We start from the raw sequence: 144,179 nt of genomic DNA, 5'->3' as shown, positions 1-144,179 counted from the left end.
AAGAGATGAATAAGGTGCCCTCGTTGGGGCAGTAACCCCCAAGCCTCCACCCCCACCCCCACTCCCCTCCCATCCCCCACCCCTCTTCCCACCTCACCCCCCACACCCCTCCCATCCCACCCATTTATGCCGGCCAGGGCTACTAGAGAAGGTTCTTTGCTCCATTACTACAAGTGCCCTGAAGATTTCTGACAGGGGTAAGAATTTGGAACTCAATATGATGCTTTTTTGCCCCTTGCCTCTGCTCATTTCCACCATCCAAAAAAGCCCACCATCAGCTCTTAGATCACATGAATTAATCTAAGTACATGCTCGCTAACTCATTAGTTCCAGAGTCACTGCTGGGGAGGTCTCCCTTGGCATTTTACCATCTGCCTCGGCCACAGGGTGTCTGTCTCTGCTTCGGGGTTCCTGGGGAAACCACACAACCATTGGCCTTTCGACCCCGCACTGAGCAGGAACAGTGAAGCTCTATGGACACCTTGAACTCCAGACTTTGCACAGAAGCTCCAAGAAAAGGGTGTGGCTTCTTGCCGTGCTTTTTTGAAACCTGACCTCCTCTTTGGAGATTTTATTCCGAGCATATTCAACATTAATGTCACCTTTGAAGTGAATCACTGAAAATGCTCACTCCTGAACTCCTAACGGCTCTCTGGCTCCAAGGTCCTTCGCGGCCCATCTCCCGCTACCACCTTCCCCAACCAGATCTGCAACTAAGGGCTAAAATGACAATCCCCATTTCCAGAAGATTTTCTCAAGAAACGAAAAGGTCGATTTGGGGGGAAATTGGTCTTTTGTCATTGCTGCAAATACCCTGGCTCCCGGCTGTGTCCTAGGGTGACCCACCTGAGCTGCCAGTGGTCAGTCAGTGATTCCTTCCGGGTTGTAAATAGCACCTTCGTGGCAATTCACTCAAAGAGGGCTTCATCGGGCTTCTGGAGAGTTTCTCCTATTCTGGCATGGTCTCACTTGACCAGCAGATATCCTTTTTGGCTCCCCAAACTACCCCTTCCTAGAATGGTGGTTAGCTCCTCCCCGTGCAAGCGCCCATGGGCCATAGGTGGGCAGAGTGCCAGGGCACGGGAGGCACGCGGAGCTCCGCAGCCCAACGTCTCCCGCCTGCAGCTCCAGCCGCCTTCTCCACGCCGATCCAAACACCAATCCAAATCCTCTCTCGCAGCCCCTACACACCCCATTCCTGCCCTGGCACGACGAGGCTCTACAGCCCCAGCTGAATAAGAATTTCCCTTCCTACTCCAAAATCCAAATACGTACTGTGGGACATGTTCTCTGTGGCCTGTGGCAGGTTCTGTACCACAGGGATTAAGACACACACACAGTCAGGAGGGAGCCATCCAGCCAGTGTTTTCAGCTGTCTGGACCTGCCCCACTTATTTGCCCACATCTCACAATCTGCATCTTGCCAAACCCAATGGTCATTTCTCAGCCCTCAGCCCCAGGGACCTCTCCGCAACCTAACAGTTGCCCCCTCCCTCCTCTGAGGCACTGTAGTTTTCCTACAACCGCTGGGACCATCCTGAGGCATCTTCATTCCCTCTGCTGCCTCCTCTCCAGCTATACAGTCATTTGCCTTGTGTGCCAAGATATGGAAAGACTGGAAAACACTGTGCCGTGTTGTGGTAGAATTTGAGATCAGCCGACTTGGAATGTGCCATCAGTCCTGACACTTAGTATCTAAGTGACAGGTCATTTAATCCCTCTGCAATTCTGTTTCTCTCCCATTAAATGGTAATATAGTCATGATACTTATATCACAGAAGCGACATGACAAATACATGCCATCATCTCCATGAACAGTTTTAAAATGTTTGTCGCTGTCACTGTCTTCTTGAGTGCCAGGCGTCAGGCGCCACCACGGGAGTCACACCCATGCAGAGGCTACACTGGGACGGCTTCCTCTCACCAGCTTCCTCGAGGAGCTGACAAGCTAGCAGTGTGAACAGGTGGACAGAATCCAGTATGATGAAAATAACTCCCGAGTGAATAAATATCCCGCACTGAATCCATGAATACTTTGGACTAGAGATGGGAGGCCATGGGCACAAGGATGGCAGGGGTGGACAGGTGTCTCCAGATACATCCGTGAGAGACTGAGGAAGAAGTAAGCCCCCTGTCAGCAGAAGCCAAAGGAACAACAGTTGGCCTTTTTTTTTCCCCCAGTGAGGTTGATACATCTTTTTTTAAAAATGTCTCAGAATGTAACCAACTCACGATGGCTTCTTTCTTCAATTCTTTCTTGCTGTCCCACAACACCTATAGGGTGTAGGAACTCTTTTAAGTAGGCTTCTCTGGCTTCTAGTTCCCCAAATCCTCCTACCACTGGTGCCAAACAATCCAGACCCCATATTCTATTTTTTAAAAATGAGATAAATGAAAAAGCAATACCACAATATTTTGATCAACCACAGAGTAATAACAGGAGCATGATAAATGAAAAGATGCCTGTCAGCATTTCTATTTATGTGTAACTACTGATGGAGCCCTCCCCTTAATTATGCTCTTCTTCACTCTGCATAGAGTCTGTCAGTGTGGGGCCGGGGGTAACTGAGCCCGAGAGCCCCAACCGGCAGAAATACGTGCCACACACCTTGTCGTTCCGTGCAACTTTTCCAAATGAATTATTGGAGAGATTTAAGAATTCTTCAAAAATGTCACAATAATAACTATTTTATCTTTGTTATGCCATAATTATGATTTGGAGCTTTGCTTTTCTTATTTCATCCAGGCACACACCACAACTCATGAATAAAATATGACAAGTTTGATAGCAGCCATTGGAGAGGGTTCATCCGTACCAGCTGACGTGCCTCGAGTACAAAGAGCTTTTGTATTCCGACAGCCTTTGTTTCTGGGATGGGCTTTTATCTCAAAGAAGGACCACATGGGTTTCTCCCACCTCGCCAGTCCCCCTCCCACCACCCCACAGTTCCTGTCTTCAGCACAACACCTGAAACCGTGTTTACTTTGTCTTTTAATGAGGACATTTCTAAACAATTAGGCAACAAATCACAAAACCAAGGGTGCTCTGCTCACCAGGAAACTGACTTGAAATAACACATCAAACAATTGACTCCAAGAGACACAATGGGAATCACAAACCATCGCATCAAGTATGTGACTTTATGTCTTGGAAATCATTCACATCACTGCACCCAATGGCAAGATATTTAAAGCACCCACAAAGTTCTCCTTCGAGAGGTTTCCACCCCCTAGCAGAGGATGCGGGTCCCTTCAAAGTTCAGGCTCTGGCATGTCTTTCAAAGAAATAAATGTGAAAAGGAAGGGAAAGGAACGGGTGGTTCTGCAAAACCATCAGCATTTATCATATGGCCCAAGGGATGTCAGACTTCAAGTTTCAAGGTTTCATTTTTTAAAACAAATCTCTGAGCATCTTGTTCTATCACACATATAAAACCAGCCTGCTTCCAAGTTCCCCTCCAAATGCAATTTTTTTCCCCAGAGTTTGTTTCAAAATATGTAAGTGCAAAAAGACATTTTAAACTCGTTGCTTGCCTAGAATCTGAAGGACGAAGATTTAGACCTCCAAGACAGAGCAATGTGCCAATCTCCCAAAGTCGTGGGCTTGTCTGTGGAGCTTGACAAACAAAGCCAAGATTAAGCTGAGGCTGCAAAACATTTCTCACACTCCTCCAGAAAGTCAACCCCGGTACCATCAGGCAAACCAGAATGCAAAGGCTTAAGCATATGTTGTTTTCTTGTGTGTACTGGGCAAAAATGCACAGTGAGAACAAAGTTTGGGAAATGGTGGGTCTACGTTGTTTTTAACTGCACCCAGGTGCTCCAAACACCAGGCAATCCTCACTGGTGCCCCCTCGCACCCCCTAGAACCAGCCGAAGCCTGGGTGAATGGCTACTTGTTTGCAGCAGGGTTCTCTGAGGGGGTGAGTTTCATCACGCTGTCGTGTTACAATGAACAGTGCCTTGCCACCTGCTGACACTTCATGACATCGGGCAACCCAAAGATGGTGAGGTGCAGGGGAAAGCTAAAATGCTTCCTCCACCACCCTCTCCAGGCCCCACACTCCCAAAGTGCAAGCCAGACATGCCTGCAGACTGTACAGCAAGACAAGACTGAATATTTGGCAGCTAAATAAGGCGACAGCTTGAACACTCGTGAAAAATAACTAACTTTTATTTCCACAAGACAACACACAATCTCAGTGTTTGGAGCTCTGAGAGGCTGACCATTCGGAGATGCTGGGCGGAGCCTCCCTTCCTTCAGACCTGGTATCTGGAAGAGGCCAAATGAGGCCAGGGAATACGGCAGCAGCAGGTAAACCTGTAACAGAGTCTGTCAAATGGGATTAGACCTCAAAAAGCAGGTTTAGTGGGGAAAAAAAGGAAGGGAAATAAAAGATTCCCAAGCATATGTCAGTATTAACGACAAATCTTGATTTTTAACTCACAGGACCTCAAAGGGCAAATCTCAAGGTCCTGCGTGAGAGCCAGCAGCTGACTTCTGTCATCATGGGCCCTAGTGGGTCACTCCCTCTCTCCTCCACAGGCCAGGCACTGCCTTCCACACTCCGTTCGCCTTCCTCTCGCACCCAGGACTCCAGAGCAAAGGACAACATACTTCCGATCGACTCCTCCAGATAAAGTCTAGGGACTCATGGTCTGGGATGTGAGACGAACCTGCATTTGAGCCAACTCCGGTGTGCACCCAAATGTTTCTGGGGCTCTCCAATCACAACTTTAACAAGAGCCGATCAGCGGCCTCCCAGGCACAGCGTGAGCAGCAGAGAACTGGCCACACTCGTCAAGTCAACCAAAAGGATGAGTCAAACACCCTTGAGAACATTACAACCACATGCACTCCAGCCTAAAACTTTCACTGGTGGTACAGAAAATGCTGGCATTTCTCAATTCAAGTGTTAAGCCCCATTTTCAAATGTGGAAGAGGGCATGGCGGCTGCTGAGTGGAGACCCAGAGGCTACAACTAGGAGCAAGCTCTCTCCTCACCCCACACCACCCAGCCACGCTCTGCTCTGAGACTTCTGTTTGGCAACTGAGGAAGAAAAAAGAAGAGACTGTTGTTGTTGTCGTCCGTTATGATGGCAGCCTGAAGGGAGAGAAAGAGGACTGTTCCCTCCTCTCCAGGCCTTCGCGCAGGCTTTGAGCTTCTATGTCTAGAGAGAGAAGATCTCATAAGAGATGGGGTATTTCCTTGAGAGATTTTTGTGGATTCTGGGCAAAGCAAGGATACCTGGGGACCATGAGACAAGTGTAGAGTAATTCAAATAAGAGTCTTTCTCCTACTTTAAGCGAGGAACATTCTGCTCCTCCAAGGGTATGGGTCCCAGGCCAAAGCAGGGAGAAGAGCTCCATCCTCAAGCAGAGCAAAGACCTCCTGGATCCATGAAGACTGGCATCTCTGGGGTCCATCACGAACAGCATGGACAGAAGTAGTGACTCATAAGGGGTTCTGTCAGGCCTGGCAAAGACAAACCTCCCAGCAGATTCCAGAACTGACCACAGTAGAGACAAAGGAACAACTTGCCCAATGGTGGATGAAGCTATCAGACTGAGTGGTGAGGTGCCATAGAAGGGACCCCAGAAAGACTTGGGGTTCCTGAGATTTTGCATATGAAAGCTAAAGATTCTTCTTGGGCAGAAAGGAACAAGAGCAGGGGCTTCATGGTCATTAGCAACATTGGTTACATTCGTATTCACAGCTTTGTGAACCCTCCTAACATCTGAATCTCCCTTAAAACAAGCCATCGCTGCTATGATGAACACGTGCTGGTGAGGATGTTGAGACAAGCAGACTCCTTGTGTACTGCTGGTGGGAATGTAAACTGTGCAATCACTAGGGAAAACAGTATGGAGATTCCTCAAAAAATTAAAAACAGAACGGCCATATGATCCAGCAATCCTACTTCTTGTACATATACAAAGGAAATGAAATCTCTACCTCAAAGAGATATCTACACCCCTCTGTTCGCTGCAGTATTATTAGTAAGAGCCAAGACAAGGGAAAAAGCTAGGTGTCCCCAGACAGATAAACAGAAAAAGAAAATATACACCTATATATGCGTGCGTGCGCACATACACACACACGCGCGCGCACACACACACACACAATGACATATTATTTGGCCATAAAAATAGAAGGAAATCCTGTCATTTGCAAGGATGTGGATGGACTTTGGGGGCATTACACTAAGTGAAATAAGTCAGACAAAGAAAAACAAATACTGAATGAATTTTACTTCACTTAAAAAGGCACATTTATAGAAAGAAAGAGGAAAATGGTGGTTACCAGAGGCTGGATGGGAGAAATGAGTAGATGTTGGTCAAAAGATACAAACTTCCGGGGTGCCTGGGTGGCTCAGTGGGTTATGCCTCTGCTTTCAGCTCAGGTCAGGATCACAGGGTCCTGGGATCGAGTCCCACATCGGGCTCTCTGCTCAGCAGGGAGCCTGCTTCCCCCTCTCTCTCTGCCTGCCTCTCTGCCTACTTGTGATCTCTCTATTCCTGTAAAATAAATAAAATCTTTTAAAAAAATACAAATTTCCAGTTATAGAAGGAGTAATTCTGGGGATCCAATGAACAACATGGTGACAAGAGTTAATATTGTATTATATACTTAGAACTTGTTGGGCGCCTGGGTGGCTCAGCGGGTTAAGCCGCTGCCTTCTGCTCAGGTCATGATCTCAGGATCCTGGGATCGAGTCCCGCATCGGGCTCTCTGCTCAGCAGGGAGCCTGCTTCCCTATCTCTCTCTCTCTGCCTGCCTCTCCATCTACTTGTGATCTCTGTCAAATAAATAAATAAAATCTTAAAAAAAAAAAAAAGAACTTGTTAAAAGAGTGGATATGAAATGTCCTCATCACAAAAGAACCTAATTGTAGGAGATGATGGGAATTAACGAACTTTACTGGATACATATCAAATCATCGTACTATGCACCTTAAATGTACACAATGTTATAGCTCAGTTATAAATCAATAAGTTGGGAGGAAAGTCATTCGTGGCAGGAAGTAGAAGCGTCCAACTACTGAGGTACTTCAAGTGGGCTTCCTCCATGAGGACCATGGATGCTCTGAATATCTGAGCCTCCAGGTCAGCCCACGGGGAGCACTGAGCTGAACTGCAAAACTACAAGAAGCAATAACTGAAATGCCCTGAAACTCGGAATACGGGGCATAGAAAGGGAGGCAGGTTAAAGTAAGAGCTGAGTTTAAATGCAATGAGATCCCTGATGTGAGGAATTTGAGAGGCAAAGTCGGGGGGTGGGGGGTGGGGAAGGAAAAAATGAAACAAGATGGGATTGGGAGGGAGAAAACCCATAAAAGACTCTTTTTTATTTTTCCCATAAGAGACTCTTTATCTCACAAAACAAACAGGGTTGCTGGGGGGAAGGAGGTAGGGAGAGGGTGGTTGGGTAATGGACATTGGGGAGAGTATGTGCTATGGTGAGTGCTGTGAAGTGTACAAGCCTGATGATTCACAGACCTGTACCCCTGGCGCAAATCATACATTATATGCTAATAAAATAAATAAATAAATATAAATAAATGCAACGAGAGACACACTTAGGTCAGAGCGAGGGGGAGGAAGGAGGAAGGAAGACAAGAGTTTCTCAGGCAGGTCCACATTTGAGAGCCATCTGTGCTCCTTAGCAGCTGCATGACCTTTCTGAGCCTCAAATTCCTCATCTGTCAAATACGGGTAAAACTCTGGAGCTCACAGATCGTCATGACATATGGCAGGCTCCATAAAGATCGGTTCCTTCCCCCACTGCCTCCCTTTCATTGTCCCAATCTACAGAATTCCCACAGAATTCCCACTGCTTTTAAGATATTTGTTACATAAACAATAGAAAAGCAAAATATTACAGGTATAGATTCTCACCAACAGAAGGGACCCTAACACAATGGACCCCAAGTGGGGTGATTTTGCCCCCAGGGGACACTTGGCAATGTCTGGAGACATTTTGATTGCTACAACTGGGAGCTAATGAAATCTACTCAGTAGAGGCCCAAGATGTTGCTAAAGATCCCAGAACGCACAGGACAGTCCCTCATAACACAGAATGATCCAGCCCCAAATATCAGCAGTGCTTCGATGGAGAAACACTGCCCATGAGGATCTCGGACCCACCGTCCCACTAATTCAGGAATGTTCTCCATAATATCTCTGAGAGCTGGTCTTCCCAGCTTCTGCCTAAACACCCTCAGGGATAAACCCACCCACTGTTGAGGAGCTCTAATTCAAAATGTCTCTCCTTAGATTCATCAAAATAAAGAACTTTCGGCCAGTTGATCCTATGGTGATCTCTTCTTCTCAAGGGGATACATCAGAAACGTCCCATGTTCATCAAGCAGCTGGTCTACTAGTAGGGTCATGTGGAGAAGTTAAAGAGGTTGAAGTGGAGACACAGACATCTCTAGCTGACAAGACACTGAGAGCAAAGACTGGCATCATGAGAGTGCACACATACAAAAAGGCCAGCAGGAGGATGGACAAGGTTCAGAATCAGGAAGTGATGTGAGAAATGGTTTAGAGCCAGACTTATGGAATATTGCAAAAGTCATGCTATGAAATCTGGATTCTTCAAGCCACACTCTGAATAGGGCTGTGCCATAAGGAGTCCTATGGGAGGACTATGCTAGCCACAGCTTCGCATGTGGACCAGAAAAGCAGCAGATGAGGAATTATATAAGGGGAAATCAGGATGAGGGACTGTTCAAGACTGAACTGTGTCACTCCAAAATTCATATGTTGAAGCCTTACCCCACAATGTGATGGTAACTGGACTTAGAGCCTTTGGAAGATATTTGGGTTTAGATAAGGTCATGAGGGTGAGAGTCCTCACGATGGGATTAGTGCCCTTATAGAAGAGACTAGAGAGCTTGTACTCTTGCAATTTCAATCTCAGTCTCAACCTTTCTCCCCCCATACCACCCCATCACATAAGAATACAGCAAGACATTATCCATCTGCAAGCCAAAAAGAGAGGATCCTCACCAGAACCTAACCATGCTGGCACCTTGACCTTGGACTTCCCAGCATCCAAAACTATGAGAAATACAGTTCTATTGCTTAAGACTCCCAGTTTATGATACTTTGTTACAGCAGCCCCAACTAATACATGTTATGAAGAAGCAGGGGGAGCATACAAAAGCTCAAGGAAGAGAAGACATGGCTCCCACACCAGGTTCTGAAGGCAAGAGACATGACTCAGGTGGAAGAGTTAGCCAGACATATGCATGTACATGGCTTGGTGGTTGGGAGCTCTTTCCCAATTGCTCTTGGAGTAAGGCCAAATGTCTGAATTGGATGAAACAGCATTAGGGTGTCATTCTTCTACTTTTGTCAGCAGAGCTATGATTCCGTACTTTCCACAAAGGCTAAAAAACAGTCCAGTCCACATTAAAGTTCCACGTATGATGCGCTGTCAAATGTAACTCTCCAAAATGACAAACCTATAGACAGAAAATTACAGAAATTAGATTCATTGTAATTTTGGGAAACTGAAATTTTATATTGCAGTTGTTGGTGCTCTACACTTTACATCATTTTCCTTTAATATCAGTATAAAGCACTCAATCGTCCTTTCTTGGGAAGAACTGTTTCTTTGGATTTTCTTTATTGAGATCATGACCTTCCTTTGTTGATGTAATCAATGTCATTTCTTAGTAAGATACTGACAAAATGAGTAGATGGAAGTTAATATATTGGCATCCCTCCTTGGCAAAAATAAAAAGTTGAAGACACTGCATCATTACCTAAATTGTTTCTGCAACACTACCAAATTGTGAAACCCTAAATTCCAGAAGCCATCAACCCAAGGTTTGATAAGTAATCACGATGTCTTCATCCAAGCCACTGATAAAAACTACCAGCCCAGAAAGAACTGCATACAAAATCAGACCCCATGGCCCTGGGGACCACCCTGTAAATCAACAGTGATTCATGAATTAACATTTTTAGGAAATGTTTGTTCAAGCAACTATAAACCCACCTAACTTTATTATCAACAAGTTCACATGTAACGATCTTGCCCAAAGACTACCCTGAGAGACGGTGCTAAAGGCCCCACTGAAATCAAAGCATACTCGTCTGCAAGATAACAATGGATAAAATTGGTCAAGAAGCCAGAGGTAGCTGGATTTTTTTTTTTCCGCTTATCATGCACTTCTCTATTTTTTAGTATCTACACCATGGTTTTCCTCTGGAGAGGCACCACTCCCAACCCTCTGTCTATATGGTTCAGGTCTTGACTACACCCACAATGGCACAAGTAGACACATGACATAGGCCAGCGCATTCAGCATCAACCATCCTCCTGAACACAGGTGCCTGACTCAGGGATGGTTATATAACCCATGACAGTCCAATGAGACATAGTTCCAAAACTTCTGTTTTACTTATTGAAAAAAAAAAAATAGAGGCACCTTTCCACTAAGATTCTGGAAAGAATATGATATAAGCCTGGGGTCCTAGGGACCACCTTGCTCCCCAGAGGAGCAGCTGACTTAAATACAGCCAGCCCAAAACAGAGCAGAGCCAAGAGACATGGAGAGAGTGAGATTAAATCATTATGACATCAATAGAGCTCTTTAATCTAAGAAGACGCAAGCCACTTCTATCCCTTACTTTGGTTACATGAGCCAACTAAATTTCTCCTTTTTACATAAGCCCTGAGTTGGCTATTGATCTATTGCAAGTACAAAAGTTTGGCTGGTACGTAAGATTCTTCTAAAAATGTAAGTTTGGCAGGTCCTGGCGTTTCATTTCTCACACAGACATTCATGGGCACCTTCACAGTTCTAGGCACTGCGCTAAACTCTGGGATAACAAGGAGAATAAACTTGGCTCTGACATTTAAAGAGGTAGTTTAGGAAAAAAGACAAATAGCTATGGACACAAATTACAAGAAAATAGGTGGTCAGGCTAGAGTCAAGTATAATTAATGGGGGCACACACAGACCAAACTAAACTGATTCTCCCTCTCAGGGTCCAAAAAGCCATCAGAGAAATGGGGACATTTGAGTGGGTTCTTGAACTAGCTCCAGGGGAACCAACAATTTCTCTTTTTCTTTTCTTTTCTTTTTTTTTTTTTTTGAAGATTTTATTTATTTATTTGACAGAAAGAGAGAAAGAGAGCACAAGCAGGGGGAGGGGCAGGGAAAGGGAGCAGCAATTCCCCCACTTAGCAGGAAGCCCGATGCAGGACTTGGTCCCAGAACCCTGGGATCATGACCTGAGCCAAAGGCAGTCGTTTAACCAACTGAGCCACCCAGACACCCATCTTCTTGTGCTCCCATCTGTTTAGTTAAAGAAGAAATCTAGAATTTTGCCAAGAAGAAATATTAAGATCACTAAGCTACACTTTCTGGAATCCACAACTTCTCCATTAAAAATAATTTTTTTTTTTTCCCAGCCCTTCAGCATCTCCCTCATTGTCCACGAGTTCCCTAAGATCCCAGGACAGGGGCTGGATGATCAAAACTAAATCTACCATATGTCTCGGAATGAGATGCATCTGAGCCTCAGAGCTAAAACTTGTTTAAAGCACTTTGAGGCTCTCTTTCCATTTCATAACTAAATTGGGCAGTAATTTTCCCTTATTCCTGTTTGTACCACACTGTCCTATATTAAGAGTGCTGACAGAAATGAGAGCAAGTGTGTCCGTGTCATCTGTTAATCTTACACTTTCTATTCCAAGCCTAGTGCCCATCCCTACGTTTTCCTGTTACTTCTCTCAGATACAGTCAATGGTAAGATCTTAAAGCCATGGTCATTTCTGGCACATGAGATATATCTCCAATCTTCTGTTTAAAAGGCAATAACTTGGGTAAAGAATAACTTTTGGTCTCACTGGTTATACTTTCATTTAATAGAGAAAATTCTCAAAGAAGCATCGGTTTCTCTATGCCATTTGTATAAGACATGTTTATAAATGTTTGACCTCCCACCGTCCTGCTGCTGAAACAGCTACCCCCAAAGCTGAAGAAAGCTAGAGTTGGCACCAGATCATCTCAATAAATACAGAAAAAGCACTTAACAAAAATGCAATAGCCCTTCAGGATGATAGGAAAACAAAAAACACTCTTAGCAAGTAGATCTTCAAAGTTTTCATTACAAGAAAAGAATATTCTGTAACCACGTATGATGAAAGATGTTAACTGTCTGATGTCTAGATGTTAACCAGACTTGCTGTGATCATTTTGCATATATATTGAATCAGGTACACCTGACTAATGTAATAATATATTACACTGTAATGTAATGTAGTGTAATATCATTATACCTCAATTAAAAAAAAAAAACTCTTAGCAAATGAGGATAGATGACAACTTCCTCATTCTGATACAAGGCATGTATAAAATAACTAACCAAATAAAACCCCCAGGTAACATTATACTTAATGGTGAAACGTAGCTTTCCTTCTAAGATTGGGACAGAAATGTTCAGTATCCCTTCTATTCAACCTTGTATTAGAAGTTTTAATCAGTGCAACAAGGCAGGAAAGGAAATTAAAGACAAAAGACTGAAAAAAAAGAAGACTGCCATTATCAACAGAGGACATCCCTGTAAATAAAGAAAACCTTATAGAATATGGGAAAGAAAATAAAAGAATAAGTGGACTTAGCAAGGTCTCAAGATATAAAAGTTAATTGCAATTCTATCAAATAGCAACAAATAAACATAAAATTTATTTTTTTTTTTAAAGATTTTATTTATTTATTTGTCATAGAGAGAGAAGCGAGAGCAAGCACAGGCAGACAGAGTGGCAGGCAGAGGCAGAGAGAGAAGCAGGCTCCCCGCCAAGCAAGGAGCCCAATGTGGGACTCGATCCCAGGACGCTGGGATCATGACCTGAGCCGAAGGCAGCCGCTTAACCAACTGAGCCACCCAGGCGACCCTAAACATAAAATTTAAACTGTATTATATTTAAAGCAGAAACAAACTAAAAGATCAAAGAATAAATCCAAAGAAAGACAAGCAACACCCCCACACTAAAAACCATAAAATAATGATGACAGATATTTTAAAAACCTAAACTGATAGAGAAATATATAATGTTCACTGATTCAAAGAAAATTCATTTTTAAGATATGCATTATTCTAAACTGATACAAAGATTTAATACAATCCACATCAAAATCCCAGTAGAATTTTTTGAAGAAATTGAAAAGCTGATGCTAAAAATGTAAATTAAAATGAAAAGGATCTAGAATTACCAAGCAATCATGTAGAAAAGAACAAAGTTGGAATTACCACACTATCTGACTTCAAGACTTAGAATTAAAAAAGAAAAAAAAGTTTTACAATAAAGCTGCAGTAGTCAAAAGAGTATATATCATGTCATCAGAATAAAGCTATAGTTGAATGGAACAGAATGAAGAATACAGAAATAGACCCACACTATATAGCCAAGTGACTATCGAAGTCACTAAGTCAATGTGACAGGAAAAGGAAGTGTTATTAACAAATGGCAACAGAACATGTAGCTATCTGTATTTTTAAAAAGAACTTCAACTTTTTTCTCACACCACACACAAAAATAAATTCCAGATGCATCAAAGACCTACACATAAAAGCTGGAACCGTGAAGTTCGTAGAAGATAAAATTTCCTCATAACTCTAGAGTAGTCAAGGATTTCTTAGATAAGACACAAAAAGCAAAACAAAAAGGAAAAAAAAATAATATCTTGCACTTCATCAAAATTCAAAATTCTGCTCAAGAAAACACCCACAGGAATACAAATAGATAAGCCAGAGACTGGCAGAAAAATATTTGCAGTACATATATCTGACAAAGAGCTTATAACCAGAATATATAAAGAACTCTTACAAGTCAATAATTTTTTTTAATGTGATGGCTAAAAGACCTTAACAGTTCACAAAGATATAAGAAAGGAATACACACACACACACACACACACACACACACTCAACATCTTTAGTCACCAGAGAAATGCAAATTCAAACCACAAGAAGATACTACTAAATCCACATTAGAATAGCGAAAATCAAAAGGATTAACAATACTAGATACTGGCGAGGAGGCAGAGCAACTGGGATCTCTCATACTGTGTTGATGGGCTGGTAAAAGGACAACCACTTCGAAGAACTCTCTGGTTGTTTCTTTAAAGTTAACACTTACCTGCTGACCCAGAAATTCCACTACTATATTTACCCAAAAGAAATTAAAATGTATTCATAAAATAGAAGACTAACTGGAAGTAAAAAATGTACCAATGATACAGGCAGCAACATGGCTGAATCAAAGATATTATGTTGAGCAAATGAAACCACACAAAAAATACATACAGTATGATTCTATTTATCTAAAGTCTACAGACAGGAAAAGCTAAGCAGTGGGCAGAGTGGGGAGTGGAGGGTGCTAATATAAATTCCTATATCTAGTTTTTAGTAACAGTTTGGTAAGTGTAGACAATGGTCAAAATTCATCAAATTAAATTAAGATCTGTTCATTTTATTGTATGTTAATTATATCTCAATTTACAAAAAAGAGAAATTAATGCAGGAAAGCTGGATTTTCTTTTCTGTTTTCCAAAGGATATTAATAATTTCTTGCCCACCATCGTCCCTGATGTTTACTATAGCCTGAGACATCCACCTTGTCCCATCCCTGCTCTCAAAGCTAACTAAGTCCGGAATTGTCACTCAACCAAGGTCAGACATCCCCAGAATAGCCAAATCACACCGCAATCTTGGATTAGATGTAATTAGTTAATATCTACCTTTCCCATGACATTATACATTCCATGACAATAGGGACTTTGTTTGGTTCCCTATTTTAGCTCAATTGCCTATTCCTGGGACATAAGAGGCCTTCAGTAAAAATATGTCAAATAAAATACGGATGGATGGACAAATGGTTGGATGGATATATGGGTGGAAGGAAGGAAGGAAGAAAGGAAAGAATGAAAATATATTCAAAGATTATCTGGTCCAATTCTTTCCATTGAGGCTGTAAAGGAGAGAGACTCAGGGAAATTTAGTCATTTGAGATCAAGATCACACAGCCAACGGCAGAATTCATAACAGATCTCTCAGCTGGTAACTAGAGGCATACCAGAGGAGATATATTCTCTTCTGCTGCTGCATATGGTGTTGTTTACATGTGATGCCTGGAACTGTGGCAACCATCCTGAGGGCAGGAGGAAGCCAACACCAACAGGCAGAGAACAGTGGAACAAAAAGACAGGGATGGGGGAGAAACCTTGATTTTGGCTGATGTCGCTGAAATACCAAATTCACCAACCTGGAGCTTTCCTTCTTAAGGATTTCTTGTTATGTGAGATAATAAGTAAATCTTCCTTATTATTTAAGCTAGTTGAGTATCAGCTATAAGTTATTTGCAAGCAAAATATACAAAACTTACACAAGAGGCATTCCAGGAACTGAAGCAACAATGTGGCAGGAGTGGGGAGGGCAAAGAGGGAGCGGTGAAGACACTACTGGGCAAGTAGGCAAGGCCCAAACCTCACAAAGCATCTAAGAAATTATGGTTTGGTCCCAAGGGCCATGGGAAGTGACTGAAGGAATATTGGGTTTTCTAACTCCACAGTGAATAAGCAGGAGGAAGAAACCTTTGGCCCTGAAATAAGGGTTTTGCATCCGGCCGCACACATTGCAGTCTTTACGCTCGGGACAAGCACAACCCGTTTCAGGAATGGCGAGGATAAAGAAACAATTGGTGCGGAGCAATCTCACCAGTCAAGAAAGTCCCTAAAAGTATAAACCCCATCACCTCCCAGACCAGCCTTTCTTTCATGCACTGATGTCAACAGACTGAGCAGATAAGGGTATATGGCTACTGACTCCCAAAAACACAAGCAAAGGAAATCACACACAGCTACCAGGGTCAAGAAGTCTGAGTGCCCACAAACAATGCAGTGTTCCTCTAAAATCCAGATCATTTTTATCTCCGCATGATTGTAGGATCTCAGGCACTGTCAGCTGAGATGCGGCCTAGAATGGTAGGACTACGGTCTTGACTTCAGTCATAGGGATGGACCAAAGTCCTTTCAAGTGTTCTTTCCAGCCTTCTAGAGCAAATGGTACGCTACCAGAAACAAACCATGCTGGAAGGTCTATGTCTTAGATACCCAGAATTTCTACTTACCAAAACCAACACACACAACTAAGTAATATAAAAATTGGGGAGTGGACCAAGAAAATAGATATAAAAATCATCCAAGTTGTATCATGTAAATTTCATTCTCAATCTCTTTATCTGAAAGTCTCACTTGGCATACATGATAGAATCAGAAGAAGGCAGTGCTTAATAGTACTTGAAATAATGATAACCACTGTTTACTGAGTGTTACATGCTTTGATTCCTTACCACATACCTAAAGAGGGTAGGATATAATATCCCTACTTTACAGAAGAGTTTGAGGTCAGAGTGATTAAGTTACTTGCCCAAGACCATTGACCTAGAAAGTGAACAGCTGGATTTGAACATAGATCTGTTTAACTCCAGATCACATCTTTCCACTAGTCCATGCCACCTGGTTCTTGAAAAGCTCAGAGAATTTTGTCTAATGATTCCCAAAGAATGTCAACCGATGGATCATTGTAAGGAGTAGTAAGGTCAAAGGTCCCACAGACCCTGTGCTTCACCCTCTGCCAAGCGACACTGCTGAAAGATAACCTCTTCCCATGGCCACAGTCCACATGACCAGCAAAGTCATTGCCAACTTAGGAAACCCAGATTCTAGCAGAAATCTGCCACTGGCTGGCCCCTCGGGTCTCAGTCTCCTCACCTATGAAATAGGGTAATATCTGCACTTGCCAGCCCCACAGTTAAATCATTAGAGTAAACAGTCTTTAGACAGCCAAGAAATTCTCAGTTGCTGTTACGACTGCTTACAAATTTATATTAATTAAGCTCCATAATCACCAATTTAGATCATCGTGGGTCATTGATTAAGCCTACCATGTGTGCTGATACACAACTTCATCCATAGTGCCTGAGGCCTGATTTTCAAGAATTAGGCTTCGAGGCATGTAAGAACTGGAGAGCTGGCCAAATGACAAATACTTATTGAGCACTTACTATGTGACAAGTTCTGTTCCAGGCACTGGAATACTTCTGTGAATGCAGCAGGGCCCCGTCCCCACAAACTAACCAAGTAAGTGGCGTAACGTCAGGTAGTAATAAAGTGAGATGGAAAAGATAAAACAAGGTTCTGTAGGGAGTGAATGACAAGACCAAGGGCCTTCAAAGTCCTCTATGAGAAAGTAACCCATAGTTGAGAAGTGAATAATGAGAGGCAGGCTCATGAAGACCGCAGACAGAGGAGACAGCAGATTAAAAGGTTCTGAGGCAGAACAAGCTTGGAGTGTATCACAGTTGGCGTTGTCATTCAGCAGATGCTCTACTGTCTTCCTCCTACCACGGGCAGAGCACACTCCCTGCCCCCGGATGCTGAGATCAGCCAAATGACTTTGCTTTGGCCAAAGGAGTCTGAGCAGATGTGATAGGAGCAACGTGCCTGTGCAGTAAGCTTGCCCTCTTGGGCTTGTGCTTTGCCACGAGAAGAGCGTGTCCTGAGTATGCGTCCCTCCTACTGGGCTCTCAGAAGATCACACATGAAACAGACTTGAGCTCAAACTGTTAAGAAGAGCCAAGCCCAGCTGCATTTTCAGCCTGAAGCAGAACCTCCCAACGGAGCTCGGACAACATCACCTGATTCAGTCAAGTTGCAGTTCTATACAACTGAGGATAAAGGCTTATCATCTTACACTCCCTGAGTTTGGGGGGAGCTTAAGTGCAGCACAAGCTGACCGATAGAGCTCGTTCCAACAGAGAAGACCGGTCTGATTACACCAAGCAAGAAAAACAGGTGCTGCCATGAACGACCCAGGACGGAGCCAAATAAGGTAGAGCTTTATAAGGAAGGTTCCTAGTGTGAGATTCAAGTGTATTGGTAAGTCAGTGGGAACGTTGTAAGCATGAGTAACACTATCTGACTTCTTTTCATGAGATGAACCACAAGGGTACAAAAGTGGAGGCCAAGATACCAGTTAGAAGGCCACGGATGGTAGCGTAGAGAAGGGCTGTGCCTATGGAAATGAGACATGACCTAATCCAAAATGTATTTTGGAGGTAGAGGAGATACCAACAGGATTATAGATATAAAGATAAGAGTGTTCAAGGATGATCCCTAAATTGGGGGTCTCAACAACTGAGTAGATGATGGAGCCATTTTTGAGATGAAGACATCTTATAGGAAGAAGATGTCCAGAGTTGGGGGTGAGGACAGTGGGTGGTTTTGGTATCTCGTGTTTGAAATGCTAATTAGGCAGTTAAGTATTCAACTCTGCCTTTCAAGAGAAAGCCGGGCAAGCTGGAAATATAAATTTGGTGTCATCCCCGTATAGGTCGTATTTGAGGCCAATGAGATCAGAGGAGATCACCTAAAGTGGTAAAAAGATAAGGTACTTGAGAACAGAGCTTAGTCCAACATTCAGAGGTGTTAGGGGCTAGGGGCAAGTCCACAAAGGACAAAGGGAAATACAATGCAAAATACTATGCAAAAGGGGAATTAGGCAGGGGCAGAACAGGAAACCTAGAGAAGAATCATGGCTCAAATAGGATTCATACAGAGCTCTGGGTTGTTGCTAAAGAAGCTATGCATCTAATTACAAAAGAAAATAAAGAAAGGCCAAGAAAAACTTTGAACAGTAATCTCGCTGTGATGACATCAGTCCTCTAGAAATCAGGCATCAGTTTGGCAGGGAATCTGTGGGTCTTAAGTCCCGTGTAAGCGGAAAAGTTGGAAAAGTTTCAGAGTCACCAGATTTAATGGATTCTACAAGCCCTTGGAGCCCTGCAGAGTCTTTGACTAGATACTGTTAGGAAACATTCGCTCAATAAGTATCAGCTGATTTGTACAGCTATTGAAAAAGTGTACACAGAGCTGTTCTAGACAAAAAAGAACATCTACACCTCTTCTATCTCCAGAAAGAAGTATTGCTATGGATTGGTGATACCAGAGGGCAGAGAGTAGTTTTCATGGCGCCGTGAGAAGTGAAGACTAGGCCAGAGGCCAGGCAGGATTCTTGAGTCAAGAGGAAAGGCACTGTGTCTGCACCTGCTTAAAAGGATTCCCAGCAGAACCTTCTCCAGCTTGGGAAGAGGTGTTATCCACAGTATCTCACCCCCAAGAAAGCCAAGTAAGAACTAGGCTGATGCCTAGAGATAGAACAGTCTCCACTTAAAAAAAGAAGTCCTGGGGCACCTCGGTGGCTCAGTGGGTTAAAGTCTCTGTTTTCAGCTCCAATCGTGGTCTCGGGGTCCTGGGATTGAGCCTTCCATCGGGCTCTCTGCTCAGCAGGGAACCTGCTTCCTCCTCTCTCTCTGCCTCTCTGCCTACTTGTGATCTCTCTATCTGTCAAATAAATTAATTAATTAAAATCTTAAATTAAAAAAAAAAGAAGTCCTTTTCCTGCAAATTCCACGTCAATAGAGGAATGCATCAGAATTGGGGCTGAACTCCAGCTAATCATAAAAATACTCCTTTGCTGGGGCGCCCGGTGGCTCAGTGGGTTGGACCTCTGCTTTCGGCTCCAATCGTGGTCTCGGGGTCCTGGGATTGAGTCCCGCATCGGCTCTCTGCTCGGCGGGGAGCCTGCTTCCCCCTCTCTCTCTCTGCCTGCCTCTCTGCCTACTTGTGATTTCTCTCTGTGTCAAATAAATAAATGAAATCTTTTTAAAAAAAAAATACTCCTTTGCTGTCTCTCTGCTGTTTTGCTCCTCAAAGCATGGTCCCTGGACCAGCAGAATCAGTACCTCCTGGGGACTTGTCAGAAATGCAGAGCTCCAAGCCCCACCTCTGATCTACTGAACTAGAATCCACATGTTAGCAAGATCTATAGGAGCTTAATATGCACATTAAACTTTGAAAAGCATGATTCCAGCAATATATGTCCCTTGGCAGCCTTGTAGGAAGGGGTGATTGGTTGAGCAGAGAACCATATACTCTTCAGTTCCCTGGCCAGATATAAGCACCAGGTACCAGAACTCCAGGAGTTTAAAAAGGTTTATACAGGGACGCCTGGTTGGCTCTGGTCGCGATTCCAGGGTCCTGGGATCGAGTCCTGAGTCAGGCTCCTTGCTCAGTAGAGAGCCTGCTTCTCCCTCTGCCTGACACTCCTGCATTTATGCTCTCTGACTCTATCTCTCTCTCTCACTCTCTGACAAATAAATAAATGAAATCTTTTTTTAAAAGGTGGTGGGGGGGGTTTAAATAATACTTGGGAGTGTTCTCTGGCAGAATTAACCTTCATGCGTATGGGTGGCTTCTCTGTATTTTCTCTGAAGTACTCATCACCTCCAGAAGTCACTCCCTAAGGAAGCTCCAATGTCTTGAATGTTTTTAGGGATGTCAACAGAGATGAAAAACAAAGACAGACCCTGACTCTCTTGGTGGCTTACAGGGAGGATTCCAAGATGCCTCTGCTCTTATTTTCCTCATCAGGGATATTAAATAGGTCCTGATGACATTCATGGACTTCAGAGACAAAGGGGGGGCAGTTCAATCACAATGTGAAGGCAGCGGCATCTATGAACAGTGAGAGAGGAACAGAAGCCCTTCTGCCAGCTGATGCCTTGTAATTTGTTCTTGAGTTGAAAGATAAAAAAAAAAAAAAAAGCCTAGTGGTGGTAGCACAAAGCCAGGTTCCAGGAGGCCAAGGTCAAAAGTCTGTAACTGGAATGCTGGCTCTGAGAGTAAGACCTGCACCAAGGCTGGAGAAGATCACCACTGGGGGGCATGAAGTCTTCGGGATCTAGGTGTGCAGAGAGACAGCTACTGTTTGCGCTTTGGAATGAGAACATCGGAAACCCAGGAAGGACCGACACAGCTTTGAAACTGGTTTTGGTCTTTAAGTCAAAACAGGAAGGGTGGCAAAGAGAGAAAAAACAAGAGGGAAGAACTCAGTACCAGTAAACCAGCAGGAAGCGGGGAGGAAACCCCAGAAGGGATGGAAAAGGAAATACTAGAAAAAGTAGTTCAGATTCCTTTTCTGTGGGCCAAGATATGCCAGGAAAAGTATATTCCTGACACCACTGACACAGAAAAGTTACTTAAGTCTGCAGAAATCAGATGCTGAGGAAAGACCAAGCTGCCTTTGCTGCAGCTGGGAGCCCCAGCCAGAGGAGCCCCAGCTAAGCCCCAGCACCAGCGCCCTGTGGGGCCACAGCAGGGGGGAAGGACTCCTGAATGGAAGGAATTCCATGGCCCCGGCCCTAAAGGACCCTAAAGAGCATCACAAGGCTAAGTGTGTGTCAGGATGATGCAGGTCTTGGGAAGGACACAAGGAAGAGGAGAGAGAGCCGGCCAGACATGTGGGGCTGCAGCGCCCAGGCATGGCCGCTGAGGCCTTCTGCTTCCACACACACCTCTGCCCGCCCTGGTTCGTGGAGCGCCAAGAAAGCTCAGGGTAGGACGGAGAGCGTGGAATGGGAAGCCAACCTGCCAGGACCAGCCCTCCCACTCCCCAGCTGAGTGACCTTGGACAAGTTACGTAACTTCTGAAGGATAAGGGTAACCAGAGTGGGCCTCTGGTAGAGTTGTGAGTGGGGCCACTGAGCGGGCTGGACAAGGTCTAGAGCATGGTTAGCACTTGGCTCGTGTTGGCTCTTCTTGCCTCCCTGCAACATAAACCCCACAGGGACAGGGGCTGCTGCCTACGACTGCTGGAAGCTTAGGCCCCTGGAACAGGGCATGGACAATGACAGTGGCTCAATCCCTATCTGTTGGGCGAATGAATGGTTTGCTCTCTGGCATTAGGGTGGTGCTTGAGGGAGGAACTTATCGGGGTTACTGGTCATCCCCTTATTTATCTCAAGTGAGTCCTTTAAAAACCACCCCTCCAGACCCCTTGAGTCTTCTGCACCATTTCACAACTCCCTCTCTCACTCCGTCCCCCAATGCACATGAAGCACCCCCTCTTGGGGGCCCTGCAGCCAGGAAGGGAGGTCCCTTCCTCACTCCATGCCCAGGGAAGCTGGGAAGGACATCCATCACCGTGACTAGCCATGACCCAAACAAAGCCCAGTGCACCTCCGTGGAGCAAAAGGCCCCCTGCCCTTCCCCTTCTGAGGTCTCTGAGAAGGCACCATCAAGGGAATGACAGAAATGGGAAAGTGCTTTCACCATGCTGTGGCTCCCACTCGCTCTACCTCTTGGCAGAAAATGTAGATACAGGTGGACAGGCAAGCAGGCGGCTGGGGGACTGTCTACTGGGATCACTGAGGGAGCTATGAAGCACAGCAGGAAGCCTAGAGACAGCATTCCTTTATGGTGAGCATTTGGCTCCCAAGTAGCACCTGTCAGCATGGCCATGTGCCCTGCCCGTCCCCAAATACAGCACGGAGGACAGAGTGACACTGATGCTCCCTGAGCTCACTTCTCACCCAAGGGCTCTCTCCTCTGCAGGCTGCACAAGGCAATGTCAGCAGGCCCTGGGAGGTGCTCTGCAGATCCAGGGTGCAAGGAGCACATCCAACAGAGTCTTCTAGAAGGATACCTGTGCTGGACAGTAAGAAGCCAATACAATGTGACTCCTGAGCTCTTGCAAGATGGCTAGTGCAACTGAGAAGTTGCAGCTTTTATTTTATTTTATTTTATTCATTTATTTAAAATGATTTATTTTATTTTATTTGTATTAATTTAAATTTCAATAGCCACACAGGCTTCGTGGCTACTGTACTGCACAGCACAGCTCTAAGTGACAGACAAGCCCTCACACCTCTGTCCCCAGTCCTGACACCACAGCAAGTTCCTCCTCCAATGGAAACCACACTCTTTAAGAAAACACTCATTTAAGCCACGTCTGACTGCACTTTCTGGGGTTCAGTGCCAAGTGTACTGCCACCCTCAGGAAAAAAGCACTCTCAGCCCCACAGCTCCTAACTAGTTTACAAAACTCTTCCCCAGATGTTCCCTCAGTGGCAATGCATCATACCCTGAGAAACAGGTTATTATTTCCCCCGCGTGCAAAGTGGGGAACAAGGTCCAAGGTCATCAAGGTAGTTCTGGCCCAGCTGGGACTTGAATCCAGATCCAAGATGGGAGCTCGGGGTATTATGACTCAACTTTGCCAGAGAAGAACAAAGGAAATGAGAAACAGCTGCTATGAAAACACGAAATCTTCTTAGAAGCATACGAGCTGTAAAGTGACCCAGATTTTGATTTCACGGCAGCTCAGACCATTCTCCCCCAGGACCCTGTGTCGGAGCTGAAGCACTCCTGCCCCAAACCATCAGTGATGCACCATCATCGGTACTCCCGCGTGCCGCACCAGCCCAGTGACCGGACAGCACCTCAGTGCCTCTCTCTCTCATTCATCCCTTCCGTCTGTCGAGGCTGAGCCCTTCTGTGTGCCAGCTCTCTGCCAGGTACCAGCGTCTCTGCCCAGAATGCCTCCTGCCTGCTTCCCAACCTGATGAAACATCTCCCACCTGCCAAGGCTCAGAGCATCCTCGACTGGGATGTTTTCCTGGAAAACACACAGGAGTCCCCCCTTCTTCTCAGTTTCGCCTTCCTCGGGTCAGTTACACGTGATCAGCTCAGGACCAGACGCAGACAATTTTCCTGACATGTCATCAGATGGTCAAGAGGACCCTAACGCTAGGTCACATGCCTAAATCATTCATCTCCCATCATCTCGTCACGTGGGAATTTTATCATCTCCCATCATCACAAGAAGATATGAGATATTCTGAGAAAGAGACCACATTCACATAACTTTTTTTTTAATCTTTAATTTTTTATTTTTTTTTATAAACATATATTTTTATCCCCAGGGGTACAGGTCTATGAATCGCCAGGTTTACACACTTCACAGCACTCACCAAAGCACATACCCTCCCCAATGTCCATAACCCCACCCCCTTTCTCCCAACCCCCCTCCCCCCAGCAACCCTCAGTTTGTTTTGTGCGATTAAGAGTCACTTATGGTTTGTCTCCCTCCCAATCCCATCTTGTTTCATTGATTCTTCTCCTACCCACTTAAGCCCCCATGTTGCATCACCACTTCCTCATATCAGGGAGATCATATGATAGTTGTCTTTCTCCACTTGACTTATTTCACTAAGCATGATACGCTCTAGTTCCATCCACATTGTCGCAAATAACTTTTATTACAGCATATTGTTCTATTTTATTATTTCTCATTGTTAGTCTCTTCCCGTGCCTAATCTATGAATTAAACTTCATCATGTGTATGTGCATATGGGAAGAAAGAGAATGTATAGGTCTCGGTCCTATCTGAAGTTTCAGGCATCCACTGGGGGGGTCTTGAAACCTATCTCCCCCAAACAAGGGGGTACTAGTGTACTCACATGCACATGTATGGGTGCACACACACACACCTCCGACCTATAACAGAAATATTCACTATGGTCTTACAATCCTTTCTATTACATTTTCTCAGACTGCTCACAGTTTGTACAAAATACCTCCCTCCGCTATTCAACCGAGTGCTTTTCATAGCTTCATTTATTTAACAAATACTACCCCAATTACTAAGATATGGCAGTTGAACACCACAAAGAACCTAAACTGATGGAGCTTACGTCTAGTGTGGAAGAACAACATCAAATAAATTCACATATAAATATAAATTACAATTCCAGACGGCTCTGAATCGGAGCATTGCACAGTGCCTAGAAAACGGCAGCTCTTAATAAATATTTGATTTTTTTCCCACTGTGAATATTTGCACTTGGAATATTTATCCTAGAACCTTGTAGAGTATTCCACGGAAATAGTAGTACGAATAATAATGTGAATCGTGACTGACACTTAACATTATCTACCAAGCGTTTGCTCATGCCTCTGAAGCAACTACCCTCCTTAATGTTTCCAACAGTCCCGAGAGGTGAACACCATTATTACCTCCCCGTCTTACAGATGGAAAAAATCAGGGCACAAAGAAGTTAAGGAACTTGCTCGGGGTCATATACCTTTTGAGCATTATCATGGATTCATGGACTTCTCGAAATAACTTTATCAACTGATGGCTGTAACTGCTGCTTTGCCATAAGTAAATTTGCCCCACCTTGGCCATTTGGGGGGATAACCCAAATATGCCTGGAATTGACTACCCCAGGGCCATTGTGAAGTTTCCCTGCCCCAGATTTTGTAATTAGCTACATCCAGGCAGCTGTAGTTCCCATCAGTGGAGAATATGAGAGTCAAAATAGCAAGCTGGAGGGCCAGGACTCAAACCAGACTCAGACTCAAGAGTGTGCATGAGCTCTGGAGTGGAAGGGTGGGGGAGGGTGAGGGGTAAATAATGAAAGAGTACGAAAATAAAAAATAATAGTAGGGAAGGTCATGCATGACTGGGGAATGGCGGTATGATGCAAGGAAAAAACGTCTAGAAATTATTAACTTTTGCATTATACACTTAGGATTATTTCCTTTGTTAAGGGAAAATAAAGTACTTTACCATTTTAAAAACAAATACAGAATGTTCTATAAAGTAAATAAACCAAGGCCACATTTTGAACAATGGTTAATGGAGTGCAGCTCTGAGAAGCCCCATAGACCGAGGGCATCACTGTCTTCTCTCAGAAGGGCAAAAGCCAAGAAGGTTTAGAATTTTTTTTTAAGATGTTATTTATTTATTTGAGCGCAAGATTGAGCATGGGGAGGGACGGGGGAGAGAGAGAAGCAGGTTCCCCATGGGACAAGGAGCTCGATCCCAGGACCCCAGGATCATGAACCTTAATGAACTGAGCCTCCCAGGCACCCTAAAGCTTCTAGAACTTAAAGACTATCCCAAACCACAGTGAGAAGGCTCAGCTTCAACCCTGGGCTGAGTGCCCAACTTTCTTCCTGACTTGGGGCAGCTTGGAATCTACATTTGTGCCATACCTATGTATTAATAGGTGGCCCTCCTCAGCCAGTGAGTTCTTGGGGCTCTTGGGGCAAAGATGGCCCCTGTGGGAGAAACTCTAACCCCTCCCTGCCCTCTCACACTCCCACTGTGAGAGCATGGAGAGCACGTGAGGAGGCATGCTCTATCATATCACATCACCCCATTTTATTTTCTTCTATTTCATATCTTCTTCTCTCACCTCAAAACTTTACCACCTCAGGAGAGCGTGGGTGGCTCAGTGGGTTAAAGCCTCTGCCTTCCACTCAGGTCATGATCTCAGGGTCCTGGGATCAAGCCCCACATCGGGCTCTCTGCTCAGCAGGGAGCCTGCTTCCTCTCTCTCTGCCTGCCTCTCTGCCTACTTGTGATCTCTGTCTGTTAAATAAATAAATAAAATCTTAAAAAAAAAAAAACAAAAAAAAAAAACCCTACCACCTCAGAGCGTCTGGGTGGCTCAGTGGGCTAAGCATCTGCCTTCAGCTCAAGTCATGATCTCAGGGTCCTGGGATCGAGCCCCACATCCGGCTCCCTGCTCAGCGGGGAGCCTGCATCTCCCTCTCCTCTCACTAGCGGTCTCTGTCAGTATCTCTGTCTCTCTCTCTCAAATAAATAAATAAAATATTAAAAAAAAAAAAACTCTACCACCTCCCCTTGCCCTTGGCTGATGACCTCATTCTTACTTCACTGAGAACATTTTAAAAACGACCTCATCTTTGCACCTGTGAGTCATGGCCCTATATTCATCATCCTCTGTAGGCATCATTCTCTGTACTGTGTATCCCCTCCCCCTTCCCTCCTGTTGAAGGATCAGCCTGCCCTGCTCCGGACATCCCTCCCTCCACTCACAAATGGGATTCCAGCCCCTGCCACCTATTCAAGGACCTCTCTCCCACTATCAGCACACCTTCTGTCCTGCATCATTCTTAATCATCTCTACAGCAGGACTCCTCCCTGTTTTCAAGTATCATATCTCCTACCTTGAAACAAAACAAAGCAAAACCTCCCTAGACCCCAAATCACCTTCCAGCTGCTGCCTCTTTCACTGCCTTTTACAACAAAACCTAATAAAACGCTTACCTCTACTGGCAGTCTCTGCTTCCTCGCTTTCCTTGCTCTCTTTGACTTAACCCCAAACAAGCGTCCCTTCCAGCCCCTCCACTGAAACTACTGTAGGTAAGATGAAGAAAAGATCATGTTGCCAAATTCTCCGGACAATCGTTGGTCCTCATTTCCATCAGTCCTCAGCAGCACGTGACCCGGCTACGTACCACCTTCTTAAACATTTGGCATCCACCGCGAAGCATGGGGTTTTCCTCTTACGTTCCAGGACGGTTCTTCTCAGTCCCCTCTGCTGGCTCCTTCTGCTCCTCCTGATTTTATTTGTTGGAGGGACCCAGGGCTCAATCTTTGGACCTTGTCTCTGTCTATACTCACTCCTCAAGGCTCAGTCTGAAGTTTGCTCCAGGCTTATCTGGAGGGCTTGTTAAAACACACATCCCCAGACCCACACCCGGAGTTTCTGATTCAGTCAGTCTAGGGAGGAGCTTGAAAATTTGGATTTCTAACAAGTCCCCCCCAGGTGCTGCTGCCAGAGAGAGTCCAGGGCCACCACTGTGAGAGACTGCCCTGAATAATCTTCTCACACTCCTTCACTGCATCCCACATTCATGCTGATGACACCCAGAATGATGCCTCCAGCCCCATCTCCGCCCTTAACTCTGTATTTCTAGAACCCAATGCCCTCCTCAACATCTCCTTGCACACATCCAAGAAGATCCTCAAAGATGACCTGACCTAGTATGGCTGAATGAAGCAGGCAATACCGAGAAGGCCAACTTGATCCCACCAGTTCCCTCATATCCCATACTCAATCCACTGCAAATTCACAAGTCCAATTGTCTCTACCTGCAAAGTATATCCCAAAGCTGAATGATGTTCCTCCTTCGTGATATCCTCCCCAAAGCCATCATCTCCCTGGGACTCCTGCCGCCAGCCTCCTAAGCTGATCTCTCTAGTATGTTCCTGGCCCTCTGCATTCTATCCTCCATGGAACAGAAGGTCAGATTTCAAAAATGCAAATCATCTATCACTGCCCTGCTCAAAATCCTCCACCTGCTTCTCGCCCATGGAAAATAAAACCCAAACTCCCTTCCATAACCTCCAAGGCCAATGATGATCTGGCTCTTGCTTCTCTCTTCGACCTTAATTCCTGCTGCTGTCATTCTCACCTTCCCCACGTCAGCCACCCTGACCTTCTAGACTTTCCTCTAACTCACCAAGCTTGGAGCCTCTGCACCTGCAGTTCTGCCTACCCAGAATGTTCTTCCCCAGTTGTGATATGGCTTCTTCCATCACCTCAGGCCAGTCTCTGCTCTACTATCACCTTAGTAAAGCCTTTTATATGCACTTGATCTAAAAAACACTGTCTTATTACCTGTACTCTATTATCTTCTTTTTTTTTTAATAGCACTTACCACTAGCTGACCCATATTATGTATTTATTTGTCTACTGGTTAATTAACTATGTCTCCGCTAGAATGCGAAATCCATGAGGATAAAGACTGTCTCCTTGCTTGCTGTGTTCCCAGCAACCAGAAGACGAGCTAGCAAATAGTAGACACTCAAAATGGTACTGAATAAATAAATGAACAAATGGTCCTCATCGCTAGTCAATGGTTTCTTGTTACATCTTCATTCATGTGATTATCTGTCTCTTTTGATTCTGTACAAGCGCCAAGAGGGCAGGGGATTGGTTTTCTTGTTCTCTGTACAGCTTCAGCAGTGAGATAGGGGTAGGCATGCAGTAGGCAATAAGCCAATACTTACAGGAATTAAAAATAAACTTCTGCGTGGGGTCTACCCATGCCCAATAGAGTCTCCCCATAGACTAGGGCCATTTCTCTCCTCTCGTCTCCCATTCTCCCCTCTTCAGTCTCTAGCTCCTATCTCCATCTGTTCCTGCCCCTCCTGGCCAGCACTCCTGACCTGGTTCTCTCTGGGCATCAACTCACTTAAGCTCAGACCACACTCTGAACTTGCAGTGAGGCTGGAGAAACTTCAAAGGTCCTTGTAGGTTAATTTCTATTGCTGGTGAACTGCCTTGATCTATGCCAATTTACGGTCACTTCCAGGAGGCGAACACATGAGACCAAGTGCCTACGGACATCACTAAACCGTAAGTGGTCGGCCCAGAGGCAGCTGAGAAGGTGAAGCGCCCTCCTCCCCGAGCAGCAGGCACAGAGCAGAGCCACTGGCTCCCCACCACCAATGAAAAGAAGGGGAGGAAAGGAAAATGGCAAGGAGGAAGAGGAAGAGAGAATTTAACACTACTGTGATACCAACTGGGTATGAGGCAATATCATTTCCATTATTTCACTCCGTTATGGCTAGCCCTGCTTTACAGGTGACAAACTGAGACACTTTAAGGAACCGGTCTATGTTTACCCAGGAAACAAATCCCAAAGCTAGGACTTGACTCCACTAGAAGGTAAGTTCTGCAAGGACAGCGGCTGGTCTTCACGTTCCCCGCTGTCTGTCCAGCACTGGGCAACAGCTGCTGGCATTTCAACAAATGACTTATTGAAAGACTGAATGACCCCAGGTCTCAACGATACCAAAACCCCATGCTTTCCCCACAATAAGCTCCTAAGCCTGACATTCAAAGCTTTTCACAGCCAAGCTCCAACCTGCCTTTCCAGACTTTTTACCCACACGCTCTCACATGAATTCTTTATGTAAGCCAAGTTGTCTGGTGCAATGTCCTTGACCATGCCCTCTCTGCACCTTTGCTCGAGCCACACCTTCCCCCCGAACCCCCCAGCTTCCCTCCCCCTGCATCCTCTGCCTCCTCCTACCTCTCAGCCAAACCCAACCCTCCTCCTTCTGCTCCTCCTTTTGCAAGTCCTCCCAGATCCAGTCAACCCCAAATCCGCTCTGAATGCTCAGCCCTCCAACAGCACTCACCACCTAGCGGTCCTCCAGGAACATCGGTAATGCCCCATGTGGCTCACCGTCTTCGCACGTACCTGCACTGTCTCCCCAACTCTTCTTGTCATGATCTCAGCAGAACTATAATAAGACCCCACATCATTAATGCAGAATGAGGACAAAAACCACAGTCCAGGGGGCAACTTGAGCTCACCAGCTTTGTGGGCTCCTCCAGGGAAGAGCCATGGCTTTATGATACATGCATTCAAACCAGCCTATGTAGACCACCCACGATGTGCCCGACACTCTGCTCAGGACCCACAACCAATCCCTTCTGCACCACAATTGCTCCCACTTTCGCTGGGGGCACAGTCCTCAAAACAGACCATTGAAATATCAGGTTATGATTACTGAGATGAGGGTCTTAAGAACCCTTCCTTTCTAAGATGGACAGTTATTTTAACCAAAGCTTTAGGGATCAGAAAATCCTATGGTGGCTACATGTAGACAATAAGGTAGATCATGTCAAAAGGTAAACAGGAGTCTCAAAACAGAGAAAACGTGTTAGTATCTACCACGGAAAGCTGATGTGAGGTTTCAAGGTGGAACGTAACTCACGTGTCCTCTTCCACTCATTCAGATCCACAAAGCACAAGAACAATGAGGGAACAAGCAGGAGGAAACGGCAAATCTGCATCTAGATTTCAAGAGCAGCAGGTGGACCCCTAAAAATTGGATCACTCATCCCTCTGGTCACCTCCTCTCTGACCAATGACCCTGGGAAAGAACCAAAGAACCCTGGGAAAATAAGGGTGGTGGGGAAAGGACTCAAAAAGGGAAAAAAAACCATGAACAATCCCAAAGAAAATCGGGCCAAATCCTAGAAAGATGGGCCCCAGTGGGGACTCACTGTGCAATGCTTCTCGGGAAAAGGAGGTCTGGAGAGCACAAGAGTGATTCTGCAGGAGGAAAAGCCCCTTAGGCACAGAGAGTCTACTGAGACGGCTGGGGACACAACTAATGTGAGTGCACGCACTATGCGCACCCTTAGCATATGTTCGCACAGACCTGCTGCCATCACAACACTAACACCTGCCACGGACTCAACACCTAGCAATGTCAGGTATGTATCTAGCACTGTTTACGCATGGCTTTTATTCTGATCCTTACAGCCACTCTGTGAGATGAGAAACTGACAAGCAAAGAAGCAAATTAACAAGCCCACCCAGCTGGTAAACGGTGGGTCTGGAATTCAAACCAAGGTCTCAGTGACTATATATACACAACCCTACTCCTAGGCACACACCCAGGCTCAGCCCAAGGCCACATTCACACTCCCAGAGCCACAGATGTGCACTCACTCACATACTTCACATGTCCCACTCACCCACTCACAGCGATCCCCTTTCCAGCCCAACCCAACTGCTGTTCCCTATCGCAGGATGCTTATTTCGGCCGTGAGCTCCAAGGCTCCAGCTCCCTCCTCCTCTTCCAGTCAGCCAGGACCATCAGCCTAGTAAATCCCACAGAATGCTTTCCCTGTGTGATCTCAATTCACACAATACAACCTCAACTGGCCATTTCCCATGTGTGTGAAGCCCATTAAAGCCTCGCAGCTTGTCAAGGTGTGAAGGGAACTCACAAAGCAACATAAGCCCCGGAGGCCTCAGAGGGGTACAAACCTCCTCTTCGGGCATGCGCAGAACTACATTTCTCAAGGTGAAGAGCAAAGTTAAGTGTTACGGGCATCAGATGCCCCTGCTGGGGCTGCAGCTTGAGGAAACCGGAGAACCCCAGCCTGGACATGCCAATTAACTCATTGCTGACCTTTGGACATCAGGAGAATAAAATGCACCTTGAACCATAGAGAAAAACAGACCAAAGGAAGCATTCTGGGACTCAGTACCCTTCTCCTGACTTGAGACAAAACTTTTTCAGACAAATCCAACTCTGATAGATATCACCCCTCCTGCAGTTACTCACTCTGAAATCCAGAAGTTCCTCCTTAGGTATAAACTACATTCTTTGTGTAGCCACACACTGGCCCCAGCCTCAGCGGAGACAGGGACAGGTGCTCCTCACTGCCACCCTCCTCATGGTACCCGAGGGGAGGCACAGCACCTTCAGATCACTGCTTTCCAAGCTGAGTGAGCCAAGTGACCTTCTGTGCAAACCAGCAGTCACGCACAGTTCTGGGCACCAATCAGAGCTGGCAGAATGGACAGACCACTATGTCCCTCAGTTTCCCCTTACTAATACCATGGGAGTACACCACGGCAAAGAGGATCACACACAGGGTTTGAGATCAAAGAGGACTGGGTTCAAGTACTGATTCCGCCATTTCATCTCTCCAAGGTATTGGTTTTCTCATCTGAAAAAGGGATGAAATGCCAGACAATGCTTATGTGTGTGAAAGGCTGCAAACATCCCTGGGAATACAATGCAAACAATAGGCCCTTTCCCAAGAAAAAGATGTGTGTGCAATTTAGGAGGTCCACGGGCTCACTAAGACTGTCCGTGGAGTCTAAGTCCAGGTCGCTGAGACACAACAGGACCCTCCTAGCCAGGCACAATAACTATTAGCTATTAATGTGAATGGTATAATGTTATTAATAAGCTTTTACAGATTTGCTTATCTTCTAACTATACTTTCACTTCCTTCAGCATATGATTTCCCTTCCGTGTGAAATCTAAAAAACAAAACAAACAAACAAAAAACAGAATCTTAACTATTAAAAGAGAGAACGAAGTCAGGGTTGCCAGAGGGGAGAAGGGGAAAGATGGGCAATTGGGGGGAAGGGGAATGGGAGATCCAGGCCTCCCGTCAGGGAATGAATAAGTCATAGGAATAAAACAACGCAGGGAACACATTCGGTGTGATACTGTTGCAAGGCGGCAGGTGGGAGCTACACTTGCGGTGAGCATAGCATAATGTAGAGATTTGTTGAATCCCTGTGTTGTACACTTGATACATTAATGTAACATCATGTGTCAACTACACTTCAATTCAAAAAAAAAAGAAAACTGGCAGGGAGGGAGCTACCAGGCCTCTCTGAGGGTTTGGCTCCACCGGGAGGTCATGTCGAAGGTCCTAGGGGATTCACAGAAGCCAGATGTCCTCCCTGGAAATCTGTCTTCTCCCTACATTTCAGAGCCACTGCCAATACACTGGAGCTCGAGCCAGAGACGGTACCCCTGCTTTCCCTCCCCACAGGCCCAGACAACCTTAGTCATTCCATCCATCAAGCGTCCAAGTGCATCCAATTTCCTCCCTGTTGGCTCAGCTCCGCAGACAGCTTGGCTTCCCAAACGCCACAGCAGAAGAGGCCATCAAGTGAGGAGAAAGAGGCAACCCGCGGCTCTTCTCTCCCAGTGCCCGGGGCTTCTGTGAGACGTGCCCAGCCCAGCACCAGAGAGAAAGGAAGCCTGCAGTTAAGGCCAACCACAGAGATGTTGGCTGGATGGACGGATGCATAGATGGGTGGGTGGGTGGGTGGAGAGAAGAAGATGAGCTAGAACTCTAGAAAACTAGAAAACTAAGGATTAGGAAACCTCAGAACGAACTCTTCGTAAAAACTGGATTCTAATTTAGAATCTGTAACCAACAAGCTGCAGCACCCTAAATAAATCCTTCCCCAAACTGGGTATCAGTTTCCTCACCTGTAACATGAGAAAACGGGGCAAAGTAGTTTCTGCAGACTCTATTTACAGGACACATCAGATTGACACACTTGCTCTGCTTTTAGGCCTGACCGCCCTGCCAAGTGCTTCCACTATTCCTGTGGTGACGCAGCCACATTTCTGCTGCCACCGCCCCACCACCACCACCACCACCGCACTGCAGACTCCAGCCTGCTCTGCACACTGCTCCCAGGTCCTTTTGTGGCTCATATCTTTGCTGCAACCATTCTTAACCCATGCCACCCCCCTTCACCTCAGGCTCTAAGGGCCTCCCTGATGCCACCGAGGCAGGAGATGTCTCAGGGCTCACAGCCATCTGCGCACATGCAGCCCAGAGGTCTGGGGACATAGATGCTTCATGGAGGAACCTTGAAACCAAGGGAGTTGGAAGTCACAGATAAATTCTCTTTTCCCCCCTTACTGCACTGAACATGGGGACATGTGACCTCTCTGAGTAATTCGTTTTGTCAGGAAACTGTGGCCTGCTTGGGAATTAGCCATTGTACTTGTCCTTTCTCCTTCTCTGCTTCTGTCCCCGCTCTCTGACTCGGGCTTCTTAGACTTGCACTCCTCAATAAAATGTTAGTGTAGAAAGCGATTACCTTGCATTTATTGTGTGTTCACTGTGTGTCTGGCACTGTGTATCACCTCAGCTAATATAACTATAAGAACAATTAGCATTTACTGAGCATTTTCACAAGGCAGGCATTGGCTTAAATGTTTTACATCCTTCAATTCTCTCAACAACCCTATGAATACATATTATTACTACCTTCATTTTACAGATGAAGAAATGGAAGTATATGTAAGTACCATGGTCCAAGGTTACACATTTATTACATGGGGGAGATGAGGCAGATGATACTGTTGGCCCCTTTGACAGATGAGAAACACAGACTCAGAGAGGTGAAGTCACTTGACAAAAGTCACACAGCTACTAAGTTACAGAGCTGTAACTTGAAGGTCTGGGATATAAACCCTATGATGTCCCCTGCAAGGATTCTTTCAATGCTGGGTCCTAAATTGCTAGGGCTCTGATGAAAGATAGAGCCCACTGGTACCATCTCCAGTTAGATCTCAATGCTAAGGTCAAAGTCCTTTTCCTCACACCTGGCTCTAGTCTTCCCACCTGCCTCGTCCCAAGGTGTCAACTCTGTCTACCATCTCTCTCAACTTCTCTAAAAATATCAAAATAGCCTATCATACTAGACTGTAACCAGGCTCAGCAATTATTTACTGCCCCTCCTTGGAGAACGGTACTCTCCGTTTCCCTTGACTTAAAGCTTAACTTTATGACTTGCTTTGGCCAATGAAACTGAAGCAGAAGTGACACACAACACTCCCAACCTTTAGCTTTAAGAGCCATTGAATGATTCACCATTTCTGTTTTCCCTTTGCCCAGCCATGGCTGGGCTACTGATAGACATCACACCCAGTCTCAGAGAGAGGAAAATAGAAAGGAGAGAGGTGGCCAATTCATGATGCACCTGTAACTTGAGCAAGAAATAAATTCTTGATATTATAAATCACTAAGAGTTGAAGGTTGCTTACTGTAAACATCTAGCCTTCCTATGAATACACTCAGTGGTTCAAGAATGGGGGTGCTACCACAATATGATGACAACAAACTAAGAATACTGGCTTCTGGCAGCGGGCAGAACGTATTATTAGAGGCCAGAAAGATGTTTATTCATATTATATGGTGATGAAACATTTGGTGAAACTGTCATCTGAAATAAACTAGAAATGAATCCTATGAGCTTGAAAAAACACAGAAAGTTAGTATGTGTCTTGATTATTACTGGCTGCCTTTGACAAGGATGAGAGGAAAGAGATGTGCTATACATTGAGTTATATCCTCCTAAACCCACATTCAAATGTTGAAGCCCTACCTCCCGGTAACTCAAAATGGACCATATTTGGAGACAGTGTCTTTACAGAGGTTAACACGTTAATACGAGGTCTGAGGGTGGGTCCCAATCCAATATGACTGGTGCCCCTGTAAAAAGGGGAAATAAGGACACAGAGATGCCCCTAGAGGAAAAATGAAGAGACACAGAGAGAAAACAACCATCTACAAGGCAAGAAAGGGGGCTTGAAACAGCTCCTCCCCTCAGAGCCCTTAGAACGGCCAACTCACTCCGTCATCACCTTGATTATGGACTTCTGGCCTCCATAACCTAGAGACAATACACTGCTGTTGTTTAAGCCACCCAATCTGTGGCACTTTGATGCGGTGGCCCCAGCAAAATAAGACAAGGTGAAAGAGAAAAGAATTGACCGCCTTGTGGATGGAAATGAAGGGGAATGGAGAGTCAGAAATGCCAGGGCAGAGGCACCTGGGTGGCTCAGTGGGTTAAAGCCCCTGCCTTCAGCTCAGGTCATGATCCCAGGGTCCTGGGATGGAGCCCCGCATCGGACTCTCTGCTCAGCGGGGAGCCTGCTTCCTCCTCTCTCTCTCTCTCTGCCTGCCTCTCTGCCTACTAGTGATCTCTGTCTGTCAAATAAATAAATAATATCTTAAAAAAAAAAACAAACTTTAAAAAGAAAGAAATGCCAGGGCTTACTGGGTTGAAGGAGACCTAACTTTTCGTCCTTTCCTTAGAATGACAGGTAAAACTGAAAAACCAGCCTTGAGATAAGGATCAAATGAAGGGTTAGACAACCCACTCATTGTTAAAACATCTGAACAAATCAAGGGAGTGCCAGTGAATCCTTTCAGTTGGACAACATGGTGAAAAGAGTCTGGCTCTTCCATGAAAACCTGGTGGACTTAATGTAACCAGAATAAACTGTGAGTGTGGCCCTTGGTACATACACAGACTGGAATTAAATCAATGACAGAAATGACTAAGTTTTATTCTTGTTTTACAGCCAAAGAGCCACACAATCTTCAATTAGTTTATAACTGTTCAAGAAACAAAACAACACTTTGCTCCCAACCTTCTATGGGGAAAAAGTGGGTTGACAGTTTTTCAGTCACCCCGGAAGACAGTGGCAGAATAGGAACTCCCAAAAAAGTGAAACCAAGAGTCACGGAAAACAACGGACTGGAGATCTACTTCGAGAACAAAAGAACACACTTAATTCCTAACGTAAGGGACCCTTATAACATCTCCCCCATTAAATCCCAAAATTGTTATAATTGTGTTTCTCCCATTCTTCCCCTTTCCAAAAAAAATATATATATATTTATGTAAGTTATTCTAGCCCTGATCTAACATTATATTTTGGGTGTATGGGAAGCAAATAATTTACTTTTTTTGTTCATGCACATTGGAAGCAAGAGGAGGCAAATGAATATCTGATATAAAGACCCGTCACAGGATAGTAGGCGTTGACTCCATGCCCATGAATGCCTAAGATTTCTAGATGCTCTTCCTAGAGACAGGCAGGGGGACAAGTATGTTCCAGAGCCAAAAGCAGGCTGAACCAAATACCCGAGATAAGAAAGGAAGACCGTAATAAACTGTATTATCGTTCACAAATATTTACTGCCATTCCCACGGGAAGGTCACTTCCTTATTGGGCACAGAACTTGCTTTGAGCAAAAGTGATATACTTACAGTCAGAAGCTTTAAAAGTCTGCTCATGCTTTGTCATGTTCTCTTTTCCCTCAGTCACAACAACCAGCAATGTTCTACATAAAGGATGCTCGTCAGCCTGCTCCAGAAGCCTCCTGTGTTCCATGATGAACATGGAGAAAGAACCCAGTCCTTGTTGGTATTAGCCACATCGAAGCCCTGACTATACTGAGTGGTACAACCATAAGCCTCCTCCTCCGTAAAGGTTCCAAGCCAACGTTCCTTCCATCTCCTCAACATATGGCTCCGCACTCTTCTTAGCCCATTGGGGCCAAGTGCTACCTTCAAGTTCCAGAATCTGAACTGACCAAAAGTATAGATGAAAAAAGTACCACACAGAGAAACCCAGTTTGAAGACGAATAATAACAATTTGCAAGAAGACAGAGCTCACAGCTTCGGGATATGTTTGCAGGTCGGTCACCATGACCCAATAAATAAGGCCATGTAATTGTTGATTTCATAGACCACCATGTTTCTGACAGCTAAAAGCTTTCTTTTGGGGAGAGGGAGGGTTGGATTATGTCAAGTGGGTATCAAGTGGGAGACTCCAAAATATGCAGGAAACCTTCCCATCAAAGTAGAACTTTAAACTTGACCCTATTTATCAAAAAGGGTACTTACTTCCCCCCCGCCCCGAGATTCTGAGCCCTAACTACCAATTAGGATCACCAGTGGAGTTTTTCTAAGACTATCAAAGTCTACTATGGGCCGCCCAGTAGACAGATCAAATAAATCATCATCTCGATTTTTTAATTTAAGTATAGGCAACATACAGGGCACCTGGGTGGCTCAGTGGGTTAAGGCCTCTGCCTTCGGCTCGGGTCATGATCTCAGGATCCTGGGATGGAGCCCTACATCGGGCTCTCTGCTCAGCAGGGAGCCTGCTTCCTCCTCCCGCTCTGCCTCTCTGCCTACTTGTGATCTCTCTCTGTCAAATAAATAAATAAAATCTTAAAAAAATAAAAAAGTATAGGTAACATATAATATTATATTAGTTTCAGGTACACAACCTAGTGAGTTCACAATTCTCTGTGTTACGCCATATTCACCACAGTAAGTGGAGTTACCGTCCGTCAGCATACAAAGTTATCATATATTATTGACCGCACTCCCTATGCTGTACTTTTCATCCCCATGACTTATTTATTTCGTAAGTGGATCATAATCTCTTAAAGATTGGTCCTCAGCATCAGAATTTTTTAAAGTTCCCCAAGTAGTCCTAATATGAAACCAGAGCTAAGAACCACTGCACCTGATAGAAGGTCCCTTGAGAGCAGGAGCTAAGACTGTCTTCTTCACAGCTGAATCTCTAGCACCTCATATTGTGCCTAACACACTGTTGACACTCAGTGGAAAAAAAAAAAAAGAAAAAGAAAAACACTATTATTAAATAAATAAAAACACTATTATTAAACACTATTATTAAATAAATAAAAGACCACTGACTGAGTAAATGAATCCTGAACAGGCCATTCTATCCCCATGTTGATTTTCCCATATATGTTAGACACACCCTCTCAACTCTTAAAAATCTGAAAGTTTTTCTCCAGAACTGTGCTATCCAATACAATAGCCACTAACCACATCTGGTACTTACATTTACAATGCTTGAAATTAAGTAAGATTTAAAATTCAGTTTTCCAGCTACAGTAGCTACAACTCAAGTGCTCAACAGCCACATCTGGCCCGTAGCTACTGTCCTGGGCTGTACAGATATAGAACACTTCCATCACCCCATAAACTTCCACTGGACAATGCTGTTTTGGAATAATCGATTCCATTTTTAAGAGCTGCAAGTGACCTTGGTGATTTAATCCAGCCCTCTCCCTTTACAGACAGTAATAAAATCTAATGATAATGAACATAAAGATATAAACATGAATCCAAAAAACCAACTGCATGAGCTCAAGAAGGGAGAACTCAGACGTCAGCAGTAGTGAGAACAAATAAACAGCCTCCGTGGGTCTTGGTCTGTAATAAGTTTATCATGAGTTAGTTCTGTGACAGGGACACATGCAAAATATTAATAGGAACATATGTACTTGAACAAGAAAGGGGTGCTATACTATGTCCTGATCAGCCCATGCTGGAAGCACCATGTTCAGTTTAAGATGTCAAACATCATTAGGGACATAGACAAAGAGCTGGGTATTCAAAGGAGAAAAAACAATGGGGGAACTGCCCCAGATATCAGAAATGTTTAGCCTAAAGAAAGTTAGGATGTGAGGGCACCTGGGTGGCTCAGTGGGTTAAGCCGCTGCCTTCGGCTCAGGTCATGATCTCAGGGTCCTGGGATCGAGTCCCACATGGGGCTCTCTGCTCAGCAGGGAGCCTGCTTCCCTCTCTCTCTCTCTCTCTCTCTGCCTGCCTCTCTGCCTGCTTGTGATCTCTGTCTGTCAAATAAATAAATAAAATCTTTAAAAAAAAAAAAAAAAAGAAAGAAAGAAAGTTAGGATGTGAGACCTTAAAAGCTCCCTGCAAATCTCTGCGAGCCTATCTCATGAGAAGGGGATATAGACTTACTCTGCGGTCACAGGTACCTCGACCTGGACAAATCTTTCTTGAGTACCAAAAGTGCCAGGAGTTAGCGTCGTGCTGGGTACTGATTCAGAACAGAAAACAAAATGAGTAGAGACACGCAGTGATCTGTGACAGACTAGGAAACAAAGTTAAAGGAAACAGAAAGAAATATATCATTTCCATTTACGGTAGAACTCTGAAGGACTAAACACCAGGAAGTGGTGACTGAGAGCGGAAAAGGGGACCAAGTAAGATGGCAGGAGAAGGAAGGCCTCATGAAGGGTAAGAGCCAGATATAGAAAGTGCAGAGACATGGGCTTCCAGGACTTTTGCAAGGAGAAATGACGGTATGGATCAGGGAAACTCCTGGTGTGTTCATGGAACCAAACAAAGGTGGCCAATGTGACTGGAATGAGGGAGCAACAGAAGGGCATTGCCATTAAGTCAAAACGTGTCTTCCTTTAAATTATCTCTGACAGCGTAGCCCAAAATAGTATGAACTGCCTGGCGATATAGCATCATTTCCATCACTGGAGGTAAACCACAGGACTGGTTTGCTGGACAATTAAGGATTCCCTTAAAGAATCCTCTCTGTGGGGGCGCCTGGGTGGCTCAGTGGGTTAAAGCCTCTGCCTTCGGCTCGGGTCATGATCTCAGGATCCTGGGATGGAGCCTCATATTGGACTCTCCGCTCAGCAGGGAGCCTGCTTCCTCCTCTCTCTCCCTCTCTGGCTGCCTCTCTGCCTACTTATGATCTCTGTCTGTCAAATAAATAAATAAAAATCTTTAAAAATAAATAAATTTAAAAAAAAAATTCTCTCTATGGAAAGGTACATATATTAAGAATTTAAGAACCATGGGCAAGGAGGCACTCACAAAAAGTGCACACTAAAATATAGTTTGTCATAAATCTGAACCAAGCCAAAGTTCCATCAAAAGGCAAAGGGATGGGGACGCCTGGGTGGCTCAGTTGGTTGGACGACTGCCTTTGGCTCAGGTCATGATCCTGGAGTCCCGAGATCAAGTCCCGCATCGGGCTCCCAGCTCCACGGGGAGTCTGCTTCTCTCTCTGACCTTCTCCTCGCTCATGCTCTCTCTCACTGTCTCTCTCTCAAATAAATAAATAAAATATTTAAAAAAAAAAAAAAAAGGCAAAGGGATGAATGCACTGAGGTGTTCCGCAGCAGTTCAAACTAATGAACCAGACCCACAGGTCCTCAAAAGGATAATGGGGAGTGAAATAAGTTTCAGGAAGATCCATACTGTGTGATGCCATTTATATAAGCAGTTGTTAACATTCACTGAATGTTTACCATATGCCTGATAATGTACTATATATTATATGAATGAACTCACTTGACCCAGAGAACAATCCTATGAGATAAATGCTTTATGATCCCCATATCATACATGGAAAAAAAGTGAGCCAAAGGGAAGTTAAAGAAGTTGCCCAACATTACACAGCTAGCAAGAGTCAAAACAGGGATTTCGATCTAACAGTCTGGCTCCTGAGGCTGTACACTTAGCCACCATACAAACGCCCTCCCTGTTGTATTTCTTGTATACGGACGCACATAAATGTGGTAATGCGCACACACACACACACACACACACACACATACCGTGTAATCATCTACCAGGTTAGCATGGTCTCTAGGGAGGCTGCAAAAAAAAAGGAACTGGTTCGGGAACATAGAAACTTCAACTTATTCTGTAACTGTTTCTAAGGCTCTAAGCAAACGCGACAGAATGTTAACATTTGCTGATTCTGGGGGACAGTGAGAGTGTTGTTGCTTCTATTATCCTTCATGCTTGTATGTATTTTTCTTTTGTTTTGCAGAATAACTCCACAAGTTTAAAAAAAAAAAAAAAAAAAAAAAGTATGGCTTAAAAGATCTAAGGCCCAGAGAAGTAAACTACCCAGCAGTTAAGGGAAAGTCATTCTAGAACCTGCTTCCCCAGGCACGTGGTCCCGCACCTATTCTGCAACCCTGAACTGCCCGGCGGTTTGCGAGCCTTATTTTTTCCCAGAATGTAAGCATGAGGACTGAGCCAGCCCGCTTATCGGTACGAGTCGGCTCCACTTCACACACTGGCTGCATCCATGAAAAGTATTTAAATAAAATATTTGCATATCAAATTTTATTTTTCCACTGATTTACATTCTAATTTTGGAGTTGTGTTCCCACAGGAAAGAATTTAGTCCCAATATGTTAAAATAAATCCCAATTAAGAATCACAGCATTCATCAAAGACTACTGCAGTGAGTGCCCATCTCATTCGCCCACAGTGCTCTCTCAAGAAAATCCTGGTCACAGGCATCTGGGTGGCTCAGACGTTCACCATCTGCCTTCGGCTCAGGTCATGATCCCAGGGTCTTGGGATCGAGCCCCGCCTTGGGCTCCCCGCTCGGCAGGAAGCCTGCTTCTCCCTCTCCCATTCCCTCTGCTTGTGTTCCCCCTCTCTCTCTCTCCCTGTGTCAAATAAATAAATAACATCTTTAAAAAGAAAAGAAAACTCTGGTCACAGGCCACAGAGACTACATTTTAAATGGATACACAGTCAAGAGGAGCCCCGTGGTTCATTCTCACTTTCTTGCATGTTCTGTTTGGGCTGCCAAACAGATTACCAGGCATTCGTCTGCAGCCATTCAGCACACCCCGCCAAGGGAAAGAATCATAAAATTCTATTAAATGGAACTCGCCAACTGACGAGACAACCATCTGTCCTGGTGGATTTACAATACCTACCAAAAGATACTCTAGCAGACGTCCTTTGGTTTCTCTTAAGAGAAGCTGTCTCTTACTGGATTGCACTCATGTACTCATTCCTGCTCTCATGCATTAAGGAAACACAAGCAGGAGGTGGAGTGGGGGGCAAAGACACAGACTGCAGGTATAGACCCAAGTTCAAATCCTATGTCCATCACTACTGATAACGTGAGTTCCTGGAACTCTCTAGATCTTGTTTCTTCATCTGTAGGATACTCTATGAAAATAGTACAAAAGTAAGAGTGTTGGGAGAAGGATGAAAGACAAACTTTAGGAGTTGAGACAACCCTCCTTTTCAAAAAAAAAAAAAAATCAGTTCAGACAAGTTATCCATCCTCATTAGGAATTAAGTACAGTAGGTAATTGCAAATACTCTTTGAAAGAAAACAAAACAAAAATATTTTCCTGAATTTAAGTGCATAAACTGAACGCACCTGGGTGGCTTCATCAGTTAAGTGTCTGCCTTAGGCTCAGGTCATGATCTCAGGGTCCTGGGATCGAGCCCCGAGTTGAGCCCAAGTAGGGCTCCCTGCTCAGTGGGGAGTCTGGTTGCCCCATCCCTCTCCCCTTGTCCCTACCCCTGGCTCATGCTCTCTCTCTCTCTCTCTCTTTTTCAAATAAATAACTAAAATATTTTTTAAATGAATGCATAAATTATTTAAAGTCATCTGAAATTGAAAAAAATTATAGTTATCCAAACTTACTTTATACTTATTTATTTGCTTATTGTCTGTTTCCTCTTAAAAGCCAGATATTGTCTGATTTGCTTCTGCTGAATTCCTTGTACTGGGAAGTGCCTAGTATATAGTAGTAGATACCAGCTACATAGTTAATGAAAAAATTTATACTTGTTGAATGCTTAGTAATAATACTGATTAACATTTAATTTTTTTTGTTGTTTACAATGAATTTAATATTTATCTAAATTAACCCTTAAGAATATCTTGTATCCAGGCACCTGGGTGACTCAGTGGGTTAAAGGCTCTGCCTTCAGCTCAGGTCATGATCTCAGGGTCCTAGGATCAAGCCCCACATTGGGCTCTCTGCTCAGCAAGGAGCCTGCTTCCCCCTTCCTCTCTCTGCCTCTCTGCCTACTTGTGATCTCTGTCAAATAAATAAATAAAATCTTAAAAAAAAAAAAAGAATATCTTGTATCATAGACATTATCATTATTACCCAATGTCCTGAGAGGAAACACATGCCAAGAGGTAAAGTAATTTGCCCAAGGTCTGGAATTGGTACATATGCATAGTAATTTCTAAAAGAATTATTATCTTTTTTTTTTAATTTTTTATTTTTTATAAACATGTATTTTTAGTCCCAGGGGTACAGGTCTGTGAATCAGCACTCACCAAAGCACATACCCTCCCCAATGTCCATAACCCCACCCCCCCTTCTCCCAACCCTCCTCCCCCCAGCAACCCTCAGTTTGTTTTGTAAGATTAAGAGTCACTTATGGTTTGTCTCCCTCCCAATCCCTGATATGAGGAAGTGGTGATGCAACATGGGGGCTTAAGTGGGTAGGAGAAGAATCAATGAAACAAGATGGGATTGGGAGGGAGAATTATTATCTTTTTACATTCTCTGCTGTCTCTCTCCATCTCTGCTGTCCTTAATGTACTATTTGATGGGAGAAGGAGCATGACGAAGAAAACAGCTTTCAGTGCAGATGTTAGAAATGTGCATATTTGGGAAATTATTTATTTTCTCTATGATATACATTTAGTCACACAGCCACTGAATGATTTTCCAGACTATGCCACTGCAGGTGTTAATTTGCCCAGAGGGGAACTTGAAAACCCTCTCCACTCCCAGGGCTTTCTTCAGTTTTATTTTGGCAAGAGCAAAAATACCTATATTGGGGAGATGCTGGTATGTGAACTGAATCCCTCCACTAATTGATTAAATGCAAAGTTATACTAAATCACTCCACTCAAAGTGAGGTTGACTTGTAAATGCTCCCAGAGGTAATTAGTGACTAGGCGCATCCAATCAACAGAAAAAACAATTCAGACTTGGGCAATAGTGGGTGGCAGGAAATGTGGAAGATCAGCATTAAACAAACCCTTTGGGTAACTCCATCTTATTCAGATTTTCTAAGCATCAAGAGCTGTAACTCAAGCTTCAAGTACTGTTTCGTGAACATGAGTCCACAAGAGTGGTGTATTTAATTCCTGTCCATTTCGCAAGGTCTGCTTCAGGTGCTACCTCCACCAAGGAGCCTTCCCCAAGTTATCCAGTGAGAAGTTTCTCTTGAGCATACTTGGGATCTTATCTATAATCCACTACAAAGACAGCTCTCCTCCCCTGTATAGGAGAGTGTCTAAGGGCATTCCGTGTCTGCCCTTCTAGACAATAACCTCACTGGGGTCAAGATCTCTGCCTTATTCATCTGTGTCTCCCACAACACCTAGCATTAATCCCGGAATGTGGTAAGTGATAAAAGCCTCAATCATCCTGAAGTATCCCACATGAGCCTTTGTTCTATCTTGTCATGTAAAACATACGACTTGAAAGATACAATCTATTTTTTTTTCTTTAGAAACTCTTCTAAAACAGACCTCCAGAAAGGTAGCATTTTCCTGACAGAAGGAAAAAAAAAAAGGCAACACATTAAAGAATCTTCACTCATGCATATTTTAATTCACTTTTATAAAGGAGACACCAATGGACAGACACATTCTCCCAACTACTTAACAGCAAGGCACTGTCAGTCAGAGAGAAGTACAGTTCCAAACCCTCAGACCTTCTCTGAGTCCCATTCAAAGCAAAGCAGAGATTTTCTAAAACGATGTTTGACACTCTAAAGCTGGTATTTAGGATGTTTTTCAGCTTAGAGAAGATCTATGTCAGGCTCACACATAGCCATTCATTCTCTCCGCCCCCATTCCCAACCCCCAGTAAAATATAATTTGTTTCAGGTAAGAAGGGAATAAAAATTTTACTTATTCAATTCTCTGCACTCTACAAGGACAACAGTGACAAAGATAAACTTAAAAGGCTGGCCAGCCCCCAAATAAATCCTATCAGGCTGTGGAGTTGGTATTTTAGGAGTGTTGCTAATTAAGTAAGCTTTCTACTTAAATTCATCAATATAATATTAACAGGCTAGCATTGAAATGAAGGTTTTCTTTCCCTCCCTTAATATGTATCAACTCAGAGCTGGACTTCGGATGGTGAAATATGGGAAGGAATAAAAATAAATGAAGGAAAGAATAATGAATTTGTTTTTTACACTGTACACCTTTCAGTGCCTTCTCATACACTGTCATTTAATCCCTACACCCAGTCTATGTGTTATTCTTCCCATTTCCAGGTAAGAAATCTGACGCTTGAGAACATTAAGTGACATACCCACTAAGCACCCCAAAGTACTCCTTTAAGGTACTTCCATTTACTCATTGATAAAACAGGGCAATAAAAGTACTTACTTTATGTGGCTGTAAGGATGTGAGGATGATACAAATTGTTACATATAAAGTCCTGATCCCTACTCTTCTGCCCCCTCCCCAGCCCTGTGCTTTTCCCGCTATCCCAATCTACCACTGCAGGTTAAAATCTGACACTAATAACACACAAGACAGATGACACACGTAGGAGAAAAAGGCCAAAGTTATATCCTATTACTTAAAAATGTATGAACTCACACCCAATGAGAGCTCACCATGTACCAAATACAGGTGTAACACTTAAATGTATTAATTTATTTCATCCTCACTATAACCATATATAGCAGATACTATTATTATTCCACTTTATCAATGAGTAAATGGAAGGACTCTGAGGCAGTGAGTCAGGTAGCTTGCTAGTTGCTATCATGTATTACTACTGAAAGATGGGATTTTGTAGCTTGCCCATATTAAATGTGGCATAGTAAAAGAGTAAAATCTCAGAGCCTCTTCAGACCTGCACAGTCCACCAGAGTAACTAACCCCAGCCACATAAAGCAACTGACCACTTGATATATGGCTAGCATGGGCAAGGAAACAAATTTTTTTTATTTTTTACATTTTAATTAGATGAATTTATTTTTTTTTTATTTTTTCAGCGTAACAGTATTCATTATTTTTGCACCACACCCAGTGCTCCATGCAATCCGTGCCCTCTCCAATACCCACCACCTGGTTCCCCCAACCTCCCACCCCCTGCCCCTTCAAAATCCTCAGATTGTTTTTCAGAGTCCATAGTCTCTCATGGTTCACCTCCCCTTCCAATTTCCCTCAACTCCCTTCTCCTCTCCATCTCCCCTTGTCCTCCATGCTATTTGTTATGCTCCACAAATAAGTAAAACCATGGACAGGACTGGAAGAGATTATGCTGAGTGAAATAAGTCAAGGAAACAAATTTTTAATTTGAATTTGAATTAATCTTAATTTAAATTTAAAAGGAACATTCAGGGGCACCTGGGTGGCTCAGTGGGTTAAAGCCTCTGCCTTTTGCTCAGGTCAGGCCCAGGGTCCTGGGATTGAGCCCCACATAGGGCTCTCTGCTCAGCGGGGAGCCTGCTTCCCCCTCTCTCTCTACCTGCCTCTCTGCCTGCTTGTGATCTCTGTCTGTCAAATAAATAAATAAAATCTTTAAGAAAAAAAAAAAGGAATACTCAATGAAACAGGAGTTTTCAAAACATCAGTTATCAGTTACTGAAGGGCAGTAATCCTTGAAAAATGGAGAACAAGGGAGATGAGTCCTACAATTACCCAAGTTTATTGCTCCAGGAGAGGTCCCAAGCTGGGTCAGAGCCCAGCAACTTCCCTGAGTTGAGGTGGGGAAGCAGAGAGTCAGGGGAAACCAAGTTACTTATATTACATAGGAAAGTATACATGAAAGGAGCCAAAAGCAGAGAGAAAAAAAATAGAGATCTCTCTCAAGATCAGTACTCAGTGGATTACATGTACATGAGAAAACTACCCAAAAACACAGAACCAGCACCCAAAAGGTAACAGTGCTCAAAATACACACAGGAGAGAATACTACCTATTTCTACCACTGAAGCTGAAAACTCTCACAATTCATAGGGAATTGGGTTGAGCACATAGAATGTCTTACCTCAGTGATGGCAAATAATTAGCTCTACTCTAACTATTAACATTAGCACTGCTTTGGGCTATCTAAGAAACCTTAAATGTAGAATCCAAAAAGATCAAACTGTTTCCCAGTAACTTAACTGTGTCCTAGAAAGATACCATAAATATTTATAAGAAAACAAAAACAGCCAGCACTAAACAAAGTAAAATAACAATGCCTGACATTCAATCAAAAATTACCAGGCATGCAAGGAAGTAGTAATGAGGAGAAAAATTAATCAAGAAAAATTAACCCACCACTGATACAATAGAATTAGCAGTCAAGGACATTACAACAGTTATTACAACTGTATTCCATCTATTCAAAAATTTAAAAGCACACATGGAATATTTTTTCAAGAGTCAAAATAAATTTACAGAGATGAAGCCATAATATGTGAGATTAACAACAACAACAAAAAAAAACACTAAATGATACTAATAGCAGACCCTACAGAAGAAAATTTTAGTGACCCTGAAAGTATCGCAAGAGAAACTATCAAAAATACTACAGAAAGAAAAATGAGCTATAATTTTTGAAATGAACAGAATATCTGAAAACTATGGAACAACTTTAAGCAGCCAAACATACATGTAACTGGAGTCCCTAAAGAAGAGAGATGGGGACAGAAAAAAATACTTAAAGATATAATGGCCAAATTCTTTCCAAGTTTGATTAAGTACAAGAGGTCTCACACAGGGATGCCTGGGTGGTTCAGTCATTTAAGCGTCTGACTTCGGCTCAGGTCATGATCTCAGCGTCCTGGGATCGAGCCCCGCATCAGGCTCTCTGCTCAGCAGGGAGCCTGCTTCCCTCTCTCTCTGCCTGCCTCTCTGCCTATTTGTGATCTCTCTCTCTGTCAAATAAATAAATAAAAATCTTTGGGGAAAAAAAATAGAAAAAGAAAGAAAGAAAGAACATCACACCGAGGTACACCATAATCAAATCACTCAAAATCAGTGAGAAAAAGAGTCTTAAAATCAGAAGAAAGAAATTTACCTACAGAGGAACAAAGATAAGATTTCTTGTGGGAAACAATGTACATGAGAAGACAATGAATCAACATCCTTAAAGTACTGAAAGGGGGAAAAAAGTGTCAACCCAGTATTCTATACCCAGCAAAAAAATCTTTCAAAAAAATGAAAACAAAATACTTTTTCAGACACACAAAATCCAAAAGTATTCATCACCAACAGACCTGCACTACAAGAAATGATGAAGGAAGTCCTTGAGACAGGATGAGAATGATATCAGATGGAAATAAGAATCCACACAAGGTACCAAAAAAACAAAATAGTAACTACATGGGTAATTATGTGATTGATTTTCTTATTATCTAAATCTTTTCAAAGATACTTGACTGATTAAACAGAAATAATAATGTGGGATGGGAAGTAAAATGTGTGATGATAGATTGATGACCAGGAGAAAAGAAGTAAACTATTGAAATGTTCCTATAATATACATGAAGTTGTATACTTTTACTTAAAGGTGGATTGTAATAGTTTGATGATGTATACTATAAAGCCTAAAGCAACCACTAAAATAATGAAAGAGTTATAGCTAAAAAACCAGCAAAGGAAATTAAATGAAATCATTGAAAAAAAACTTTAATTAATCCAAAAAAAGCCAAAAAGTGGAAAAAATTGAATAAAGAATACATAGGACAAATAGAAAACAAATAGCAAGAAGATATATTTAAATATAAACAGGTCAATAATGACATTAAATATAAATGGTCTAAATACCTGTAAAGACTCCAGAAGGAAGACAGCTCTCCCAACACTTTGCTCCCAAAAGTCATTTTGGACTTCTCACATCCAAAACTATAAGATAATAAATTTGTTTTGTTTCAAGCCACTCAATTTGTGGCAATCTGTTACAGCAAAACAGGAAACTAATATAAATTTTTTCACCTAGAAGTAGGATGCTCCCATAACAAATAACTAAAAACATGGAAGTGGCTCTGGAATTGAATAATGAGCAGAGGCCGAAAAAATTCTGAAGAGCATGACGGAAAGCCCTGGCTGCCACTAACAAACTGTTAGTGGAAATATGGACTCTGCTAGTAAGAACTCAAAATGCAGTAACAGGGTGGTAGAGAAAACCTGTATCATCCTAGGGAATACTTAAATCGTTGAGAACAGACCATTGGTAGAAACATGGACATTAAAAATGCTGCTGGCAAGGGCTAAAAAGGAATGGAAACTGGAAGACACAGGATCCTTGTTACATAGTGACAAAAAGCTTAGCTAAATTGTGTCCTGGAATAACACAGAAAGCAAAACTTGTAAAAGGTGAACTTGGATATTTAGCTGAGGAGATTTCCAAGCAAAGTGCTGAAGATGCAGTCTGGTTTCTCCTTGTTGCTTAGAGTAAAAGATGAGAGGAAATAGAGAGAGGGAGTGAAGAGCTGATGAGCAGGAAGAAACTAGGGCCTGAGGAATGGGAGAACTCTCAGCCTACCTAGACTACAAAAGACAATAAAATGAGGAGATTCACTGTCAGGAAATTCTGCTCTGGGTGAAAACCACAGGTGTAGCTGATCAACCTTTTGCTAGTGCTTCTGAAGGATCAAGTTTAGAAGATTCAGTGACACAGAGGTCTTTCTGGAGAGATCAGGTATGTGACTCATGGATCCCCTCAGCCATCTTGGCACAGGACAGGAACAGAGATGGGGCTATCTAAGAAAGACCTCTTGTCCAATGGACAGGAGACCCTAAAGTTTCCTAAGAATGTTACAGCAGAAACACTGCCAACTTGGACTGAAGGAAACCTCTGAAAGACGAAATGAGAAAAAGCTGACAGACTTTGAAAATTCTACAGGCAGGAAACAGACTGATAAAACTATTCAACAACAAACACATTCTATGCTGCCTGAAAAAGGAAGAACAACTCAAAGGAATGAGTCACAGGCCCAGAAGTCAGAGCCAAGGATCACATAGGATTACTTCCAAGTCCCGAAATTCAACATAGTTTGCCCTGCTGGAGTTCAAAATTCCTTGGGATCAGTGGCCCCTTTCTTCTTCCGATTTCCATTCTATTATTAGGTCTACCTATTACGGGTATCCTACACTTGTCCCACCATTTTATTTGGGAAGCAGATTACCTGTCTCCTACTTTTCACAGATCCAGATGGAGAGGAGTCTTCCCCCCAAATTTATGATACTCAGAGTCAGAGTCATACCTGATTTAGATTATGTAGAAAATAAGATTTGGAATTTTTCATCTGACGAGACTGGATAAGGAGACTTTTGGGGAATATTGGGGTGAGGTGAATGTATCCTGCATGTGGAACAGACTTGAACCTTTGGGGACTAGAGGGTGGACTGTGTGGTAAGCACAATAATGGCTTCCAAAGATGTCCGCATCCTAACTGCCAGAACATGTAAATATGTTACTTTACATGGCAAAGCGGTTTTAGCCAATGATTAAATTACAGATCTTGATGTGCAGAGATTGCAGCTGGGTAATCCAGGGAGGCCCAGTGCAATCACAAGGAGCCTTAAGCGAAAGTCCTCCTCGGTCAACCTCCCATAATGAAGTTACTCTTCCCACCAAAGAAGCTGAAAATCCCTCCCCACAGCTGAAGCCTGCCGGACATCCCAGAGGTAGATGCCAAAGCAAAGATCACACAAAGTAACAGAATTCTTGCCTAAGAAGCTAACACTTGTGGAATAAATAAATGAATGAATAGTGAGTCAAGTAGGCAATAAACCTTTCATAGAGCACATGAGACAGAGGAAATTTTAATTCAATTAAAAATGTGTATTTATTACCTACTATATGCCATGCATGGTACTTAGTTCTAGGGAAGTAGGGATGTATCCAAATAGAAATGACTTCTGCCTTCATGAAGCATGACCTCTCAACAGTAAATGAGCAGACCTTGTACAAGGCAAAAAGAAAAGTAATTCCATCTGTATTCTCTTAACCATACCCAGCTTAAAAACTTAACCAACCCCTTAGTAAGAGTAAATGGATATTAGCATACCCCTGATCTTGTTATGTATCATCATATAATATCTGTATATTAATTATATACCATTAACAAGACCTAAGTTATCTCTAGAGTAAATACGTAAATCTCAGCTCTTAAGCTCTTGGTCCAGCCATTCTAAAACAATCCTTTTTTTTAATTTACTTATTTGAGAAAAAGAGATCACAAGTAGGCAGAGAGGCAGGCAGAAAGAGAGGGGGAAGCAGGCTCCCCACCAAGCAGGGCTTGATCCCAGGACCCTGAGATTATGACCTGAGCCGAAGGCAGAGGCTTTAACCCACTGAGCCACCCAGGTGCCCCTAAAATAATCCTTTGTGCTATCTTCACAAAAGGCTGACTGCAAAGAACCGTGCCAGAACTTTTCAGAGGAACATCCAAACTGCCTCCCTATCATATCCAATGAGGTCACTCCCTGCAGCGATCTTTACAAAGACCCCCCCTGTTCTGAGAGTAGATTATGAAATGACTGACCTGATACTACACGGAGGAGAACCGAGGAGAATAATTACAATCATTCACAAGTGTACATGGCCTCCCACCTTTCAGAACAGATACCGGCCATAAACCATCAATGTGTCTAAGCCTCTGGGTATCAACTAATATCCTGTTGTTCTGCGACAGGGTCCAAGGTAACCCAGCCCCTGCTGGCCTCTTCAGCCACTGGCCACCATTTAGCCACACTAGACACCTTTCTATTTGTTTCTGCTTTCAGACCTTCATACATACTATTTTCCCTGCCCACAGTGCTCTGAATTCCCACCCCGTCCTACACCAGGCTGACTATTCATTTCTCAGGTCTCTGCCGACACATCAATTTTCCAGGTAACCTTTACCTGACCATTACTATCTCTCCACGCTGGTTCAATCAGATCTCCCTGTACTACTTTGTTTTGGCAGCCTATACATCCCCTTCCTAGTAAGTACCGCAATTGTAATTCAATAATTCCTTGTGCACTGACTGTTTCTCCCACTGTATTTTAGAACGGGCTGCACCTGTCGTACTGGCAATCCCACTATTAGCATGTTGCGCGGTACACAGCACGAGTTCTGTACTAATGGCCAGGACTCACTGGGGAGCTACTAGAGGTATCAGACACAGTTTTAACCACTTCGCTGGATTAGCTCCTCTACTGCTTATACCGTCCCCATGAAAGAGGTACGTTAGTGTTTTAGATGAGGACACAGGCACAGTAAGGCTGAACGATTGCCCAAAGTCTCAAAGCCAGTAAGCGGTAGCATTGGAATTTGATCTCAGGCAGTCAGGCTTTTAAGAAGCACACTACATGGGGCCCCTGGGTGTTTCAGCTGGTTAAGTGTCTGCCTTCAGCTCTGGTCATGATCTCAGGGTCCTGGGATCGAGCCCCGCATCGGGCTCCCTGCTTCCCCCCTCCTCCCTTACTCTGCTCTCTCTTGCTATCCATGTCTCTCTTAAATAATAAATAAATAAGAAACCCTCTACACTCCCTTGATAACTGAGAACCAAGTAAGCTCCACTCCTAAGAGAATGCAGCCATAAAACATCCTCTGTGCTCATATACCCATTAAATAGGAGAGAAAATACATGAAGAAGACTAGGTGTAGATATAGTATAGATATGGGTAAAGATAAGGGTAATAGTTGAAGACATATCCTGTAAAAATAATATGGCTGGCCAATGGCTTTCAAGACCTTTGCAGTTTCATTCAACTTTAGATCCCCACCAAAATACCCAAGGAAATGTGTCACCACCAAAAACTACTTCACAGCCATGCCTCTAGTGCCCCCCTCCCACCCTCAGAACATCCCTCAGTTATCTGAACCCTGTTGACATTTCTGAACATACTTATGACAGGAACACAAGAGAAATAGCAGAGATGAGCCTGAGACACACACACACACCACAGGAACACTCCCCAGACAGATTCTCTTCCCCAAGCTCTGCCTCCATCTGAAGAAGGAGGGGCCTTTACCTTGAAATAAATACGCCTTGCTGGCATTATGCAATCCGGATACCTGAGTGACTCCACGGGTGGTGTTCACGAGGTCGAGCTCGGTGATAATATCCACCTGCCGGTCAGGGTCCGTCCCAAAGCCCACCACTGAAAAGGAACAGAGAGGTTGTCTTGGCTTCAAATACAGACTGTTGCAGCAAAACAGAACAGAAATTGCAGAGGCCAAGAGGGGCAGGGAGTACAAGGAGGCCAGTGATGAGTGGTGGACAGGCTACCTTCTGGGGTGGAAAGGCAGAACAAGTCTTCGCTCCGTGGCCCCCGTGATATTGGAGTTTCTTTGTCCCTTTCCCTCTTACCCCCCATTCATTATGGATTGAGAACCCCTTACCCAAAACCCTTGGAGCTTAGTAGATTTCAGATTCAGAATGTATCATATGTTGGAAAGGTATTGTGTCCTAAATGCTACATTTTATGTAACACCCTAAGCAAAATCTGAAGCAGTACCCCATAATCAAACATATTATTTTGAAGAGGTACAATGTTCTCTTCTGGCTGGCTAAACAAAGATTATACACAGCCTCCTGTCAGTTAAGGTCAAGTTTCGCCACCAAAAGGGTCCAGTTCAGGGTAGTGTTTGCTGTCATGTGACTTATGAAGAAACTTCGGGCTTCCAAATTCTTTCAGATCCAGGGATGGTGTCTACAGGATCATGGCCCTGATCTGCCTGCTTCCGAAAGTGATACAATAATAATTAAGATGGTAACAAAACCTGACACCACCATCACCCATAAACACCTCCTTGGGCCACTCCCCCTGCATCAGGCACAGCCGCCCTGATATCAAGGAGGATGACAGAGAACACTCCTGTCCCTGTTGGAGTAGAGTGGCAAAAGGGCTGGCCAAAAAAAAAAAAAAAGAAACAAGAGGCGTTCCTTCCCTCCAAGGAGATTCCTGAAGGGAAAGTTAAATTCCCTGACAACTCTGTTGGAGAACCTTTGTGCAGAGAAATGTGGCCACAAGCCCCCATTGCCTGAGAAAGGCAGATGCAGAAGGCCATCTCTCACCCAGGGGGCGTTCTGTGCAATGACACACACATGATTGCAAAGTGACTTCCAATTCTACGTATTAATAAGGCTAGAGATCACCGGAAGGGGCTGTGGGTAAGCCATTCATAAGGGCAGCGTCTATCTACACTTAACATCTCAGCGGTACAATTCTGACTGCACAGTCGGAAATGTTTTAATCAGCAACAGCTGTCAGCTTCTGTCTGCTGCCAATGCAATTGCTGAAGCAAGATCTGGAAACCCAATGTGTCCGAGAGAGACTGAGTGAATGATGATCAGGACATCATGGGCTATTGCAACGTCATCTGTCCTCCCGCCTTCACCCCTGGTCCCACAGATGTGGGGAAGGAAGCTGGGACACCCTCTTTTCCTATAAAGAAAACAGGAGCTGCTACAGCTACAGAGCCCTGGGCTAGGAAGGCTTGCCAAGGCAGACAAAAGGGTTAATTCGAAGGCAGGGTACATAATCTGCATTCTTGGTTTCTGTCTGGTTTCTTCTTGTCCTCTGAACTGAAGGTTCAATCTCCCCCTTCCCAATGCAGTTCATTATGAGACCAGTTTCCTCAAGGACAGCTCTTCCTTCTACTCATTCTGTATTCATTCATTCATTCATTCATTCATTTATTCATGCAGTAACTTTTCAACAGGCTTTAGCGAGAGCTTACAACGTAACACAGTGCTGGGCACTGGAGATGTCCTCACAGAGCACACATTCCTGAGCCAAAGGGTGAAGACAGGCAAAAAATAATAATAGTTTAAGATGGCAATAAATGCCACGGAGCAAATAAAACAGAGTCACAGAATACAAAGCAACTTTTAGGTGGGGCTTTAGAAAGAACAGTCTGGGAGGGTTCCTTTGAGCTGAAACCTGACTGCCCGCAGGGGTGGACAGGGGCCAGATCTGGGGAGACAGGTTTCCAGGGATAGAAAGTGTGCTCTCGCCCACTGCAAACCAAGAAGAGACTGGGCATATCTGGGGAACAGAGAAAGGCCAGCGTGGCCAGAGCAGAACGGGCAGGGAGTGGTAGAAAATGAGGCCAGAGAGTAGGGCGTGCCTTTTGAGCCCCTGGAAGGAGATGGGTGTGCTAACTGCAACAGGAAATCACTGGAGGGCTTAAGGTGTGTGTTGAAGAGGTAAAGGAGGAGGCGATCCTCCTACTTTACATCATGATCTCCCTTAAGCTCCCCTCCGGCTTGTTCATTCCTCACACAGACCCCGTTCACAAAGACGGATCAAACACCTACTCTGGGCAAAGGACTGAGCGGATGGGTGTCCATCAGCCAGAGTCCTAGCCCCAGGAGCCTCTGGTGGAGACCAGAGATGTTTTTCTCCAAGTGAGCTCAGATATCAGCAGTTCTATGATCACCTTGAAAAGGCAGGGCAAGAACTAATATTTCAGTCTGATCTATCATGTTGTACACCTATATGGCAGAAATTAAACCAAGAGGGATCTTAGAGGACCTCCAAGCTGTCTTCCTCTGGCTGGGAATAAGGGAAGTGATCCAGGGAACATGCCCTTAGCTGGACACAAGAAGACAGAAGTGTCCCCGGAGCCCCAGTGTCCCTGGAGCCCCAGTGCCTCGCACAGGGATTTAGGGCCTAAATAATGAACTAAAGAGTACATGCAGCTTTACTGCTCTGGTACAATGACCTCTGAGTAATGCGCATTTCGAGATAGACCACCAGACAACAGGATGGCATTCAGGCCAAGGAAATGTTCTTGAAAACTTGTGGTTGAGGATATTGCTGCTATGAACATTGGGGTGCATGTGCCCCTTCTTTTTACTGCATTGTATCTTTAGGGTAAATACCTAGTAATGTGACTGCTGGGTCATAGGGGAGCTCTATTCTTAATATATTGAGGAACCTCCATGCTCTTTTCCAGAGTGGCTGCACCAGCTTGCATTCCCACCAACAGCACAAGAGGGTTCCCCTTTCTCCGCATCCTCACCAACACTTGTTGTTTCCTGACTTGTTAATTTTAGCCATTCTGACTGGCGTGAGGTGATATCTCATTGTGGTTTTGATTTGTATTTCCCTGATGGCTAGAGATGTTGAGCACTTTTTCATGTGTCTGTTGGCCATTTGGATGTCTTCTTTGGAGAAGTGTCAACCTGTGGAAGGAGCTGAGATGCCCTTCAACAGACGAATGGATAAAAAGGATGTGGTCCATATATACAAGGGAATATTACTCAGCCATCAGAAATGATGAATACCCACCATTTGCATCGACATGGATGGAACTGGAGGGGATTGTGCTAACTGAAGTAAGCCAAGCAGAGAAAGACTTTTATCATACGGTTTCACTCTTATGTGGAATATAAGGAATAGCATGGAGGACCACAGGGGAAGGGAAGGAAATCCTAAGGGGGAGAAATCAGAGACAGAGATGAACCATGAGAGACTGTGGACCCCCAGGAAACAATCTGAGGGCTTCGGAGGGGAGAAGGGTAGGGGCACCGGGTAACAGGGTGATGGGTATTGAGGAAGGCATGTGCTGTGATAAGCACTGCGTGTTGTATGTAAGTAATGAATCACTGAACACTACATCAAAAACTAATGATGCGCTATACAGTGGCTAACAAAATAAAAAAAATAATAAATTATAGGAAAAAAACCTGTGGTTGACTGAATTATTGGATTCAAATCTTTTCCCCTCCCAGAGCCACACCCTTTGCTGTGTGGCTTTGCAGTTCCTTCCACTCGAGTGAAAGTAAACCTCTGTCTCCTTTGACTTTGAGCCTTGCCATATAACTTGTTTCAATCACTGGGATGCTTGGGATGTCAGCAATGTTAAACGAGCAGAGGCCTGGCCATGCTTGGGGGGCAGGGCTTGATGTCTGGTACCCCTGCACTGTGACCATGGCCCCACAGCTCCACTGGTCCAAGGAGACAGGCACATGGAGCAGACACCCCACTTGAGTTTGGCACCATGCTGAGCCATACCTGACCTAGATGAGCCAGGAACACAGGAACAGAACAACCTACAGAAACGTGAACCAAAATAAATGTTGTTTTAAGTCACTGCGTTCCAGATGGTTTGGTATGCAATAATATTGGGGCAGCGGTTGACCGAAGCAGGGACTAAAGACCCACTATAATTGACATCCTTAAAATGCTCCCAGATGAGGGGCGCCTGGGTGGCTCAGTGGGTTAAAGCCTCTGCCTTCGGCTCAGGTCATGATCCCAGGGTCCTGGGATCGAGCCCCACGTCGGGCTCCCTGCTCCACGGGGAGCCTGCTTCCTCCTCTCTCACTCTCTGCCTGCCTCTCTGCCTACTTGTGATCTCTGTCTGTCAAATAAATAAATAAAATCTTTAAAAAAAAAAAAAAATTAAAAAAAAAAAATGCTCCCAGATGAGTTGAGGGAAATTGGATGAGGAGGTGAACCATGAGAGACTATGGACTCTGAAAAACAATCTGAAGGTTTTGGAGGGGTTGGGGGTGGGAAGTTGGGTGAGCCTGGTGGTGGGCACCATGGAGGGCACGGATTGCATGGAGCACTGGGTGTAGTGCATAAACAATGAATCCTGGTACACTGAAAAGAAATTTAAAAAATAAAAAATTTAATTTAAAAAAAAAAAAGAAAGAAAGAAAGAAAAAAAAAGTGCTCCCAGACTAGGAGTCCTGCAAACTAGATGAGCCTAAAAGGCACCCAAACAGATTCTGTAGCACTAGCAGAACCCCCCGTGGTTGCCCTTGGATCCCTGTCCCCAAATGAGGACACAGCATGCTCCATCCACAGAGTGTTGTGGGAAGGACACTAAACCAAGAGCCAGTTTCATTCCTGTCTCTTCCCCCTACTAGCCCCTGGAAAAATAACTTCACTTCTCCGAGCCTCGGTTCCCTCCTCTGTAAAATGAGGATGGTCATAACTGCCTCCCAACCTCCTAAGGTTTTGATGGTAGCTATGGGAACATGCCTAGCATATACATGGTGCCCAGCTGGGCTTTGCTGCATCTCTCTTTCCTAAGACAGCTCCCTGGTCCTCAACTCCACTGGAACTGTGCAAAACATACAGATGTCCCTCTTTCTCCCAAACCCTCCACATGCCCAACTGACCTGGAAGGGCTTCTCACTCTGGCTGTGCTTGGGGAAATCTAAATATTAAGTCTATACTCATTCCTCCTTGACAAGTAAAGGGATCCGCTGGTTTTAGGATAACTGCATTGTTCTTGTTATGAAAACATCCCATAAAAACAGAACAAGAGAAATCAATTAGGCTTCCAGATACACTTTTCTTCTCTCCCTTTAATTGGTCTCCTTCCTGATAAAAACGTCCTGTGCCAACAGCAGGATGTGTAGAAAGACAGCACTTTACACACTGCCTAGGGAATCAGAAAACCTATTAATAAGGTAGCATTTACATGGCCTCTCCTGAACCTAATGCAGTATAGAGCATTGGTTCCATAAAAATAATTTTTTTTTTTTACTTTAATGTTTCTGCTTCTTGTTCAAGCATGGAGCTCCTGCCCTTTCCAAGGAAACCCTATTAAAGTTCTCTACTTTGGCCACAACTGCTCTACAAATGACTGAAGCTGGGAACTGGAATTAGGCAGGATAAAACACTTCTGGGGAAAAACATTCTTTAAAACCTGGAAGGCAGCGTGTTACTGGCGGAGAGACACTTGAGTTCTGGCTCTGGGATTCAGAACCTCCACCCTAATCTCCCGGGACACCTGCTACTGCTGGCCACCCCACCGTCCTGGCTAGGGAGTGCTCAGGCCCAAAGACCGTGCAGCACACCTTCAGGGCCCCGGGCCTAAGCTCCCAAGCAAATCCTCCCGAGCCTGGCTCACTCCGCATGTAATCCGGGCTCACTGTCTGCGATGGCAGCTCTTTTCTCCTGGTCAACACACAGGGATGGGATGCTGCAGAGCTGTCCCCAGACATCGTGTAACAGCAGGGTTTCACCACCAGTTGATCGATTCAGACCCCTGGACCCCTGCAAAGTTCCCCAAAAGCAATATCCGTGAAGAACATGCTCTATGCCTGTTCCAAGTCAGCCAGAGCTGACTCTGTTCACGGCTCTCTTATTCTGGAGTTAATGAAGAGCCAGTAAAGTGCCTCAAAAAGAAAGGGCTTTCCTTTCCAGCAGGTGGCAGCAAAAGGCAGCAAAAAGGGCCCCAGGGGGTCCCCACTGTCACCCACCCCCCAACCACCACCACCACCACCACCACCGGCCTGGCCTGGTGACCAAAACACCAAAACAAACAGGAAAGGGAATTGGGTATTTTTTTTTTTAAAGATTTTTATTTATTTATTTGACAGAGAGAAATCACAAGTAGTTGGAGAGGCAGGCAGAGAGAGAGAGAGGGAAGCAGGCTCCCCGCCAAGCAGAGAGGCTGATGCGGGACTCGATCCCAGCACCCTGAGATCATGACCTGAGCCGAAGGCAGCGGCTTAACCCACTGAGCCACCCAGGCACCCCGGGAATTGGGTATTAATCACACAGCCCAGCCATCCATCGGAGAAAACTCAGGGACCTAATAATAATGTAGCCTTCTAAACTGTCCTTATTAAGCATGCACCTGGAAATCCCAGAATGATCTTTCACCCAGAAATAACAAGACCTGGAGAACAGCACCTCCTATCTTGACTCCATTTTAGTCTCTTAAAACAAGGTCCCTGAACAATGAGCAATTGAAGCAGCTTCCTGTGACACCTATCATTAGATCTTTTCATATGTAACCGCTACTGCACTGCAGTGCTGCTTTAATTAAAATGTGCCTGATATCATCTATTCATTCCCATTAAAAGGCGCTGATATCTGAGCAGATCACTAAGTGAACCACATGTTTATTTCATCCTGGACTGTTAACAGCCCAGACACCAATTGTCCCACTTGACAAATAAACTTTCTGAGCGGCTGTTTGGATCCTGATAAACTAATCACGAGTCAGCCTCTGCTACCAAAGAGAATGAAGGCTTGATGCAGGGATGGTGGGTCCTGGGCAAATCAAAGAGGCTACCACCCCCTCCCCAAGAAAACTGCTGATGGCACCCCTTCAAGAGACAAGAAGTTGTAAGTAAAGGACTTGAGATATAATTCCAAACCACCCGCTCCCCGCCATACTGATTCTTCTGATACTTTTTGCAGAAGCAGTATGTGGCCTCTGGCATTCAAGAAGTGCCAAGGGGCACAGAAAACCCACGCTCCCTAGCAACTGCCATAACCAATAGGGCAGACCCTCCCATGCTCCCCCTGCCTGTGCACAGCCTCCGCCCTCCACCTGGAATGCCTTGCCCCACTCTGCCCAACTGGAAAACTCCCTGTAAAGCCTTCAAAACACCCCCCCTTACATGTCACCTCCTGATTAAAGCCTTCCCTGACCACCAACCCCACCCCTCCCCAAAATTCATTCCTACCATTTCTCCTCTGTATTGCTTTCAATGAAACTTCTTATACTCCCTCCTCTCCTACCACCCACCGTGTCCCCCTTCAAGCTATAGGGGGGAAAAAAACCGTTTTCCAGTTTCTACCTAGATTTTCGACTAAGCTTTAAGTTCCTGTAAGTCAAGAAGGACCAAGTCGTTTCCTCTCTGCATAACCAATCCTGGCACCCAGCAAGGCGCTCAACAGTTCTTTGAATAAATACATGAATGAATCTTTGCTACAACAGAATTTTTACAAGATTGAAAAGGGTTTAGTGTGGGGAAGGGGAAAAGACTGTGTTCTTCAAGGTCTTCAAGAGCAATGCACCCCGGAGACCCCGGCCATTCCGGGTGGGGGCACTTTTTGCCGACTTTTCAAAGAACTAATGAGAACAAAGGATTCAGGCAAACCGGTAACGACGTGCACTTGAGGATGTGAAACGACCAAGGAGCTGCCCCCTCCCCCCTGTGTCTCTCTCTTCCGTTCCTCCATTAAAATGCCCACCAGCACCAGATTCTCCGCGCACGGGACTGGTAGTGCATGTTCTGCATTAGCTTCGCCCGTCCTGATTTTCTGGGGGCGCATTTCTTCCGGTGTGTTCTTGGTTTTAAAAGCCTAGTCCATCCCGAGGTGCCCATACCCAAGAAGCAACTATTCCAGGCTGGATTGAGCCTGGCTGCCTCTGAAGCCTTGGGAAGCTCGGACGAAGACAGGAAAAGGGAGGAGGATTCCTTTTGTCCCTAGAGAAGTCTACACCCGTGGCTCTTCCATTAAGCAAAGGGAAAGCTGCTACCCTCTCACCTGGGTAGACGAACGCCCAACTTTGTATCCTCAGGCGGGCTAACTGCCAAAGAGGAGCGCCTAGGGCGCAGGCGGAGGGAACTTTCAGGCCAACCAAGGCACGGCACCCTCCCCCGCCCTTTCCCCATAAACTTGCTGCCTGGCCCCGGAAGGAGGCAATGCCTCTAAAAAGGGAAATGAGAGTGGTTTGAAAAAGATAAGATAAAATAAAATAAGATAAGGGGAAGAGTGACTACACGCCGGTTCTGGGATGCAAGGTCGGCAGCGCATACTAAGGATGTCTAGCACAGGAATAAAAATTCGCCACGCTCCCACCCCCACCCCCGGCATCGGAGGGCTGTATTTTTTGCCTACACTGTGCCTCATCCACCCCACCCCACCCAACCCCCACCTTCCCACCTCTACTATGAGACCCGCAGAGAAGACAACCGAGAACGGGTCTCCAAACCCCATGAGATATGGGGTTGGGGGCGAGTGGGAAGGGATGGAAGGAGGTGCTCTTTAAGAGTCCTCACAACTGCGTCTCTGGAGGCAGAACGAAGTGGGGACTTCAGAAATTACGCCAGTTATCCTAGTCCTGTCTCCACAATCCCCAACCGCAATTATAGCAAGGGGAAACTGGCTGGAAGCTTGAGAGAATCTCCCTGGATCGTCTCCACGGTTCCAATTCCCACCAATTATTGTTCGTCCAGCCCCTGGGGACAGGGTGGAAAGGGAGAGAACGCTCTTGGAGTTGCCCCCGGGGAGAGTCAGGAGGGGACAAGACGAGACCACAGAATGCCGCGGCTCGCCCGCAGCCCTCACCCCGTGCCGTGCCCTCCCGGGCCGCGGCCGCGCCCGCCCGCCGGCCGGAAGCGCTCTCTCTGCGGGCGCGACTCCCGCGGCTGCCCCTTCCCGGCACGGCCCGCGCTGTCAGTGCGGTTTCCACCGCACCTTTCAAGTTCGGGGGTGTGGGGCTCGCGGGCAGAACCTGCGGTGGTTTCGACCCGGAAGCTGGCTACTAGGAGCAGGAGGGTGCGCCGGCTCGGCCGCGCCCCTCACTCCCGCGTCCGCGAGGCCGCGTCTCCAAGGAAGGGAGCACTCGTGGGGGCTTCTTCCAGCCCGTGAGTCCCACTTCTCACCCTTTCACCGGGAGCAGGGCAGAGAGATCCGGGGCACCCATCCACACCGCGCCGCCCTTCCCGGACCAGCACGGAGCTCGTCTCCAGGTCTCCCAACGCCTGTGCGGGCACTGGGCACAGCGGCGCGACTCCCCCCTTCCCCTGGATGCCTCCGCCAGCCCCAGCCGTGCTTACCTGTCCTGGCGGTGCAAACACAGAACCACACAACTAAAATCACATCCCTCGGCATCGCTCCCGAGGGTCCCCGCCAAACGGGGCGCGCGGAAACCAGGAGGAAACAAATGCGTCTGGATCTCGAGGCGCGCCGGGCACGGAGCCGCCAAACTTGCTAGCGGGCGGCGGGGGAGGTGGCTCGGCAGCGCCGGGTGCTGCGCTCGGGGATCGCGCCGGGCAAGGCGGCCCCGGCCGCCCCGCCCCCAGCCCGCCCCCCACCGCGGGCGGCGGCGGCGCGGGGCTCGGGCCCCGGCCCCCGCTGCGGCTGCGCCCGCCTCGGAGCTGGGGCGGGAGCGCGGGGCTCGGCCACTCGGGCAGGTTGTGCTCGGCGCTGGGATCGGGTTCTCCCGCTTCGCCCGCCGAGCTGCGAGCACCCAGGAGGCAGGCGCGGAAGCCGCTACTACCGGGAACACCGGAGCTGGAGTCCCGGGACGCGCGGCCAAAAAGGAGACGCTAAAGACGCCCGGCGCCCCTTCGGCTTCACGCGCCCCAGCCCAGCCGAGCTGGCCTCGCCACTGTCGTTGGCTCTGCTTCGCTGCCGCCGTGGGTGGGGGTTGCCGAAGTTGCCACAGTTCATCCCCACCGAGACTAAGAGCCGGCGAGCCCTCGCGAGTGGGCTTTTTCCCCCGCGGGAACCCTGACCCGGGCGGTGCCACGGAGCGCGCCCAGCCCCTCCCCGGAAAACAATTACCGGGATTTGCTCCTGCAACTGGGCGGGGAGGGGCGATGGGCTGAGGGGGCTGGCGGCTGAGTCGGCGCTCGCCACCGGCACCTGTCTCCGCTCTCCGGTGGACCCCTCTCTCTGGCTGCGCGCTTCGGGAGTGCAGGGGGGAGGCCACCGAAGAAGGGTCCCCGAGCTGGAGTGAGCTACAGTGGGGGGTCTGGGGAATCTATCTGCAAACCTTCCGGTTCTGCAGGGCAAATGCTGCCACACAGGGGAAATTCTTAACCATTTTTTTTTTCTTGGTGACTTGATGATTCTGTCAACAGCCCTTCTCTCCTTTCATAGCTAGTTTTGGCCTCTCCCGCAGTTCCTCTGGGACCCTCCTCTCACCATAACACTATTCCCTGCGGAGAAAAGTTAGACTTTGTTGCTGACAAGAAGGGAAGTCCTATTCCTACTCTGTGACCCCCTTCTGGACCCCGGGCGTTCCCTATAAAGATGTCCAAGGTTTTGTCGCACTTCAACTCAGGAATGTTATTTATAACCAGGATACAGAGTCGTGAAATCAGAGATGACAGAAGCTCTGATTTATACCAAATGAGCCCCCATGGGATTTTTTTTTTTTAAGATTTTATTTATTTATTTGAGAGACAGTGAGAGAGAGCATGAGAGGGGAGAAGTTCAGAGGGAGAAGCAGACTCCCCGGGAAGCTGGGAGCTGGATGCCTGACTAGATCCTGAGACTCCAGGATCATGACCTTCGACCCTGAGACTTCAGGATCATGACCTGAGCCAAAGGCAGTCGCTCAACTAACTGAGCCACCCAGGTGTCCCCCATAATGGGATTTAAATCTCCACTTGCCCAAGTGGGCTTCTCTCTGAGCCCGACAGCCCCTTTAATATTTGCAATCCCAGGGGAGGAAAGGGAAGTCTTTGAACAGTCCTCACACATCCTTGGGAAACCAGTTCCAAGGTTTCATAATTCTGTTCACTGATAAGGACCTGTCCTTCTCACTTCGTGTACCCCTTCTCATTTCCCATATTTCTAACCCCTACATAACCAGAACCCCAGGAGACCCCACTGAAGGTCACCAAATTAGCAGTACCATTTATTAAGAGAGAAGGTTCTACATGCTTTTCTGATCTCTGCCCTATTTTTCTGGATATTTCTGTATGCAAGCTACTGTCCCACTTGGCCCTTCACGTTGTGGTCCCTTGACAGATGAGAAAGAAAGTGAACCAGCAGGGGCACCTGGGTGGCTCATGGGTTAAAGCCTCTGCCTTCGGCTCAGGTCATGATCCCGGGGTCCTGGGATCGAGGCCCACATCGAGCCCCACATCGGGCTCTCTGCTCGGCGGGGAGCCTGCTTCCTCCTCTCTCTCTCTGCCTACTTATGATCTCTGTCGGTCGAATAAATAAATAAAATCTTTAAAAAAAAAAAAAAGAAAGAAAAGAAAGTGAACCAGCAGGTAAATTTGAGCTCCTGATGGCTGAAGAGGAAGGAGGCAAGTCAACAAAGAAGTGTGTTGTATACTCTAGAAGTTGAGCTGAAAAGATTAAGAGGCAAACTGATGTTAAAGCTAAACTGATTCTCCAACTCTTCCAGGATTCAGCTCAAGCCCGGAGGGGAGCTGCCTGTCTTGACCCTGTGTTTTCATTACAGAGTCGGGACTTTTTCCTTCGACCTGGAGCATGTTACATTTAAAGCCAGCATTAAAATCACACATCTTGCTGGGGCGCCTGGGTGGCTCAGTGGGTTAAGCCGCTGCCTTCGGCTTAGGTCATGATCCCAGGGTTCTGGGATCGAGTCCCGCATCGGGCTCTCTGCTCAGCAAGGAGCCTACTTCCCTTCCTCTCTCTCTGCCTGCCTCTCTGCCTACTTGTGATCTCTCTCTGTCAAATAAATAAATAAAATCTTAAGGAAAAAAAAATCACACATCTTGCAGAAAACAGGATTCCTCAAGTGTCGTAGGGCTTTGTGAATGAGACTACCCGTAAACCATGTTGTGTTGAGAGCCACGGCCCCTCTCTCCTCTGCGGTTTTTAGATACATCTCAATGGGAACAGCCCGTAGTGGTTTTGAACTGTTGTTTCAAAGGCCCTTTCACTGATGTCAAAAATCCTAGGACCCCTGAAGACACAGTTACCCCAGCACAGGGAAAAAATGGTCTGGGTAAGACCTTTAGAGCTCTCCATCTTGAGGTCTCTAATTAGTGGGTCCCGTGGGATGGGGCTTTTAGCGTGTACCATTAAAAACTAAAGCAAGACATAAGTTCTGTCAAAGCTTTGCAGCATCACATCCATTAACACTAACAAGAATTCATCTCAATAAGGTCATAGATCTTCCTACAGAACAAGGAACTTCAGTCTCTTATAAGTGTGTTTCTTGCGTGGGGATTCTGAGTGTGTACACCTGTTTGGCTAAGGTAAGTCTCACAGAACATGCCCAGCAAACTTCTGTAGTGGCAACGAAGGGACCATGTGGCGGTTTAGGTGCTTGAGGTTGGGATATTGCGATGGGGCCTGTGTTCAGTGGAGGAAGCAGTGAGACTTGGTTTACTCAATGTCATATCCCAAGTCCACCCCGCCTTTTTGAATAGCTTCCTTCCTGATTTCTCCAGGAGCCAGGAGCTTCCTTGGATTATCCTTCTGCCTCTCCTTCGTGACCCCTAAATGTCAGCCTTCTTCTCTTCCAGCCACACTCACTCTTCTGTGTTCTCATCGAGTCTCATGGCTTTCAATACTGTCTATACGTGGATGATTCTGAAATGTGTATATCAGCCCCAGGTTCTCCTTTGAACCCCAGGCTTATCCACCCAACTACCTATTAGGTGTCTTAAATATGACCACGTCATCACAATCAGAGACATTTGTGTTTCAGAGGACACCACCGGAAGTGAAAAAACAACTCACAGGACAGGGAGGGAATTGCAAGTTATATATCTGATTGAGACTTTTATCTATCAAGAAACTACTACAAGTAGACAACGCAATTTGAAATTGGGCAAATGATCTGCATAAACATTCCTCCAAAAAGAAGATATACAAAAAGCCAATTAAACACATGAAAAGATGCTCAACATCATTAGGCATCTGGGAAATGCAGATCAAAACTACAGCGAGCTACCACTTCATAGCCACCAGGATAGCTAAAATCAAAGAGACAGATAACAAATGTTGACAAGGAAGTGGAGAAATTAGAACCCTCACAAACTGCTGGTGGGAATATAGAATGGTTCTTCAAACTGTTAAAGAGAAAGCTACCATACGATCCAGCAATTGTACTCCTAGGTACACACACAAGAGAAATGAAAAACGTATGTCCACACACTAAGTTGGACGTAAATATTCTTAGCAGTGGGACGCCTGGGTGGCTCAGTTGGTTGGACGACTGCCTTCGGCTCAGGTCATGATCCCGGAGTCGCTGGATCGAGTCCCGCATCAGGCTCCCAGCTCCATGGGGAGTCTGCTTCGCTCTCTGACCTTCTCCTCACTCATGCTCTCTCTCACTGTCTCTCTCTCAAATAAATAAATAAAATCTTTAAAAAAAAAAAAATGTTCTTAGCAGCATTATTCGTAATAACCAAAAAGTGGAAATAGCCCAATGTCCATCAACTGATGAATGGATAAATAAAATGCGATGTATTTATACTGTGAAATATTATGCAGCAATAAAGAGAAATGAAGTCCCGGTGCACACCATAATACCAATGAATCTTGAAAACATTACACTAAGTGGAAGAAGCCAGTCACAAGGGGTCGCATATCTTACTCCATCTATGGGAAATGTCCAGATGAGCAAATCTACGGGGACAGAAAGTGGTTGCCTAGGGCTGAGGGTAAGGGGAAGGAAGGATCTGCAGGTGACAGCTAAAGAGCACGAGGTTTATTTGGGGGTAATAAAATGTTCTAAAGTTGACTGTGGCGGTGGGGGGAGAACTCACAGATTAATATACTAACAGCCATTGCACTGTGGACTTTAAATAGGTTCACTGTACGGTATGTAACTTATATCTCAATAAAGCTGGTTTAAAAAAAAAATTCAATGGTTATGGGGAAAAAATATGTAATATAGCCAAACGAGGACTTTCGATTTTTCCCTCTTCCCAAACTTGTTTCCTGCTGCCTTCTAAGTCTTTGCCAGGTACTCCAATCAAATAACCTGGGGTCCCCCTTGACTCGCTTTCCCTCACATCCCGCACTTTCAAGCCATCAAGCCCTGTCAGTGTACCTTAAAGAAAAACTCCAAATCAATCACCTCTCACCACCCCTCACTATTCCCACCTTGCTCTAGTCCATCAGTGTCCCTTTCTTAGTCCGCGGCCATCAATTCCCCATTATTCCCTCTGCCTTCTCTCTTGCGTCTTCTGATCCACTCATCACCCCCAGCAGTCACAAGCTGCTTTTTAAACCATGTGTCCAGTCCCATTCCCTTGCAAAAAAAAAAAAAATATATACCCCTGCACTTTTCCACCATGTTTTGCAAACACCCAAACATCTTCCCAGGCCTCTACCTACCTTCCCAGCTGTCTCTCTCCCCACTCACCACCCCTTGGTCCCTCCAGGTCAGCTTTCTTGCTATTCCTCAAACATTCCAAGTTTATACCTTCCTCAAGGACTGTTCCCACCACCTGGAACATTGTTTACATAAATTTCTGTGTGCGTCTCTTTTTACATCACTCAAATCTCTATTCGAATGTCAACTCCTTGGGAGCCCCCACGCGAAGAAGGGGTCTTCCTCTCACTTCCCCAGGTTTCTCACTGCCTCCTTACCTGGCTTTATTTTTGTATAGTGCTTTTTTTTTTTTTTAAGATTTTATTTATTTGACAGACAGAGAGCACAAGTAGGCAGAGACGCAGGCGGGGGGCGGGGGAAACAGGCTCTCCACTCGCCCCATGCGATGCACGGCTGATCCCAGGACTCCGGGATCACGACCCAAGCAGAGGACAGAGGCTTTAAGCCACTGAGCCACCCAGGCGCCCCTATAGTGCTTAGTATTATCTGAAACAATGATTTAGTCTTATTTATTCTGTCTCCCCCATGCAACGCAATCTCACAGGAGTCGTATTTTTGCCTTTCTTGTTCATCTGTGTATCTCCACACCTCGAACAGAACCTAGTGCATTTTAGGAGCTAGATAAATGTTCACTGAATGACTCAGTGGTTGCTCTCCCAGGAAGCAGCATGGAGAACGGACATTTCTCACTGGCCATCACCAAGGCAACTGACTGCCTTCTCACACCGGCCCCCAGAGCTGCTCCATTGCTGAATCTTTGTGGGACAGCAGATTCCACAGAGGGCAAAGCTAGAAGGACTCTTTGTAGTATCCAAACTAAATCCACAAGCCAAAGGCAGATTCCAGGCAGAGAGATTTTGCATCTCATTTCCTGCCCTTCAGTTCCCCTCCCCAAACTGCTCTCCTTTGTCCAAACAGCCTTTCAACTACCTTCACATTTATGGACGCATAACAAGCTTCCTTATGAAACTGGGGAAAATCAGAGGATAGCGCTATTACAGATTGGACTGTGTTGTCCCCTCAAAGGGTATTTCAGAATTCTCACCCCCAGTACTTGTGCGTGTGACCTTGCGTAGAAACTGTGTGTTTGCAGATGTCATTGAGTCCAGATGACATCATGAGTGTGGGCCTTAATTCGCGATGGCCTTGTAAGAAGAGGAAACGCCACGGGAAGACAGAGACAGGGAGAACACCAGAGGACAAAGGAGACAAATTGAATTGTTGCAGCCACCAGAAGCTAGAGGACGCAAGCGAGGTTCCTCCTCCAGAGACTTTGGGGGGAGGATGGACCTGCCAGCACCTTGATTTCAGATTTCTAACTTCCAGAACTATAAGAGTCTAAGTTTCTGCTGTGTTAAGTTTCCAGTTTGTATTGCTGCGATGGCGCTGCCCTAGGAAATTAACACAAGGGCCAATTTGGTGGCAGAGCCTAGGAAAGCACAAACACCCCAAGTCTCCTTCACAAGCTTGGTGGCCCAGGACTCCCTGAAACCATGCACCCCTAACCTTTGTGGGTATTCTCATTTCCTAAAGCTCGCGTGCAATCATAGGGAGGGGTCAAATGAGTATATTCATGCATGTCCTTCTGTCTCTATATGAATATATGAATTCTACATAAAAAATGTCTACTTCCAATTACTACCTTCACACTTAAATGACACCCACATTAAAAGGACTCATATTTTGCTAAGTTAACTATTGTCCTTCTGTCTTGCCACTTCAAATACTCTTTGGACTAAAGCTAGGTAGCAACCTGTAGGAAGACAGATAGAAAAATCTTTAGAGAGACATATAGATAAAGACACCTAATAATTCTCCAGATGAAACCCTCCTAATCTCTAACATCAATAATCTCAGATGAGTTTCAAGGTTCCACGAGAAGAACTAAGGTGTGTACATACCCAGGCACTGTCAACTGTTGTGTAAGAAGCACACGTTGTCCATCCCTATAGACCAGGAAAAAGCGGATATGCCTCTCTCCAACAGGATAGTGTCCTCCAGAAGCAGGCCTTGCCCCAACCCTGCCCAGAATAATAATGGCTCCATTTATTACATGTAACTCTGGCTGGGTTACTGCTCTAAGAGAGGTCCTTCCCATGGATTTCATCCTTAAGACAACCCAATTAGGTAAGCGGGATCACCACACCTGTGTCACAGATATGGAAACTGGGCCATTTACCAATTGAGTGGCTGAGCCAACCTTCAAACCCAAGCAGTATGACTCAGAATCTGTGTGCCGAACTGTTAAGCTTCAGAACTGTTTATTGCTTCTCCTGGGGTGAAGCCCATGGAGTCCGTATCCTTGTTGAGGTCTTATGGGAGATGAATAAATAGAAGCTCTGTTCCCTGCATAAGTTTTGACCAATTGATAAGTAAAAGAGTTAGCAGGAGGCCAAACATGACTTTTATGACTATAGACACAACGCTGGAAGAGACTGGCCTAACATGGAAGCCCAAATGGACTGGCCACCAGCCCTCCCTCCAGTCTGGACCTTGGCACAGCCATTGACTCCCACTGGTGTGGGCGAAGCAAGAGTGGGAAGGAGAGTTCATTGAGAAATAAGGACCGATGGCCCTCCCCTGCCTCGGTAAGGAGTAGGAAGGGAGTGGAATAAAAGGCCAAAAGAGTTGGAGGAAAATTTCTCATCATGGAAACCAAAAGTGTAGGAAAAAGATGACTGACTCCTCCTCATCAACTTTCAGACTTTCTTCCACAAAGTCTCTTCCACCACCCAGTGTCCCTGGGCTGCCCACAAAGGCGTGTACCCAGTCTTTTTCTCTAGGCCTTAAGACAATACTTCATTCGTAGTAGAAGTCCCATGTGCTCAACACTGTGGCCAGCACTCTGCAGGAAAGTTAGGAGGAAGGCGTGCTTTTATACCGGCTCACACGGAGTTAGGAGAGATGGAGAAGTCCTCACCTAATTACAGCTCCCATGAGCCAGCCTGTGACCCAAAACAATGAGTATCCACTGAAGGAATTTCAGGCCATGGGATGGCATAGTGAGAGATTTTAAAACCAGGAAAGACTGCTCTAGTTACATTAGGCAACAGCCTATCCCATCAGTTCATGAGACTGGCTTCTGCCAGCTACATAAAATGGAATGTCCTTTCCAATGCTTTTTAGACTACTTTCCAGAGTCACAGGCCACAAAAACTTTCCTTGCCAACAAAGTAAAATTAAGCTTTCCCACATTTCCCAGTGGTTCCCTGGGTCTCCTTCTAGTCCTCCTAGTTTATTTAGTGACCTGCATCATTGAAGAATCCAACCAACTTTGTATAATGGAAAAACTCCCAAACAATAATAATATCAATAAAAGATGTTTGATACTCTCTCTCAGGTAAAAGAATTCTAGAGCTGGGCAGTCCATGTTTCATCCACTGGTTCTATGAATACTCAGGGAGCCAGGCTCCTTCCAGATCTCTGCTCTATCATTCCTATGATCCAATAGAGCTGCTGATACCCCAGCCATTATATCCACCTTCCAGACAGTAAACATGGAATAGAACGAAGAGAAGGAGAAAAGCATACTCAGAGTCCCACATATCACTTTTACTTATCTCCAGGCAGAACTTAGTCATAAGGCCATTCCCTATGAATCTGTTAGCTATTGCTGCATAACGACCAACTATAAAGTTTCAGGGGCCATGCAACACTAAGCATTTATTTTCACAAATCTACCAGGTGGCTAGATTCAGCTCCTCTGGACTGGTCTCAGCCAGGCACGTCTCCTTCAGGCCACAGTGGCTGAGCTGACTGATTTCTCATGGCAATTCTGTGTGTCAGTTGAGTGACTCTCCCACATGCCCTTCATCTGCCTTGGACCAGTGGGTTAGCCAGGATATGTTTATCTCACGGCACAAGGAGTCACAAATGAACAAGTGGCAATAGGCCAGGTCTCCTAAGGGCTAGACTCAAAATGGGCACACTGTCACTTCTGCTCCCATGCTATTAAAGGCAACAGGCAAGAAATGCAATCCGTTCACAATGAGGACATAGCCCAGATGTGATTCAGAGTTGGGTAAAGAAGTAGACTCAGTAGCCAATCTGCCATACCAAGGGTCACATTCGGCCGAGCGACAACAAACCTAGCTAAAATGGAAGATGTTACTAAAGAACGGAAGAACAGAAATCCAGAGAAATTCAGTCTCCACCATCCTCTCTCCATCGTACCAACTTGACAAAATACCAGTTCTGGCTTAGGGCAAGTTCATCCCACCCCCACCTCAAGACACAGGGGCTGTATAACCATGAAGCTCTTGCAAGAAGGCAAGATCGGGGAAGGAATGCTCATTAAGACTGCCATGGGCTTGTGCTTAGCAGGACTCTCCACTTTTGAGCAGGTGGGGCTGAGTGATTTTTTGTTTATTATGGTCTCTGTCAATGCTCTCATCCAAGAAAGATCAAATTCATATTCTCTTAGAAGGCACGGCCCAAAGCTCACTCTGTGCATCTGTCCCCCAACACCCACTTGGGATGGACATGGTGGGAAAATTGTGCAGATGAGCATCCTTCATAAATAACCACAGAACCCCTCAGCCTTCACTAACTGACTGAGAGGAGAAGGCATGGAGAAACAAGTGGTGGGATAAAAATATCAAACCTGTCCTGAAACTCCTGAGCCATACCTGCCCCAGCACCTGCCCTGGATTCTGAGACTGCGCCGAGATCCAGAAACTAACATGGCAGCACTCAGCAGGGGTGAGAGTCTCCAGGACCATTCTCCAGCCCCACTGCTATGTCTGTTCCTACTGGTTCATGTCATCTCCATGCTGATTACTCAGACTTTAAGTATGACCCCTGGTGGCCCCAGTCATGAGTTGGGAAAGAGAGGACCTGGAAAGACCCCCTGTATTTCTAGATTTATGACCTGGCTGGTGTCTTGCAGTTCACTTCTGACATTTTGAAGGTACTGGTTTCTTGCACAATCAAACCAGAGTTTCTGCCTCAAGCTCCTCCCCACTCTCATCCGTCCTTGACACAGAGATTGGATCAACACTTCAAATGCACAAATCTGACTCTAATAGTAAATACCCAACATGCATCTGCAGTGCTACATTTTCACATACAAACCTCAGGGAATCGTCACGGTGACTATGTGAGATGGGTGTAAATGTTCCCGTTTTACAAGTGAGAAAACAGAGGCTGTGTAAACAAGGAAAGGAGCTGGCCCTCAACCCCAAGACAATGCTTTGTCTCCAGCATCATAGCTGCCTCTGCCAGGAAATCTCTCTCCATTATTCAACAACCTTCCATGGCTCCCAGTGGCCTGTCAGACAACATCAGGACTCTTCACATTGGCACTGAAGCAATTTGACTGTCAAGTCCTTACCTACGGTTTCAGCCTCAGTTCTCACTTCCCACAAGCATATACTGTACCTTCCAGTTTCATCCATCACTCTTTCTTGAAATGGTCTGTCTTGTGCTCATGCCATCCCTTACTTGCTTTCATCTCCCTGGAAAGCACATACTCATCTTAAAGCCTCACTCAGTCTGAGTAACCTGGTGGGAAGGATCTAGTCTTCCTCATGTGTTCTTGCACATCGTGACACTGAGCTCTGTTCCCCGTACAGAGCCAATGCTCAGTATTTTCTCATTCACTTCAACAATGCATTTATTGAGTATCTACTATGTGTCACGAACTCTTAGGTACTGGAAAGATAAATTCTGAAGACCATGAGTGTACAGGTCGGAAAATGAGAGGCTGGAGCAATGAATCGTGAAAACGTGAGTCTCTCTCAATGTGGATCCACACTATATTCTAGTCATTATTTTCTTCTAATCCTACAAGTCTCTGGAGAAGTTTGCTGAAAAGGTAAGGGGACTTGGAATATCACGATTCTCATAAAATTACAGATTACACTAAAATGCAAGAAAGGGGTGTCCCCCACCACACATAGTCTCTGTTTTACATAGTAGAATGGTGAACATCAGAGAAGTAAATCCAATCTCTGTAAAGTTGCAGTATTTTAGAAGGCCCTGGAGGAGTCTTTTGTGGGAAAGGGTCCCCATAGTGAATTTTCTAGACAGTGACTACTCCTCCCACACGGATCTCTTTATAAATCCAGTTCCCGCCAAACAGACTGTTGTACGAGAATCTGAGTATCCGAGATACTGCAGTGAGTTGCCTTGGACTTCCATGCAACTGTGAGATTCTGAATCTCCGGTTCCAGGAGAGACATCTAGAGAGGAGCAAGGAAGCACGAGCAAAAGCAGAGAGGACTATCGAAGGAATAAGCTTGGTAGGAAAAGAGATGCCAAGTACAGGGGACAAGGAACTGCCAAACAAACGAAAACAAGAGGACACGTTGGATGGAGGAAGACGGGAGAGCTGTAAGGTCAAACATCGCCTTAGCTCCTCCCAGACAGAGCCCTGCATCCCTCTTTAACAGCCCCAAGTACACGGGTTCTGCCACGGATGCAGGAGCTCTGTCCTTTCCACATTTTGTTATTGTCCCTGTTTAGGGAAAGACTATTTTTTAAAGATTTATTTAGTATTTTGGAGAGAGAGGGAGCACGTGAGTGCACAAGGGGAGAAGGGGGACAGAAGGAGAGGGAGAGAGAGAATCTCAAGCAGACTTCCCAGTGAGCCCCAAGCCCGATGCCAGCTCGATGCCAAGATCCCAAGACCCTGAGATCATGACCTGAGCGGAAATTAAGAATTGAATGCTGGGGCGCCTGGGTGGCTCAGTCATTAAGCCTCTGCCTTTGGCTTGGGTCATGATCCCAGGGTCCTGGGATTGAGCCCTGCATCGGGCTCTCTGCTCAACAGGGAGCCTGTTTCTCCCTCTCCCACTCTCTCTGCTTGTGTTCCCTCTCTCGCTGTGTCTTCTATCAAATAAATAAATACAATCTTAAAAAATAATAATAATAATTGAAGCTGAATCAACTGAGCCACCCAGGCACCACTCTTTTTTTTTTCAGGCTTTTATTTAAATTCCAGTTCATCAACATGTATGGTAAAATTGGTTTCGGGGGTAGAATTCACTGATACCTCGCTTACATATAACACCCACCGCTCATCGCAACAAGTGTAAGGAAAGACCATTTAAAAGAGCATAAAGCCACAACAGAGCATTTCCAAGTAAAGTTCTGTGGTTTCTGGGATCTTCTGAAATGATCCAAAGAAATACTTCAAGATTCCAGTTCAGGGATAAACCGGAAAATGAGTTGGTGATTGTTGAAACCGGGTAACACGGACATGGGAGTTCGTTACTCCATACTCCCCACTTTTATGTATGCTTGAGAATTTCCAGCATAAAAATGCAAAAGAAAACATAACTGCGCAATGGGATCTCAGGAAGGACATCAAGGATGCTGAGCCAGCACCAAACTCCGGTCCCACTGAACACTCTATCTTTCACGATACGGTCTGAGACTGAGTTTGGGATTTGCCTCTTGGTCTGCACGCTGAAGTACACGGTCACGGACAAGCCTGAGTGTGTGTTTCTGTCAATCCCATGACACAGGATGGGTATGTATGCACGTGCAGGTTTTCAGAATCAGCTTGTGAGGGCATTTCTTTTCCCTTAAATGTGACCCAGCTCATCCCTGAAGGCTGCCAACACGGAAGCTGAAGGTGGGAGTGGAGCGTGATTGTGTCATACTTATTTGAGGACAGAGTCGAGCTTCTGGGTTGGCAGGATCAGACAGGGACGCCCAGCCACCAGTCCCTACACGTGGCATAGGAACTCAGGGCCTAACTCTGGGCAGGGAACATGGCAGCTCCAACCTCCTTAAAGGGCTGGGGAAATGGTCTTTATTGATTCGTTTGATTAACAGAAGTAGTCTTTCTTCTAGGCTCTGAGTTCCTTGACATCTGGGCTGTTCTTTTACTCTGTTTTGCCTGGGGTCTGACTCCATGCAGAAGATACACAAATGTTTGCTGAGTTGAAATAAAGTTGACGGTTGACAAAACGGCCATTCAAACACCCAGGGATTCTACTAGCCCAGTCCCTCTGTCCAGATTCACTCAGATTCTCCCGCTCCCTCTCCTCCTCCCCATGAGGGATAAGTAATAATTCAGCAAAGAATAGTGCATTCTGATAGTTAGGGTATAACAATTTAATTGGCATTTGTTTCTAGAGCAGCACAATCTCATTTCCCCAGGACGGCAGTTTTCCATCTCTGTTCCAGATTCCTTCTTATACAATAGATCAATCCTAGGGAAACCTGAAGGCCATGTGTTAAGAGAGAGAGAATGTGGGTAATGGGTTTGTAATAGACACGATACTATAATCATCATGTTTTAAACACTGACATTTATTTAGGGTTTTGTGAACTCATACATTATTAAGATAAATTCTAATTTATACCAGTATATAATAGGCAAATATATAATACAATAAATTGCATTTGTAGACATAAATACAAAATTTGAGGTAGGGCCTCAAGAATAATGACTTTTTTAAATGAATAATGCACGGTATATAATATGTACTCTGTAAGATATATATATATATATGATGCGTCATTTGTAACATAATATATTTTCTTCATGTACAGTTAATGAAAAAATATAAGGACCTGATTAGGGAATATATCTTTATTCATAGGCAACAGTTCCACATAAGATGCCTGCAATTAGGACATTAGCCAAGTATGCAATTTCCAAATAACCTATCCCATGATAGGTCCATAATAAAGTGCAAAAGAAAGACGAAAAAAAAAAGAAAGAAAGAACAGGACCTAGTCAATTACTATCACCCTAACAATAAAATACACCTATAAGGCAAATGGTTACCTGAAGATGTATTTAATCCACAGCAAGCAAATCAAACCACTGCGTTCACAGGTGATGCACGCCTAATCCGCAAAAGACTTTTTCTCTTTGGCTGCAGGCTGCTCAGCGGTGAACCCGGCCAAGACCACAATGCAAAATCACTTGACCTTTCTGTTGGAAGCAAAATCTGGGAAAGACAGGGAGCTCTGCTTTTACAAATCCTCGGGACACTTCGTGGAGAAATGACTACTGAAATTAGACTCACCCAAACCTTTGCTCCCGGCCTGGAAGTTTTCTGCATGATACCCACCCAGCGTGAAGCGGAGGAAATGCTCATTTGCTTGGCCGGGGCCTTTGGTCCCTACGAGACAACCTGCTACACAGCGTGCTCTTCCTTGAGTCATCTGCATACGGTAAGCAATTGTCATTGTGCAAGTCTCTGGGAAGAGGACGGGGAGTGATGGCCAAGGGCACAAAAGGGAAAGAAACATTTTTAATTTTAGGCATGGGAAGACCATGCGGACGGGTGAAGTTCGTCAGGAAGCACGGAGGCACGTGTTGATAGCAGAATAAGAACTTCAGTAAGGGACACTCAACTCGGAGGCGGTATTATCCACATAAAGACAACCCAAGTCTTATCCATTTAAAGATCATTGTGTTAAATTCTTTTTAAAGTGCCGCTCACTGAAATACCAGTGGATTACATTTCTTACACATTAAAAACACATGGGAAATTTCAAAGACATTGAGGTCATCGAGATTTTGCATTAACCACAGCTTTCATGCAACGAATAAATAGAAAAAAAAAGAAACAAACAAAATAAGATCAGATTGGACACACCTGTACATGACAAACACACAGCCCGAAAGAGATTAAAAGTTACTAATATGCAAGACAAATATTTGCAGAAGAAGCCACAACACCAATAGGTAAGAAATATACATTTTTTTTTCTCCTTTAAGGATATTACAAGGTTACTGTTTTTAACATATGGCTTTTTTTTTTTTTTTCTCTGAATGGGTTTCTGGCATTTGTTGGTGTTGGGAAATAATCTCACACGTGGACAATAGCCCACCACTCTCTACAGTAAACCAAGGGAAGTTTTTCCTCAGCAACTTGATTTTTAACTCAGTTTGAAGGAGAACGTTCAAGTAGCAGCTTGTGACAATGCTGTTCATTTTCTTTCTTTTCCATTCATATATATATATTTTTTTCTTCCAACTGACTGTGGCAGAAAACACACCGTGTGGAAACGTCCACCCCAGTCTAGGGGGGTGCTGCAAAGGTTGATGCCCCATGACAAATCAGCTCAGACACTGACCACCTCTCTACCAGGGAAAGCCTCGAAGTTGAACATGGCTCAAGAAATGGGTGACACGGAGCTCACAAAGTCACTCTTTCCACAATAAGTTCGGAACCTTTCACCTTGAAGCGAATTTTACGTGAAACTTGGAAATTGTAGGGAAAAGGAAAAACACCCTGGCTGTTCAGGGAACGCTACTGGGTCTTAACTTGGACAAATCCCAGGGAACCCAAATGGAGCTGCCCCCGCTGAAAAACACGCTGCCGTGTGTAGCCAGCAAGGAGGTCCCTGCCCTCACAAGTCAACTTTCAGTGTGTGGAAAACAAACCTGGCCGCAGCCGGCGGGTCCCACCACCCCCACCCTCTTTTAATCACAACAGCAACAATGAGCAGAAATGGGGTTGGCACCCAGCATCTGACTCCAGTTTTTGCCAAGAGGCGAGAGAGGGAAGCCAAAAATCATTCGCCCTGACACACACAAACCAGGCCCTCAAGAGAATGCTAATTGATTACAGCTTTTTTTTCTTCAGCCTTCAAATTGGAAAGGCTGTAGATAATTTCCAAAACTAAGTGATTTCCTCCCTGCCACTCCCACCCCACCGGTTATCAACTGGAGAGGGTAATTTTTGGAACCCCTCTGTGACATCCACTAAAGTAACAGGGGCTTCTCAGCAATATGGCTTTCGTGAGGGAAACCAGTGTTCACGGCAAGACGGTCACTGTGGGAGACACTGGACACGTGAGGTCACAGCTTAGCCTCCTAATGCTACGTCTAGGGGAAGCTCAGGTTAGTTTCTGTGACAGATTGGAGGAAGCTCGAGCTTTGGGACAGAGGGAGGGAAGGAGAACAAGACAGACACGCACTGGAGACAGAGAGATGAACACCTACAGCTCAACACCCATCTTTCTTTCCTTTTCTACAGTTTCCACAGCTAATTCTTGAAACCTAGAAATTCACATCATCGTTGGCAAATGACAATGATATTTGCCCTAGAAAAAGAAGAGCTCAGTAAAATGAATTGAGACCTCTTTTTTCAGTAAATGAAGTCATTTAAAAAAAAAGAAAGAAAGAAAAAGAAAAACATGTTACATTAAGGTCTTCTGTTAGGTTTCACTGCTGAGCAACAGGATGAAAATGTCACATCAATATACAAGATTTAAACTGAAAACTTTGCCTGAGACCCTATAATATGAAGACAAACAAATAGAAAGTGATTGAAATGGTCTCCCCTAAAGGAAACAATTTTAGGTTTAGCTATTATTACAGTAAGGAAAAAAAAATTCCAGACTACACTACTCTAAATTCACCATCTCTACAGTGATTCGTAAGATATTTATAAGGATAGAAAACACCACTACACGTACACACTACATGAACACATAGCACATTTTAAAAATTTCATATATGCATGTTCAGGGTTCAAGAAGGTAATAAAGGTCACGGCTTCGCCAATCTCTGCAGACATAGGATTCGCTCTCATTAGAGCACAGTTATGAGTATTGCGAATTGAGAACTCTTAAAATTGAATTGTCTAAATGTAGTCTTAAAAGCTATAGTCTTAATTGGCTCACTTGCCACTTACCTAAGCTGTATTTATCAGAAATTCCTGTAAATACAGTGACCTAAAATGTACTAAAATGCACAGTGAATATCATGGTGGCTTTCTGTTAAACTCAGCATTTCTTTTTGATTTCTCTATGACCACAGTTGGCCTTTACTGTGAATGAAAAAGAGTAAAAATCGAGAAGGTATCGGTCTTGTAAGAGGTCGTGTCTTATATATATAAAATATACAGACAGAACCGGGGTTAAGTCTTGTTTTCCCAGAGGTTAAGAGACAAGGTGTCTACAGCTCATAGAAAGACATTTTGAGGAGAAGAAACATGGAGTCAGGACACCGAACCATGGCACTAAATGTCACGGAGAAACCAGAATGGACCTCCACTCTGACTGTAGAGAGGCGCAAATTACACGATGGCTTCTTGTGCACAGGTGGAGGAAGTGACCAAGAGAACTCACACATACGGTTACTTAAAAAAAAAAAAAAAAAAGACAAGAGAGGGACCAGAACTCTTCACCGAGATTCCCAGTGCACAGAGACGGAAGTGTTCGTTCCTGGCACACCTGAAATAGTCGGTCTGGATGAAGGAAAGCAGATCCCCAGTTGTAAATGGAAATGTGAACGTTATTAGCCACCTCAGTGGTGTCCAAACCCCCTTATTCTAAAACATTTTGCAGCCACTGCCCACACTCCAGATACACTCTCCTCAACTTTCTGCATCTGAATGAAATCACGGCGCTGCTCAGCAACACGACCGAGTCCGGATACCAATCCTGTGAGTCTGCCACCCTATATATGTCTTGATGGCACCACCCACGACAACACACGCAGCAGATCCCTCCCTACTGACCAAGTCGCGCACACCTGCTTGCGACCTCACTGGAAAGCGCTCACCTGGCTGAGCCACTCCTGCCGCGGGTCAAGGCCTGTGCTCTGGAAACTGACACCATGGACTCGGGCAAAGGAGTGCCTCAAGTGGTCTGTCTAGCTCTTCACGACAGCAGGCGACGCCATGTCTTACCTCTCTACATAAACACTCTCATGCACAGCCATGAACCAAGATGTGGGGAGACAGAAGAACATGGGAAGAAAGCTGGGGGAAACATGAGGGGGAGGCAGAGAGGAAAAACGCGATCAAGTCTGGGCCATCCCACGCCAGGGGACTAGCACTGGGTGCCCAGTTCCAAATCCTTCACTGGCAGTTTGAGTCCCAGGGAAGAGGTTCCCAGTGGGTCAATCATGTTCTTGTAACGCTCTCCACGGTGCTGAGCTAAGAACGGGCCCCAGTCCGGCTGTGGCGAGCACACCAACTTGAGCCTCTGCAAAGAAGCCAAAGATACACAGGGTCATGGAAGTAATGCACCTTCCTTCCCTACTCCACACCCCTCTATCCACTGCTTTTGCCAGAACCCCTCCCTAGGCCAAGAGGTCCCCCACCAGGAGAAGCAGTTGGGAAGATCAGCCTTATCAATTAATTAGGCCAAGGATGTTAAAGAAGAAACTGAGTTTGGTTCACTTGTAATTATTTACGTCACCCTGCGAACGATACTACAATTGCTCAGGGTCTGCCTTGCACAAGATTAACCGAGGATAAAGGGCCTGGATTTTAATGATACATTTTTTCCCTCCAAATGAAGAGAATTTGCAAGCTTCCTCTCTCCACTGCCAAACACAGTCTGCGAAGGACATGAGCTCAATTACTTTTGTTCTGTAGTCTCAACAGTGGGTTGTTACATCAAAATAATTGGATTTTGTTTAGCGTATTTCCCCAAAGTATATAAGTGGCCGGGGAAAAAAACTGCAACCCCAAAGACACATTGCCAAGAGTGAGCAAAGATTTTAATTATCTGCTGACAAAAATAGATGCTTCTGACTTGGTTCGGCAGTGTGGGTTCTTGCAAGGGAGCTAGAAATAATGGGAACATCTCTAATCCTGCAACTGAACTTACTTTACAGAAACATAATTTGATGGGAATATTTTCTGGAAAAAAAGAAAGCAAACATATTTCTGAAAACATACGGGGCAACAATTACATGTTTATTACCTATTAAAGTGAAGCCGTTTCTCGGAGCTGTTAGTTTAATCTCCCCTTAATCATCGGTTTGCAACCTTTGTGTCCCAAATCAACCATAATAAGTTGGTACAGCCCACTCATCAGTTTAGGGAATTCTGCCCCGAGGCAGAAGCAGCAGAGGCTACACTAGCTGCTGTTCAGAGAGAACGAGATTCCTGGGTCATTGGTGGGAGGTTCCTCTGAGGCAAAAGGGAGCCATCTCTGGGGGTCAAAGGGCTCACGGGAATTTACCTGGAGGGGACAGCAGGCAATTTCCTGAGGATGGAAACTGGAATCCCACTTCAGCAAGGAGACACCTACCTTCCCTTTGTCAACTCTGTCTCCATTTTTAGGCCATTAAAGATAAAAGCCACCTCCCCACGACACGGACATTTGTGGGAGGCCTTTACTCACACACCTTATTCTCATGTTGCTTCTCTCTCCAGAGCCTCCGTGGGATGTTCCCTTCCTTTCCTCAGTCTGGCTGACCAAGAGCAAAGCCTGTACAGCTTTCATCACTACCCTCTATCGGCAGGTGTTTCCTGGCCTTGGTCTATCCCAACACCTCTGAGACTTGAGGGAAGTCGCAAGTCTGAGACTCCAGGTAGCCTTAGAATCAGCTGGAGGGCCGGTTACACGACAGACACCGGGTCCCAGTTGCCCAGCTCTGGTTCAGTGGAGCCAAGCTGGGGCCTGATCCTTTGCGTTTCCCGCAAGATCCCAGGAAGTGCAGATGCTGCTGGTCCCCGGGCCAACCCTGAGCAGCACTGGTCTGGTCCAAAAGGCCCAAACTCTGGATTTTCAAACAGACGCAGTGCTGGTCTATTCCTAGCACATCTGGGCGAGTGACTTCTCACAACGAGAGCCTGACCACACCTCACTGGTGGCTCAACAAGGGGCGGTCACTTCCCATCCACCCCAGAGACAGCGTGGGGATTCTTTTGAAATGAGGAAAGAGGGCGCCTGGGTGGCTCAGTGGGTTAAGCCGCTGCCTTCGGCTCAGGTCATGATCTCAGGGTCCTGGGATCGAGGCCCCCATCGGGCTCTCTGCTCAGCAGAGAGCCTGCTTCCCTCTCTCTCTCTCTGCCTGCCTCTCCATCTACTTGGGATTTCTCTCTGTCAAATAAATAAATAAAATCTTTAAAAAAATAAAAATAAAAATAAAAAAATAAAAAATAAAAAAAGAAATGAGGAAAGAAACAAGGAAAGGGTCCAGCAAGGGGTTAACAAAGATGAGTCTCGCCTCTTACCAGCCACACCGCAGACCCATCATTACACTGTGTGGGGACGGTGACCTGTTCACCAGCTTGGGACCCTCAGCCATCCCTAACACCAGCACAAAGGGAGGGGCTGTGATTTAAAATGAAATGGTAACTAATGTTTGGAGGAAGGCTTGGACAGAGAGGAAGATCAGGAAAGGGGGAATCTGACATGTAGTTAAATCCAAGCACTGCATTTAAATTGCGAGGGGAATGGGGGGCTTCTGATGGCTTATTCCCCAGAGCGGTCGCCTGCACTGAGAAATGGCATAATAACAGCTTGGCCTGCAGATTGGCGGAGCCTCTCCATTAGAGGAATGATACGTAATAAAAATGGGTTTAATAGAAACGGTGGCAAGTGCGAACACTTAATCACCAAGTCTCCCTTGGGAAGAAGTTTACTGAATCTGTTGTTCTTTCATGCACTGAGCTCTCAGAGCTTCTCCCCGGGGAGGGGATGGCAGGAGAAAGGAGCTGATGGAATTACCTCAATAAATCTGCCAGGAGCCAGATGCATTTTTATCACAAACATAATTGGGATCCAGATAACAGAACAGGCGAGCATGAGCCATCCAAGCACCATGGACCAGTTAGGGTAGCGGTAAGAGCCGTAAGTCATGGGCTCCCACTGGTAGAAGCTGAAGCACAGGATAAACTGGGAAGAAAGGAGAAACACACGTGTTAGACGGAAGATGCGAAGTCTTCGCTCCTAACAGCGACATGCTGAGCCCTTGTCATGAGTCTGGTGCTTTCCTACCTCTGCTCTCATTTCACACCCAAACGAACCCCGAAAGTGAGGAATTAGTAATGATCCACTTTCCAAAGGAAGAAACTGAATTTCAGAGAGATGAAGACGCACACAGCAGACCCTGTGCTGCCATCCGCTGGAATGGAGCCAGGCGTATCGATGTATACACACACGCGTGTGCACACACACACACATGCACGCACGTGCCCACATGTGCCCAGGCTGAGAAGACAATTTAAAGGATACACCTCGAGGTGGCTGATGGGTGGTACTGGGAGTTTTAAAGGGGCTGTCTGCACTTCTTATAGGGGATAATCAACTTCTGTTACAAGAAAGAAATCCTTTACATTTATGTATTTTAATTTCCTTAATGAGTTGAATCGACTTTGCCTTCTCCTTGAACGGGGCACGGCCAGCATCCTGTTACCGCCTGCTGAAGTTTGCCGAGTGAGATGTGAACAGTCCACACGGCGGTGACTGAGCGAGAAGCTGGTCCTATAGTAAGCCCACTCGCAACCTCTCGCAACCAACTCAAGGAGAACGGGCCTCGTCACCAAACTGTGCCAAGAACGTGAGGACCAGCAGGCCAATGTCACCTCTGCCGTTAACTAGCTGAGGGACCTTCACATAGCAGACTTCGTTTTCAATGGGTGTATTTCACATAGTGTACACAACACAGGGGTTTTCTGGGCACAGGTATTTACTCAAAAGTCCCCCCTCAATTTTAAGAGCGGTCTTGATTTAGCTGCTGCCCGTGCTCTCCTATCCCTGCACACTTTCACTAGCAAGGGCCAGGCAAACCCTCTGAAGACACAGCGAGTGCCGCTGGAAAGCAGCAAGGGAACACGTGTGCCGGACGGGAAGGGACAGAACGGGCCTCCTAACTGTTCTTGCCAAGACTCTGGAGGGCAGCATCGCCTGGAGAAAAGGGCATCCTTGCCTGCAGCGGTCCAGACCAAAGTACTGAATAATGATGACCTATGTGCCGTGTTTCCCTGACACTCTTTTTCGATCTCAGGCAGTAAAATAATTGCCGAAAAATGACTGGAGGGAGTTATGTTAGGAAAGATGATGTATGGAAGAGTTTGAGGAGAGCGTGAAGCACGATACGAGCGTAAGGCATGTCTACGTTATTGCTGCAGAGCCCAGGATGCTGGGGCCAGCGTTTATTTCAATGCAACAATAATTCAATGTATTGATTCGAAGCAATGTGAGCCTGAAGACAACTGTTGAAAATGCTGCTCCTACGGAAAGAGATGCCTTACTCTAGGACCCCTTTTAAACATTTCGCCCCTAGAGTTATAAGCTTTATTAACCAGTCTATTGGAAGTAGGGCCTAATGTAATTATGGTAAGTTGCTCCATTTCATTTACTATATAAATAGCAATACATCTGCTTATGTGTGTGCATAATTCAGTAACGTGATCTGACTATGTATACAATAATTGCATGGAGAATATTTATAGCTCTGTAAATCCAAGAAGGCACATATAAAAATGATCAATTTTATTTCAGAGGTCTCTGAAGTAATTTAAACCCATAATCTTGGGGCACCTGGGTGGCTCAGTTGTTAAGTGTCTGCCTTTGGCTCAGATCATGATTCCAGGGTCTTCCGATTGAGCCCGTCATCAGGCTCCCTGCTCAGTGGGAAGCCTGCTTCTCCCTCTCCTACTCCCCCTGCTGTGTTCCCTCTCTCGATATCTCTCTGCCTGTCAAATAAATAAACAAAATCTTTAAAATAAATAAATAAAAAATAAACCCATAATCTTAGCTCATTCCAGCACACTACAAATATCCATTTTACAGAGGGGCAAAGAGCAAAAAATACGTGTTAGGCTTGGTCCTTTGGTACCCATTTCCAGTTGTACAAATACCACATCAAACTTACCTGAGCAAATGTATTCTTGACAGACATTTCCTTCTGCCAAGCCAGCTTTGATAAAACCCTGCCCTCAGCTGGGCCTGGCCATGAGGGACACTAATTCAACCACTGGGTCAGACTCACTCTGACTTCTTGCTAATGGCAGCCAAGGAAGGCACTGGAGAGAGCTATGTCAGTTGACAATGATGATTAAATTGACCAATTCTACTTGTCCCTAGCTCCCAAACATAGAAGGGGAATCTGGTTCGGGATATTTTCTGGGATCTCTACAGGTTTCTGCTATGAGCTTCATAACAGATATCAAGTAAAACACAGCAGAGTTGAGAAACTTTCTCAAAAAGTACATCAGGTCCTGGAACTTCTTTCCCCGACCTTCTGCCCCCAGAGATAAGAATTCTTTTTATCCAAAAACTGGCCAAACTCCACTTGGAGAGGAGAGCACTGAGCTTTGAGAATTTTACTGAGGCCGAGACAGCTCTGGACTCAAGACTTAGCCCTGCCTCCCACAAGCTTTGTGGCCTTGGTCAAGCTCCTTAGCCTCTGTGGGCCTCAGTGTACACAACTGTAAAATGCGGGGAAGAATCACCAACCAACAAGAGGGGCCAGATGCTTTAGGGACAGCGCTCATAGAGCGCTTGCCTCTAACTAGAACTGCCTCTACATAGTCGTGCTGGTTGTTATCAGTATGTCATATGTTTCTGCAAAATATAATGAAATTCTCTGAAGTTTAATCTCTTCCAAGACAGTAAGGAAAGGCAGGCCTTGATCTCACCCAAGAATAAATCAGATGTAGTAGTAACTGGGGTAGTGTTCAGCAGAGACAGAGAACACCTTGGGCAGGAGAGTCTCACTTTTTTTTTTTTTTTTTAACCTCCAATTAGGGTAAATCTGAGCTCTTCATACGCATTTCAGTTCTGAATTCAAGAAACCAAAAAATCTATTTTAGTTCTTTTCATCCCTTACACCCCAAGTGTCATGGGACTTTTCAGCAAATTACAGCCTCTAAAATGTGAGCATCAATAGGGGCCTCACTATGATGTCCGTGTCAGTGCAGAAGAAAATAAACACTGGATGGCTTTTCTGTCTAAACTCATGTCTTTTCAGAAGGCAGTCGAGATGTTTTGATTAAAACTCACTCTGTGACAGTTTAAAAAAAAAAAGAATGAAATACATATTTTCTTTATAATTTTACTTCCATCCTGTCTGGTTTTCCTTTAGGGAACCTGGTTGCTGTGTGGGAAAACAAGGGTCTTGATCTGGTTTCTAGTGCCACCTGCTGGCTCCAAGGAGAACTACAGCCAGCTTCTTGCAGCCTTGCCAAGATACACCCATTGCAACCCACAGAGGAGGGGGAAAGGCAGGGTCTTGTCAATGCCTGTGCTTGGAGGGTGGATCAAGGCAAAGCCCGCAGCCTACAGCACAATAAAGGACATGATGGATGTGCATGTAAGTCTCTATGCAGATTTACTGATACACGAAGGGCTCTGATCTTTAAGAAGATGAATGTCAGATGATCTCAAAATGTCATCATCGCACTTGAGGATGATAAGATAGTTCTCGAAAACAATAAAAGGGAATAATAAAAGTCTAACGTATGCTCTATTAGTTGTATAGCAGCTGTATGGAGTAATGGTTAAGAGCAAGAGCTTTGGAGCCAACTGCCTAGGTTCGAACTCAGGCTGTGTTTGCTCATAACTAGGTGTGCAGTTCTAGGCAATCACATAACCTGTGGGTGTCGGGTTCCCCAACTGTAAAGTGGGGATGATTTAAAACCAATCCCACCAGCTGCTGTGAGGGAGAGAAGAAGATACACACATAATCTTCTTTGAACAGAGCTGGGATTCTGACTAGCCCATGGGAAATGTGATTGTTATCTGCTCTCCATATGTGAGGCAGACTGATGTAATAGGGAATGTTCCATCAGAGAGCTCCAGACTGCCTGTGTCACAGCTAAGGCCCTTTAGGTGAGTTGCTATACCTCTCCAAGCCTCAGTTTCCCCTTCTGAAATACAAGAATGATAGGCTTTGTTCAAACATAAAGCAGCACATCCACACGCGAGGTCCTACATCCACGATGAAGCATGCAATCCTTACGGTTAAAATGGTTGGAGTTACAAACGCCCAGCAGACTTTCCAGAAGATGTTTGGCTGGAATCCAATCATCATCTCTATATCTTCACAGAATCTTTGCAGGCCTGCAGACAGACAAGAGGAGACAGAGCATGAGGGGCTGTGGAGGGGGTGGGGGAGGTCTGCGGGGGAGGGAGGCTGTAGGACAGGCTCTAGAGCCCCTCACTCCAGTGCCATTGGCTACAGAGGGCCCCAGCCTGGTGTCAGCATAACCCCTATTATGCAAGAAACCATCAGACAAATGATTCACTGCTGGGAAGATCAGGGCAAACTGAACATTTAAATAGATAGTAAATACTCTCTGGGGTGAGGTTCACAAATGTCATCCCATGGTGACATCTAAAAAGCTCAGTACAGCCTGGGCCGGGCATCTCAGCATGGCCACAGCCCAGCACAGTCACCAGCGTGGCTGTTTGTGGAGACGGCCTTGTGTGTTTAGCAAGCACTCTGGCAACACCAATTATGTTTGTGGTCAGTAAGCACGGTGGACGATGAAAGCCTGGAGATTCAGACTGAGAGTCCACGCACGTCGGTTTTTGTCCCCACCCTCCCGAGGCTACTCTTCCATGAGCCGATGTATCTTCACTCTGTGTGAGATGATAATGACAGGCAAACACCGAAGTACATTCCAAGTGGCCGCTGCCCACTTCGCTGGGACTCAAAGCATTGCTGTCCTGGTACCAAGTGGAGGACAGTAACCTCTCACGGCGACGCGTAACCACCAACCCCACATGCTCTTAGTTCACCAAGAACCTTAAGTCACTCTTTGGAAGCAGGAGCCGCTGAGGAAGGTTCGGGAATGGGGCAGCTTCTCGCATTGTTTCCTGAGCTCAGCAGACGCATGGCTTTCCTCAATGGGAGTGGTTACTGGGCTGACAGGTCAGGAAAGGTCCCTGGTTCAAGCTCCGTCACAGTCAGCAGCTCTGACCAGGGACCCAGCTGCCTTGGCTTTAATCTGCCTATTCCTTCATCCTCGGGTCATCTCTGTGAAAAGTGGGGACACTACAGGTCAAAAGGGGCAGAGACACCCCTCAAGGAAAGCACCCACTCCATGGCACCTCTTCCTACAGAGCATAACCCTCTACACACCCCGAGACCTTCTTGCCTGAGATGTGGGCCCCTTGCGCCTCCTGTTCCCGAGCTCTCCCAGCGCCCTGGGGTTCCTGGGTCCTCTGCCCTTAGCACCATGAGGAACAGGGGGGATTCGGTGTCTGGGGGCTCCCCTCCCAGCCCTGACTTGCTGTCTCTTACCCTATGCCATCCTCTCTCTGGGCACCACCTGCACCAGCTGCCTTCCCCTGGCCGGTGCCCCTGTCCCTGCCTCCGCCCAGACTTTCCCTCTAGCCTTGCTCCCTCGGACACTGAGGCTGCACGCGGTTGGGAAGAATAATGGGACATGAGAAAGCAATCTCTCGTTGGGGTAGAAAGCTGAGACCGGTGTTCCTCTAGGGAACAGAAGAGTTCATCTCAGCCTCTTAAATAAAAAAATAAATTAATTAAAAAAAAAAAGGGCCTGATAATATTCTGTATCTTGATCTGGAGGCTGGTTACCTGCAGGTCAAAATTCACTCAACTGTACGCTCCGTTATGCCTGTGTTCACAGTATCGGGAGCAGTGTTAAAGTTTACCTCCAAAGTCCGCGCTAGCCGCCATCACCAAAACGACGGGTGCTGAGACCTTCCGCAGCCCTTAGTTCCTGCCGTGCGCTTCGACCCCGTGCCCAACACAGACCCGGCACGTCAGTGGCCTCTCATGACCGTGAATCAGCAGGATGCTGACCACAGCCATGACAGGGGACAGTCAAGCCCGAAGCCAGCTGTAGAACAAACGGCTTGCACTGGGAACAGTGTTGGCAGGTTCACCAGAGGCAGCTGCTCTAACATCCACTCCAGATCCAGCTTTCTGGTCTACCTTAAAGAAACCCTGATCAGGGCAACCATAAATGTGGGCGCCACGAAGAACGCCAGGTAGGGAGTTCGGATCAAAGAGCCAATCCCCGGCTCCACCTCTCATTCCCTGTGTGGCCTTAGGAAAGGGAATCTCTTTCTGAGCTTTTGCCGGTTTACTGGGGAGACTGGGGAGCTCAATCCGTGACACAAACAGGGTCCAAGTTGCTTCTCTGCATTCACCACAGGCAAGAACTATGTGCCTCGAGCCACTGAGCTGACTATCTATGGATCTGTTATTGGTGCATGTTCTTTAGTGTTATCAAATGCCTTCCTGCGAGGGGTCTCTGGACACTACTCTCTGAGCACAAGTGAGGAAAGAGACTCAAAGGAATAAAAGTCAAAGCTGAGGCCCTGAAAAATGCGGACAAGACACTGAGGGCAGGCCTCAGTTGTTCAAACAAACAAACAAACAAAAGATTCTAGAAGTTTCTGTTATCATTTTCAATTCTGTTTTATTCCTCTCCAGTAGACCATCTCCAAGACAGCATGTAGCTTGACTGGGAAACTCATTTGTTAGGGCTCAGGGTTAGACCCTAAGAAGACGTACAGATGGACCTACTATTTGAGGAGGGGGATGGCGGGAAAGGGGCTTAAGCTTCTGCAGAGGGGCCAATGAGCTAGACCCAGAGCTATAGGTAGGGTGGACAACGGGTACTAGGTTCCAGCAAGAGCAGAGTTTGCCGCCGAGAAGTGGTGCTGGGACTGAAGTGGGGAGGCTTGGGTCCCAGGGCCAGCTCAGTGTCAGGAAGATCATCTCCCTCTCAGAGTGTCACATGGGGGCTCCGGACAGCAGGCCTCTGCCTCCAGCTGGCTCCAGGTCCCATGACTGTTTTGCTGGTTCTGCCCACCTGTGGGAGGGCCCTGCACATACAGCCCAGGGACACCAGGGGGAGCCACCAGGCATCCTCCTGCCTCCCGCGCATTCTTGAGCCAGACTTTCCAGCCCTTCTTCCATCCTCTACCAGCTCCAACTCCTGCCCAGCCACAGGCCCACCCCCCAGACCCCACCCCCATGGCCTGACTCATCTAAGTCCCCACCTGAGTCCTTTACTAAGTCACTGGCTGCCTTCCTCTGAGACCTTTGTTTCTGTGGCTCCCTCTGCCTGCTCTGTCCTTTCCACCGACACAAATCCCTTTTTATCGTCAAGGCCCAACTCCTTTTTTTGTTTGTTTATTTGTTTATTTGACAGAGAGAGACACAGCGAGAGAGGGAACACAAGCAGGGGGAGTGGGAGAAGGAGAAGCAGGCTTCCCGCTGAGCAAGGAGCCCTATGCGAGGCTTGATCCCAGGACCCTGGGATCATGGCCCTAGCTGAAGGCAGACGCCTAATGACTGAGCCACCCAGGCGCCCCAAGGCCCAACTCTTGATAAAATAATTGTTTGTTGCACATTGCAACTTCCGTTTGCGCCACCTTGAGCCCAGAGGGATAAGATAGGCTCCAAAATGGACCTGAGCAATTGCTCCTCACCGAATTGACAGAAAAACAGAAGGAAAAAATAAATGGTAAGCTCATGGCTACTACTGTAGATTCAACAAAGAGATCTGAGGCTCAGAAATTGGCCCACAACGAGCTCCTCACAACCACCACCAACCCCGAACCGAGAAATCAAACACGGCTTCAACCAGCCAATCACATTCACCTATGCAGTTTCATGGCTTCTTTCTCTATAAACCACACCCTTGGGGGCCCTCCCTCCCGTGGGACCCTGGCCATCCTTGGGGCATGTGAACTAGGTGCTTCTACAGAACCTTACGCCCAGAAGGGTGATGCCCCCAAAGGAATGGGCTTTTGTTGCCATCTTGAAATTCTGAGTGCATTTTCAGTGAGGGACTCTGCACTTTCACTTTGTGCTAGGTCCCACAAATTAGGTCTCCGGTCCTGTGTGTCCCTCACATTATTCATTTACCATTAACATAAAGGTCCCATCCCTCAGAGCCAAAAACCCAATGTGTTGGCTCAGATTTTCCTCACCTTGGTTAGCGATAAATTCAACATTCACTAAGTCTCAGGCTTTATTCTCTTTTATATGCTCTTATCTCTGAGAGGCTCCCTTCTTGAGGGTTTCCTGGCCGCTCTGGGTCACCTGTATCTCTGGGCAGCAAAAGCGCCCTAACCAGGCATGCACAGCTGAGTCCTGACCTTCCTCTCAATGGTAAGCGCGCTGTGGCTTTGCTTGTCCTAGTAGCTAGCCAGCAAGATGCCTGAATGTACCTCCCCGCTTTCCTAGGAGTACAAAGGGCATACAGTAAGCGCCTAATAAATACCTGTTCATTTACTGACATTTACCTGTGTGTGTTAATAATGGACTGAAGCCTGATGCTGACTGATGCTTACTGAGCCCTAGCAAGTGCTTCTGGGGGACCCTGCACCCTCAAGGAGAGGCAGGCAAAAACGTTTCATTCTTCACAAGCCCGTGTTCAATGGCCTAACACTAACTGCATAGTTTAGGCCTCATCCTCTCAGTAGAGAAGGAACCACCCTTTGGAGTACAAATTATATACATGTGCAGGCTCTTCCTTTCCCCTCCAGCAATTATGTTAGTTTATTTCAAATACGTCTTCTAAGATTCACTTCTAAAAATTCTATCCAGGTCCAAATCAGAGGTTCTCACCCACTTCCTGTGTTCATCCTGAGCTCAGCACAGAGCTGGCCTGGCTCTGAAGGCTGTCCAGACCCCTGCTCTCTGAGAGCCCAGGCAATTTCCTTGGATGGTCCCAGGGACTAAAGCACTCAGGATTTTCTTTTTCCTTCAGAACCAAGAACTCTACTATCAGATTTATAAGGGGTGGGGGTGCAATTTCACTTCTAAAAACAAAAAAATTTTGTAATGTTTCTATTGTAATGATGCTTGTAATCCACACTGGGCATCCCTGTTCTATAGAACGGAATTGTGCAGGTGTGCCTTTTGTGGCAATTATCAGTGAGGACACGGAGAGCAAGCAGAGGAGGTCAAGACGGCTAGCTGTACTTGGACCACTATTGCAAACGGAGTGCCATCGTGACTTTGCCAACGGACCACCCGGTGACCCCATGAAGGGCTAAGTTTCCAAAAGAAACCTGACATTAAAAGCAAGATGTTCCCACCAAGAATACCTGGCAGTCCAGTGGACTTCACTGTATCCCCACCTTTAAAGGGGGAGCTCCACAGAGCCCTCTGGCCTGGCCCCTCTTCTCCGCACATCTGTCCCTTATGCATATCCAAGGGATATCCTACATTTCTTCTTAACTTACAGCCTGCTGTGATCTCTTTGGGGTTTTACAATACAAATAGATAGTCCAACCTGGCACTGTTCACCTTCCTAGGATTTGCCATGGAGACCCTAACTATCCAAGGAAGGCCTTAGCCTGGGGATGCTTCTGAGACTTCCAGGCACAAAGAAGTCGTTAACGCCTTGTACTTAGTAGGGCACGCTTACACACAGGGGGGTTGAGGAGATCACCCGGTGAGACCCCACCAAGCACAAGCACCTCTACACAAAGGGCAAAGATGCCACTGCTGACTTGCCTTCCTTTTGTTCTTGATAATTGTCCCACTAGTTACGGGATGCAGGTTGCTATGGTAATAAGAGGACAAACTAAACAGGAAGGAAACTGGAAGTTTATTTCCAGGAGAAGCTGGGGTGGTGCTCTTGCATCACAGACTTCCATGACGTTAATAAAGTTTCCTAAGGATCTGTGAGTTTGCTGGTCCCTTTTCACATTACAGTATCTGGGGACCAGCCTCAAAGCTACTCTTCACTCAAGCTACACAGGGTAGGGACTGCCACTAGCAAGACCAGGAAATAATTTCACACCTGCAAAGCAGGCCTCCTCCTCCCTCATCTGGCCCCATCCCCAGATCTTAACTGTTCACATGCCAGCCCATACCCAGAGGGCAGGTCCTAGGAGCTTCTGAAACAAAGGGGTTTCTGGGTCTCACCTTCAGCCACCTTTTGCTCCTCAGATAAATTCAGATCACGGTTCAGAGGCAAGTTTGGAAATAAAGGTACAGGTCCCTTATGTCTCCTAAATTGCTGGAATTAAACTCTTTCATTATCTTAGTAAATCTGGAAAACCTACTCGCCGTGGATGCCTTATGTCACTCAGCAATCCCCGGGTGCCGGTGCGGCGGTCCCCTTACCGTACACATAGGAGATCCCCACTAGCTCAAAAATGGCGATGATGACGAGGGCATAGGACGCCGCGTACGTGTCCACAAGCTGAAACATGTAAATTCCGCCCTGGCAGGAAAGAAGAACCACATCAGTGGGCCTGGATCCAGGCTCTGCCCACCGGGAACAGCCAATCCTTCCATGCAGGACAGAGTCAGGGGTAAGCAAGGAGCCGAAGGATCTCCCCTCCCCTCCACAGTAGGAACCTAAGCCTAGTCCAGAACTCAGGCTGGAGGCCTTGCCATGTGTGCAAAGGAGGCCCTCGAGAGACTCAGCCAACCAACAGAACAAGCACAAAAAGTAATCTAACATCTCACTCTTAATAAACAAAGGTTAACATCTGAAGATGAACAGGTGAGGGCAGGCAGATGGCTTCATTTTTGCCTTAAGCAACAGATCGTCATTTCTACCCATAAATCTGCATTTGACTGACCTTCATTTGACCTTTAGGTGTCGTTGGGCATTCCTCACACATCCCCCCGCATCTTTACCTTGCCTTCTCCATTTCTCTACAAGAGAGAAGCCTTCGAGACCCTCTTACTCCCATTCGTCATTTCACAGATGAAAAAACTAAGACCGAAAGGCGGTGACTGGCTCAGGGTCACAGAGAGAACAAATGGAACATGTAAGCTGAGTGGGGCTAACACTCCGTTCACCAAGACACTCAGGACTGGAAGGAATCCCGTCACAGTTAGACTCCCAGGTATAATGTGAGTAACCAACTGGGAACTTCTCTGGCCAGTAAATTTGGATTTCCATGTATTCTATTTTCCTAAAGTAGGACACACCTGCCTTGTTGGCTCGAGAAGCCTACATCTCAATTACGAAGATGCTACAAGTAACAGTGGCAGCCAAGGGGACATGTTTCCATCTGCAGGCAGAATCCCTAATGACTTGGTGCTGTCTACACAGATATGGCAGTGACTGGCTACTGCTCTGAGCCCAAGAGCTGAGGACAAAAGGATAGATCAGCCATAGGGTCCCCGCATGCCCTGTCCGCAAGCCTGCAGCCAAGCAGGCTGCTTACCTGAGTGATCATCGGAAAGCCCATGATGAAGAAACAGATACAGCAACCCAGAGTGAAGACCGGCTTGTGTGTGCGCAGGTACTTGGGGAACTCGTCCGAGATGGAGGTCACGATGGTCTCGATGGTGGCAAACTGGAATGGGGCCAGGAAAGGAGCAGCTCAGACAAGCCACCCAACCCCAAAGCTTCCCAAAGTCCTTTGTGTTTCCGACCAGGGAAAGCGGTACAAGTATGAGGTTCGGTTCTTAGGACTCCCTTCCCCTGATGGGTCTAAAGGGCTTTGTTGGAGTCCCACCCACAAGGCCAGCAAGGGGGATCCACCAGGATGTGAGCTTGGGAAGCTGCCTTCCCAGTCATCCATCACGGACTCTGAAGCTTCACTTTGTATTCATGAGATGTAAATTCCTTTCCTCCAGTTTACCTCGAATTTGATCCGCTGCTTGAGGAAAAAACCCTCTTTGCACCCAACCACTAAACTCTCTGAGTACCTGTCAGTAAGATTTGTGGCAGTCGCAGCCCCGCGGCAAACTCCCTAAAATCGACTTCGTGTTATTCTCCCTGATCCAGCCCCACAGCATTTGCATTGGCAAAATAACACCAAAGAAAGGAAGGACACGGGCTAAAACCTGCATGCGGAAGCGAGGGAGGGAGGGACCATGGCTGCTTTGCACTGTCCCATGAGTCGCCCACAAATACAGAGCCATGCTGAGCCCCAGACAGGGACCTCACCATCCTATATCACCCGGGGAAACATGTGGGGACCACCAAGCCCACCCCTGCCACAGGCTGGATGCAGGATCCAGGAAAGGGGGGTCTTCAGGCGGAGCCTCAGGTAGGTGTCAAAGGGGGAGGGGCTTACCATAGTGTCAAGTCCAAGAGTGAGGAGCATCAGGAAAAAGATGATGGCCCAGAATGGAGAGAGGGGCAGCCTCGTTAAGGCTTCTGGGTAAACCACAAATGCAATGCCTGGCCCTGAAAGGAACAAGAGAGATGATTGCAAACAGGCCCAGCTCCAGGCCCGCTCTTCCTGGAAGCCCACAGGGGTCTCTCCATAGACAAATCATATGCTACTTCTGCTGGTTATTTTCCCTCATCTCCTTTCATTTTCCCAATTAGACCTCAAGTTCCCTGAAGCGAAGGACCAGGGGCATCAGGTCCACACCTTGGGGAACTCAGAGAGGAGGCTAAAAATAGTACCAAAGCAGACTGAGTCCAAAGCCAGGCTGTGTCTCATGCAAGCCCCATCTTTGTGTTGATGAGTTGGGGGAGCATCTAAGAACCACCCTGTAGAACAGTGATTCTCATCCAATGGCAAGTACAGCCCCCCCACCCCCACCCAGGGGACATTAAGCAATACCTGGAGACATTTTTGACTCTCACTACTGGGGGGGGGGGGGTTATTGACATCAAGTGGGCCAAGGCCAGGGATGAAATGCACAGGACAGTCCCCACAACAAAGAATTATCCAGCCCAAAGGTCAAGAGTGCTGAGGTTAAGGAATCCAGCTCTATAGGCTAGACCGTGCCCAGAATGACATCATTCCCTCCGTATTTGCTTCTCCTGGAGAAGCTTTTTGCATAAATCATGAATCCTTCAATCGCTCTTATTATCGTGCCCTATAAAGGCTTGGTAAAGATGGGGCTACATCAATCCACCGGTAACCAGTTAGGGAGAGGGGGCTGAGAGACACAGCATGAGGGTGAAGAGTGTCTGGGCTCTCATGGTCAGACAGATCCGGGTCCAAATTCAGACTCCATGACTTACCGGCTATGCAACCCTAGACGAGTCATTTCATTTCTATAAGGCTCAATTTTGCCCATCTGCAAAATGGGAAGAGCAATAGCTCCCCCACAGGATGTTTATGGGGAACAAATAAGAGAGCACAGGCAGAGCATGAGACCAGTGCCTCGCACATCTGGAGCACTCACAGAATATTCACTTTTATTAGGAGCGGACAATGAACTTGGACACGAGCTTCAGGGTCTTCCACAAATCCCACAAGCAGTCTTGGCGGAGGATGTCTAAGGGGCCATTTCTCCAGCCTCACCAAGCCTGCCAGCCCTTCCTACCTGCCTCACAGACTCACTGGGAGATCACTGGGACCCGCCATGTCCAAAGACCCAGCAGTTAGCATTTCCTTGTAAACAGAAAACTAAATGATAAATCAGGGGCAGAGACAAGCGAATGCCGGCTAATCCGCAGCCAGCGCATGCCTGGAAACCAGATTATCACAGCACCTAGAGTTTTCATAACTCGAGCACAGCAGCACATTTTTTTTTTTTAATTTAAGATTTTGCTTATTTTTTAACAGAGACATAGGGAGAGAGGGAACAGAAGAAGGGGGATGGGAGAGGAAGAAGCAGGCTTCCTGCTGAGCAGGGAACCTCATTCGGGGCTCGATCCTAGGAGCCTGGTGCAGGGCTCAATCCCAGGACCCTGGGATCATGACCTGAGCCAAAGGCAGATGCTTAACCACTGAGCCACCCAGGTGCCCCAGCAGCACTTTTTAAACGGGAATTTATCAGGTTGTTAGTTCTTAATGCTGCCGAGGGCCTTGGGGGTATTTAAAATAGAAAGCCTTGAATGCCTAAGACAGCCCCGCTTTATGCGCTTATCTGAGCAGACCATACTGACCCGCTCTGAGGGCCCCCTGCGTGAACCGTTAAAGTCTGTATTAAAGTACAGTTCAGGGGTGCCTCGGTGGCTCAGTGGGTTAAAGCCTCTGCCTTCGGCTCAGGTCGTGATCCCAGGGTCCTGGGATGGAGCCCCGCATCAGGCTCTCTGCTCAGCAGGGAGCCTGCTTCCTCCTCTCTCTGACTGCCTCTCTGCCTACCTGTAATCTCTGTCTGTCAAATAAATAAATAAAATTTTAAAAAAAAAAAGTACAGTTCAAAACAGCTCTCAAACGCAGAACACTGAGGAAGCCAGTTCGGGGCTCTGGTGACAGCTGGGGCCATAAAGCGGATAAGAAGGTCCTGAAATGGCCTCTACCAGAGCACCTCACTGATTGCTTTAACAGGATTTGGCCCTTTGGGTTTTCCTGCTTTTTCGAGGAGGCAGGAAATGATTTCAAAACACCCGGTTTTCTTCAATTACATCTGCATCCCTAGAGCACCCAGGTGAAGGCATCGTTTCCAGCAAAGTCAGTTTATCTAAGACGGCTGGGGAGTGGATTATTAAAATACATTTTTATATTAGTTTGTACAACTCAGTTTGGTCTTTTGTTATGTTTTACTGGAAAAAGAGATTGGCTGAGTCCCAGCAGAGCTTTCCCTAGATGAGGCCGGGACGTCCTATATGGGTGAGCGCTATTAGTCTCCTCTCCCACTGGGAAGCGGTGTAAGTATAGCCCAAGGGCTAGCGGTGTAAGTATAGCCCAAGGGCTGATAGGCAGGCTCCTGAGAGCTCCCCCTCCTCCTGGGACTGCAAGCTCCGCCTCTTCCCAGCCAAGAGACCTGAGGTGTGGCTGGTTCTCTCTGGGTGAACATCAGTACATTTGCTTCTGTGAGATGTAAATATATGGATACCAGAAAAGGGCTTCAAGCAATGCCTAGACCTGGTAAGAACTCAGGAAACAGAGATCATTCGTACTCTCCTCCTGAGAGGGGATGAGAGAGGTTCTGCATGTCAGCAGCTTGGACAGGAGGTCTCTGGCGTCCTGGCTCCCAGAGAACCACTCAACACAGAACCAGAGCTCTGGTCAGCGGGGGACCTCACCATCCCCGCCCACTGGGGAAGGGCTCTCTGCTGTGAAGCCCGTGACAAAGGGAGGAGTTCTCGGGGAAGACACTGCCCGGACTGCTGTGCTCTTGGAAGGAAGGGCTGGCCTCCATGTGAGAGACACAGATGAGGGGACGGGCAGTCCCTGTTTGAGAGTGTCCCTTCTCATCAGCGGTGTCTCTGAATGGTTAGGGACCCGGACCTGGAAACTCTGAATCCAATACGCACGTTTGTGTTCACGCACTGCGGTCTAACCCAGGGCCTAACCCAGTCCTTCTGAGGGAGAAAGAGCATGTCTGCTGCCGGTATGGGTTCCGGGTGGATTTGGACTGTGAGTCTCAGCTCCATAGGCAGTAAGGAGGGTAGTTGGCGAGTGACCCTAAAGGCTGACTTCCCAGGGACACCGGGGTGGCTTAGTTGGTTAAGCAAGTACCTTGGGCTCAGGTCATGACCCCAGGGTCCTGGGACTGAGTCCCGTGTAGGGCTCCCTGCTTAGTGGGGGGTCTGCGTCTCCCTCTGCCTGCCCCACCCCCTGCTGGTATACATTTGACAAATAAATACATAAAATTCTTAAAAAAAAAAAAAAGTTTGACTTCCCAGGAAGGTATTTTTCTGGACATGCCCCCTTTCCTATGCTCATCGCAGAAGCAGAGGACAACCTGGGGTCATCACCAATCCTACCTGTGTCCCCCCAAAACCGACTGAAATTTGAAGAAAGGACATTGACAAAAATGCCTTCCCTGAGAAAAGAACCTATTTTGGACTAAAGACCAAAACACAGTTACTGACATTGGGTCAGCAAACAGGTACTGATGGTCTGCGTGCCTGTGTTGCCCAGCGAGGAGGGAGTGGGGCTGGCATGGACCACAGGCCCGTCCCATACCCCCGTCCCAGATTCTGTAGAGCCTCCATCATCCCTGAGAAAATCAGACATCTTGTAAGTCATGTCTAAGAATGTGTGTCCTCCCAGACGACCAGGGACAGCTGCCCCACAAGGTCCGACAGGAGGCCTCATGAGCTAGTGTCCCCTCCCCTGTCCCTGCGCTGGTGACCATGAGAAACCGCCACACACTAACACAAGGTGTTAGAACCTGTAGGAAGTGTTCTCCCCCACTTAAATCAGAGAAAGTGAATAAAATCTGGAAAGGGGCCAGCTCAGAAAGAAACACGGGCAATTGTCTTAGTCTTTCTTTGCAAAGAGAAAACAAAATCCTGTTCGGCTTCTAGTGACATGTGTCCCCAAATCTCTTTCCTGGGGCAGGAAGGAGCTCAGAAGAGTGAACTAAAGTGACCCCACATCTCAGGACTGACTCCTCACCCCGACAACACGGCCACTGATTCCCAGGGAGCTTGGCTGTAATGTCGCAAAAGGGACAAACACCTCAGATCTGCTGGAAAGTGGGGCAGGACCTTCCTGCTCCAGCAACTCTGCCGGGAGGAAATGAGGACAGCTGGGGGGGCGAGGCACCCACGAAGACAAGGCCTTCTCTCCTCCTTTCACCCCCAAGCCACCCCCCCCACCCCGGGAGTTGTGTGTGGGGGCGGGGGTGACACTCTCTTGAAACGCCAGTTAAATGCAGTGCTGCAGAACCAACATCCCTCGGGGTTTACACTCTTTCCAGGGAGAGGTAATTACCCCCCTGCAAGGTGCCAGTTCTTAACTCTTTGAGGCACCGCACTGGCAGCACTGCTGAAGCCATAATTAATTACCCCTGGGGGGCCAGCCGAGAGCCGGCAGCCCACCAAGAAGGTGACATTTCCAGGGCTTTGCTCCCTCCCGGGCTGGCATCCGAGCCGTCATCTGAGAACGGCAGTGAGCTCCTCCAACAAAGGCAATGGCACGGAGAAGCTGCCCACAGGGACACACTGAGGACGGCCACGTCCCCACACGTCCCTGGCCCGGTCCTGACACTGAGGCGTCCCATAAACATCCGATTAGAGCATGATCGTAATAACGGGCGATGGCCACAGTGAAATCTGTTCATCACAGAAACCTAGTAAACACCCCAGCCCTCGTGCGGTTAAGGCTGGGTGGAAATAAGAAAGAGTCAAATAAAACTATCCAGCACCTCCTACAAAAGGCTGTGCGAGAAATACAGACCAAGTGAGAGGAAAAAAGAAAGCTCCCTACAAACTCGAAAGTTCCATACAACTGTCAGCCACTAATATCTCGATCATTTGGGTAGAAAGTAAACATTCTACTTTCTAATTAAGCAGAAGGTCCTGAGAGCACGTTTGAGCTAATCATTAGGCCGAAAGCGCTTTGTCAGGAAAAGGCTGCTCGGAAGTCAGTGCTCCTGCCCAGCATTGAACTGGGTTTGTCCAGGCTGCTCTGCAAGGACAGCAGCCTGCAGGGGGCGAGGCCCACACCAGCTCCAGGGGCACTAGGTCGCCTGAAGTTTAGGGCTCTACCTGCCCTTAACAGGTGCAACAAGTGTAGAGCTTACTTACTCGGGGTGGAGCTGACTTAAGAGAAGAAACAGAAGACAGAAGAGAGGGGAGGGACGCAGGAATGCGGCTTTTACAGCAACCCCTTTAGTGAGCCACCGGTCAGCTCTAGCCCTGCCTGGAGTCTCCCAACAAAGGGACCCCGGGCTGTCCCACTGTCCCTTCTATTCCAGAAGGCCAGCTTCCCACGAGAGCATAGGTCAGGAGCTCAGGAGATGACTTTACCTTGGTCCGCCACGTTCTCAATGTTAACCTTGCGTTCGTTGGCCATGAAGCCGATCACCGAGAAGATGACGAAGCCGGCAAAGATGCTCGTGGCACTGTTGGTGCAGGTTACAATGAGAGTGTCCCTGAGGGGGAGGAGACGAGAGTGTGCCATTAGCTGTGCTTTGTGAGTCGGAAGGGACAAGGGGAAGGACACATAAACGCATGCCCGGGTGTTCTTATGCACACATGTTGGTGAGTCCATGTTTGCTTCTACATGTTTTCACGGTCCTCATCAAAGACCTCCCGGGGTCAATTTTCTAAGCACCGAAAGGCTCAAAAACATTTCTCCAACTGCCCTGCTCCTGGGCCTCTTGGTCCAAGCTCAAGCCCCAGGCACTCTAGAGCCCGGGCTCCTGTCCTCCAAGGGGCAGAGGCAGGACTGCCCATCAGAGCAGAGTCAGAGGGGATGGAGCCTTTCAAGGACTCCAGGCTTTCAAGGACTCCAGGACAGGAGTCATATACGAGAGAAGAGAAGGCGGTGGGATGTGAACGGCCACCGGGGTTTGAGGACAGCCTGGCTTTGGAGCACCCAGAACCCCAGGGGTGAGGCGGGTGAGGCAGGAGAGACCAGCCCTCTGCCTTCACCCTGGCGCCCTCTACTGGTAATATGGCTGCAGTTTCCCAGCCGGCTGGCCCGCCACCCTAGACTGGAAAGAGAGGTCAAGCCAGATGGAGCCTCAGAGAGGATTCAAACCCTGATCCTCCCCCCGTTGGTGGGAGGACCTGGAGCAAGTTACTGCTTTCCACGTGATTTTAAATGGTGGCACTGACCCCGCCTTTCTCACGGATTGCTGTGCGCAGAGCCTGGCCCAGAGCAACTGCTTGGTGAACAACCCACCTTGTCTGACCCCTTAGTTTACTAATGAGGAAACAGAGGTACAGGAGCAGGGAATGGGTTCATTCATGGTGGGTCAGAATTTGAATCCAGACTCCCTGTCCAGCCCTGTGTTCCTTCTGCTACGCCGCAGAACCTCCTTTCTACCCAAATGCAAAGCAATGCGACCCCTTGGACTGCATTCAGACGGGTTCTGGGGTCACACATTAATAAGCAGCTGTGACCAGCGAGGTTCACACATCTTAGCTGGCATTCTAGCTGTTACGGGCTGAATTGTGTGCCCCAGCATTCCGTGTTGAGGTTCGAACCCCCAGTTCCTCAGAAGGTGACTGTGTTTGGAGACAAGGTGTTTACACAGGGAATTAAGCTAGAAGGACGTCATCGGGGTGGGATGGCCTCCAGGGTGACCAGTGCCCTTGCAAAAGGAGGAGAAGAGGACACAGATACACACACAGAGGGAAGAGCACGTGAGGACGCGGGGAGCCAGAGAGAGAGGCCTCGGAAGAAATCAACCCTGCCAAACCCGCAATCTGGGACTTCCGGTCTCCAGAACTGTGACGAAAGGAATGTCTGCTGCTTAGACCACACGCGCTGTGGTATTTGTTCCACAGCCCTCGCAAGCTTATACACAGGCTCTCTCCAGCCTGGCCTCACCCGAGCCCGGGCCGGGTTCCTTCCAGCCTCGTTCACACTCCTTCTGCTGCAGGGCTTGAACCTGCTCCCACCCACATCTCCATCACGTTCGCACTCACGCCCCCTGCTGGCTGCTCCCGCCACGTACCGTGTCCTCCCGCCGCCCCGGCACCCGCAGGGATCTCACGCACCCGCAGGGATCTCACCTGTCTGGAGCCATCCCAGCTGGCTCAGGTCACAGCTGCACTTTACCTGTTCCTCTTGGTTCACAAAATAGCTCATACATTATTAGAAAATGATAATCATAATAATAATGGCAGCTACCATTTATCGAGTACCTACTAGGTGGGAAATACGGCTGGGCTAACTTTGCATACATCAGCTCTCCCCTCTCCACGAGATACTACCCTCTGCATTTTACAGACGAGAGGAAAGAGGCTCTGAGAAGGGCAGCATCTTGCCCTCGTCTCAAGTTTTAGTAAATGGTGAAGTTATAACCCAAATCCAAGTCCGTCTGATTCCGGGCACTCCTTCTCCCTTCATTTTACCCTCGCCCCCTCCCTTTCTCTATTTCTCTCTTTCCCTTCCTCCTTCTCTCCCTCCCTTCCTTCCTTCCTTGCCTCCCTCCCCCCTCCCCTCCCTTCCTATTTTAAATCAGCTCTCCAGGAGAACAGACCTTATTTTCTATCGCTTGCTGGATGCATTTAACTTTCAGATGTCACCTCCTCCAGGAGCTGTCCAGGCTCTCCCAGGTGGAGGTCTTTGGGCTTGCAGAGCCCCTGGTCTAATACCACACCATCCAAAGGTTCTCACTCTCGGCACGTCTCAGGATCTCCCGAGAATCCCGTCCGCATGTGTAGACCCCTGGACCCACCCCACCTCCAGATACTCTCATTAACAGATCTGGATGGGGACCCAGGTTCCGCATTGTTTCTTCAGCTTTACTGAAGTAGGACAATGGATACAAACGGTAATATAGTTCAAGCGTACAGCCTGATGATTTGATGCACACATACATCGTGTAAGGGACCCCGCCACACCTGCTGACGTTTCCATTACTTAACACATGCATCAGCAGAGTTTTCTTTCACTGTACCTTGCTGCCTTCCTTATAGGGGCCTCTGGAAAAACATATGTCAAGTGACAGTGACCACACTCCATCCGGGACTACCACCTGATCATCTCTGTAGCTCACAAACGACCATCCCAGGACAGAGCAGGCAGCAGGGCAACCTCTGGAGAGCCTCAGCTCCATCCCATAAATAGCCCCGGAGCCAGGGGTCGGACACAGCCCTGCAGGTTGGGGTCCAGGCCACTGGAAGCCAACAGAGAGGACTTTGCAGGTGGTTTCCGCTCTGGCAGAGGCAACCCTCTGGCTCTGCTTCAGGCTAAGTGTGAGGATGTGGCCTTAGGAGTCTGCGACTCAGTCCCTGGTCTGTCCCTGCTCTCATCCCACTCACCAGCTGCTCGGCCCTCCAGCAGCCCCACATACCTGTAGCAGTTGTTGTGGAATTTGTTGTAGGAAGAGAGAGTGATCAGGCCTCCCCACGCGGCAGACAAAGAGAAGAAGATCTGAGTGGCAGCATCCTTCCAGACCTGGGAGGCCAAAGGGGAGAAGATCCAAGGTCAGGAGGAGGCTGGCCCAGGGGAGGGGAGTCTCTCCTGCCCAGTGCCACGTCCCCTCCCTGGCGGAGAGGTAGTCAGGAGAGAGAGGACATTGGCACCAACATGCATCGTTTGTGCTGGAAGCCAAAAAGGCAGGAAATTACCTGGAAGACTGTAAGCAAAGGAGAGGAACTCAAACTACACACACATCTCATGCTTCTATGTCCTGCCACAGATAAAGCTGAGCAGAAGGGGAGAGCCCTTTCTTCTGCTGCATACACTCTCCAAAGACAGCTGCAACAGCCGAATGCAGTCATGGATACAAGATAAAGATCTGTTTAAGCGGACATTCTCACAGACGTCCCCCGCTATTAGAAAGGTGAGGTCCTACAGCTCCTCCCCTTAGCAAAACCACCTGTGCCGAAGCCCAGAAGATCTTACAGCCACATCCTCCTTGAACTTGGCCGACAATGCTTTCTGGTTCTCTCGGTGATTTCTCAGCACTGTCCTCATAAAACTCCAGAAGGCCGCTCAGGAGTTAGCGCTGGAGACTTACATGATTTGCAGAATAGACCTCCCACCGTTTTTATAAATTAAATCTAGTTTTAAAATTGCTCTTTTAATACGCAAAGAGAAAGTTCAAGTGAGTGCTGTGTGCTAGTGAGTCTGTGCCTACTCCAACATCCATTCTCCCATACTCCTTAGTAACAAAGCCATGGTTTTCCTTAGAGGCAGCCATCCATCCGGCCCAAGGACTGCCTCCCAGCATCAAGGGCAAGTGTAGCTGGGAGGGGATAATCCCATGATTTTGTTTCTGACCAATGATGTGAAAATTAAGTGTAATGAGGGACTTCTTTAAAGAGAGAAAGGGCACCTATTTCCATTCCTTTCCTCAACCCCTTTGTGCTACCTGGAATGCTGCTATGATGGCAGGAGTTCAGCAGCCATTAGAGAAGTGAGTGATTGAGAATGGGAAGACGGGAGCCTGGGACACTGCAGAGCCTTCACCATGTGGAGTACCTCACTATGTGCCCTGGGGCCACTTCAGCACGTAGGAGGGAAGTCCACTCTCATTCGCAGTCATCATCTGGGGGTTTTCTGCGAGGTGGAGTCAAAACCATCCGAGCTATGGCTATGTGTTCTCAATGTACTCTATAAAAGTGAGTCTCTCTTTAAGGTGAGAAAATTCACTTATTAAAGAAGCCCCTCCTTGGGAGGTTTGGGGGCTGGGGATTTTTGCCCGCACAGATAGGCAAAGAGGAAGGACAAGCGTGCGCTCGCCCGGTGTCCGTGTGTCACAAGTCTGCAAACGTGTCCGCGCCCTTTCGGGGATAATTGTCATGGTTCGTGCTGCCATTGTCCACCCCGCAGAAGTCCATTCCCAACACGCAGTAATGAGTACCAGAGGAGTGGTGTGAGGGGCCCGATGAATAAGGGGAGGACATTCTTCATTCCAGACTGCACGGCAGCCCCGGAGAGAGGACCATAACGGAGGCCAATCGCTCCAGGGGTCAGAACACCCCCTGCTGCCCACTTCTCATGAAAGGGCTCCCAAGCACACCACAGCCCGAGGCTATCAGGACCTTGGAAAAGCCAGCAGCGAGCTACGCTGCAGGAGGAAGTCTGTCCCCCCTCGTCCAGCGGTCCCAGAGCGGGGCTTGTAAATGAAAGCATAAGCCCACCGTGGCGTCCGTGAGTTTCTCCCACTTTGGCGTGATGAAGTACCAGATCCCAGCGCCAGCTCCAGGCAGGGTGACCCCGCGGATGAGGAGGATCACCAGCACGACATACGGGAACGTGGCCGTGAAGTACACCACCTGAAAGAACCATCCGAAAGGGAGGCTGGGAGGAGCCGAGCCGCGAGCTGGGGCCACGCTGCAGGGGCATCGACAGAGGCCGACTGGACCCACGAGCCTGGCGGGGAGGCTGCCAGTGTGGCTCCCCCAGACTCTGCCAAGGCTGGGGCCCCAAGAGCAAGGAGAACCAGAAACAAAGTCTGTGTGGCAACACCCAGGACTGTGGGCGTGTGGGGTGCAGTGCAGAAGGCTGGGGCTGCCTCACACCCCACAACCCAGCTGCCGAGGAGACAGCTCCCTGAGGAACTATCCAGGGAGGAAAGCAATGTGCCTCCCTCCTCCCCAACTCTGACCCCACCCTCCGTTTGAGGCCCCCAAATCCACCATGAGAGACAGATCTTCTAGCTCAAGCTTTCCATCCCTGTGTATACAGACACCTTAAGGGAGGCAGCCTGGCCAAAAGCAAAGAGCACGATCTAGGAAACATTTAAGTTTAGGGCCACCTGGGTGGCTCAGGTGGTTAAGAGTCCAAATCTTGATTTTGGCTCAGATCATGGTTTCAGGGCTGTGGGATCGAGCTCTGCGTTGGGCTCCATGCTCTGCCGGGAGCCTGCTTGAGATTCTCTCTTCCTCTCCCTCTTATTATTATCTTTAATAATAATAATAATGATGATGATAACAATAATAAAAGGAAGATTTAAGTTCAAATGAAACCACACATCTGGCCCTGAGTAGCTGTGAGAACTTTGACAAGCTAATAAGTTCTCTGAATCTGTGTCTGCCTCTGTAAACTGGGCACAAGGACACTGTTCTTAAAAAAAGAATTCTGTGGATTAATAAGCCACTGGCATAGCCTGATTTGTAACAGATGGTCATTCAGTGCGGTTAAGTTCCACAAGCCTGCTAAGAGCTGGATGCTGTACCAGGTGTCAGATGTATTAGGAAGGAGGGATTCAGGAACTAGAGAACCCAGAGATGTCTGCTTAATGGACCATGCCATTGCACCCAGGACATTATGAAGTCCAGGGGGGCACTGTACAATCCAACCTGGAAGTTTGCTAAAAGATTCATGGAGATGACACCTGAGCCAGATCTAGAGGCCAAGGACAACTTAAGGGAGGCAAGGGGAGGGGGGAGGTGGAGGAGGAAAGTGGGCAAGGCAGACATGTGAGGGCAAAGGTCTGATGACCCATAGGAGGGCATGGCGTGGAGGCTAAGAGTGATGGGGGTCCCCGGGGACATGGGAATTTTCAGTGGGAAATAGGGAGCTACTGCAACAATTTGGGCACATCGTGAGAGGCCCTGAATGCCAGTCAAAGGATGCTCCTGGATTGTGGATTCTGGATGCTCCTGGATTCCATCCTGGGAGGGACCAGAGTCAAGAAACATTTGGGAAGTAACATCAGTAACACTGGGGACTATGGCTGGATGAGACTTACCTGTCTACCAAACATCTGGGTAAAAGCAAGAGCTTGGGATCAGGATCCCATCCTGCTAGTCTGAGTTCAAATCCTAGCCCCTTATGCACTGGGCCACTTGGGAAATGACTTGACTTCTCTGAGACTCAGTGTCCACACCCGCAAAGTGGCGGTAATGACAGCTTATTCCTTGCGGGACTCTTGGAAGAGTTCCCTGGGACAGGTCACACAAAATGGGACAGGTCTGGGGGCACTGGCACCAGAGGCGCCATGTTAGTCTTGCCCTGGATTCCCCAGCCCTGAATTTGGTAACAATGGCAACCCTCTGCTCACAAGCCATTTGAGTCCCAAAGGTCCAACCAAAGACCTTGTAGGGATGAGACTGAGCTCCCCGCAAACCCCCCCTGATCCTTGAGGTGGGCAAGCACTACGGGCTCAGGGCCACCCATTCCCACATCCCCAGCTTCAGTCTCCCCTCCTGGGGCACCTGGAACACCTGTCCCTGGGAGGGAGACACAGATGCCACCACACACTGGATCTACAGACCCCAGGGCCTGGCAGGGGGCTCCAGAATGGCCAGGACTGGCAGGCACTGGGTTTTCAGGGGACAGGGACAGAGTCAGGGACTTGCGAAGGTGGGCTAAGGGAAGGTTAGGATCGAGACTCAGGTAGAACTGCTGGGGTCATTTCATTAAGCATTTGGGTATATTGTAAACTTCATGAAGACACTTGCCCTTGAATAGCTGACATTCCAATTAGGGAGACAGACAGCCAGGAGTGGTCCTAACCATATTATCTGGCATGTTGGAGGGTAATGAGTGCACTGGGAAACAGAGAAAGCAGAGCGGGGTAAAGGGGGGTGGGAAGCTGGGGTGGGCGGTTGGGAAGATGGCCATGTTGAAATGGGCAGGTGGGGAAGGCCTCATTGAGAAATTGGCCAAGACTTGAGGAAGTAAGAGGAACCCAACTGGGTGTGAGAGACAGTCTAGCAGAGGGAGATGCTGGAGTAAAAGGCCCTAAGGAGGGAGTGTTCCTGACTCATAGTAACAGCAAGAAGGAGTCCAGGGTGGCTGGCGGGAGCACAGGAAGGAGAGGAACTCAGAGACGCGGGGGTGTGGAGAGGGGACTGATCGTGTCCAACCGTGGGGGCCTTTCCTGTGGGATACAGGGAGCTGCTGCAGCCATTGGGTGGCAGGGTCACAGGATCTGACATTTCAGCCGGTTGGGCTCCTCCAGGGCCAGGGTGGCACGGGGCGGGGGGGGCGGGGGAGATGGTGGGTAACGCTGCAGGGGTGCAAAGGAGGCACAGGGACAGAAGTTAGGAGGCCAGGCTGTACTCCTGGCCAGGGCCAGTGACACCTCCAACAGGAATATGCTTTTGCTGGGAGAGCTACAGGATTTCCTGATGATTCAATGTGGAATGAGAGAGAGAAAGATGGGGGGGGGGGGGGTCAGGGATCAGCCTCAGCAGCTGAAAGGGCAGACTCCCCACTGTGTCAGGCTGCCAGTTAAGGAAATAGGAGGGGCTATTTTCTTCCTCTAAACCCCACCTACCATCAAGGTCAAGACTTTGCTTTTGGCTACAGAGCAGGGACCCGCGGGTCTCCCTTCTCTGCACTGCTACCACCACTGGTCAGGGGGTCTCTGCGGCTCCCTGCCTCCCTTCCTAGAGAATGTGATTACTAGGGGCTGTGGGGGAAGGCAGCCCCCATCCTCCTCACCCCACCAACCCTGCCTCTCCCCGGAAGTGAAGCCCTTCCGCACACAGACACTGTGAAACCCAAAGGCATTTGACATCTTGGAAGAAAATCACCGCCCCAGAACAGCCCCGGGCTGCCCTCCCTACTGTGGGATGGAACTGGGAGGAGGAGATCCTGGCCAGTCTGACCTCCCCACCCCACCAAGACAGTAGGGCAGGTGACAACAGAAGAATATCCTCTTCACCTCCTGACCCTGGGGGCTTGCAGGAAGTAAGGATGGGGAGAGGCAAGGGAGAAGAGGTAACCCGGGCAGCAGGGGCCAGCAGAAGAAACCACCAGAATGGCACCAGTCTACCGAGCTGAGACACCTGTTATCTGCCTACTGGGGCGCCTGCGTGCGCACAACCATTTCTGGAGCCCCCTCTATGGGTCAGCTGTGAGTAGTCCCATTTTGCAGAAGAAGAAAATGAGACTCCAATGACACATGTCACAAGAGGTTAAACATCTCACTCAGGGTCTCCCAGTTGAAGCTAAGATCCAAACCTAAAGCTTTCCGATTCCAAAGCTTCTGTTCTTCTCAGCAGGTCCGCTCTGCTGGCCACGTGATCAGAAATGGGTGGGCAGAGCTGGGACTGGGGGGCGGCCAGTACAGCACTAAGGGTACAACACTGAAGGAGGCACTCACTCTCAGAGCTGACCACACGCGTGCAGGAGCCTGAGAAAGTGTGTCTCCTGAAATCTTGCCATCCCAGGCACCATTGGTGCCATAGTACTCAGGCAGTGTGGGCCTTGAGCTCAAAGAGGCCACAAGCTGACCTTCAGGCGGTCTGCTGGTCACCCCTGCCCCTGGAATTCTGAGCTGGAGGTCTAACAGGAAGCAACAAGCCATTCTTATCTCTGAGGGTCCCCCATAAGAGGAACTGAGCTCATCTTGTTGCAGGAAAAGGTGGACATCTCGTCTGCTTAGCAATGGCAGTCTGGGGCACCTGGGCGGCTTGGTCGGTTGGGCAGCTACCTTTGGCTTGGGTGGTGATCCTGGGATCCTGGACCAAGTCGGATGGTCGGACTTTCTGCTCAGCGGGGAGTCTGCTTCCCCTCTCCCTCTGCCTGCCACTCCCTGTGCTTGTGCTTTCTCTGTCACTATCTCTCTAAATAAATAAATAAAATCTTAAAGAGAGAGAAAGGGGAGGGGGGAAGAGAGAGAAATGGCAGTCTGGCCGTCTTTGTGGGATTTCAATTACAAAGGAGCCGTCAGAACCAGGAGCTTCAGCCAAGCATTCACCTTGGCTTCCAAACAATGCTCTGTGCGTGATCAATGTGTGCACACCCCAGGGCAAGATAACAAATTGGGATTCATTATTTCTGATGGCATTCCTCATTTAAAAAAAAAAAAAAAAAAGTTCATCTATCCTTAGTTGGCAACCGTTCTCAAAAAAGCAGAATGAGAAGTTAGCAGATCTAAAAGAAAAGCTTACCATCCCAGGGCTCCTGAAAATTTCCCAGACCAGAAAGCCTGTAAAATCTAGCACCAGGGATTAACTCCCAAACCAACAGAAAGAACGAGCTTTAACGTTGTCCTAAAAAATCATGGGTTAGGGGCGCCTGGCTGGCTCAGTGGATTAAAGCCTTTGCTTTTCAGCTCAGGTCATGGTCTCAGGGTCCTGAGATCGAGCCCCACATCAGGCTCTCTGCTCAGCACGGAGCCTGCTTCTCTTCCCCTCTCTCTGCCTGCCTCTCTGCCTACTTGTGCTCTCTGTCTGTCAAATAAATAAATAAATACATAAGTCTTCAAAAAAATATATCATGGGCTAATAAAGCTCAGAGGGTCTTAGAGAACATTCATTCTAAGCCTTGAGTTTGCAGATGTGGAAAGTAAGGCCCCAGTGCTTCCTGGGACTTGCCCCCCTGCCAACGACAGCTGGTGGTGGCGGAGATGGGGTGGAGAGGCCAGGGTGCTGGCTCCCAGTGGGGGGACTTTCCTCCCCGCTGTGCAAACGACGACTCCACAGTTCTGCAAGCCCATGTCTTCCCAACAGCCCCTCCTGGGGAAAGGATGTCATGGCCTGGGAAGAGTCCAGGCTTTAAAGGGAAATACCTTAGGTTCAGATCCCACCATGGCCACTTCAAAGCTGTGTGGCCTCAGGCAATTTACTTGGCCTTGAAGCACCTCACCTTCTCTATCTGTAAAATGGGAGCAAATGTCCTTCCTCAGCGGGCCGTTGTGCAGATGACTGAACTGATGCACGCGCCGCAGTTAGCACAGGGCCGGGCACGTGGTGCTCAACAAAGCTCCCCACCTCTCCCTGTCTCCCCACCAGAGCCGCGGCTTCCAGGATATCAGAGTGGTGCGGTGCCCACCCACCACATCAGTCATTCACCGTCACAACAATGAGAAAAGCCAATGCTAGTGAAGAACCGACCGTATGCCGGGGATTATATGTGGCCGATCTCATTAATCCCTATAACGATCCTATGTGATACATACTGTTACCCCCAATTACACATGCAGAAACTGAGGCTCTGTGGGTCAAATGATTCATCCAAAGTTACACAGTGAGAAGTGATAAAGGCAGGATTTGAACGCAGGTGGCTCTAACTCTAGAGCCAGCAAGCCATCCTTCCCCAGGTCACCAACAGGACCACTGCTCTCCCTCCTTAACTACCACCTCCTCTCTGGCAGTCCCCACCTAACCTATCCTGCTAGAGACCTGTCCGCTAGAGACCTCTCTGGCCATGTCAATCACGGTCAAGGTTGTCCTGTCTCTATCTCGAGCTGTAAGGGACAGTCCCAACAGTGAGATTTTCTTTGTGCAAATACTTGGCCTCTCTTGCTAAGCAAGCACTTGGCTGGGATCCAAGCCACAGAAGGCAAGGAGTTCAGGAACCTCAGGACACATGAGCCATTGATGTAAGGGTCATCTCAACATTTCCCCGATTTTCCTGCTGCCTTAGAAAAACAATCTAGTCTTAACCACTTATTCAGAGCCAGCAGGCTCCTCGGGGGTCATGTGATCCCAGCTCTCATTTTACAGAAGGGGAAACTGAGGCCAGAGAGGAAAACTAAGATCAGCTCCCCCAGCAAGTGTTCAGACAGAATGATGTTAGAGCTCCAGCCTCTCAGACACTCCCAGCCTGACTGCCTTTACTTAAAAATGGGGAAGCCGAAGACTTCGGCAAGAGATAAAGGAAAATTTGCTTTTCGTTGTAGCAGAAAAACAAATAGAAGCTAAGAGCAAACCAGAAGCTAAGCCAGGCTTCACGGCCCAGGTAGAGATGTCCCCACATAGCAAAGCCCGTGGGAAGCCCTGGACTAGAACCCAGCTGCTCACCCCCAGTCTGCTTCTCCCCCAACCTTATGTGATTTGAGATGCAGCCTCTGCCTCTTGCAATCCCGACCACACTGCTGGAGCCCACAGCTCAAGTCCCTGTGGCTGCAGATTACAGGGCGAGCAGCAGAAAGAGCTGTTATCCAAAGGCACCTATGGGCATGGCCATGGGCCCAGGGAAAGGACAGACTCAGCTCTGCGGCTGATGGGTGCCAGGTTTGGGCCCCTGGCGGGAGATTATAAAGCCCACCTGGGAGGTGGAAGACACCTAGAGCAAGTCAACCCCACAACCTCTGGTCTGAGCCCACAACCCCACAACCTCTGGTCTGAGCCCACAACCCCACAACCTCTGGTCTGAGCCCACCACTGCCACACTCATTCCTTGGGCCTGAAAGACATCTTGAGTTTCATCCTGAGCCACCCTTAGGATGATCACCCTTAGGATGATTAAATAATATTGATTATCATCAAGTGACCGGTTAACTGTTTAACAGGTTTTTGTATTTTTTTTCTAAAGCATCAAGAAGATGAGGGGAAACAGTGTGACCCTTGTAAGAATGTCCAGCGTATCTTGGGGTTTCCCAGACTCCTTGCTTTCTGTGCCTTGGAACTGAGCCTGGGGTGGGAATTCCAACCTCTCCAAAGGGACGACCAAAGGACTGCTCAGACAGAGTGGCCCAGTCTTTACTCAACAAAAATCCCACTGGCAGAGTTGTCACCATGTCGTGCTTTGGGCATGTGAAGTGGAAAAGTGTTTGGCTGTGGGGGGTTGCAAAAGGGCATGGGACATACAGAACATAGTGGTGGCAGTGATGAGAAGGAATCCACTTGACAATTTTGGTCTTTTTCCAGCTTCTCAGCAGAAGCACTAACTGACTAGGCAGCCAAGAAGCAAAAAGCCAGTAGCACTAATTCTAGAGTTAGGGAGAGAGACCGAATCATGGGACACGGGTCCCATCTGCTGAACGAAGTGGCAGCCCCTGACAGGAGAGGAAGGAAATGAATCAGGACCCACACCATCCCTCTGGAGCTCTGTGTGCATTTGTCTCATTTGGTCCTCAAAACAGCCCTGAAAGAAAGGTGTTATTATCCCATTTTCCAGATGGGAGTGAAGTCACTTGCCCAAGGTCCTAGAGCTACTTAGGGTCAGAGTCAGAATTACGCCCATGTATCCTAACTCTCTTGCCAGGGCTCTTTTTATTTTATATTATTTTATTTTATTTTTTTAAAGATTTTATTTATTTATCGGGGTGGGGGGGGAGCGAGCACAGGCAGACAGAATGGCAGGCAGAGGCAGAGGGAGAAGCAGTCTCCCTGCTAAGCAAGGAGCCTGATGTGGGACTCGATCCCAGGACGCTGGGATCATGACCTGAGCCGAAGGCAGCTGCTTAACCAACTGAGCCACCCAGGCGTCCCATTGCCAGGGCTCTTTTGTGGCTTCATGATACAACCATGCCTGGGAGTCCCAGAGATTTTTTTTTTTTTAAGATAAATACAAATTCTTACTTTTCCTGAAGTCTTGATTCCTTTAGCCAGGGACGCATACACAATCACCCAAGCCAGGAAGAGGCAGAAGGCTAGTGGCCACCTGATCTCGCCAGGATATTCAATCCCTGCAGAAATCTTCAGCACAAAGTACCTAAAAACAGCAAAGAGAGAGCAAGGAGGGGAATGAGGAGGGTGGGAGGTGACAGTCTGCAGTCTCCCAGCAAAGCCAGGAGCCTTGGATAAACGCCCGCCCTCCTCACCCTGCCAGTTAGGGACCTAACGAGATCAGGGTAAGGAATGCTCTTATCTGGGTTCAAGCCTACAGCTGTCTGCAAAAAGGCCAGCTGGAGCACTGGGTGTGGTGCAAAAACAATGAATACTGTCACGCTGAAAATAAATTAAAAAGAAAAAATTAAAAAAAAAAAAAAAAGTCCAGCTAGATTTCCCCTGTTCCCAGTTATAGGCTGGAAAGCCTCTCATGGCCCTGGGCAGCCTCTGAACAAGGCTAGGTCAGCTCCATTGGCATCCGGAGCTGCCCCAGGACAGGTGTGACAAGTCCAACGGCATTGGGGGTCCTGGCCCAGCCTGCCCACAGGCACTCCCGAGGCTGAGGTCTTTCTGTAAGGACACACCACTAACAGGCACTCTGAACCATCAAGGACGATTTTTGTGTATTTTCTGTAGTGTTCTACTCTTTTAAGAGGCTGCATTCCAATTGCATTTGTATAATTTTCAATGTAAAAGAGTCACGAGGCTCAATGACCAAAACTGCTGCTCTGTAGGTTAGTTCAGTTGCGTTGGTCATTGGCCGAGCCTGGCTGAAATGGAAAAGCAGGGCCGGCTGGCCCTTACCCAAGGAATGCAAAGACTGAGAACATGTGAACAGAAGGGGGCTGCTGGTCATCTGTGTATCTGCTTGAGAAGCCGTGGCCCGCCTGGCAGCCCCCACATCCCTGGCAGTGGCTTGTAGCCCAGCCGCCCTCCTGGGGACAGGAGGTAGTCATGGGGACAGGAGATAGTCATGGGGACAGAGTGGTGACTCAGACAATCCTTGCAACTCTGCAACAACCAGCGCGGGGATTCTGGATGCAAGCACCGCGCTGTAGCCTAGCATTTCTCTGTGACCTGAACAAAGGGCCAGCTAGAAGCCAGACTCCACGGGACTGCAGAAACGTCAGCCCAGAATGTGCTGACCTGCAGGGGGACGCGAAGGTGGCACCACTCCTGGCCTGGCTGGCCACGGTGCCCTCCAGCCCGCCAGTGAGTGTGGACTCCGGAGGCCGTTAATCAGCGCACAGCCTTGCGTTCTAGAACAACCACGCTCCTTTCTGTCTCAGCCCCTGCGGCAATCAGGGCTCAAGAGTGGAGTCAAAGTAGGCCGCCTGGGTTAAGTCAGTTAAACGTCTGTCGTTGACTCAAGTCATGAGCCCCAGGTTGGGCTCCCTGTTCCGTGGGGAGTCTGCCTCTCCCTCTCCCCTTGCTCATGCTCTATCTTTCATTCTCTCAAATACATAAATAAATAAAATCTTAAAAAAAAAAAAACAACTGAGTAAAAGTGACCAGGGGTGGAAGTGACCTGGGCCCCCAAACCTTAGGAACATTTCCCAAGCAGTGCCAAGGCTACCCCCCCATCCCCACTCCCCTCATGGGCAAACCATTTAGGCAACAATTAATTCCACAGCATCTCGGCCATGCCAAGTACGCCATGCTTTAATAAGGGACTTCTCCAAAGGCTAGTAACATTTCTTCTTGGAAATGAAGACTGGTCCCAGAGGATTAGTGAAGACCACCAAAAGCAGACCTAGAATCATTCAAACCACATGGATTATGGGATCAGATTTTGTCTAACCACCAGGTCAAACTCAGCTTCCCAGTACTAAGGGTGAATCAAGACCCACTACATTATCTTCACAAAGAATTATGTCATCATTCAGCCTAACTCCCCCTTTTGTCCTGTTCCCTGTACCCTCTGCGTGCATACAAGAGAGAAAACCTGGAAAAGGAATTACTCGTAATTGGGAGAAGTGGGGATAGGAATGACCACTTCTCACTATCTAAGTGAAGGCCACAAACCAGGGGTCCACTGACATGTGAGTTTTATTTGGCCCCAGTGTTTTATTTGAATTAGTTTGCTAACATTTAAAATTGGAGAGACACATCAAAATTTGGATTTTATTTCCAACCTCTCATAAAACAGAAGCTCTAGAGGCACCTGGGCGACTTAGTCAATTCAGTCATGGTCCCAGGGCCAGGGGTAGGTCTTGATCCCAGGGTCCTGGGATTGAGCCCCACATCAGGATCCTTGCTCAGCAGGAAGTCTGCTTCTCCCTCTCCCTCTGCTGTTCCCCTGCTTGTTCTCTGTCTCTCAAATAAATAAATAAAATCTTTAAAAAATAAAATTAATATAAAATAAAATGGAAGTTCTAGCAGCAGTGGCCCAACTTCCCACAAGACAGTGACCATTGGGAGCTCAGCAGGAACAGCCTCCCTCCCCCGTGGCGGACAAGGCTCTCTGGTTTGCCACAGTCCCCACCATTCTCTATCATCTTGTTCATACTTCAAAACCTCCCTGCCAAACCCTTGGCATGTCTGAGTTTATAACCCTGACATAAAGCGTAACAGGAGGACACTCCTTATTTACACTTCATTGAACTCTTTCCACATTTATCTACCTTAAAAAATCATTCCATAAACTTTATGAAATCTTCCTAGAATGGCTGAGGATTTCCTCATATTCCCGAACCTCAATCCTCAAAGACCAGACAAAAATGGATGTAGAAAGTACAAAAGTAAGGCAAAACTGTTTAAAAAAAAAAAAATTAGTTCTTCTTTAAACTAAGTCATTGACGATGCCTTGTTTTCTTACTTTTTGCCTCTCTTCCCTTCTGAAGTTCAGAGGAACTAAAAATAAAAACCCAACACCTAGTTTACTGAAGGTCTGCGTTGACCCCATTGGCTGAAGGTTTTGCAGTGTTCTGTCACCAACATCGGGAGTGACAGCACCGCCAGTTCTATTCCCAGAAGCACGCAGTCACCTCCGCTCTCCCGAACCACGACGACCAACAATCTGCTCTCAGAAGCCCAATCAGGGAAGAAACCTTCCTTCTGGGTCACTCAAGTAGTAGGGAGGGTGCAGAGGGAGGCAACCCATCCCTTGGGCCACCCACACCTCTAGATGACAACTTGAAAATTCATTCATTCACTGGGTTTCCCTTAGAAAGTTAAGGGGGAAAAAAGTCTTACTTGAAATACTCTTCACTCCCACTGACAAACGTCTTATTGGCCTGGCTGGTGAAGTTAACCATTGTCAAGTTGGGATAGGCAGTCATGCAGAAAGTTGAGTTCTTGATCTGTATTTTGGGATGATCGCTGATGACACAGGAATCTGTGTAAGAGAGCATGGAGCAGAAACACGGTGAGATCTGTACAGAAAACACATGCACGTCTCTCTCTAGCAACTGGAAAACAAGAGCCAAAAATACTTGCCAAATATTGGAGAGTAACTTAGGGGAAGTGTTAACTGAGCACAGCCAGGTGCAGATGAACCCAAGGGTTATGAGTTATTCACGCTGGAGCCCCTGGGACCCACAGCAGTGCCTTGTGCTGATGCCAAAGGCTGTTGTTTTCAGAGCACTCCCTAGATGGCCAGAACTGTGCCAAGCATTCTGCACGTGTTACCTCATTAATGTTCACAACAGCCTAGAGGTAGGTGCTATTGCTGCCTTTTTTTAAAATGCGGGGGGGGAGGGGGTACACCTTGGTGGCTCAGTGAGTTAAGTGTCTGACTCCTGATTTCAGCTCAGGTCCCCATCTCAGGGTCATGGGACTGAGCCCCATTTAGCGTGGAGTCTGCTTGAGATTCTCTCTCCCTCTTCCTCTCCCCCACTCCAACTCTTTCTCTCAAGTAAAAATAAGTAAATCTTAAAAAAAAAAAATTCTTTAAAAAAGTGAGGGAAAAGTTCAAGGAGGCTAAGTAACTCTACTCAAATCACAAGGCCAATAAGGAAGAGAATCAGGATTCAAATCCTGATCCTTATGACTATGACTCCATAGAAAACAAATGGCTTGCAAAAATGAATCCGCAATTGAATTCTGAAAATTGAAATCTGCGATCTGAAATTTCATCAGATGTAAACAAGCCTTCAGAAGGACTACCTCCACAGAAGGCTTCCTAAGGAGGTCACCTTGAAGTCAACATATAGTAAGTGCTTTAAAACACAGCCTGGGGGCGCCTGGGTGGCTCAGTGGGTTAAGCCTCCACCTTCGGCTCAGGTCTTGATCCCAGAGTCCTGGGATCAAGCCCCACATTGGGCTCTCTGCTCTGTGGGGAGCCTGCTTCCCCCTCTCTCTCTCTGCCTGCTGCTCTGCCTGCTTGTGATCTCCGTCTGTCAAATAAATAAATAAATAAAATCTTTTTTAAAAAAACAACACAAAAACAAAAAACAGGCTGCATCTGCTTTCCACACACTCACATGGGGTAGTGGAGGCAGCTGCCATGCCATGTGCTTGAGGGCCTCCAGCAAGACCCCACACGTGCTTCTCAACTGGGGACAAAGCTGTCCCCCAGAGGACACTTGGCAATATCTGGAGACATGTTTATTTGTCATTTCTGGGGAACAGAGAGTTACTGGCATCTAGTGGTTAGAGGCCCCTGACTCCACCAAATATCTTCCAGTGCCCAGGAAAGCCCCCCCCCCCACCATAGAATTATCTGGTGAAAGTGTACAGAACGTCAATGTTGAGAAAGGCTGACCAAGGCTGGGGTGGGGAAAGGGGACTCACCATGTGGCTCTTAGTGTGTCAGGCACTGTAATGGACACTAACAATGCTTATTCCGTGAGAGCCTCATCAGATCTGCAGGTGTATATTATTATAATACTTTAATTTTTTTAGAGAGAAAGAGAGTGGGGGGCAGGGGCAGAGGAGGGAGAGAGGATCTTAAGCAGACTCTACACCCAGTGTGGAGCCCAAGGTGGGGCCCAATCTCACAACCCTGGGATCATGACTTGAGCTGAAATCGAGAGTCAGATGCTCGACCAACTAAGCCACCCAGATCTCCCTATTATGTTCATTTTAAATAGGAACAAGCTGGGGCGCCTCTGCTTTCGGCTCAGGTCATGATCCCAGAGTCCTGGGATCGAGCCCCGCATCAGGCTCTCTGCTCAGCAGGGAGCCTGCTTCCTCCTCTCTCTCTGCCTGCCTCTCTGCCTATTTGTGATCTCTCTCTGTCAAATAAATAAATAAAATCTTTGAAAAAAAAAAAGGAACAAGCTGAAGTCTTTCTGTCCATATTACAAGCCTCTCTGACAGCTTTATAAAAACTCATCACTTGACAGATAGTTTAAGTAGAGTCCACCAACATACCATTTTATCCTAAAAGATATTATTTTACAAAGGAGTGAAAAGCGACAGTAACAATGGCAAACGCTTACATGAAGCGTACCAGTTACTGTGCTTTATATGTACCAATTAATTTGGGCCTCCCATCACCCCTACGAGGTAGGTATGCCACCTGTCTAGGCTGCAGATAAAGAAACGAAGGCACAGAGAAGAGCATGCTTTAAGATCATGCAGCAAAACCAGGAGGCAAACCAGCATTCTCTCTCTGGGAGCCATGATCTCAGCCACTCTGTGAGGAGGCAGAGAGCAGGGATCATAGACTCGAACAGCGTCAGAAGGCAGGCTGATGACACAAATGATGAAGGCATAAAAGGGGGTCATAAGGGGAGGTGGGGACTCTGGCAAACCAGAGAATGTTCCAGCCGACCCGTGCCATGCCTTTTCCAGGTGTTCTGGAAAAAAGACACAGAAGATGTGCATATCTACGTGAAACCTCACCATTTTAAAACGTTGGAAGTACGATCAAATTACTTTTAAATATCATGGACTGAACTATGACCACCAAAGAGCACATGGGCCCCCAGGTCTGAAACATGAGCTCCCAACGCATGCCCTCCGTGGAACAACAAAGTGGGTAAGATCATAGGTGCCGAGGCTCCTCTGCCCCGAGAGTTTAGATGAGTTCCTTGACCTGTCCAAGCCTCTCCTGTTGGATAATAGTTGTGTCTAGGTCACAAAATTGCTGAAAAAGCCAAAGTAAGTGACAAAGGATGAAAAAATAATTCTCACCATGCCTAGCGCACACTTGAACTCCACCGGTTTTAGCCGTAACTCAGTCATTGCTGTTACATCTTTTCATGGGGTGGGCATCTCTAGTCCTTAGCATCCTCTCCCACAATGCCACTGGCCAGCCACAAGTCACCTATGGCCTCCCACCCATTCCCCCAGAAGATCTCACTATATCGGACAAAATGTTAAAAACCACACTTGTAAGAATCTCTTCCCTCTGATGAGTTCTTCAGACCAGGTTTTCAACGGTGCGACTGACTTCGGGGCCAGAGTTCCCTGCAGGGGGAGCCGTCCCGCGCGTCGCAGGACACTGGACAGCACCGCTGCCCTCTGCCCACTAGATGGCAGGAGCATCCACCCGGCACCGCCCGCACCCCACCATCCCGATGCGACAACCCCAAATACGTATAAACATGATCAAATGTTTCCTGAAATATCTCCTCGGGGTGGAGAGCCACTGCTTTGAATGTCCTCAGAATACCTTTTTATTCAACTCTCTCTTCTTTAGTCTAATCAAATGACAGGTTTCCAGAGGGCTTCCGGCCCAATAACTATCAAATATTTCCAGAGGGAGCATTTGCTTCCCCAGCAGCGATCTGAGTGGAGGCCGGAAAGGGCTCTCGCTATCACTTTTAAGTGTGCACGGTAGTGATTTCCTGTCCTCCTGCCAAAAAGTACATCCATCCCCTGCTGAGACTGAAGATGTCGCTAACGTGCGGGCAAACGCCCCTTCGCTTGCTTCCAGAACTGCCACTGTGAATCACGCGGGGCAGCTTCGCTAGATAAGGGCTCTGGGCTCTGGATGTCTCCGGATCCCTGCTCACCGCGGCAGCGCAAGGTCACACCATTCCTGCGTCACTGCGGCGGGCTTCCCGCCGCCGCAAACCTCCTGCAGTATCTCTTCTCACCGCTGGGCGGCAGCAGCGTGCTTCCCGGCGCCTCCAGGTGGGCCGGCGGAGGAATGACGGGCTGTGCCCGCCGCACGCGGTGGCCCCGCAAGGCGGAACAAAGGATGTCGCTAAATCGGAAGCTGGTGGAATGGGCCTCTCTTTACTGGGGCAGTTATTGATAAATGAAAGCACACGAAAGACAAGGGAGGAAAAAGGATCACTGAATTAAAGTGCTAATGAAAATGAAGCCTTTCCAGAAACAGAAATGGTATTTATGGTGTCCCCATTTTAAATGACCCCAGCTCCTAAATTTCACAGGACGGTGACTGGTCTCCCTTGTCAGGGCATGGGTTAGCCATTCTCCCTTACAGAGACCTGAAGGGTTGGGCCCTCCTGAGGAAGACGGTCTCTCTTATAACCTGTAACTTAAGAAATACACTGCAAGCCCAGCCTCTGCCCAGGGACAGAGCCCGGGGTTGGGTGGTTTAGAGGGCTCTGGCACCTCGCTGGTGAGGTGGGCCTCCAGAGCGACTGGACCCCAGCTCGGCTGAGCCAGCCATGGGACAGACACCTCCCCACTAAGGCTAAAGGTTCTAACTGCGAGCCAATCCCTCCTGAGACCAGTGGCCCGCTCTCTCGTGGTAAGGCAGCGACAGAGAGAGGCTGAGCCTGGAGTGGAAGAGTGGAACACTGTACCAGAGGAAGGGATTTCCCCCCCCCTCCCCATTTCCTAAACAAGCCTCTCTCAGAATGGCCATTTGGGAAAGAATCTGGAATATCCACTGTCTGAACTCCTGACTTGTCCATCAGAGCAGTGGGGCCAGAAAAGTGCTAGTATCTCTGCAAGTCAGACCATCATCACCTTTCCGAAGTCAGCCCAGGACCCCGAAGGACCAATACATCCACAAGGGCGAGCCTGGCCCCAGGAACAGAGCACAGACATGTGCAGAGAGCACAGAGACGAACAGACCGGGGTAGGGGGTGAGGGTAGCTGCACAAAGATAGTGGGGAATGGGGCGCCTGGGTGGCTCAGTGGGTTAAGCCTCTGCCTTTGGCTCAGGTCATGGTCTCAGGGTCTGGGATCAAGCCCCGAATCGGGGTCTCTGCTCAGCAAAGAGCCTGCTTCCCCCGCCCCCCGCCGCCCTCCTCTCTACCTACTTGTGATCTCTCTCTCTCTCTCTTTCTCTGTCAAATAAATAAATCTTAAAAAAAAAAAAAAAAAAAGATAGTGGGGATTGACATCTTGCTTTAAAAAAAAAAAAAAGCAAAAAATGTAAAGCACTTGCTAAGAATGAGATAAAAATCTGTCCAGCCTGTCCATGTGCTCCCAGGGAATAGCCAGAGTGAACAATGTCCATTATTCCTCTCTGCTCAGAGCTTGCATAGTTTTTATGGTTTGTACCAGTCAACTAGGAGCTCAGCTGCTAATGCCCTTACTCTGCCTTTAATGTTTCCTGGGTTTCTGTGAGCCAGACTGGATACTCCACAAAGCCAGGGGCTTTAACATGAGTAAAAGGGTTTCCACGGTACCCAGTATGTAAAATGTGGTTACGGTCAGTAAGCGTTAAGGTGCTAGAGAAATGTCAGTAGGTATCATCAGCTGACAAGAATGTTGTTTCTGAGCTACACTCCCTCCTGGAGGACCGCGACAGGACACTGATCACCGTGTCCCACGCGGTGCCTGATGGAAGTCTCAAGGGAAACTCCCCGCGGAGCCTGAACCAAGCCAGCCGCCCTTTTTTCAGCAGATACTTCACTTCTTTCCCAGGCAGGATCTGGCAAGGACAAGCAAGGCTCTGAGACGACCTTGAGGTATTTCTGCATCTAGGTCCTAGAGCCTGGGAAATGCTCTAGCAAACCATTTGAGCAGCTTATTGTTAGTTGTGATTCTGCATAGGGCTACCAAGTGGCATTGTCTTGGAGAGCAGTTTTGCAGAGGTGACCCCTGGGTGGGGCAGAAACTGCGGCAAGAAGGTAAGGTCCTCCAGTCCAAAAATGGTGAGGGGCATCCTAACGAAGGGGTGTGGGCAAACTCTAACCCAGTGGTTCTTTAGTGCCCCAGGGAACTTTAAGACCACAGATTCCTCGACTCCATCCCCAAACTGTCCCATTTAATTGGTCTGAAGTGGACCCTAAGTGACGTTTTGATCTGTCAGTTCCTCGGGTGATTCTGATATGCAGCAGCCTGGGCTGAGAACCGCTGCCCAAGAACCCATCGACACGGAGACTGTGCAGATAAGAACACGGAGGCCCAGAGAGTCTAAAGGACACTTACTCTTGGCCATACCATCAGTGAGCCACACACCTGGGAACCTCCACAAATCCCCGCCCCCCACTCCAGAGCACTTCCGGGTAAACACAGTTTGAATTGAATGGGCACAAGTCTTTAGTTTCAGCTCTTATTCAAAACCACTTCATGCCTGGGTGGCTCAGTGGGTTAAGCCTCTGCCTTCAGCTCTGGTCATGATCTCGGGGTCCTGGGATTGAACCTCATATGGGGGGGGGTCTCTGCTCAGCGGGGAGCCTGCTTCCTCCTCTCCCTCTGCCCCTCCCCACCCCACTTGTGTGCTCTCTCTCCCTCTCCCTCAAAAATAAATAAATAAAATCTTTTTTTTTTAATATTTTATTTATTTATTTGACAGAGAGAGATCACAAGTAGATGGAGAGGCAGGCAGAGAGAGAGAGAGGGAAGCGGGCTCCCTACTGAGCAGAGAGCCCGATGCGGGACTCGATCCCAGGACCCTGAGATCATGACCTGAGCCGAAGGCAGGGGCTTAACCCACTGAGCCACCCAGGTGCCCCAATAAATAAAATCTTTAAAAAAAAAAACACACCTCTCTAGGTGTAGGTGGTCACCGCGTGCACGTACATGCCCATGTGTAAAAACATGCCAGTGTACGTTAGGGCCTGTAGGTTTGTGTATCTCCCTGGCGGTGTAGGAAGGAAGAATTCATCTTTCTCTCTTAATACACTGGAAGGGTTGAAGAACCCCGCATCTCTGCAGTGAGCTGGCTGAAAGGGCACAGGAGCCAAGAGCCCACCAGCTAGACATCGTGGGAGTCTGAGCTCAGCGCAGACTGAGGTAACAACAGGGAATAATAGAGCTGCTGGGAAAACAAGAAACCAAAGGCGGCAGAGGTACCTCGATTTCTGGAGGGCTCCCATGCCGTTTGTTTCTTGTTGCCTGACACCAGTCCCGTGAGGTGGGTAGGATAAAGGATAGTATTATTTATAGTTGACTAAAGACAAAAGTACAGATGCAGAGAGCGAAGTTACCTGACCCAGACCCACGTCCTGTCAGGCGCAGGGAGGTCATTCAGACCCGAGAGTCTGGCCCACAAGTCTGCCCGGTTCCTCCTCACTTTTTCTTTTTGCCTTAGATGAAGCAAGCGGAAAGCTCCCCACAAGCCTTCAAGTCCCAGGGGATTTCAGGTCTGAAGGGGACCTTCAGGCACTCTCCCTGTCTACCCAGGCACACGCACATCCCCATTTTAGGTACTACATTATCCACATTTCTGTCAGAGGTCTTCGAGTCGAACATCTGTCCTCAGAGATACCCCATGCACTGAGCAGCGTTTTGTCAAGAGTGGACCCAGGATCACATGACTCAGACCCCATCGCTTTCGACTTGTCCCCTGCAAGCAAACTGAATTGCCTGCAGACCTTTCTAAGATGCCAATTCCCAACCCCGCCCAAATCTGCCGTATCAGACTCTCTGGTGGGCCTGTTAATCTGCATTTTTAACGAACACCTATTAGGCATGAGCAAACAAAGCTTGATTACTCCTCCTCTGAGCCATGAGCTCTTGAAATGTTAGAATTAGGGGCACCTGAGTGGCTCATTTGGTTAAGCATCTCGTCCTGAGCCGAAGGACTCAGGGTCCTGGGGTCTGGTCCCCATTAGGGCTCCCTGCTCACCGGGGAGCCTGCTTCTCCCTCTCCCCCTCCCCCTGCTTGTGCTTCCTCTCTCTCACACATTCTGTCAAGTAAATAAATAAAATATTTAAAAAACAAATGTGAGAATGAAGTGTATGGTTGTTTGTTTTACTCTCTGTGCCCACCACTTAAGGTAGGTATATCCAAACTTACCTAATAAAAGTTTGGTTTTATCTTTGCATTCTGGTGTGTTCCAAGGGTTGTTGCAGGAGCCCCAGGGCAGCACAGACACAAAGGAGGCAAACAGGTAGAAAAGTGTGTAGCAAATTATCACATTGTAGTATATGGCTATTAGGACGGAGATGATCAGCATTGCGATGCCACAGCCTGCGGAAGCAAAATTTCCAGGGATTTATTCCAACCCTGAACCTAGGGAATTCTAACAGTTGGGCGCAGGGTGGGCAGCTAGGTGGTGGCTCTCTTTTACACAAGGATACACGAACAGAGGAGGACACTCTATCAGGGAAATTGAGGCATTCTCCTGGGAAGAGAACAATGCCAGAGGCAACCTTAGGTCATTTTCCAGAGGGTCTCAGAAGTGGAATTGAACAAATAAAGGAAACCGTCAATTCTACTGTTGACAAAAGCAGATGGCCCTCCTGGAGGCCACGTGGTGCCAGAGAGAGCATGATAGGGCGGAGGAGGCAGGAAGGCAGGGTAGACTCACCTTGTAGGGCCGGGATGGCCTTCCACACAGACACTGGTCCCTGGCTGGCAAACTGGCCCAGGGACACTTCTAGGAAGAAGATGGGTAACCCGGCCAGAGCCAGCATCATCAGGTAGGGAATGAGGAAAGCACCTTTGGAAGAGAGAGCAGCAAGTGAGAGCCCTGGGAGACCAAGGCTGTCTTGGACCACCTTTGCCCTCTGCGGTGGGAGCTGGCTCACCCTCATTTTCCAGGAAACTTTTGATATTCCAGCTCAAAGGCACCCCGGGACATTTAATCGCCCTCCTCTACAAAATGCAAGAGTACCCTGCAAACACACTCCTCTTTCCAATTCCCCACTGGATGGGTGACTAGGGGTTGTGTGCTATTGAGTTTTATTCTTTTCTCTTCTTTTATTATAGCATTTCAATGTTCTCAAATTAAGCTCTTCCAGCATGCAACAAATCCACACCTTTGACTCAATGCTGGAGTGAGATTTGGTGAAATCTTCTGGGCATCTCTACCCTCGGAGGACCTAACATCTACTAAGGTAGATTCCAAGAGCCCTTCTGTGCGATAACCCGAATTACCAGCACACCTCCTGACTGTGGGTCCTGGGTCTGCTCTGCCAGACAGGTGGCTGTAATATCCTTCTCCCCACCACTACAGCCACCAGCACTCCTCAACGTCCTTCCCCACATAAAAAGTCCCTTCTGTCCTTCAAGGTCAACTCAAATGCTTCCTCCTCCAAGAAGCCTCCCTCCTCTGTCCTCCCTCAGTCACTTCCCCAGGCACTAAGCACTTGACAATATTAATTTGGTGTCTTATCTAGACTTGGTGTCTTATCTTATCTAGCTCCCTGGGGCTGTCAACTCTTCATCTCTTTATTCCCTGGAACACCACCCATCCCCAACCAGGACAGTAGCAGTCAGGAGGCTTCCACAGACTGCGAGAGGTTCTCTGGGGCTCTTTCCCCTTCAATGATTGTTGTAGGTTGTTTGGGAAGGCTCTGGGAAACAGCCATGATCTTTGAAAAGATTGGACCAGGAAGACTGTTGCAAGAGTCAGAGCCCATTTGGACATCAGGGATGCCAGAGCCCAGAATGCTGGGCTCCAGGGAAGGGAAGTTGATTTTTTTCTGCTCTATTCTTTCCAACTTCCTGTCTGGCAGAAGGACCCCTGCCCAGGCCTCTCCAGCCAGGGAAGGTCCAGCAGTATCCTCAAGTGGATGGAAATTAAAACCAGGGACCCTGCTCTAGCCTCTCCTGATGGGGTTTTTGAGAAAGATGTGGATTATGCAATCCTTCTCTTCTGTTTCGGAGAAGGAGGAAGCAAGGGGAGCTCTCCAGTGCTGGGGGCCAGAAGGGGGTTGCCAGAGCTGCAGTGGGGGGTGGGGGAGTGGGGAGGAGTCTGCCTCCCCCTCCTTGTGCCTGGCTCCACAAGGAGCTCCTGGAACCCCAGGACCAGAAAAGGCGATCAGGGGCAGGGACAGGGACAGGGTGGAGGGCAACACTGAAGCAGTTTCGCCTCCGCCCGCTGAAACACCCTCCCTAGCCCCATCCTGCGGTACCCAGCTGCTCGCTATCAATGGAAACCTTAGTATAGCATCTCCAGCCCAATTCCTGAATCCTGAGCTGGGACTCCTGCTGAAAACCAAGTGGAAACCCAGCTAGGGGGCCTAGGTTTGTGTGGCCGGCACACGTTCTTCTGCTTCTAGGGCATCTCTGATTGCAAAGGGTCTACAGTCCTCCTAAGTACTTGTCAGTGCGTCCTTATTTGGAATTAAGAGAGGAGAAGGCGTGTTTTTCTATTTTAATCACCCCAGGGGGGAAGCACCTGTCTCCTGTCCGGAGCCCACCCAAAAGAAAACAAAATAGGAATAGGAAAACAAAATAGGAAAATCCTAACCTGGGGGTGGGGGTGAGGGTCTCTTTGGTCCTAGGAGGGAGTCTAGTTTGCAAATTCCTATTCCGAGATGGGAACTTGTTAGTTTGGGCAGTGTGGGGGGGGCAAGCCTCTGGTTAAGCGGTTTCAGGGTGGCAGAGGGCAAACAAAAGGGACCTGGAACGTGCTGGGTGCTGGGTCCCTCCTCCTTGGTGAGCACACAAGACATACAGGGGATTCTAGCGGACTGGCAGCTGGCGTGTGCCTAACCCGCATCTTTATCATTTCCGAAATGATTTTCCTTCAAAAGCAGCTTCTTTCACCCAGTGAAGACCAATGAAACGGAAACCGGTTTTGCCAATTTGGCTAAAGTCAAAATCTGCCCCGCACGTGCCCAAGAGGGTGTATCTGTGGGGATACTTCTGAGAGGGTTTAAAAAAAAACTTCTCTTAAATTAAAAAAAAAATTTTTTTCTGAGAGATTTTTGAGAGTACAAGCCCTGGCTTCTCTCCACTCACGCCGTGTGTTTTGCTCACAGTCTACATTATGCGTGACTCAAGTACCCATTCCCAAAGTCTCCCAGGTAGGCTCAGATTTCCAGGTTATAATCTTAAACCGTCCTTAATTTGGTGTCCAGGACCACACAGCTACTGTACTACAGCACACATAAAGTGTGCTGCTACCAGAATATTCGTCAGCTAAATTAGAGTTTGAACTCCCCTCTGTCAATGCCCACTTGGCTGGGGAGCCAGTCCCGCGGGCTGGTTCAGTGGGGGATCAGGGAGGCCCACCTCTCTCGAGTCTCCTGATAAAAGCCTCCTGCATCCAGGGCCAACCAGTTACAGTGCCTCCTGCCCTCTGGCTCAGCACTGATGCCTACCCGGGATGGGGCTGGAGCGTGAGGAGGCTGGGGGGAGCCTCCCCTCCCAGCCCCCTCCCAGGGCTCTGCGCACCTCCCCAACCCGCAAGTGCCCGCCCCGCCGCGCCGTAGGCGGAAAGACCGGAAAAGCCGTACCTCCCCCGTTCTGGAAGGCCAGGTAGGGAAACCTCCAGACATTGCCCAGCCCCACTGCATACCCCACCATGGACAGGATGAAGTCCAGTTTGCTGGACCAGTTCCCTCGGGCCTTATTCTCATCCCCTTGCTCGTCCTCCTGGGGGCGGAAAAGCACATTGTCGGATAACAGCCCCGGGGGGAGGGGGGGGGTCGGTCGCAAGCAGGCCCCATTCCGCCCCTCCCCCCTGCTGAGGGTCTTTCCCGGCAAGCAGGCCCCCATTTTCCAACCGAGGATGCATTGGCAAGCAGGACCCCAATCTGGAAGAGAAGATGCATCTCCAAGCAGGGCCCTCACCCCTCAACCCTGCACTGAGAGCCTTCCAGCAAGCAGGCTCCCAATTCGGATCTGAAGATTCCTCTTCAACAGACCCCTAAACCCCTCCTTCCCAATTCCTGCAGTCAGGGCACACCAGCAAGCAGCTTTCCCCAAACCCTGAACCTGTTGGTTGGTTGCAAGCAGGTCCCTCCATCCCCAACCCCTGACCAAGAGTTCAATTGGCAAGCAGCCCCCCCCCCCATATCATGCCTAGATAGCAAGCAGATCCCTAAGAACCCCCTCCCTTCCCTAAACCCTCAACACAGGCCTTCCTCAGCCCTTTCTCCCTCTGGAGTCTGCTAGTCCAGAAATAGAGCTGCGATGCCCAAAGCCAGCCAGAGCCCCTGCCTCACGTTCTCTGCCAACGCCTTCAGGCAGAACCTGCCTCGTCTGCTAATTTAAGGGGGCCACCTCTCAACACCAGGGAAAGGTGAACAGGCAGGAGGGAGACGTGGGTGTGAAACAAGAGGAAGGATAGAGAAGAGACAGGACATCTAAAGCCTTGAGTTCTGGTCTAAACTTTACCACTGGATAATCCCAGGCTAGCCACTTGCTCTCTCCGTGCCTCTGTGCCCCCATCTGAAAAAAACGAGGGGCTCAGAATAACTATCCCCTGAGGCACTTTCCAGCTCCAGCAATCTATGGACCTTTGAGGCTCACCTCTCCAAATTCACCCTACGATGCTCTCTTAGGGGCAATACCTTGTTCTGGAATGCCTCACTACTAAGCACCAAAGGACGGGGGTGAAGCCACCTCAAATAAATTCAAAATGCTCAGGACACGTGGACACCACACAAAGGTTCCAGGGACCCAAGTCACTGCCTGGCTTCTTCCTCCTCAGTCATACTTCATTTCCTATTCTAGCAACCTGGTAGGTCTCACACTCTGACACAGGCTGTGGGCGGTAAAGAAGCTATCAGGACAGGAGGAAGTCTCTGAAGAGAGGAGGGCCAACGTAGGTGTCAGAAAGGCAAGAACAGAAAAATGGGCAGAGATGAAGATAGGCAAATACCGGGCTTCATCTGCTCTGAACATCTGCAACATCCCCCCCCACCAACACTCCCTCCCAGGCACACCACCTCCGGCCCCACACACCATCCCTTTCTTCCCCAGCTAAAGGGGTGGGAGTTCCAGCTGCTTTTGCCGCAGTGCGGAGGTTAAGCAAGGCATCTGAAACAATCTTTCTGCCTCCACCTGGGTTCACACTATTGGGCCACATGCTGTCAGAGGCAGCTAATATATACAGACAAACGCTCCAGAAGTGGACTCCCAAAACAGGGGCAAGTGGGAAAGCCTCCGTGTACGTTCATTTCTAGTTCTTATTCTAATATCTGGGCTCCTGCAGTGTGAGCCTGTGGATGAGTGTGTGTGTGTGTGTGTGTGTGTGTGTGTGCGTGTGTACCTACAAACACTAGAATTACCATGAACACAAGCGCTGTATAAATCTGAAATCTCACACAGGCAGATGTCTTGATTCGGGCACCCACCACGGGATGCTTGCCTAGCCCCCAAGCCCAGGGAAGGGGAGGAGATGCAGAAAGACTGGGGGTGGGGAGGGAAGAGCTAAAATAGGTGAGACAGGACTGAGGAGGGAAGAGATCAGAGGAAGGAGAGGGATGACAGGGACATGGAAGAAGACAAGAGCCCACAAGAGAGAGGGTAATAGTGACCAGTATTAGCTGCCTTATCCCTAACCCAGAATTGGGATTTTGTGGATTTTTCATGCCTCTGGTTGAGCATAAAAGATCAAATCCAGAGGTGGGTCCAGGTTTGTGGGGCATGGAACTTACTCATTTGAGATATTTCCCCTTAAAATAAGAACACCAAAATATACAAAGTTATGATAACGAAGTAAGATGCTGGGTTTTGGAAGGGTCCTGAAGCTTAAGCTTCGAAGCAGCTTCATGTAAACCCACCTCTCATCAATCAGTGAGTTCTCATATGATAACTGGTAACTCTAAGTGAAAAGGCTGAGATACTTAAACTGTGATTCCCTGCCGTGCGGGGGAGGAGGGGAGGCAGGGGCTGTGTTCTGCGGTATTCATTTGTTTTTTAATTTTTATTTTTAAAAGTAGGCTCTGGTCAGCGTGGAGCCCACTCGTGGGGCTTGAACTCAGGACCCTATGTTGAGATCTAGCCGGAGGCTCAACTGACTGAGCCACCCAGGTGCCCCTTTTTAATTTTTTTTTAATTAAGGAAAAACATTTTAAAAGACTCGGTCATAGACAAAAGGGGGAGTCCTGTTTTCATAAACCTATCTGCCTCAACTGCTTAACGAAGCTGCACCCCAATGTCTGAGACTACCGAGAATGGGGAGGGACAGGTAGTGGCAGCTCCGGAGTTCTCAATCTCTTTGGCAGGGTCACTACGGCCCTCACGCCCTGAACTGGGGACCCCAGCGCAGTGCGAGCTTCCGAAGCCCCAAAGCTGCCTCCCGCATCCATTACCTGGCACTGCCAACCAGTCTCCCCATCAGCACACGTGCACCCGCCACAGCCCGCTCGCCTCGCACGCCTAGGGAGCAGGAGGCGGCGCGGGCTGAGCGCGACTTGCTTACCTGGGCGACAGCGGTGGCCACGCTGCCCGGGAGCACGGACGTGATTCCATCCGTGCCCAGCACCACGGTGCTCTGGCTCATATTCACCCAGCCCACAGCCGGGGTATTGTTCCGCTCCAGGGTGCCCTTGCCCACACTCACGTTAGCATCCCCCTCGGGGCCGTGCAGGGCCGGAATCTTACAATGAAGAGCGTTGCCGGGCTCGGCGGCCCCAGAAGGAGCGGCGGCCTGCGCGCTGCGCGCCTCGTTCAAGTCCCTCAGAGCTGCGGAGGCCGCCGGCGCCCGCGGGCTACTGAGTTTGCAAGCCCCCACTCCCGGCCGCTCGGTCTCGCAGGCTCGCGGGTCAGGGGACTGGAAAGTTTGGGCGCCTGTGGAAGCGGACCTGGGCACACGCGGCGTTGGCGCGGCGGCGGCAGCGGGAAGCTCCTGCTCCGGGCTCGTCCTGGGTGCGCACGGGCCATCGCGGTGGCCCACCGCCATCGCCGCCCCCAGGCTGTTGGCTGGTTGTGTGTTCATTTCTTTGGGAGCACCGCAATCCTGCAAATACAATGTGAAGTTCGTGCACACACACAAAGTCACGGCTGCTTTTAAAATACCTGTACCTGCATATAAAGACGTTCACCACTCAGGTCCAGACACGAGATCTACGGAATAAACTGGAATCTGAATTTTTTTTCCCTCTCTCCAAGAAAAACCGTATTTCCCAATTTGCCCGTCTTGGCAATAACCAGATGGCATAAAGCGGTTACTATTCCTCTCCTTGATCGTGGGAAAACTAAGGAAATAGAATTTTGGGGGGGGGGGAGAAGAGGAGGGTGGAAATAACCCTACAGCCATGAGCTCCCTGCTCTCTTTGGATTTCACATCACGGCTGTAGGTGCCCACCTCCCCATCACCATTGTAGAAAGATTCTTTAATTTTCCGCCCCATTTCCTTTGTCATTCAATAATGCACATTGCTTTTTTTTTTTTTTTTTTTTTTTTTTTTTTTTTTTAGCGATAGGCAAGCTGTGGCCACAAAGCTGATGCCCTGGCACCAGCGGGGTTTTCAGGCCAAAACAGTTCTGCAAATCCCAGGGCACCATCCCTACCCTCCAGGTAGCAAAGGTAGGGGTAAGGGCTGCAATCAACACAACAAGAACAACCACCCCACAACCACCATAATAAACCAGATGTAAAACACAAGAGAATAACCAGGTTTGTTATCTTATACAACCTACACACTTCCAGATTCCCAGATATGTAAAACAGCATGCAAAGTTTTTGGATTCTCCTTCTCCCTCCAATAACTAACCACAGGAGTCTATTGTCCTTCGTGCCCCTACACCTGCTTGGGGGCCAAAACTCAGGACTAATTTTCATTTGCTTTTTCTCAATTGAGTTTCAAATGAAGAGAAATGCCTGCGGTGCTTTTTCTGTCTGCTTCCTCTCCTCCTGTTATCTTTCAGGGCTCCCTAAAAATTAGCACTATTATTTACTACTATACTGTAAGAATGGTCATATAACCTTCACCTCAATTGCACACATCTCATCTAACTATCTTTCATAAATGCACAGAACAGAACTCATTAATTTGCACCAGATGTAAGTACCGTGGCTCCAGCAAGCGTTCTTATCTCAATAGCCTCTAGGACTCCGAGCGCCTAGCCTCAGTACCGGCACCTGGCTTTCAACACCGAGGACAGTGCCCAGGGTCCCAGTTAAGAGATCCCTCCAACCTCCACACTCAGGAAACTCTTTCCGACCTCAAGTGATGCTCGCAAAAAAACACAAAATACCTACAGCTGTGAGAACTGCCCTCCCTTCCTCTTCCAAAATGCACAGAACACTTCAAAAAGAAGTATTCTAAACGAATCTGCCCTCCCTCCACCCGCAGCTCCCTCTTCTCTTAAAAGAACAAAAGCAAACACTCACCATGTCTGACACGGGCAACAGATTGAACCGGTTGAGAGTGAAACCAGCTATTGACAAGACTGGGTTTGACTCCAGCAAGAGAGGCGCTTTCTATATCTCCTTGGGAAAGGCCAGGTTTGCGTCAGTGCAAAGCAAGGTGCCCTTCGTTTGACATTTTCTTGATAACACAAGTTTGATAAATCATTACCCCCTTGGATTCGAGTTTTAAAGGGACAACAGCCGAGAGTACGCTGGCCAGTTGTCCCTCCGGCGGGAGGGGGCTGCGTGTTTGACGTGACTCATGTGGGTCTGATTACTAAACCGAAGCCGGCGGGAGGGGATGACAGAAGTTTGCCTCCTCCTAATTAAGGGAAACATGGGAGGGACACGTCCCACTGCACCCAAGGCGAGGCGCAGCCGCCAACAGAGCGGATTGGGCTATGAGGTGGGAGAGGGGGAAGGAATTAAATCACTGTCATATTTCTGTCTTTTTCTTCCTCTAGATCCCATATCTGCCTCTCCGATCTGCCGGGCGGAGTCCACAATACTACCCAGAGATCGAGGGTCTGCACGTAGCACCACAGCTCTGGGATGGCTGGCGCTCACTCGTCCTTCATTTATAAAGATGTACCTGCCCGCGTGTATGCGGACTTCAGATCCTCACAGCCTCACCCTAGGAGACAACCAGTGCTAGAGGGCTGTTAGACAGCCCTCCCAGAAAACTAGGGGTTTTGCTTACAAACTGAGGTCTAATATTTGCCTTCCTATTTTTAAAAAAGGATTTTATTTATTTGACACAGAGAGAGACAGCTAGACAGGGAACACAAGCAGGGGGAGTGGGAGAGGGAGAGAGAAGCAGGTTCCCAGGGATCCCGACTCTGGGCCAGATCCCAGGACCCTGGGACCATGACTTCAGTCCAAGGCACACGTTTAACGACTGAGCTACCCAGGCGCCCCTGCCTTCCTGTTTTATCTCTATTAACACAAAAGACATTCTGGGTAAAATTGTGACTGTTCTCGTATTTTTTAGGCTCCTCTGAAAATACTTTCGAGAAATAAAGAGGAAATTATTTTCAAGAGTGACTTCGTTCTTAGGTCACTTTCAAAGTCAAAAGACACCCATTCTTTATTCATAGCCCCTCAATAAAACCCCACTACAGCCCCGCCGGGGGAAGTGCAAGGTTTGTGAAATGCTTCAAATCGCGATCTCCAACAACCAGGCAGCACGGCTGGGCAACCGGGAAGCCACAGGAGGATAGGATGATCTACCGTACTGCGGCGGGAGCGAGGGGTGGCCCTAAAGATAAAAAGATGGACTTTCCTGTTAGTACACAGCAACGGCTATGATCAGAAGAAAGGGAAGACACCTTTACAAAGACGACTAAAAGGGGATTCGTAATAAAACGCTTCCCCCCTCTCCTTTCTGGCCGGCCTCCTTGGGGGAACCCCTGGCCTCAGGGGTTGGGAGTCTAGGAAGGCACTCAGTCTCTTCCCTGCCGTCCGCAGCCCGCCCCTCCGCCTCGGGGTCGGCTCCGTCGCACTCGGCTGGGCCGTCCCCACGCGGCAGTAGGACAATGCCGCGGAGGCCGCAGGGGATGGCTGCGGCGGCAGATTGCGGTGAGCGCCCGGGGCGCTGCGGAGACTCCTCCCGCCTCCTTTCGACCTGCTCGAGAGCGCTCGGGTGCCGCGGTTCACTGGCTAGCCCGCCTGGCCCTTCCGAGGGCAACCAGCTGGGACCCACGGTCTGCACTAGGATGGAACGAGCATAGGTTCCCTGATAAAGCCTTCCTTGAGAGTCGCCTTGCTTGCCGGGTTTCAGGTCGCTTTTTATTGTAGTTTGGAGTTAGCGTTTATTAAGCTCTCAATATTGAGCCATTGTGCAAGAGCTTTCCATGAATTATTACATTTAGCTTTGGCAACAGCCTTTGAGAAGCCCGGGAAACTGAGGTTTAGAAAGTCTCATTCACACCCCGGATATCTCCCCCCACCCTTCCTACATGGACGTCGCGGGGACCCACTCGCCCTCTCTTTGGAGGCGCGCTCCTCAGGAAGCCAAGCGGGGTCGGGAAGGAGGAGTAAGGAAGACCCGGGTGGGACTATGCTGGGCTCTGGCAGTAGGAGGGTCAACAGACCAGGCGGGGCCCAAAAGCCCGCAGGCGCACGTGTTTCCGCTTCGGTGGGCGCTAGGAAACACCCCAGACTCTGGGAGCCCCGGGGAAAGCCGAGGGAGCCTTATTGGAGCTTTTTTCCGAAACAGGCCCCAGTTTCCAAGGAGCCAAACCAAGATGCCAGACGGGTAAGGGGCAGGCTTGACAGCCCCCACTTCCAAGCAACGAGGCGCGGCCCTGGGTCGGGTAGGTCTCCCCCGTCCTCCCCCACCGCCGCCCCCCCTGCTGCTGGCCCGGTACAGACTTTCTCCGCGGGCAGTCACGACTTGGAAAGGCTCTGGCCTTTCTACGTGCATCTGAGCCGCCCCCGCCGTGCGTGGGAGCGGGTGGCGCGTCCACTTGCACCCGGACGTTCCGGGGCGCACTGACGTCCCAGGCTGGGGCCGGACCCGGGAGTACTGCGGCCCTGGGCACAAGTGACGCTCCCGCCCCCGCTCAGCCCCCAGGCCTGACGTGTCGCCAGCGGGCCCTCCCCGGCCAAATGCGCACTTGGGTTCCCGCGCGGCGCCGGTCACGCGTCGGACCCTTCCGAGGCGGTTGACGCGCAGGGAAGGCTGCGGGGTGGGGGCGTGGTGGTGGAGGCGCTACTTGAGCTTCCCACCTCTCCCCACTTCCAACCGCAAGATTCTAGAAAGGAGGGGCTGCGTGCCGAGTGGAGGGAGGGTCTGGGGCGGGGAGGCCTAGAGGGGTCGCTGTGAAGCCAGCGCGGAGGCCGGGGTGCGGCCCGGCGGGCAGCAGGATGGGGGTGTGCGAGGGCGGGAGGGAGCGAGCATGGCGAGGCTGAAGGCCCGGGGCAGCTCGTCGGGTGTGCGGCTGGGTGTCCGCGCTTGGGCGGCGCCGGGATGGAGCCGCAGTATTAAAAAAAAGAATTAGAATAAAAGGTGCCAGTCCTGCGGACTCGGGCCTCCGCCCCCGCCCTCCGCGGCGCCTGTTTGGAGTGATAATCTGGCCCGCGCGCCGCCGCCAAAGAGGCCGTAAATCCGCATCCATCACCGCGTAGCCATTCGGTCGGAATTAACCAGTCACTACGGCCTTAATTACTTTGTCAAAGATGAAAAATAGTAATTGATTTCGCCCTCGATCACTTTGCCCCCCGCTCCCTGCAGATAAGCACATAAATAGCTATTTTGTGAAAATCCGGGTCTATAAGGCATTTGTGGGGGGAGAGGGTGGCGTCTACTGAAGAAGGGGCCTCCCCGGTCCGGTGTTTGTGCCACGACACGGGGGACAAACTGGAACCCAGGCAGGAGAAGGCCTGGAGTGCGGCCCTCCGCCCCACGCGGGAAGAAGACAGGAGGGAGAGGAGTAGGTGGTTTTACCAGCGCCTGCTCTGGGGTTAGCTGGCGCTGGCGGTACCAGCCTCCTCTCCTCCTCTGGAGAGCAGGTGAGAAAGAGCGAGGGGCTAGTTTGAGAGAAACGGGAAGAAACTTGCCTAAGGCCAGCGGGCAGAGCTATGACTTGAGCCCAGATCTGTGTTGACTCCGGCCCACCCCACCACTTGGGATGCTGGCGTTGGGGTGATTTCCGGCGTAAACACCTTGAACCTCTATAGACAGTAGATGCGGAGGCTCAGTGTGGGTTTCAGGTCATTGACAAGACATGGTTTCTTGTCATTGACAAGAGACAAGAATCCCTGCCTTTTTTTGGTCTCACTTGCCCACTACTGTCCAGTTCCACGCAGTGTTGTTTTCTGCTATGAATATGGATTCCGTAGACAGACTTCGACACCGCCCAGCCTTTGTGACCTTGAGGGTGAATTCTCCATTTGTAAAATAAGGATGATGAGAGTCCTGACTCAAGGGTTGTTTGAGGCTTAAGTGGGAGTAGGGTGCCTAGAAGGGTCAGCCGCCCGGTTTGCTATCAATAAACAATCTTTATTACTCAGGCTGGAAAAGTTATCTGTTTGAAGTCCATCAGATTAGCAAATAAAACAGTTCCTTCTCCCTAGTCCAGAAGGTTTAAAATGGGTAGACACGCACAGAGTGGAAAGCCGTACAAAGCAGATAATCATTTTTGCAACATTTTCCCTTCTCATTCAGTGGTGTGGTCATACAATAACCAAGTATTTATCTTCATTAAAAGAAAACTGGGAGCATCCTGAAAAGGTACCCAAACACAGAGGTGCTGTGACCGTTGTCAGGAGACACCTTTTGTTTAGATCAAGATAAATCTCAAGAAAAAAGACAGAAGGTAGGAGATTTGTAATGAGCTTTACTGTCCAGTTCTCACCTGGACCTCAGGTGTCAGGGAGAACCGAACTAATCAAGGACAGCTTCCCTCACCAAGGCATTTCAGTAGAGTCCAAAGCTGGAAATCAGTGGCTCAGCTAAGTGACTAGTCTGCGTGCAAAATGTAGGTTCCAAATCCTGAGACTCAGACAGGCAGGACGCTTGTTCCTGAGTCAGCAGTGGGGATGATTCTCACTTCACTGCAGCAAAACACAGGGCAGTGGGCGCAGGCGCAGATGTAGATAAGTTTAGAACAAGCTGCAAAGGACATTCAAGGTCATTACAGTCCCACATGTCTCCCTTACCAGTGAGAAAACAGAGGTCGAAGGAGGAAAAGCAAATGCGCGAGGTCACTTGCAAATGAGAAACAAAGTCTAGCATCTATTCTTTTAAAGGGAAAGAAAAAGAAAAGGACTGTGCTCTCCTTTGATCCAGCAATTCCACTCTTAGGAATCTACTGGAAGAAATAATGGCTCAGTACAAGAATGTTGATTATAGCATGGTTGATTAAAAAAAGCCCAGGGAAAAAATATCCACATGAGATAAATTATAGAGCTAAAATATGGAATGATTTGCAGCTGTTAAAAAGCATGATTTAGAGCCACACAGTCAGCTCAGACAGATTTTCATGAGGAGTTGTGGGAGAAAAGCAAGATGCATTAAAAGGTGTATAACATGATCTGACTGTGTGTGTGTGAGAGAGAGAGAGAGAGACAGACAGAGAGAGCTCCAGCACCATGTGAAAACACACATACCGGCACCCAGTGTGCTTTGGGATACGTGGAATGGAAAGGAGAGAGAGAAGACATAAAAAGGACAAACAAACAAAAACAAAAAAAAACAGGAAAAAGAGGGGGAAAACCATACGTTAAAAAAGGTTGTAATTGTCCTAGTCATCAATTTATGCAAAAAAAAATTGTACAAACGATATTTTTAAAATTCAGCCCTAGAAACTACTGCTTTAATTAATGAGGATGTTCACCCAACAGGCTACTTCTATTACAAAGTATTCAGCCTCTATCCATCTTACTGTCTTCCTCTGAGGAGCAGAACTCAGAAAAAAGAATTCAGTTAATTAAGAACCCGAGCCACTAATATTTGGCTAGTCTTCCTTCTAAAGCCCTGGCATTTTTATCTCCTAGCTCTGCTGGGCTGGAACTGTTAGAGGACATGGTGTGGAAAACATGAGAATGCTCTGAGCCTCCCACCCCCATCTTTGTAACGTATGTTCAACTACGAAATAAACTAAAATTACACTACACTGAAAATTTCCAGTTTCTAATTCTTCCATAGTGACAATATCAATGCTATATTGATAAATATATTGATAAATATATTAATAAATAACATATTTATTTCTTTCCTCTGCTCCTTATTCTCATCATTCTTCAAGTAGTCCTGCTTTATAAGTTGTATATGTTTGATTAACTGATGAATGTTCTCCTTCCAAGTTCACATTCTTCCCTGTTTATCCATCTGTCAAATTTCCCAAAACCCCAAATGGAAGATACCAGGTAACAGAAGTCAAGTCTCAAATATATTCATTATTGGAAATAAGAGATTTCTAATACATCAAGTGCAAGAAAATTGTTGCTTTATGTCTACAGTGTTAGTAAAGAAGATTCTCTGTTTTCTCTTGAATGTTCCTTTTTCCCTTCTGTTGTTGTCCTAGTTAGTGAAATTAAAAGAAAAAAAAATGAGTTCAAAGTCATGCAGACCTAGCAGGAATTCCCACAAGTAGAGCGGAACAGATGTTGGGAAGAATCACTATAAAAGCAGTTGATGGAGTTAAAGCAAGGCTATTGAGTTGAATCTGAATGAAGTTCAGAAAGACACAGTGGTCAAGACAATGGTCCAGGACCTGGGACTTTGAAAATTCAAGACTCTTTATACCAGTAGGTAACACAGATAAGTTTCGGGACTTAAGATTTTGTCACTTGGTGGTACCCATGTAAATTGGGCCCAAGGGGCTATGGACATTGGCATCAAATTTGGTACTGCTGGTTCCAGTAATCTGCAGCACTCAGTACAGGACAAGACCATATCAAACAATGGCAGCTCAGTCTACGATCTTTGAAAGACAGCCCAGTGTTAATTTATTATGATGGTAGTTGTCTCCTGGGATATCACCATTAGAGTCTAGAAATGATCCGTGAAATCTTTTAACATAATCTCTTCAGGTCTGCATTCTGTTTCAGAGTGTTTCTATTTTGTTTCTATTTTCAGTCTCAAGGTGTTCCTGGATGGGAGTAACATGATATATTTATAGATGTTGATCTTTTTACGGTAATTTAAAATTAGACCTAAGTCAAGAGTTTGAATCTGCATTCAGCCACTTAACTAGCTGTGTGTTCTCCAGTGGTTACTTATTTTGGGAGCCTTGTTTTCCCTTTCAGTAAAATGGGGTTTCTTTGGTGATTAAATGAGATAAAGTACATGAAAACTTCTAGAATAGTGTTTGGCTTGGACAAAGAGCTCCTTCTATCTTGAGAAATCAGGTTTTAGTGGGCTTGAAAGTTACTGCCTGAATTGTGACACTATTATTCCCCTAAACAAGTAACAAAATGATTCCTTTCTGTAGATCTAATATTACAGGATAGTTGCTAGGAATTACTCTCCCTATCTTTCCTTAAAAAAAAAAAAAAGATTTTATTTATGTATTTGAAAAAGCAGGAGCAGGGAGGTAGGGCGGGGGCTAGTGCAGAGAGAGAGGGAGAAACAGGTTCCCCGCTGAGCCAGGGAGCCTAAAGCAGAACCTGGGGATTGTGACGGGAGCTGAAGGCACATGCCTAAGCCTCCCAGGTGCTCCTTCCTTATCTTTCTTGATGGGACATGATCTTTGCCTGGTGACTTTTTTCTTTCTTTCTTAAAAGTTCCAGGCCTAGTCAGTCTACGCCTCTGCATCTGCAGTGTCTTTTGCCCAAAATGTTCTCCCTCCAGAGAGAATTCCTAACTATACCTTTAGACCCACTGCCCAAAACCTATCTCCTCTCAGAGGCTTTTTTTTTTTTTTTAAGATTTTATTTATTTATTTGACAGAGATCACAAGTAGGCAGAGAGGTAGGCACAGAGAGAGAGGAGGAAGCTGGCTCCCTGCAAAGCAGAGAGCCCAATGTGGGGCTCGATCCCATGACCTGAGCCGAAGGCAGAGGCTTTAACCCACTGAGCCACCCAGGCACCCCCTCTCAGAAGCTTTTAATGAACAGAGTTAGTATCTCCATCCCGTGTGCCTCCCTAGCACTTGGTGCATTCTAATTATTTTCATGTAGGAAAGACACTAGCCATCGGTGGCTACTTCTGTTTAAATTAAAATTAAATGAAAATAAAATAAAGTGTAAAATTCCATTCTTCAGTCACCTAACTACATTCTTAGTACCCAAAAGCTACTTGCACTGGACAGTGCAGAGGACATTTCTATCATTGCAGAAAATTCTATTGCACTGCCTTTCTAAATTGTGAACACGTCAAAGGCAGACGTTTTAAAGGCTTGATGTTTTAAAAACATCAAGTTTAAAAAAGTTTAAAAAACATCAAGTCAAAGGCTTGATGTTTTAAAAGCGCTGTATTTCTACTTGTACTGACATGCCGAAGGCATTCAGGGTTTTCGAATGAGTGCCTTAAAAATCATAGAATAGCCTCCTGATTTCTTATATGTCACCTTACTGTCTTCTCTAAAACATATTATTTTGTATTTTAATTCGTTTTTATTTTGTTTTTCTCATTATAAAATCAATACATGTTCATTAGAAAATTTGGAAAAGCTCAAAGAACATAAAAATATATAATCCCACAACTCCAAAATATATCCTGTTAACATTTTGCTCTAAGACTTTCTAGACTTTCATGTATAGAAAGATGGTTTTTGTATTTACAATATCGAGATAATGCTGTTCATAGTCTTTTGGAATCTGCTTTTTTCCCCACTTATATAGTTGATATACTCTGCCCCATTGCCATAAAATCTACATTATCATTTTTAATCACTTTTACTTGCCACAGATTTTTCATAATATATGAGAACATCACAATTTAACTAATAAGCTATTACTTCACATTTGGATTGTTTCATATGTATATGTATTTAGAGAGGGAGGGGAGAAGCAGAGGGAGAGGATGAAGGAGAAAAAGAATCTTAAGCAGGCTCCACGCCCAGTGTGGAGGCTCATGTGGGTAGAGCTCCCACAACCCAAGATCATGACCTGAGCTGAAATTCAGAGCGAGACACTTAGCCCACTGAACTACCCAGGCACCACCCCTCTCATATTTATTACAGATTATAATAAGTTACATTTAAAGGAATTGCATATTTCTGAAAATTGGATCTATCTTATCTGGAACAGTTTGAGGTCGACCTGAAAACATGGATAGGGACCTGTACATGAAAACGTACCCAACCCCTGAGCATAGGGTCACTGTACTCTGGGGTTTGTCCCAGTGATGCCCACTCTCCCCAGTGATGCCCACTGCCCCAGTGATGCCCAGCAATCTAGGGCTACAAAAATGCCATAGAACAAAAAGCCATAGTACATTTCCATAAGATTAAATCAGTTTTCTCTTTAGCATAAAGGAATTTTTTAAGTGAAAAGAATATTACTTGTTAACTACAAATATTTATAATTGTCAGTATGCACACTACCCCAATTTTACAGCTATTAGGACCAAAGAAAAAAGCCCATCTGTTTACACAGTATCTAATTAAACAGTTGTGAGAAATAATGCAAACATTATTGAAATGGGCAGGACTTGTGAATGCTTCCTCTACAGTGGAAATGCCTGATTCAGGGCTCTCTCTGTTTTTTACAGATGATATGGATGATGGCATGTTTTTCCAAGTCATTAACTTGGACACAGCTTTGGGGCCAAATGAGAAGCTACATCCAAACCATTCTAAAAGCCTGGGTGATTGGTGGAACTGACAAAGGAAGGACCCTCAGTCGTTCACTGCTGTGGGAGCATTTGGGGAGTGTGATTGCCTGTGACAACTCACGGTTCAGTGATTCCATTGTTTCATGAAGGCCTGGTTTCACTGATACTAAGAGAAAATGGTGGGTTTGTCCTCACATGGGTTATTCAAGGTGACACTGTCAAAGATATTTCCAATAATTTTTTTCCCCTTTAGAACCTTATTCTGTCAATTTGGCCATTAAAATGGTTTTTTAAAAAATTATATTATAGTAAAATACAACCAGAAAGAAAAAAAAAAATAAACATCATCCCACCATGACTCTTTTATTTGCAAGGGACAGAAACCAACTCAAAACTATCTGAAGCTCAAGGTACCAAGTAATGTCTAGGTCAAAGTCAAAATGGAGCCAGCTTCAAGGTGGGCTGGATTCCAGGCTGCCCACAGCGCCACAGCGTGAGGACCCTCTCTCTGAGTCCTGGACCCTATCAGTCCCTCTGTCACATGTTTTCAGACTCCCCCAGAATTCTATGGACCCATGTTTACATACTATCATCCAAGGGGAAAAGAAAGCTACATCCCAACCACAATCTGGGAAGCTTGGGGAAAGGACTCAAAGAGGCCAGACTCTGAGACAAGGCCTTTGATGCAGGTGGACTCTTTGGGAGGGGCACCCCCTGAGGGAGCAAGGAAGTAAGACAGGAATGGGAGAAGAGTCAGGAAAGACAGCGTTAGTGAGTTACCACTGTGGGCCATTGGAGTTTAGCCCCATTGGTCCCTCTGAGGCACCATGTCCAAATTCTCCCACCAGGGGACAAGGAAGGTAAGAGGCAATGTGTCACAGACCCTCATCCCTTACTGGCTGGGGGTTGTTCCGGAGGGTGTTCAGCCCCAGCTCTTGTTGAACTCTGCCCTTGAGCAGGGCAAGTTGTCATAGCACTGGAAAAATATCTACGTTTCTAAAATGGAGATAGTTAAGTCCTGCTTACCTCTCAAAGCTGAGGTGAAGATCAAATAGGACAAGAGAATGGTGAGAGCTAAGTAAACTGCAAAATACCGAGCAGTCTGTCGCGGCCGGCGCGACAAATCGACCAGGAACGTGAGGGTAAGAGGATGCTGAAAAGAAATTAAGAGACAAAGAGATGGGGGCAGGAGGAGCACTGAGGTGGATGTCCAACAGTGCCAATTTTATTCCACATCCTACAAGCATTTATAAGGCAGACCACAATACAAGGAGTGATACATCAGTATCTAGTCAGATAACTGCAAGTTCTTGTAACAAGTTTATATTAACTACAAACAAATCTCGTGATGCCAGGTAGTCACGGCTAATGCCACTAGCTACTATTGATGCAAGACAATCAACCAGGAAGTGGGTTATGGGA

General features: G+C 47.3%; 2 protein-coding genes across 13 annotated transcripts in view; both read right to left on the bottom strand.

Moving 5' to 3' along the window:
• NELL1 (neural EGFL like 1) overlaps window positions 1–63,181 on the bottom strand; it is an 833,013-nt gene extending 769,832 nt beyond the window's left edge. For both annotated transcript variants that reach the window (XM_032359330.1, XM_032359331.1), the window contains exons 1-2: window positions 62,946–63,181; window positions 53,428–53,556 (exon numbers count right to left, since the gene is read on the bottom strand). In XM_032359330.1, the coding sequence (XP_032215221.1) occupies window positions 53,428–53,556; window positions 62,946–63,000 (184 nt within the window). In that variant the 5' untranslated portion in view covers window positions 63,001–63,181. The remainder of the gene's footprint in view (window positions 1–53,427; window positions 53,557–62,945) is intronic.
• A 14,607-nt stretch (window positions 63,182–77,788) lies between these two features.
• On the bottom strand, window positions 77,789–143,938 carry SLC6A5 (solute carrier family 6 member 5). Of its 11 annotated transcripts, none has more exons than XM_032358589.1 (16): window positions 143,784–143,938; window positions 131,986–132,140; window positions 128,689–128,827; window positions 125,811–125,942; window positions 125,297–125,470; window positions 117,433–117,574; window positions 114,208–114,340; window positions 106,144–106,278; window positions 104,349–104,452; window positions 101,347–101,471; window positions 95,813–95,925; window positions 94,955–95,086; window positions 93,897–93,996; window positions 87,789–87,889; window positions 83,552–83,719; window positions 77,789–81,070 (listed from the first exon to the last, which is right to left on the bottom strand). In XM_032358589.1, exons 3-16 carry the CDS (start codon window positions 128,756–128,758, stop codon window positions 80,915–80,917), a joined length of 1,785 nt encoding a protein of 594 aa, XP_032214480.1. In that variant the 5' UTR covers window positions 128,759–128,827; window positions 131,986–132,140; window positions 143,784–143,938; the 3' UTR covers window positions 77,789–80,914. The 11 variants fall into 11 exon arrangements, with proteins under 11 accessions (XP_032214480.1, XP_032214471.1, XP_032214470.1 ...); XM_032358580.1 differs by having other exon boundaries at window positions 131,604–132,140; window positions 143,784–143,865; XM_032358579.1 differs by lacking the exon at window positions 143,784–143,938 and adding an exon at window positions 133,517–133,891 and having other exon boundaries at window positions 131,604–132,140.
• Between the last annotated feature and the right edge of the window lie 241 nt (window positions 143,939–144,179).

The sequence above is a fragment of the Mustela erminea genome, chromosome 9, assembly GCF_009829155.1.
Source record: "Mustela erminea isolate mMusErm1 chromosome 9, mMusErm1.Pri, whole genome shotgun sequence".
NCBI classification, from domain to species: Eukaryota; Metazoa; Chordata; class Mammalia; order Carnivora; family Mustelidae; genus Mustela; species Mustela erminea.
Note: the sequence above shows the minus strand (reverse complement) of the source record. Positions and strands in the feature narration are given on the sequence as shown.

Bases quoted from the DNA above. Each gene is read 5' to 3' on its own strand.
- SLC6A5 (XM_032358579.1), bottom strand. The intron at 128,828-131,603 runs GTAAGCAAGTCG...TTCCGCCCCCAG, and splicing joins TGGCCACCGCTGTCGCCCAG to GAGGACGAGCAAGGGGATGA. The intron at 101,472-104,348 runs GTATGTGGGGCT...CCTCCCCCTCAG, and splicing joins TTCCACAACAACTGCTACAG to GGACACTCTCATTGTAACCT.